Source organism: Hydra viridissima, unplaced genomic scaffold (genome assembly GCF_058129835.1).
Source record: "Hydra viridissima isolate aposymbiotic clone 2 unplaced genomic scaffold, HvirCarnegie_v1 scaffold_11, whole genome shotgun sequence".
Lineage (NCBI taxonomy): Eukaryota > Metazoa > Cnidaria > Hydrozoa > Anthoathecata > Hydridae > Hydra > Hydra viridissima.
In genome coordinates this window covers 13,535,001-13,670,000 of record NW_028324310.1, presented here as the reverse complement: position 1 = coordinate 13,670,000, position 135,000 = coordinate 13,535,001, and the positions used below count along the sequence as shown (strand labels likewise).

Genomic DNA, 135,000 nt, shown 5'->3' with positions numbered 1-135,000 from the left:
AAAAGGTTCATAAATTATATAAACAAAAGCTAATTATTTAAAATTTAAGATTTCTGCACAAGCAATCAATAAATTAGTATGTTGGCAGCTGCTAACAGTTGCAAATTGGTTAGCAATTATTGATGTTAGACCTAATAACTATGTTTCTCTAGTCTATAATAACAATTGCTAACCAACTTGACTGTTGTTAAGTTGTTTAGCAATTGTCAACCTATACAAATATTTTTTCTTCATTACTAAAACTAAATTTAAACAAACTAAATTTAAAGAAACTAAAATTAAAATTTATACTTAGTTTTACTGAGATTTTGTATTTTTTTTTTTTTTTTTATTATATTAATTCTAAAAAACGAAAAACAGAAAAGTTAATATACAACATGTTATTGTAAGAATGTCTTTCGTCAAACAGAAAAATATATTTACGTTTGAAATTTATGTAAATATGGTATGTTCCATTATTTTTAAGAAAAAATTTTTATGTAAAACAAAAAAATGCAATTTCATTTGAAACTAATATATTTATCAATATTTAAATTTGAGATAAAAAAACTTCATAATCAGTTTCTTAATTTTCATATAACCGTTCGTTAATTCCGCTGCCATCTTGAGAGGCCAAAACTGGCTTCAAAAAATTTGCCGTATACGCTATCCTGTTATACTTTGAGATCAGTGGTACTATGAGAACTACAACGCATTTCAAAAGATTTTAACGACTCTGGTAGAGACCTGAGCCTGCCCAAAAAAAACAGACATTCTAGCTTTCCGGTTAAAACAGTGGAAATTTGCATAATTTGCAATGAGTTTCAAGGAAAAGATTCTATAGCAGTGTGATAGAACTTCTTTAAGATTTATATAGAGTTCGTAAGGCTGTTGTTATATGCAACCGTTCGATTAGACGCAACGTTTTTGCCGCGCGAAACTTATTTATTTTTTTTAGTTTTTCAGAAGATAAAAAATGATTTTTTTTTAACTATGATCGATTAGAATCTTTTTTTTCAATGAAATAATTTTAGTTCATAACTTTTATTCCTTTCGTGAGCAATATTTTTTTTTAACTATAATTAATTAGAATCTTTTTTTCAATGAATTAATTTTAGTTCATAACTTTTCAAGAGTAAAATAAATTAGTTTCTCACTACAAAAAATTTGCGTGACACAACGTATTTAAATAGGATTTACAGCTCATAATTTTTACAATATTCTGTTGAGTATGCTTCCCCTTCCTGGATCAATCCGCTGAATTCAAAGAACGTTTTTCCTTAGTTATCTGAAACCAAAGTGTACATGTTAAAATGTTCATTGCACCCGGACCAATGGGAACCATTTTTTTTCATAAAGTTTTTTGTCTTTTATCAGGGGAAATTCAGTGAGAGAATGATGGGAGACTATTTTTGTAAATAAAATTTATTAAAATTCATAGCAAAAATTTATATTACGTACAAATTGTTACATACAATAAAGGTATAAATAAAAAAGGGAAAAAACTTTTATGCAAAACATTTTTTAAAAAAGTTGTTAGTAAGGAAGAACAAACAGATATATTTATATGATCTTCAAATTACGTACTATTTCAACATTGTGTTCAACATGTAAGCGAGTGGTGGAAATTTTGAAGCTCTTTTGTTTATTATCTTCTAAAAATGGAATTCTTTTCTTTTTAAACCAAAAACACACGACGCATTAACAATTTTTATAATTGATAAACTAAACGATTATTAATATGTATTTGTAAATTATACGCACTTGTTGACTATATATTTATAACTACAAATATTAATATAAATAAATTACATTTATAATTATATATCACAAATAATGTAATTTTATAGCAGCTTTTAACATGAATTTCAAAGATTAAATGCATCTCAAGCTGAAAGTCGATTACACTCTACTTCTATATTTTTGGTTATAATTGTTTTAAGCGTCATCTATTTTCAAATTTTACCCATCATCCAATCGACGCAGTTTAATGTTAACATCTTCTTTTAAATATACAACAACAATTGGAAATCTTCGGATGGCTTACCAACATACGAGATAAAACTGCAGGATATAAAATGGAATGTAACAAGTTACAAAAAAAACTAAAAAACTATCAACGAAGCTCAATAAGACACTCTACAATACAATCATTTTTTTTTTATCCTCTTTGCTTTTGCGTGTTTTTTGACCTGATTCTTGCGTTATTTATAACTTCCGATTCTTTATTATAACGAAGCGTATCAATTTGTTATTAAATATTTTAAAGCGTAACACGGAACCAAGAACACCTGGGGGGTCTATAAAAACCATTTGTGAACTGCTAGTTTAGACGAAGCCGCTATCCGATGTTTTTTGTATTAAACTAAGAGACTAATTTAAACTCAAAAAAGATGTGTTTTATTTCTCCATGTTAAATAAAATAGTATATTATCACCAATAAAAAGTTAATGTCAAAAAAAAAAAAAAAAAAGTGAGATATTAATATCAAAGCAATATTTTGTCAGATTTTATATATGTGTACCCGTTAGGTTAAATATTAATTCTAAGTTAATGAGACTAAATCGTTATATTAGGCAGATCAGATGCAGGCTCCAAAGGTCCATGCGGGGGCATCAGAAAAAATTCTTTTCTTAACTGTGTCACTATAGAAGATATTTGTCTTTTGTTGTCAGTAGCTCGAGCATTTGTTTTTGATTTACGTTGTGAGATGACTGTGTTTACCCGAGTAAGCATACGAAGAACGTCCATTTTATGAGCATACTTACGAAACACAGCACACAAAGACTCCATAAACCACGAACCATTTGTGGAATTGCGCCATGAATAATACCCAGGCACTGTTGAATAAGCATATATAAAATCAGATTCCGACGGAAGAGTCAAAGCCATTTCTTTTTCTTCAACGGCTTTTGATCCAGGTCCATCAACTGCATCAATAGGGTCCATATACTCTGAACCTTGACATGCTTGGAATAGGAAAAATTTCGGTTTATTAGCTAAACTTTTAGTACGAAATAACTTTGTAATATCTCTAATTCTGACAAAGTCATCGGTACCGTAAAGAATACCCTCCTCACCATGAGTTAAAACGGCACAGGCACAACAGCCCATTTGCGAGTAGTCTTCGCTCGAAGCAGCTTTTAGTATACTTAAAATATCTTTCCGAGTTGGATTATCATACCTGTCGACGATAAAACCTAAGTCTACGAACAGTTGACACAAATTGTCGGCATCACGATCAGTTCCATGACGTGGATATTCAGCCATACCTGAAGCTTTTTGGAAAAGTTTTACATTTATTATAGTCATTCTTCCACGGGGAAATGTAGTCATATCATAATAAAGGTCTGAATCGAAGTTAATTTTAAAACTCTGTTCTTTTTTTAAAGGCTTCGGTTGAAAAGAAGTGTGTTTGAAGACTATTCCTTCACCATCTTTTCGCTCCTCTTCTATTTTCATTTGCGTTAAAGAAAACGATGATGTGATGCTCAACTTTGTGAAAAGACCATCAATAACATGCTCGTCGTGTAAAGGTCCGTCGACGTTTTCAGAATCTGAGTCCATATTAAACGTGCGTCGACTTTCATGTTCCACGTTTAAGGAATATGAATTCTTTTCAGAAGAAACAAACTCCGTTAAATTTTCAATAGTAATTGATTTATTTTTAAACATGCTGACAGAAACTTCTGCCGACGGACCGTCACGTTTGATCAAAGATCTTACATCAGGAGGTGGAGTATCGATGATATCAAAATCATGATTAGACTCGGCCATTTCTATAAGTAAAGGAAGTTTAGGAAAAAAAAAAAAAAAAAACAGCGAAGAATTTTAAATAATTTTAAAATTACCGAAAATATTTCTGGTAAGAAGCGATAATAGTAATGAAGAATACGCCGTCGCCATCTTGCTGCAACATTTATAGTTACATAGGAAAGTTAAAATTGAAGAATGTTCACTGAAAACCTTGGTCTTAATAGGTTTATACCGGTATCAAATGGGTAAAAAATTAGAAAATATTTAGCATAATAATTGAATATTATGTTATAATTATGCTAAATACTCTATAATTTTTTGCATCGTTGGTAGAGTTTTTATAGAATTATTACAGCATAATATGCAACTTAATTTTTTTAAAAAAAACAAATTTAAGTTGACGTTTCTTTTTTTACTTTACAGATAGAAAAAAAATCTTGAAAGCAATTGATATAAATATTCTGTTTGAGGGATGAAATTTTTAAAAAACTAAATCAAATTAATCTCCCGTAAATTTGAAAATGGCGTTACGAAAAAATTCATAACTTACATATTAACCCTTGTGTATATGAACCTACATATTAACACTGTCTGCATACATTCAACATATTGAAACAAAAATAATACGACCTTTCACTGGCTCGCTTGAAAATAAGAAATTAAAGTCGCTCGCTTGAAGCTGTAAGCACATAAAAAAATTAAAATTGTATATTAACAAACAAACTTACTAAATAAAAGATTTCTTCAGAGTGGCAAAAGTTTTAAAAGATTTGAATCAAATTATTAGATACGGATATAGGTTTTTTCAATAAGAGCAAGCTGTAATCTCATTAGCAACGCTTTGTTAATGCAACTCCTTCGCAGTTGCCTTCAGTCGAGTCGGAAGATGCCTGTTTGTTAGTATGTTAATCTAAATAGTTGTTAGATATTAGTAAAATTTGAAGGAAATAATAAATATATTTATACATGCAATTTTTGATATATAATATATTGTAAAACAATATACAAACTTTATATATGCATTATATATCACTTTTAAATTATATTTATGTAATCAGGTTTTTGGTTAACAAAAATATATTTTAACGCGACGCGATAGCAAATGATTCTCCTGCATCAATCATCGATACCATAGAAATATTGTTGTATTCGCAGAACTGAACATAAAGGAACTAAATGCGATAAGTAGGACGATCAAATGATCTTCATACCTCAAAAGTGTTCAGTGTTTTAAACGACACGCTTTTTTAGAAACTCTATCTGATGCGATTTGCTTTAATTTCAAACAATAACCAAGAAAATTAAAAAAAAAAATAGTTGTGAAAAACAGACAGAGAAACTTCAAAATAAAGTTAGAAATTGAATGAATCAATTCCAATTACATTTTGTGGTTACGACGTCTAGTAGAAAATCAGGAGGCGAATATCATAGAATGCTAAGAATATAACAAACACAAGTGAACTTTAATGAAATTTAGCCTAAACAAAATCATTAGAATAGACCCCCTTACCGTTCGCAAATTGATAAGAAACAAATTAGAATAAATTATTTAATTCCAGACTTTATACACATGAATAGAAAATAAACATTAAAAATATATTCTGTCGTTAGGATGCATCGCTAGGACGCTTCACTATTATTGTTCTCGTCGTTTTCGACAACAACTGATGCTTCATTATATATAACTCTGTGTGCGGCTAAAAGACCTCTTCGCTGCTTGTTTTTAACTATGAAAAAAAAAGAAGTCATTTAAAGTCGAGTGAAAACTCACAAGGTTCTGAAAATCACATTTGTTTAACAAGCGAGTGAATATTAAACTCACTATTTTCTCGCATGTGAATTCTTTCAACCTCAGGAAGCAAAAATGATGTCACTAATTCAGCTACTATTTCTTCGCTCTGCAGTTGTGTACGTCTGTAATCCAAAGTTTTTTGTTTGTTTTTTTTTTTAAAAAAAAGAGGTTTTTCACTGCTTTACAAAACCGTTACAAAAAGATATTCAATAATCAGAATTAACTAAAAATAGATACAAATCTTAAAATTAATAAATTATATATAGAAGCACTAGAATAATAACTAACGAGGTTTCTATTTCGTAAGCTACTTGATTAATCTTGGCAGCCATAATCTCCACTTCCTGTTTTGCTTGTTCCTCTGCAGTAGCAACAATAGCACCAGTAATAATGTTAGATAAATAGCTATCAACTGTCTCTTGATGTACTCCTATAATCTAAGAAAACAAAATGTTATAATATCAAAGAAAAATAAATTTTTGCTTAAGGGAAACACTATGTTGAACATTTTTCATTTGTGCGAAGAAAAAACATTCATGTGCATTAGAAACTTTCAACAATCAAATAAAATGTAATAAATAATGTAATAAATAAATAATTATAAACTACAATTATGTAGTTAAGTATTTGTTAAGCAAGATTTTGACAAAAATAAAAAAATTAAAAAGCGAACTGGTATTAACAAATATTCGATAAATAATTTATTAATACCTGTCTGAAAATTTCGTCTTCCTCTCTTCTTCTTCTTTCTTCCACTTGTCTTCTACCACTCTCTTCTGCTTCTCTTAATCGTCTTTGGCGCTCTGCTACCATAGCAAACGCATGTATACGACGTTCTTCCTGTAAAAAAAATAAATTTGTAAAACAACATTAGTTTCTCTTCCTTAGTGATCATCTAAAGGAAAATGCGCTTTTCAACCTTTAAAATCCTTCATCTAGTTTGCATCTGTATTTAACATATTTGCATCTGTATTTTACATATTTGCATCTAATTTTCCTAATTTCTAATTACATTTATTTCAGAAATCAATCTTTTTTTTTCTCAAGTTAGTTCTAACATTACTGGTGTCAAGGGAAGATAAACAGTTTCTGCATCAAATGAATTTTCATTTTTCAGAAAACTTAAAACGAATTAACGAGTTCTTGTAAATTCTACAACAGGTTTAACGTAATAAAATAGTTTTTGTAATAGTTATATAGATTGCAAAACTACCTGAAACCTAATGAGCTCTTTGCTTAAGAAATCAAGCAATTCTCCGAGACAACTGCCTTCAATTTGATCAAGTTGCTCGTTCACTAACAGCATCTATTACAAAAAAGAAAACCTAAAAATAAGCACTAAATAACAGATAGAACACCAAGTTATTTATCTTTTGCATAACAACAATTTAATTCAATTTGCTACCTCCTCTTCGTTCAATCTTTCTTGATGCTGCATGTTTAACATCACATTCTTTTCTTGTATCTTAACTTTTATTTGCTCTTTTTGTAATGCATGGGTACTACGAAGCTCATTTATTAACTCTCGCCTTTGCTCTTTTTCAGCAAACATCTACACTCGAAAAAAGTAGACTAATTTATACAATTTATTTTTTTGATGCACATCATAATTACACTGCAATTATATTACTTATTGATATTTAGTATCGTGATAGTCTACAAATATAATACAAATTGATGCACTTTTCTAATATCTAGGAATGTCAGAGTATAAAAAAGACAGGAATGATACACTTTCAAAGATTCCTGCAGAAAAAATAATACAGCAACTAGACATTGCTAAATAATTTTAAAATGTTGAGAGCAATCACCTGAAAAAGTGACAATCAGTTAAAAAAATTTGTCTAGCTAATGTCTCTGACAGTAAAAAAGCTGGACTTAAAAATTGAAATCAGATGCTGGAGAATATTTCCAACTCAAACATATATTTTCAATTTTAAAGCAAGATGGAAAATTATACAATTAAAATTTCACTTAGAGAAACTCCAAGGATTATTTAGTACTTGTTTAGAAAAACGTTACCAAATTTTGTATGATAAAATGATAAACAAGCTATTGAACATATCGAAGATAAAACTAACCCAATTTTGAATAGCTCTTCCCCGAATGATTTTTTGTATGAAAATGCAGGCCAACTCTTTCTCTTCTTCTTCCTATTAAAGAATCAAAGATTAAATATAAAAAATAAAACTTAGACCTAATTATACTAATTAATGCAGCATTAAAAGCAAAGTTGATGAGGATCATTGATATTTTATTCAACTGCTCTTGCTGAGTCAGTGTTTGTTTGACTAAATACCCTTACCAGGTTTGGTACAGGGATTGTTGGCGTAGGAGGTCTAGGTATGGGCTTTTCAATTTTTACTAAATAACGCAGAGATTTTGGTTCTTTCTCATCCTTTGAGGCTTCCATTTCTTTTGCAATCATATTGAGTTCAATTTGTCTTCTATGGTTCTTTTTCATAGAACTACCTATATAAGCAATATTTATAATATTTCCATTTTAAAGATTGCAATCTTATTTTGCAAAATACTTTAGATAAAAAGGAATCTTAAATACAAGAAAGACCTCTAGCACTACTTGGCTTAGGAGCTTCAATCTTAGGATTCATTAAACATTCTGGCAATGATTCTTCTAACTCTAATAACCCTTGGTAGGTTGACAAATAAGGAGTCTTCACTTTAAAATACTCTGAACCTTTGTCTAAAAACACACCATGGCGTGATAATGGTGCATAAACTTCTGAGGCTGGGTCTGCATAGTCTTTCAAAATATCTCTCCGTTCTAAATTTCTTTCTACATTTAGTTGCTTGTGAGTCAATTTCCGCAACACTAAAAAAAAAGTTTAACAATACTATTATAAAAAAATGTTTATATGTAAAAATGTATACAAATATAGAAATTTTTTAGGGTGCAATAGGGTGCATCCAAGGCCTTTATTTAATGTATACAAAAAATTTTTATATGTAAAAATGTATACAAACTATTATGTTTGTATACATTTTTACATATAAACATATAACACCACAAATATGGGTGCATCCAAGGCTTTATTTAATGTATACAAAAAATCAAGACATTTCAACTCAAAACACTTTTTTTAATAAAAGTAATTTAAGACTTTAAGACGAAAGGAGTTTAAGTGATAAACCTATGCTTTAGAATCAAACTAAAATCAAATGCATTTGACATTTTATGTGTAAAGACCAACTTTAAAGTTCTCTTTACATTAAATAATGCATCAAAAAAACTCCCTCCTTAACTTTCAAACTATTTTTTTTTATCCATTTTAAACACAGAAAACAGAAATGCAACCAAGTCCAATAATAACCATAAACATTTATGTTTTTCAATATTTGGTAAATAAATTTTAGAACTAATCATTTTACACTAACCTTACTTTAACCCAAAGCTAATATCACAACAAAAAAACTAAATATAGCTAAAATAAATATGGTGAAACTAGCAGAAAAATTTTACTAGCTTACTTTTAATATGCTCAGATCTGATGCTTTTAATTTTTGCTTCTTTTTCTTGCTGTTTTTTGGTCCATAGCCTATCAAGCTGTTTGCTTTTTAACTCATTATTGTTCTTTTCCTTTTCTCTCTGTAAACGTTGTAAGACTCTTAACTTAGCTTGTTGCAATCTGAAATTATGTAAGAATGACACAAATAGTAACAACAACAACAACAACAACAACAACAACAACAACAACAACAACAACAACAACAACAACAACATTACTATTATTATTATTATTTTTGAAAATATATAAAAGAAATTAAAGATTACTTTTCCAAAAGGACTACTAATATGCTATAATCTGCTGAAAATCTACTTATTGCACAAACATTTTTGTTTTCATCAAATCACTTTTTTCTATTTCATTGGTCAAAACTTTTCAAAAGGGGATCTGAAGTCTGAAGTTTTGACAAAAATTTTAAATAGCATTTTATTCATAAACTTTACACACAACAAGCACCCTCTTTTTTTCCAAAATTTAGGATACTTTAGATATTTAAACATATATTTTCAGGACTTCAACAAATAGTATTTTTAGGATTTAGGTATATGGTAGTACAGATAAACTAAACCAAAATGATTTCATTCCAAACTTCAAATTACTTAATACAATGTACAATTAAAGGAGTGGAAAAATATAAGTTTATGCAATACTTAGTAATGGTTAATGAATTTCTTATTTAGAAGAAAGTTAATTTATTTTAAATAATTTTACATTCATAATAGACATTCTTTTGTTTTACTCAATAAACTTTCATTCGGCAACTGTGTGTATTTTGTTATAGCCAAGTGTATTAGAAAGTTCTTTGAAATTTTCATTTTAGTCCACTATATTTTAATGCATAAAAATGAAAAATTGGGATCTTTGAGGGCAGTTAGTTGAAGTATATTATCAGAAAAAAAACTGGTAAGTTTTGAGAAAAAAAACTTTTTAATGTCCATTTTTAAGACATCATCAAACAAAATTATTGAATGTGAAATACTTTTCAATCTGACTTTCACGATATGCCCACTCTTTTCTCTCTTGCTCATTGATCATTTTTCTTCTTTCTTCAAGCATCTCTGTATTTGAGAGCGGGGGTAAAGTAGCCTCCCTATAATAACATCCAAATATCTATCATTTTCAAATAATGGCTAACGGAAATTGTAAAAATCATTCCATTACTAAAGTTAAAAATACCATGGCAAAAACATATAAATATATTCTCACAAAAATAACTCATGATCTTATCACATAAATCTGTAAAGGCTGGATCAGCAAAACTTAGAATACCTTGAACAATTTTTTAAAATTATAGTTTTCTAAATATTGAAAGATCATAAAGAATCCATGAGAAAGTTATCCTGGGACATGAACATTTACCCATGGACCATAAGAACGGCTAGTCATACTGATTTACAGCTAAGGTCATATTCAAAACACCTTGTGACCAAAAAATTGATATCCAAAAAACATGAAAGAGCCAAAAAAAGTATTTTGTTACCTGAACCTGTATGGACCAACCATAAAAATTTTTTCTGATGAAAAAATATTTGCTATTGATGTGGTTTTAAACCATCACAATGATTGGTATATTGCACCTTTTAATATGAAAGTGGTCTTTTGAACCAAGCACCCAGCTCAAGTCATGGTTCTGTGAATTGTGGCATCTGACGGAAAAAAAAAAGATGCCTCTCCATTTATTTAAACCTGTTGAAAACATGAGATCCTAACTTTATTATAAGGTCCTATTGTACAAACTTTTGCCATAACTAAAAGTGAACAACCTGAATTATGTGTGGAACAAGATGGTGCTCTGCTTCATACTGTAAAAAAAGTGCAGAAATTCTGTAAAGAGAATTTTTACCCAGCTACCTTCTGGGCTTCATCCAGCCCTTACTTGAACCCCCTGGGCTGTGTAATTTGGGGCAAATTGGGGAACCCAACCAACAGAGCATCTCATCCTAGTGTCGGTAATCTTAAGCAAATATTGAAATTAGAATGGGACAAAATATCTAGAGACTTCATTTTGAACAGTTGCAACACCTTTAGACACTGTGTGCAGGCTGTAATAAACAGCAAAGGCACCCATATTAAATAAAATGTTTCTTAATGGCACTAAAAACATTTGTTAAAGTTATATTGATGTCAGTTGGTTGGTTATTGAAAAATAAATTACTATGTATACTGTTTTTGATTTTCTATGTTTTGCTACCCTGCCTTGTACTTTTTTGTCTGAATAATTGTTAAAATGATTAAACTCGTTGATAAAGAAAAAAAAATCTCCTAAACTACTTCCAATTATTTTTTATTAACTTATTTGAGGTTTCAGTAAATAACAAAATTTGTAAAAGTTAAGTAACTAACTTAACCTTAAAATCATAATGAAGATCTCGTAAAATACTTTAAATTATTTGGAAAAAAACTACCATGCCCGCTTTGCTCTTGCTCTTTCTATCATTTCAATCTCTGCAAGTCCAGCAGGTAAGCCATGTTCTGAAAAATTAGACAACAAAATTTAACAAACTATATAATTTACATAAAAACATCACAAACACATGCACACACATTAATGCATTCATAACACTGTATTTTATCTATGTTGTTATTAAACAGAAGTAGTCATTGAAAATTGACTTCCAGAAATCAAACAGATTTACATGAACAGGTGAACTATGCCTTCTAATTTACATATTATTTAGATAAAATGTCACTAAAAAAACTTTTTAGATTTTCTAAATCATTTTTTCATGATCATTCAAATAAAAAAATAATTAGACAGGGATTGGTTTTTTAATTGGCAGAAGTCTATTGGATTTTTAAACATTTTTTTTTGTCAATACATCTGCATATTTTTTCTGCATGATGCTACACTAATAAGTTTTAAAGTAAAACTTATATAACAATATAAGCTTTACATTAAAATAATGATAATAATAATAACAGATAATGAAAAAATGATTTTATAAAGTAACAGATATTGAAAAAACAATTTCATTTGACTCTAAAAAACAACACAAAACTAACAATCTAAAAAAAATTTTAATTAGTCACATTCAACTTTTAAATTAAGTAAAATAACTTTACAATTAAAACTTGAAAAAGCAGATTTTTGATAAATAAAGTATTCATTAATATTTTTGTAACCTTTTGTGTAGGAGAACAGACTTAAATTGTTAGGACACATCAATTTGACTCACAAAAGACTTGATAATATAACACACCATGTCTTTCTCTTCACTGAAAAACTGTAACAGCATACTCTAGTTACAACAAAATAAATTCTTCAAGAAAGCCATCAAGTTAGAAGTTTTGACAATCTTCAACTTAAATCATGAACCAAATAATTTAGTTTATTCCTTGAGATTTTCTGTGGAATCAGTTCTTCTGTATGATTTTTTTTTCCTGATGTTCATCATCTAGTCCTCCATCAAATGAATCATGAACACACTCGTTATTGTTGTAAAATAGATATAGGTTTCATCACAGTAACTGTTCTAATAACTGGTGGCAATATTTGTTACAAAACTTTTCAACTTAAATTTTGGATTGAATTCTTAAGTGTTAACTAAGCAGAAATAGTAATGTGACATGATTTTTAGATTCTCCCCAATTTATTCCCTTTCCCTCTTTTATTTGCTTATTCTCTCATGCTTGTTTTTTGTGTTAAAATTTGAATTATTAACAAAAAAAAAAAAAAAAAAAAAAAGAAGAAGAATCATAAATAAAAAAAAAATGACTTGATCATTCAATTGTCTAAAATTTTTTTTCTAATTGATATTACTATTTATCTAAAATTACAAATATAGCTTATGTGAAAGACACTTTGAATGCTTATTGAAAAAGTGCAAATGAATATTTTATGAGTTTGCACAATTCCTTTTTAAGAACTCATTTAAAATAGTTTTTTACATATAACTAAATAACCAAAAGTAATTAGGAATGCAAAATAAAACTTAAAAACAAATAGTTTGGGATATAATTCAACAAAAACAATATGGTGAAAATTTGGAACTTCAAAATCAGCACTACCAAAAATGCATAGAAACAGCTATAAAGTTCATGTGGCAACTTTTTAACCAGTAGTTTTTAGTATTGGTATTTGCAAAATTTAATAATATGGTTAATTACATTTCTAACAGACCAATTAATCTTATGATTGGAATGGTTACAAATTACTCTTTTCATTGAAATGGATATAAAGTTACTCTTATCAATGGAATGGTCACAAAATTTTGCTTACCATAACTTAAAGCTGCAAGAGTTAAAAGTTCAGGACAAGATCCTGGTTTGATTACATATTCTGGAGAATAAGGATCAGTTTGAGTCTCACTTTCACGAAAATCTGTTTGAATTTGAACATTACAAGTTGATTGATTCAGAAAAGATTCTGTAACCATATTTGTTGCTTCACCAGTCACATCACTAAAAAAAACAAAAATAAATTGGAAATGTTAATTTGTCAAAAGCAATAACTATATCCTTGATTTCTTGAAGTAAGTGATTGATTAACAATTGCTTTTAAACCATTACAAGACTAACTATGGAAATGTGTGAAATTCATTATAATACAAACCAATTAAATGCCAAAAGATCTACAAGGCATTATTTAGAGACAAAAAAATATATAACTAAAAATGTTATGCTAAAATCTTATGTTAAAAGAAACTAAAAATACTGAATTAACTAGTACCTTTTACAATGCTTATAAACATCTGGGGGAACTTGATGTAAAAAAGGTAAAATTGGCCTAAAAACAACATTAAATAAACAAACAAATTCTGAGTCCTTACAAATTATTTAATTCATATTCCATTAAAAAGTCATTACCCAAACACTCAAACTAACATCCAAAAGTATTTAGTCAGCATTTTGAGGATGGATAAGAAAAAAACCAGTCTATGTCAGAGTTATCTTTAAAAAAAATTCAGTTTTCAATAGTCTGCATTTTTTTAAAGATAACTCAGACACAGCATAGAATATTTAAGGTCATTATCTTACTATACAATAAATCCACTGCCAATAAGCTGATTGCATGAAGGAACTACCTTATGCCTTGTGATCTATAGGATTACTTTTAATTAACAATGTATTTGATGCTGTTTAAAATATACTGGAAAAACAAAATTAATGAGATAAAATGACAAATGGTGAACATATGGTTGTTTATTTGCACTTGCTAATTAGTGATTATTTTTTTTCAACAAATTGATGCTCCAATAGAAGGAAATTTCAGCTTTGTACTCAAGCATAGAGCACATCTTAGCTTGATTGGTAGGGCAAACATTTCTTGATTATGCTCCATCTATTTCAAGGTTTATAAGCCAGAGGTTGAAAGAAATAACAGCTTTGTATAGTACTTTTAACTAGACAAAAATGGTTAAGGGATTAAAAATCCTGCAACTGAATATTAATTCAACTCCAAGATTTTTTATCTACCATACAGCTTTAACTAATTTTGACTAGTTCATGCTAGTTAATATTTATGCATAAACTAAGCAAGATTTTTAACGAAAATACATAGCTGTATACTAAGTTTAAAACCCATATGACACAACCACAAAATCATTGAAGAAGTTACAAGCAAGTTTCAAATTGCAAAAACCAGTCAATAAAAGAGAAACTCAAATTTCAAAAATATGCTAAATTTACCTTTTGAAATATTTATATCTATCTCGTCCAAGCACATCTGCTTTTGGAAAGTCTTTCATAGGAACCACAATACTTGGATCATAGTTAAACCTAGTTATTAGAATAAAATTTACATATATGTATACACATACATGAATTAATCTAACTTATAAATGCTCAAATAACATTTCAATTTTAACCTTATATCTAAAAGGTTGTCATCTAAAAATGATTTTCTACTTTATGTCTAGACTTCCTCTTTTTTAGATGCTGAAATGAACACTTTAAAATTAAGTTCTAGATTATTATTAGCTTAACCAAAATTTACCATAATTCCTTAAAATGCTCAGTTCCTGTTTTATCATTCTACAGAAAATCATTTTTTATGAATGGTGATTTTTAAGTTAAATAAATATGTGTTTATTTATTTAACTTGACAAACATAGGTAAAATAAAAATTACAAAAAAAACTTTTTATTTAATAAATAAAGAATACTTTTTGTGTCTGATAAGAGATTCATGTGCCTGGTCACTATAACCTCTCCATTGTCTTGGAATAAAGGTTGGAACAGGATCTGTTGCATCAATTTGTACTTGAAGATTAGGGTAGTGCTGAAGAGATGAAAACATTGCTTTAAACTGCGGAAGACGGCGCTAAAAAGTAAATCACAATATATAAACCTTAAAATGTTTAACTTACTTACTATAAACTGCAATATTTGGATATATAATATAAATTTATATAATATTTATGCAAATTATGAATTTAAAAAAAAGCAACTTGTATTCTTGAAAACTTTTATTAGTCAAATAAATGAAAAAGTACTTTTAGGATAGTAAGTAAAATTTGCTTAAAGGATTAAATAATAACAATTTTTAAGTAGTAATAAAAAAAATAAAAACTAACCATGCGACTAACATCAGTGTTTGCTTTGAAAGTAGCTCGTGCATGGTCACGCTCACTTGACAAAACAAATAGTGGGTCTAAAATTAATTTTGACAAAAAATATATATACATTGGAAATTTGAATGCTTGTATACAAAAATTATTCAAATAATAGAATACACTTGTTTATACTTTATAATAAAATTATTTGCAAAAAAACTTTAAGCACAACTTTTCTGTGTAAATTTTAAGTACAATGGGTTATTCAATTTTACAGGAGGATGGATGTGGAATTTTTATATCTAGTTTATTGAGAAAAAGATTTATCTATAATTACAATTATACTTTGAATCAGTTTCCCAATTTCAAAACAACCCAATTCAAAAAAATATAGTAATAAGAAGCAAAATAGAAGATTATTGTTATTATTGAATATGCAGAACAAGAATTTAACAGTAGTTTTAAAAATATTCAATCAGCTTAATGATAAGATTTTAGTTACTACTTCATTACATGGACAGAATATTTTTACTTTATAGATGAAATAATTCTCATTCAAATAAGTGAGTGATTTCTTTCTTTTCTCCTTAACATCATCCTATAGTTATGTAAACATAACTGAAGGTAAAAAGCAGAGAACTAATGGATTATTAGATATAGGAGGTGAACTATCACTAATTTAGGAATGTATACTGATTTTGAGTAGTTTACATATAACATTAAATTAGAATGTACTCTGAATTAGTTTTAATGAATGTTATAATATTTTGCTAATTTTTTGACTTCAAATATTAATAAGGAGAGATCACTTTACAAACCGTATAAATAATCATGAGTTCTTGACGGTTGAATATCAGATTTTCGAAGCATCCTAGTTTCAGACATGTTGAATTATAAGATTTAAGAATGAGTTACTTTTGGTATTGTTATTAGTACAAAAAGTCGGGATAGGGGTAGCTCCGTTGTCATGGTAAAGTAGAAAAGAGAAAGGTTAAACTCTGTTAGTATTGAGCCTTCAGAAGGTATTGGAGAAGAAAAAAAAAAAGAAATCAAACAACTCTAACAGTTTGATAATTTCTTAAATTTTCATATGCTCAACAATTTAGCACCCATTTCCCTATTTTTTGTGCATATTTGGATAATTTTGCATAGGGCCAATTTTAGGTTAAAAAGAACACAAATATGGCTTTCAACTTTTTTTTTTATTTATTTATTCACCACTCTTTCTTTTAACTTCGTTTATTTTTATCTTTTTTATTTTTTTAACTTTTGGAATTTTTTTCGCTTTTTCGAATTTCTTTTTCCTTTAACTTTTTAAGAAGCTTGGTATGGGGAACAATTTTATCATCACATTAATTATTTTGCGGTTTTCAGCTAGTAACAAGACAATTCATTTATTTTATTCAGAAAAAAAAGTTTAGCATTCAACGCAATAATGATTATCAAAAGGTTGAAATAGAGAAATATTAATTGCATTGTGTTGTCAAGTAAATATTTTCTTTTTATTTTGCTATAATAACTTTGATTTTTTATTTAGTTTTTACAAGTTTAATCTATCCAAACTGAAAAATTTATATTATGCCTACTTTTTGTCGAAATGTTATAATGAAAAGTTCTGCAAGTGATTAAAAAAATTGAATTAAATTACTATTTTACTATTTTTAAACTTGCCACTTGAATGGGAAAAAACAGAATGTATATTCAATATCAATTATTAAAAAAACTTGGTCTATTGATTTCATTACATTTAAAGTACTGTTTCGCATCACTGAAAATGCAATGTTTAAAGAAAGAAGAATTTTGTTGTTTGCCATTTTACCGTCACAATGACCATATAGTCCAATACCCAATTACGTTTGATGTCTCAAAAAATTGTAACGCAAAAAATATCTAACACCATATTTTTATCAGAAACCAGATAGGAATGCCAAATAGAGACTGTAAAAGCGATTTGATTTCAGTTAAATAATATTGTCCTAGTACAGTTCGGTAAAATAGATCTGAAAAATGAATTCAGTTTTCATTTTATTTTTGAAGTATTTATCTTTGTTTTAGATCTGTTTAAGTTTAATCTATGTGTTTAATGAGATTTTACAATCCACAAAAATAATTTTGTATATTGCCAACGCTCCATCAAATACTGCCATTCAACAACAACAAAGTCTTCTGAAAGAATTTTTACTTCATCGGCTGAGCTTATTCGGATGCATCGGCTGAACGATCTTTTTTGAAGTTAAAACTAATAACAAATTATTTAATATAAAAAATAATTGAAGAAAAATTTTTGGCATTGTCTATATTATCAATTGAAAATAAAATTGCTAAACTATTTACTGTACTCTTGTTTAAGTCGAGAATTCTTAGACAAATTATTAACTTTGCACCAGGTCCCGCATAACTGCAGGTCCGCCCTTACAAAGTTAAACTTAAGGAGCTCATTAACTTGGAGACAAATTAAGTTTTTCAAGTAAATAAGTTCCTTCAAATAACATATATCGTCACAAACCAATGTGTAGTAACTACAGTAATTTTCAGATGGTCAACCTCTCTGAAATAGTATAACATATTCTCGTCTCAACATATTCTCGTAACAAACTTTTGCTTTCATTCCAGGTGCAACAGTTAACTTTATAACCTTACCATAAACTACATTCATTTCTTCAGTCTTGAAGAAATGAAGCGTCTATGTTATGATAACGAAGTATATTCCACAAATATTTCAGCCGGGTATAAGAAGGGAAAGGAAATTGTTTGCTTACGAAGGAGTTGTTCAGAGTAAATTAATATTTTGCAATAATCAACACAGAAAAGTTCTGTTAAAAAAAAGATCTAATAACTTGAATGACTAATCCTATTGGTTGGTTTTCTGACAATTATAAGCATCCTAATTATGAAAACTTTCAAAGAAGTCCATTGGAAATAGAATCAGGAGTAGCTAATTCAACATAGGGTCAAAACTTTTTCCAAAATTTAGCTCGATTTATTTTCGGTGATTTACAATCTAATGATGTAAAGACAGCATTTTTTTTTTTAAATTAATTTATTCGATTTTTTAAATTAATTTATTTCTATAAACCTTTCCTTTTTTTTCTATAACCTATTTTTTTATAGGATTTTTTTTCTAGAACTATTAAACTTTTCTAAAATCTTGATTCGTCTATCACTTTAGACTTATACTCGGAAACAACCTTTCAATCTAAATCTACATTATAAAAAGAAACAGCGACACTAAAATCAAAACAAAGGATTCCTTAGCACAAGCTTAAGCATTTTAAAATTAACAACACTTTCAAGTTGTTTTTTTCCTTTTTCCTTTTCTTCTCCACTTTTCATTCCTTTAAATTACCAATAATAACAAAGTTGACTGTTTTTACGGATTACATTTAAAAAATACCACAAAAATACAAATATACAAACAATGCTAAAGCATTATAAAAGCGAAAACTTGTTTTATACGAAATTTCCATGGCTTTCACAAATGACAACTAATTGAAATCCAAAATAGCCAACAGGCAAACGATATAAAACAAAGGATTAGCAAAAAACTTCAACGGGTAGAATGTGAGGCTATTTTCGTATAAGTTCTTAATTAAAGAGAAACGTGCACGAATGAGAAATACGCGAGTAACAACTCCATTAAAAAACATTTTTAAAGAATAGTGCTATTGCAGTATACATGCTTCATGCTCAGAAATAATCATAGAATCGGCGAAGTAAATGGTATGCTGAAGCTATTACGCTAATTGACAAATATGAGTTGTTATTGCTTCTTATATTTAGTTTCTCGGTTAGTCCTCATTGTTAGTAGAGTTAGCTGTTTACACTGCAATAAATCAAAAACACTTCTCCAAAAAATATAAATAGTTTAAGCAATAATAGCTAAATTTGATCAAGAAAAAAAAGTCGAGAATTAAAAAATATAAATAAGAAAAAACTATATGCATAAAGATAAATTTTCCTACGTTTTGCTGAATTTAAAATAGAATGTTCAATTTAAAACTAGATAATTATTTGCATTAAGCAATCGTTTAAATACCAGTTTTTCAAAAAGTTTATAAAATGTAAATTTTCTGTTGGTCATTTAAAAAAATGCGATCTTATCACCTTTTCACAATATCAGTTACTTCACCTATGAAGGCATCACATATACCAGGTGATTGCTGCTCAGTGGTTTTAATTATGTTTTCTAGTTCTTCAATTGTGGATATTCGATTTGAATGCTTCACTTTTAGCTTGGAAAGATAAATAAAAAGCGAAGAATATATTGCTTTCCATAAAAAACAAACGAAAATATTTTTCCCACTTATACATTAGGCAGCACTACTATTTCAAATATTGGACAATACTGAAGAAAAAAAAAAAGAAGTAAAGGACTAGCAAAAATGAAATTGCATTAGCTACAGTGATCTACTTAATGACTCAGACTAGATTTTAATAGATAACAAAGGGACACCCAATACCTGTGCTAAAATAGGTAATAATATTCTTGATAGCGATTTGGACTGTGGCAGCTCAACCGGTGTACTAAAGGAGTGTGGTTTACCAGTTACGGTAGAAGATAGAGGGTCAGCAGCTGGTGATAGATTTGGAAGTGCAGACTTAATTGTAAAAATCCAATTATCTTGAGCACGTTCTTCTTTCATTGAGTCCCTAGAAAAATAATGATATTGATTTTTTTCTAAAATATAGTGGTATTTTAAAGCATGCTAATATGATTTCTGAAAAATCAATATTTTGAAGTAAATTATTCAGATACTTAACATTCTAATATTGTAAAACTTTGCATAAAACATAGACCCAAACAAAGCAAAGATAACTTTTGATATTATTTTTAATAAGTAAAAACTATTTATTACAACTATTCAGTAAAAACTCACATTCTACTATCGTCATCAGAATCAATCCCATCATCACCACCGTTCATACGCCATTTTCTATACTTATCAATAAGCTCAACTAATGTACCTGTACGCCTTGCTGCTTTGATAAATCTATGCTTGAGCAACTCTTTTGCAGACTGACGCTGAAAATAAGAACAATTGATAACAGCAAATAAGCATTGATTTGCTCAAATTTTTTGTTAATCCAACACTTTTGCAACTTTTTATTTTTTTAATATGAATATTTGCTGTTTAACCTTTTAAATAAATAAAACTACAATCATTTTATCATAGTGTAAATTTTATAAATCAACTACATAAATTAATTGGTTTCAGAATTTCTAACTCAGAAATTGACATTTTTAAAATAAAGAGCTTACCTCTTGAGGATTTTTATTTAAACAGCAAGAAACAAAATCTTTAAACGGTTTAGTAAAATTTCCTGTTAATTCAGGAGGATTGTTTTTAGGAATAAGAAACAGCACTCTCATTGGATGCAACTCAGCGTGTGGTGGTTCACCTTTAGCCAGCTCTATTGCTGTAATACCCAGTGACCACATATCAGCCTGCAAAAATAAATTTGTATTTTCTATAGCCAAAAATCTCAAAATTTTTTTTTAAGAATTTGAACCAAAGTAAAAATATGGAGAAGGAGAAGATACGCTACAGCAGTTCATTCTTAGTAATACTTGAAAATTTTAGTGCTAAAAACATGTAGATGAAAAAACTTCTGTATTTTACTAAGAGAAATGTCAGTTTGAAGTTAACTTTAAAGTGCATAAGAGTCAACAATTTGTTGTTAAAAAAAAAGTAGTAATCAAAAACAGTTAGGCATTTTTTATTTGTTTATGTGTATTCAGTGCATGAGAAAAGGTGGATAAATGTAAGGCACTGTTAAATTTCATTTGACAAAATGACAAAACAATGACTGAAGTAAATTGTAATTATTTAAAGGCATCAATTGAAATGAACTAATAAAAATTGTGTTTATTATATAATTCTTACCAAGTAGTTCTAGGAAAATGTAAAATCAGTAATAAATAAAAACAATAAAAATCTGAAAATCAAATAGAAATTATGGATAAAAACAAGAATGCTTTTGTTCCACTGGTAAAAAAATTGACACCTTTGAATCATACTCTGATTGCTTAATCACTTCAGGTGCCATCCAAAAAGGAGTTCCAACAAAGGTATTTCTTTTATTCATTGTATTAGTTAGTTGACCAGCAACACCAAAATCAGCAAGTTTTACATTTCCTTGTTCTGATAAAAGCACATTGGCAGCTAAAAAAAAAAAAAAAAAAAAATTTATCTTTCGCACTTTTTGCATCAAACATTTTTGTCGAATTCTTGAAGCAATTTGTGTTACAAAAAAGATACTATGAAACTTAAACAATTAAGTAGAATTTCTATTAAATTTATTATTTTACAAATCTAAAACAGAGAATTTCAAACATATAACAACAGTCATTGCTATTTTATAACTCCATAACTATACCAAAACTATAGTAATTTATACAATTTTTATTTTACTATACTTATTTTAGCAAAAAGAAAAAATTTTTTCCAGTAAAAAGAAAAATTTTTTTCCAGCAAAAACAAAAGTTAAAGTTCAGGATTACTATTAATTTTAGCCTTTAAAAGTTTTTTACATTTATTTTTTAGATAACTTTTTTTTAAAGACAAACCTTTAATATCACGGTGCAACTTCTTTTCAGAGTGTAAATACTCTAATCCTTTTAGTACCTCTCGAAGCACAATTGGTATATATATTTCATCAAATGGTCCAGCTTTCATCTATTATATAAGAATCACATTTATAACTTTAAAACTTGAAATAACTATACAATTTAAGAAGATTTTTTAAATCAAAATATTTTAATATTTAACAATTTACCTGATGATTGAAATGGATTTTCAAGTATTTAGATTTTTTACCAAAATACTATTTGTTAACTTTCTTAAAAATCTAGAATAATTCATTTTTTAATGAGCACTAAACTTTCAAAATTTCTTTACATTTGTTGATTTTCCATTCCTAACTTTTTTTAATTGTCATTTTATTGGGAAAAAAAATGTAAGCTGGATTTGCAAGTAAATTCATGTTAATCAAACTCAATTACTTTTAGTCATGTAAAATAGCTATTAGTCATGTAAAAATAGCTATTAGTTATGTAAAATAGCTATTAGTTATGTAAAATACCAATTAGTCATGTAAAAATAGCTATTAGTTATGTAAAATAGCTATTAGTCATGTAAAAATAGCTATTAGTTACTAATTAAGTGATACTTTTAGTCATGAAAAATAGCTATTAGTTACTAATTAAGTGATACTTTTAGTCATGAAAAATAGCTATTAGTTACTAATTAAGTGATACTTTTAGTCATGTAAAATAGCTATTAGTTACTAATTAAGTGATTTTAGCTTAATGAGATAGTTTAATGATAAAAACAACACTAAGTAGTCTCACCAAATCTAAAGCTGAGCCACCACCTAAATATTCCATTATTATCCATAGTTTTGTACCCTGAAAAATACAGTAATGACTTTAACAAAAGAATAAAATGATTCTTCTATTAATATTCAAAATATCAAGTTTATTGGTTCTTGTTACCTTGTAAGATAGATAAAGATTATACTAATCAAGTTTCAATTAGAAGATGAAAAAAAAGTAACATAGCAAAATTCAATATATTTAATACAATAACTTTCTATTAAAGCATCAGAAAATGTTGTTGTTTATTGCACTTTTAATTTCTTTTCATAGGAGTAACAATAGTGCAGCCCATAAAAATTTTATTTTAAATATTCCCTTTGATTACTTAGGCCTTTTCAGTTAACAAAGATTTAACAGCAAAACTGCAATTTATCTGCATAGCTAATATAACAATTTAACACCAGAAATCAAAAACTGAAAAGGTTACTTTTTTTTTGTTTTAGTTGCAAAAAGTTTTAACTTTCAAACAATTTTCAAACAAATTTCGAAATTCAAACAAATTTTGTAATCAGAACATTTTGTAAATTAAAATATTTTTTTGTTAAAATAAATCTCTTCTCAATGTTTTAAATAAAACTATTGTAAAAAAATTAACATAAGAGGTAATTCCATGTAAAAGTGGGACAAAAAATTAAAATTTTACACCCAACCTCTCAGACTCCCATTAAATTTTAACCAGTGATTTAACCTATCAATGAAACATGAAAAAATGCAAGGTTTGAGCTCCCAACTCTAAATAGTTCAAAAACTATGATGTTTTGAAATTTAGCCTAAAATGCAATATTTTTTGTTCATGTCCACCATGATGGATTTTATAGCATCACCTTTTTTTTGAATAACTCAAATTCTAGTGGAAGAAAACAGCTGAAAATCAGTATCTAAACATTTTTTATCATTATTTTTTATTTTCAAAATGGTCAATACAAGTTTCTAATTCTTTTTTAAGTTTACATTTTGAAAATTAAAATTTCCTTTTTAAAGTTTACATTTGGAAATTTATATTTCAGGAAAAATGGGGATGCATGAGCTTTACCATGAAATCATTATTCTCTTCATCAATTTTGGAAACCATACCAAACCATTAAAATTCATCTTATTTGCACAATAAGGATTGTGATATTGTAATATTATCAATCTGAACTTTATAACTTTTTTTTTTTTAATTGAGAAAATCAAATGTTAGAGCAAAATCATCATCCTCATATTAACCATTTCACCTTTATAATTGAAGTAGATGAAGGTGTTTATTGATGGAAACTTCTTGTCCCAGTAATAGTGGCTGCTATATAAGTCTATGAACAAGTTTCTTTTATGTTAACTTCATTTCTTCAGAAAGAACATATACAAACTTGATCCCACTGATTGGTTTTTGACAGTATTCAAACATTGTTTTAGCAGACAGTATTTGGCTTGTGCTTGGACTCTGCAAACTAGCAGTGTAATAGATGACAAATGGGTGAAGAGAACATTGTTTCTTGCTCCAATGGTAACTCTGTATCTCGTCTTGTACTACAAAAGTATAATTCTCTGCAAAACCTCTCAGAACGATTGCCTCATCAGGACTAATTGTCTCTCTAAGATGCTTTATATAGCTTGATTGTGACTTTTCAATAAATGAATGAGAAATAACATTATCAAGCTTTTAACACAGAAGCTCTATGAATTCACTTAATGGAAGCTTCATTTATAATAGGTCAGTTCTATCTATTGTTATCCATTGTTTTAAATCTACTGTTGACTGTTTATTTTCATCACTTTTACCACTTTTATATTGCTCTTCTGGATCATCATCTTATGTCAGATACTATTGTAAGAAAAGTTGGGCAGCTTGTATGCCAGAGCAACTGTTGCATTGGTGAATCATGGAAACTTTCAATTCTCTGCTACAGATATTTTAATGATTTCATGGTAGGACCTTTTAAGGCCTACAGCAATTAACATCAGGGTATGCTATGATGCCTTTTTGCTCATGTAATAACTTTGCCTTCTGGATTTCACTTTTGGAAACTGAAAACTCTTTTGCTGTTTTTCTAACAGACCAAGATTTTTGAGTTAATTTCAAAATTTGAAGTTGCTGCCATCTGTCAGAAATTTTAAGTTTTTCTTTCATGTAGTCAAAAGGTTATCTAGATCTTCAGTTTTGGTTTGAATCTCCTTTGGAATTTCAATCTTATCTGGTGCAGCAAGATCAGATTCAGTGACATTCAGAACATTTGCATTTGTCCTAGTAACTGCTTCTTCAATTGCAATTATCTTGCTGACTCTTGTATAATTTCTTTCTCTATATAATCTTCAATCTTCATCTCGCTTTCTTCTGATTCTTCACCTGATGCTAACTTATATCTGAATTGTGGACAAAGCTTTTCACCTAGTACTATGAATTTGCCTCCAAGTTGATTTCACAAAGACTAGCTTAAAATAAAATGAACTTAGGTCTATAAAAAAATTAAAAAAAAAAAAAAAACCTAAAGGTAAGAGATTTTTTGATGCTTAATTGTTAAACTTTAAAAGGTTAGCTAAAATAAGCTGAATATGCAAATTTGAGAAAAAAAAAAGAACTGTTATAAATACCTTTCCTAGCTTTTTTTATGAACATTAAAAGGATTGCAGCATTGTGTTACTTTAGTTGCATAGTGCTTCAAATGAATATGTTTATGATGGAGACAAGATGTTGATTTGACATTGATTATTGATAGCTCAGTCCTCCACATTAACAGTTCTCTATCATCATCAGGAAGGTCTCAAAGTATTCAATTCCAGGCAATGGTGTGTATGTTGTCAGATGCAAATTCACTTCCTAGTTGAATTCCAATCAAGCACTATTGATTGTTTGCCATGATTAAGAAAATGAACTTAAAAAAGACTTAGTAATTATTTAATCTAAAACTGTAGTTTTCTCGCAACACATTGATGAGATGACAAAATTCTCTTCAAACAAAAACCTATTTTTAGAAATTTTCTCCTTCTTTTATACCAGAAAATATCCCTCAAAAAAGTCATAAAAACCAACACATATTTACAATTAACACATATTGACAATTTTTTTTGTAACAACTATCAAAATTAATAATTCCATTACATTCTTGCAATTTTCGCAACAGAAGTACCAAAAATAAAATAATTTTTAGGCTTAATATATCACAGCTGATTTCACATAAGTATATTTAGACAACTAAATATCTTGATAAAAACAAGTCTATTTTTAAACTAGTAACATTCTGCAACTTTGAATTTTATTTTTATCTTTAGATTCACTACCCTTAAAAAATTAAAAAAATTGGTTAAATACCAGTTTTCAGTCAATATCTTTCGCTATAAATAAAATAATTCAGGAAAAGGTACCATTAAAATATCCATAATGGAGAATACAGGCCCGAAAAATGGCATTCTCAGTCTAAAGTTCAAAATAGTGTATCTTTTATTGATTCAAAATACCAAGACCATATTTTATATTAAGATGGTTTAACATCTCTTCTTTTATCTGAAAAAAATTCAGACCCATGAGAGTTAGATAACTCCAGGAATTTGTGAAAGTGTAACCCATAGTAAAAAAACAGAAAATTCACCAAAATTCATCAATTTCTCTACATATTTGGATTCAGCACCCTCAAAAATGATTAAGTACTGATTTTCAGGTGTTTTATTCCAGTAGAATTTGAGTTATTCAAAAAAAGGTGATGCTATAAAATCCATCATGGTGGACATGAACAAAAAATATTGCATTTTAGGCTAAATTTCAAAACATCATAACTTTTGAACCATGTTTCATTGATAGGTACCACTAGTTAAAATTTAATGGGAATTTTAGGGGGTGGATAGAATGACTGCCCTACTTTTACAAGGAACTACCCAAAGATGAAATTTCATATTTTCATATAATTTTATATCAAACATAAATTCCCTTTAAACAAAAAAATCTTGATAAAACTTTGTTTTAGTCTCACAAATTATATTTTGATCTTTAACATTTTAACTGTAAAATGTATAGAGTTCTTAAATAGATACTTTATATGAGGGGAGCATCAAAAAATAGAAGTATTTATGTAATGAAAATTAACCTTATAACCTATGTAAAATAATTTCTACCTTTAAATATGAGCCAAAATATTTTGTAACAAATTCACTATCACATTGGGATAAAACAGTTATTTCTTGCTGAATATCTTCAATTTCATCCTCTGCTTCTTCCAGATCAATGATCTTAGCAGCTACAATATTACTTGTGTTTAAATCAATACTAAAAAAAAACATAATCCTTTAAACTTTATAGAATTACTTATTAAAATGATTTAATGTTAGCTAAAACTAAATTTGAATTAGAAATATATAAAAATATATTCTTACATAGCTGAGTAATGTATTAATATAGTACTTCAACAAAATTTATTTAAATTTAGTTAAACATAAAAGTAAATGAGCCAAAAGATTTTTTCAGTAAGAATCGTAATAGCTATCTCACTTTTTATCGTTGTTATCATTATTTCAAAACAAAAAGTATTTTATATAATAAAGCAACTTAATTTAACAAGTAATTTTAAAGAACTTTTAACCAAACCAGCTATAAATATCTTTCCTTACAAACTATTACATGCTGAAACTATTTGTAATTCTCAAAACATAAACATAAATTTTTTTTTGGTAAACAGTTAATGATTTTTATATAAGAATTAAAGATTGAATATTTTTATGTTTTAGAGAACTGACATAAAAACTCACGCCTTGAAAACTTCTCCAAAGGATCCTTTTCCAATTTTTTCCTGTAAAGTATATCGATTTTCCGGATCTAGCCCGTCTCTCAAGCCCTAAATTTACAAAGCAGTCATTAAAAAAATTTTAAAATGTCAATAAACATGCTAAAAATCTATCCTAAATTTGAAATAAATGTTAATCTAACTATAGTAATGAGCTAATATGCATATTAGAAGAACAATTTACTAGAACAACTCTCCCCTCCCAATAGCTATTTACCATTTCTATTCGTACTCTTAATACTTCATTTGACTATATACATAATATTTTCATTTTAAAAATACGATAAAATGTATAAAAATTGATCACTAACCGACGCTCTATTATGAGCCATCAGATTCTATTAAGATTTTTAACGTGTACATTGATATTATAATTTTTTAAATTTCAGAACGATATAACCAAGCAAGGTTTCTTTTTAACTTTTGATTGTACAATGAACTAACTTTTTAATCTAAAATAATCAGCATATTAGAACATCTTCTGAAATTTACAGCTAAATTTCAATAAAACAACAACATTTTAAAAGATGATATTTTTATCAAAATAAGTGGCGAGAGCTTCCTCAATAGGAATACGCCATATTGATTCGAACATTGTTGACAAACGACTACTACGTTCAATAAAAACACAGCCGTTCCGTTTTTACATTTTGTTTAACTTTTGTCTTCAATTGCCGTAATGCTGTCGAGTGCCACCCCCTTTCATCCAAAAATCAGCAGTGAAACAAAAAAAACACTTTAACAACAAAAAAAAAAAATCCAAATAGCTCCCTAAATATAGAATTTACATGATGTACACAAACAAATGTTTGGTAAAGCCTGATTGGTCTGATTTAGTTTCGTTTTTCTTAATTAAATAGTCAGTTTCGCTTTTCATTAAAACGTTTCTTTATCAAGTAACTCTGACTAACATAACAGTGTTCTCAATTGTTATTTCAAAAAATCTCAATATTTTAGGTCTTAATATTGCAGTTCAGAATCTTGGAATATCGATGTTTAAATGGAGGATTTCCTCACTAATTGCTCTTCTTCTGATAATAATTGTTTCACATCAAGCATTTTTAATGCGGCCAGTCAGATATATATATATATATATATATATATATATATATATATATATATATATATATATATATATATATATATATATATATATATATATATATAACATGCTTATGACAAGACGCCAAAAATATTATTGACAATCTAATAGGTAGAAAATTTAACCTACGTTTGTTTGGAAACGAGATTGGTTTCGTTGACAAAGTTAATTACAATAATTACAATAATTACGATTTCTGAGCGCTGAAAGGTTTTCGGCTCTCCGCCTTTCGAATATACAAATCTACAAATAGTAGACACGATTTTATTGTTTTATTAAATTTTTATTGATTTTTGTAGATATATGCGTTATTTTAATTTATTTTGTGTGTGTTTTTGTCAAGAATGCAACTGAATGTTATGAACCAACAAATGCTGCAATTTTGATTTTTAAAAATCTGAGAATGTACTGCATGAATTGCAACGACAAAAAAATTATTTACTGTTAAAAGATTTAAATATTCTACTTATGTAATGGTAAGCATTTGATGCTTAAGTATTAAATACATCAAAGAATTTTTAGTATCATGGGTTTTTTTCATTAGCTTTAAAATCTTTATATATTAACAAAAGTTTTTACATTCAATCCTATTCATTTTTAAAGGCAGGAATTTATGCTTAAAAATAATATTTTTTAAAAAAGAATAAAGGCATACGACGTTTTATAAAACAACAAGAGAAGCTTCAATTTAAATTTAAATGCTCCATTAAGAAAGGACCAAAAGTTTATACTTCGGGCGAGATCCAATTATAGTTACTGACTGACATCCATATTTTAGAATATGTTCTAACTTTTTATGAGAATGGATTTTTAAGTTCAGCTTATTTTATAGGTTTAATTTAATGCTTAGATGCGCATTACGTACAAAGCTTTTTCTCCTATATACGAAATCCAAATGTTACCTTTTTTTATTTTTGATATTCCGTGTTCATTTACATGAACGAGTTGAGTAATTATTGCAGTGTTTTTTTACCAGATCTCCTATTTTGCTTTGATAATGTTTCGGTTAATGATTGAGAATGGGTGTAGTGAAAATTTGTATGCAACTTTATCATATTTTACTTGGTATTGTCGACCTAATTTAAATAATTTAAGCTTTTTTCTCCGTCTGTTTTATTGTGAGGTCAGCAATTTGATTAGTTTATGTTGTAACAACATCAAGCTTGTATTTGTTTGGTATAGCAGAGTGATGCTATTGCTCAAAAATGTAGAATTGAGGTACTTTAAAAAGCATTGCTCATTATGAAATTAAATATGTGAATTAATTTGGATAATGATTGAAACAAAATTATGATAGAGTTTGAAGTTTAAAGTCTTATCATGTCTTTTTATCATTTTTTCTGTTTATTTTAATTTTTTTATAAGTCTTATAGAATTAAGACTTATTTGTTGTTTATTGTTAGTTTCACGCTCTTCTTCTTTTACTTAATAAAAATTAAAGAAGCATTCCTTTAATTGTTTTGAAATTATAAACTTAAACTATGTTGATATTTTTAAATCTCTAAGTTAAAGATCTTAGTGGCTTTGTTTCATGATTCAATTTCTATGCAGTATTTTTACAAGGAAAAACTGACACTTTCATAACATAATTAGATCTGGTTTTTCATTATTTGATGATAAATTGTTAAAGTTAGTTAATTGATATTTTTTTTTTTATTGCAAAATGGAGATTATGATAAAATATCAACCTTAGAGTTGTAAAATTAGTTTTTGTGATTATCTGATATTAATATTGATAAATTTTATAATAATATTGATAAAAAGTATTAGCTTCAATGAATTATTTGTAGCTTTGATTTATAAATGTCTGATATATATATATATATATATATAGGATCTAAATTGCCAATAACTAAATATGCAATATGAACACTGCTAATGTCATAATACTTTGCTGTCATTATAATGAATATGTAATTTGAAATCTAACTGCAAGTTTGATGATTAGTTCAATGACACTAACTAAATTGTTTATATTATAATACTTTTTAAATCTTTTAACAAACAAAAATAGTTATGTTTTAATTGTTAAAAGATGATTTTTGTTATTTTTTATTTATAGGCATATCAATTAAATAAAAAGTATGTTAAAAGTTAAATGACTCTGAAGTATTATACAATTTAAATGAAAGAATATAAAGTAGTTGTTTTGGGCTCAGGGGGTGTTGGAAAGAGTGCTTTGACTGTCCAGTTTGTGTCAAATCAGTTTTTAGAAAGATATGATCCCACTATTGAAGACTTTTACCGAAAAGAAATTGAAGTTGATAGCTCACCCTCTATATTAGAAATTCTTGATACTGCTGGAACAGAACAATTTGCCTCAATGAGAGATTTGTATATAAAGAATGGGCAGGGATTTCTTTTAGTATATTCAATAACAAATCGGCAAACACTTCAAGATGTGCAACCTATGCGAGATCAGATTGTCCGTTTAAAAGGACAATCTAATGTGCCTTTAATACTAGTAGGTAATAAACGAGACATATTTGATGAGCGAGAAGTGACTCAAGAAGAAGGGGAAGCAGTTGCAGAAAGATGGCATGCCCCATTTTTTGAAACTTCTGCAAAAACAAGATTCAATGTTAATGAAGTATTTGCTGAGATAGTACGGCGAATTAATTTTTTAAATCATAAACAAAATCGAAAAACGTGTTGCAATATCATATAACGTGATGGTGGAGCTTTTTTTCCAGTTTGTTATGTACAAGGATTCAGAATTAATTCAAAATGAATTTACATTGTAATAGAATGCTAATAAACACTAAGCAAGATTTTTTCTCTTATGTTGAAAAGTTTTTTTATCATTTCTGTTTTAAATGTCCAAATATGCAATAATATTTTATGTATCTAATAGTTAATGTATGTGTGTTATTTTGTATGTTTTTGTTACTATTTTTTTTTAATTGTGGTTGCTGTGAGCAATTAATTTAATACACATTTCAGTTGCAAAAAAAAAAGGGATATATATATATATATAAAAATTGATTTTTGTTTTTAATGTATTTACTAAAGTGTATGTGCACCAACATAAACTTTAAATCGTGTACCCTTCATTGAATTCTGATCAGTTTTTCAAAAAAAAAGTTTTTTCACAAGATCTACACCTATTACATAAACCTATATTATAATGCCGTTATTATAATGCTGACATCACACAGATTAAAATTACACTTAAAGTTAACAAAAAAGAGTTAAATCAATCAACTGATTTCATCTAGTGAGGCATTGTGACTTCATTTAAAGGCGTAAAAATAAAACTATAAAACATGTTAAGTCTATGCGTAAGCAAAATAAATTTTATGTTGGCAATTCATTTGTAAGCGCAATTTAAATGCAGTTTGATCTGAGATCAATTATTCATCACGAATCTAAACGAGCTAAGCAGAGCGTCATCTCAATTGGCGAGCAGTGCTCGCAATATGGCTTGCAAATTTTGTTTGTCACCTTTAATTGCTCAGGCTCAGTGAAACTCTTGTCTCTTGTTTTGATGAGAAACTATTTAAATGAGGTTTTCGCTAGCAAACGTATCAATTTTAATTGAATGTAATGGATGCCATTTCATAAATTCTATAAATATTTTGTTAGCCATACTGTGTATATCATTAACTTTTAGGTCGGAATGTTATGTGTATGTTAGTTTTGAGAAATAATTATCGTTTTATAGAAGGAAATGTAAGAGGGTAAATCTTTTTGGGATACTCAGCTTTCTTCTCTATTATATGGAGTACGAATGTGCGTATTCCTCAAGATTCATAAATTTGCAAAATCGAAATTTAATTAAACATGACGCTCTCTTAACAAAATACAAAATTTTTCCTTCTGAATTTTTTTGAATTTGAGATTTTCTTTTTTTTTTTTCCAGATAAAAGAAAACCCTGAATTTGAATCTACTTTTAAATTTGTTGTTGATACTAATTCCCGTTGCACTTTTCATCATTCCATTTAGTACCTCCAAACAAGGCAAAACCTGTTGCAAGAAATTGTCATAATTTTACCAACATAACTCACATAACCCAAAATACAAAAAATAACGATGAAGCACACTGAAGAAAACGAAATATTATTACAGCTTAAATTTCTTAGATATAACATAATATATAGGTGGGTGGTGTAAAGCCTTCTCAGTGTGCTTAGTATTTATTCATTTATCGCTCGCCAGTGTAATTTGAGACCACCATTGGCTGAATTATTTCCAATTTAATTTCAATATTTGGAAATAATCAACAATTAGATGGTCCTGCCACGCTATATTGCTTGTACCCATTATAAAATGACATGAGTAACAAACAATCAATCGAAATTTCTTCTGAGATAAAAAAAAAAAAAAAAAAAAAAAGCTGACTGTGATTAAGAGTAAAATAAATTACTAGTACCCAGTCTCTCGCTAAGTTTTGAAAGAAATACATTTTGCTGGAATGCTTTGTGCATATCTTAGGCTAAAAGATACACTTAACAAAAAAGACCAATATGTTGCTTTTAAATATTTTTGATATGTAAAAAAAGTATACCACCATCTGTGAGAAAAAAAATTCCAATAAGAAATATTTTTAATAAATAAAATATGGTTATTCAACATACATTTTAGATAATCTATAACACTCATCAACAAAAGAAAAAAAATTGTTTCCTGTGATCTCAATTTGACAAGAATTTTTTGAATATGGCAAAATTTTTTCTCTGACAGCTTTTGTTTTTGAGTTATAGCTAACTACCTACAATTTCTATTTTTACTTAGATTTTCTTTTTTTGTAGGATAATAAAATATATTTTCTTATTTTTTATTATGTAGCTTCGTTAAGAAGATATTGTGTGCTCAATCCAGATTGTTTTTGCTATATTTGTGGCGAATATATATTTGAAAAATATCGAAAACCAATATCGGACTTTGTAAAAACAGCATATCATCAGTATTTTAAAATAAGTTGTGTAACCAGAAATGTGTTTTTTGTCTACGGTTATGGTTCACTAGAAAAAGGGCTGCAATAAAGTTTGAAACATTCATGATTTGGCGAGAACCTCGTTGTGAAAATAAACGGAATTAAACTTGGAAACGAAAGTAAGTTGTCATATACCCAAACTTATCTTTTTCTCAACAACTTCAATTTAAAACAAGAGAGGTACAACCCAGCACATCGAACTCCTTTGATAATCCAAGTCTCTGTGAACCTGAACAAAATAGGTCAAGTGAAGTGCTAAGGTGCAACATGAGCATAAAAATCAACTTCCTGCATTCGTATTTAGACCGAATTTCACAAAATTTGGGCAATGTGAAAGGTTTCATTAGGATATTCGGACAATTGAAGAGCGTTATCAGAAAAGGTGGGACTCACTTATGATGAGAGACTTTGCATTAACCTAAAGTCGTTCTTCAAGGAAATCTTATAAAAGATTATTTGATTGTATTTAATAGAAATTTTGTTAACATATATAATAATTTTTCTGCAGTATTTAGCTAAAGTAGTAAAACTTTCAAAAAGTAAGGTTGTTTGCAATCTCCCAGCATTTTCACAGTCAAGACCGTAGAAACACCCAATAATTGTAAAAAAAACTAAGGAAACAAGAGTTATGATGACTAGTATTTTTGCGCCATTAAACGCACTTTTTCTGTTCATTTTCAACTTTGACATCAAATACATTCAATACAATCATTCTAAGATTGTCAACAACAATTTTTCAAACCTCACAAATTTAGTTACAATATATATATTTTTATATATATATATATGTAAAACTTATCTATACTAGCTGGAATATCCGGTGCAATGCGCTAGATTTTCCAGCTATTAAATATAACGTTTTTCTGTGTTAATCAAAAATGTAGTTGTAGCTGTGAAGAGATGTTTTTTGGAAACTAAACCACAGTAGTAATGTAGTTTTTTTCGTAACAAACACATCGTTAAATTACCGTAATCTTCTCTTCAAACAAAAAACTGTCTTTACAGAATTTTTTTTTCCAAAAATATCCTTTAAAAAATCGTCATAAAAAATCGCTAACACATGTTTACAATTTTTTGGTTTTCACTGGTAAAAACTATTAAAATTATAAGCTCCGTAATCACCTCCTCGCCGGGGCAAGAATTGGTCGGAGGGGGTGGACCCAAGTCCCATAAGCACCCTGAACATGAAGTCTGGGATGGTCCAAACCTGGCCTAAAACCTTCCCTGGGAAAAATTAGACTTGTTTGCAAAATTTGATGAGGATCGGATCAAAACTGTGGATTTGACACACATTCAAACTTTGGACTTTATATATTTTATATATGAATATATATATATATATATATATATATATATATATATATATATATATATATATATATATATATATATATATATATATATATATATATATATATATATATATATATATATATATATATATATATAGAGAGAGAGAGAGAGAGAGAGAGAGAGAGAGAGAGAGAGAGAGAGAGAGAGAGAAATGAGCATCTAGATCTCGCGAGGTTAGAATTATTTTGTTCTATCTCCCATTTTAAAAGTTGGGAGAAAATGAGTTGTTAATTTTAGTTAGTGATAATAACTTATAAAATACGCATTATTTTATAAATTTTTTTCTAAATAATTTGCTTAAACATAAATTATTTAAAGCATAAGTTATTATTTTTTAAAAAACTTTAGTTAAAGTTTTAAACAGTTTTTACTTTTAGAAAAAATCAAAAACTTTCTCCCAACGTTTAAACTTGGAGATAGAACAAAATAATTCTAACCTCGCGAGATCTGCTACATGACAAAAAATAAAATCAAAACCAAAAAGATTTTAATTCAATCAGAAAAGTAGTTGCGCTGGTGATTGATCTACCTAAGTCTGAATTCTGATTGGTTCTGGATTAACAAATAATGACAATACTCTCAAACACTTTTCTAGAAATTCAGACCAAACAGCAGCAATTATTGATGTTGATGTGTGTTTGATTTAAAAAATGCATTTTCTACTATGTATATTTTCATCTGGTTTCATGGTTGGTGCTGAGAAATATAAAGACTATTGCCTAGCAACAGCACAGCTTATTATAAAACTTTATCCCTGGTACAAATTGGTATAGAATGTACTCAGAATCTTGATACACGGGTGGCATGGTTGTTGATGATGGTGCAGCAAATGAGATGATGAGAGAAGTGACTCAAGGAGCACGCAATAAAGAATTTAAAATATTTTGCGAGTTTTATTCACCTTTTATAACGCTTTTTATGCTTATCAGATCCTGTGATCAGTGCTTTATAATCACTTAAGCACCCAAAAAAAAGAAAACTTACCGGATGGTGTTGTGCGATTCTTAAAGGAAAACTATGCTCTCATTTAGTATATATCTTAATGAACTCTGCATAACTATAAGCATTGTGGTTTGATAAACTATGGTTCATTTAATTGTTGTAGTTCTTAAATGGTTCATGTAATTTTTGTTAAAAAATTATATTGTAAACTAAGTTTTATGTAAATATGTAGACCTACCACTTACTATACTTAGTTTGTATCATTTTTAGAATACATTCTTAAAGCCATTTTAGCATAACCGCTAATTTGTTTTATTGAAAAGGAAAGTTTCAATAAAATCTGCTAATTCTCTGTATTAAAGAATGTTATTTATTTAAGCTAGAATATGATTTGGAAGTAGTATGAAATACAAGTTTATCAAGCAATATCACTTGTAATAACGCTAATCAATCACATTAAAGCCTATATAGGCAAATAAATGTATAGAAATAGCTTTGTCCAGTTATTCTCAATTTTCGCTCAATTTAACATGTATCAAACGTATTTTTATTACTAGCATGATATGAAGTTCGTTTCTCATTTCTATTATCTATTTGCATCACTTGTGCAGCTCCAAGACACTTTTTGCATCACTTGTGGAGCTCCCTAGAGACTTTTTACATCACTTTTGCAGCTCCCAAGAGACTTTCTGAGAATCCTACCTTCCAACAAATTTTCAGAGTTTTTTTGTTGCTCAGTTAATTTCTTAAGTCTTCAAGCTTGAATTTTTAATTCCTTTCTCTCAAGTTTAAAAGCATAGCAAAATACACGAAGGTTGTTAAAGAAATAGTTTGATGATTTAAAAGAAAATTGGCTCGGAATATAATCCCGAGATTTTTATATAATTCTTTATAAATTAAATCTTTCACTTTCTATTTTTGGTTTAAAAAGCATTTTTTGCCACGTTTGAAACGTAAGATAATTTGATAAAAATCAAGTTGAGGGACCAATAACAACGAGTACTTTCAGTTTTAGTTGATTTTACTAGTTTGTTAATGAAATCAAACCTAAAAATCAAATTTTTGTAACTCTTTCCCAAAAATGTGTACTTATGTCGGGACCATTCTCTCAACATAAAATCTCTCATCAGTATTTTAAGTCCAACGTAAACTTTTCTCTTTATATACTTCGCATTAAGTTCGCATCCAAAATATGATTCTTAAAATTCTCTGAACACTCCTTTTTCTGTGTCCAATTTTTGCAATCTTCTTTTTTTGACTTATTTTGATCTTGAATCAGGGGCACGGTTCTCTGAAAAGATTGTCAGATATCTTTACTCGTTGGTTAAAATCATAAAATGGCTACGATATTTTCGAGATGCTCATAACTGAACACTTAATTTTGTTGATATAAACAGTTGCATCTTTAGTTGTTATTGCGAAACCAAAGTTAAACTTATATTGTATGACTGCTTTCTCTTTCTTACGGTTGTACCGAGGGCCCACCTTGTGTTTCGATAGGAAATGTGTTTAAATCGAGTTAAAATCGTTAATTTATGTTTATAATTTCTTTCGTGTCCTTTCCTCACAAAAACAAAAAAAGCATGATAAATTTTTTTAAGCAAAACCAAAGAATTCAACTGTTTGAAAACAGTTTGTCGTATACAGACACATATATCATTGATTTCAGTTGGTAGATTTTAAATTTAAAATATCTGTTTAAGATTTATAAATCTTAAGTAGATGTACAAAATAACTAGGTGATTTCTCAGGGAAATTTTGACATACAAATGCTCATCACAATCCTTGTCATCATGTGGCAAGTGTGGATGGGATGTGTTATCATAGAAACAAACACAAAATTTTAAATGATATTGAAATGTATTTTTAAAACTGCACATTTTAGAATATACCATCAGTGATGCATTAATACTTTGTTGTATTTTTCATGCACCTCTTCACACAAAACCAAAATGGCAGAGCTAATGCAAATATATACATACGTAATAGTAAAATTCAACGTATAAATAATATAAATTTTATGTTTACACTATATTTTTTCATGATTTTATCTAAAATTAATTTTTTTCCTACCTCTTACCATACATATAAAATAATTAAGCATTTTGAAATAAACGCTTTTGAAGAATAAGAGGAAGAAGAAGGAAAAAAAAAACAAACAAACAAAAAAAAAAAAACAGCTTGTTAAAACTTTAAGAGAAAAGGACTGATAATTTTTTTTTAATATCAAAAAATCTTCTAAAAATTTTGCTGCCACTTTTTTTTTTTACTTTTTTTTTTAAAACTCATAATGATTATTGAGATCAACTGTATTTTCTGATGTTAAGTCATTTTTATCAAATTCATCAAAATCATTTTTTTGCTCATCATCAACACTTCTAAAGTCATTTAAAGTTTTTGGTGCATTTCTTTCTGTAGGATTTTCAACTTTGATTGAAGCAGTTTTATCTTTTTCAGAATAACTCCTAACATTTACACTACCTTCCATTTTAATTCTAATCTTCTCCAATAGTTCATCAACTTTTGGCAACTTTTGTGTCTTTAACTTAGACCATATTAGCACATCTAAAATTTATGACAAAAACTATGTTTAATACAAAATCTGAGAATTCCATATAAGTTTGTATGAAAAACTTCAATATCTTTTACATCCTAAAAAGTGTACAACAATGCACCTCAATATACTTTTTAACTTACCATTAAAGTAGATTTCAAATGCTCCAGTTTGCAGTAATCCATTTTCAATCGTGTTGCCAATAAAAAAAACAGCAACACATGACATTATCTATAGAATATATCAATTTTTAAATTTTTTTCATAAACTGCTTTCAAAGTTGACTAATTCTCATCAGTTGAAAACAGTTTATTATGAAAAAAGCAAGTCAACTAAATTGAGTTTTTGATACAAATTGCAATATTAAGAAGCTAAAACCACAGGTCAATTTTTTATAAGTATTATTTTTCTCACTAGAAAGCTACAAAAATATGAATATTATACCTTGTGGTTTTGAGACCATTGATAAATTTCTGGTGGATTCTGTATGTTAAGATTACGCCAAAAACTAACTCTTTCTCCTAATGTTATGACAGCAAGAGCACCCCACTTTAGAATATTAGTGGCACTTGCTATATAGTTATGAACTTTTGGAGCTGGATAATTACTTCCTGAAATGGATAAATGAGGATATCGCTGTTGAATAATCTGAGCGTATTCCTCAAATACCCGTCTGTATCCTCATCCAATGCTGAAATAAAAGCAAGTAACATAAAACAAGGTATAAAAAATTTAGAATTTATATAGTAATAAACTAAACAAACTATACTTTATAGTCTGAAACCAACTGTATTTTATTTGTTTGTTCATTTCATTTTTTTTAAAATGTTATGGCATGATTTTAAAAAAATATTTAGATGTTCAAGACATTATAATGGCCAAATGCCTTTGAACATCAAACAAGACATAGCCATCAAAGATCAAACAAACCATTATTATAAATATCCCTTAACTGTAAGCAAGAAATACAGCTAAGATGTTAAAAATTGAATAGGACTAAAGAAATCCTTTAAAAAACCAGAATCTTCCATAAAAAAAAAAACTGTTCTGAAGACAGGACTGTTTATTTATCATAAAAAAATTGTGTAAATAACTTTTAACATAAACACCAAAATTATCTAGTTGCAAAAAATAACTAGTAAATACTGACTTAGGCACTAAAAGAATATGTGCTTAGGAATACTTTCTGATAACATTAACTCTCAGATAAAATCCCCCTGAAATTTAAAAGCAATCCTTTTTTGTTTGGGAACATTTTCAATCAATCATCATTTCATAATGGAATCTTTCTTCAACCAAAAATAGTTTTAAAGATTTCGGTTATTATTTAATATTACAATATTAAAAAGATGCAAAAACTAGCACTGTTTAAAATACTTATAATATAAAGAGTATATGGCAAAAAGAATTAAAATTACAACCAAAAATAAAACACTTCCAAAATTGTTAATAATAAAGTTTTAAAGTAATTCTAAAACAGTAGTTTAAACAGTTTAGTAAATTTTAATTAGTTTAATTTAATTCAGAAATCATGTGTTAAGAAACTTTATACATAGAGTTATATCTATACTTATTTACGTACCAAACTAAAAAGGATAACTTCGGTCCAACAGGTAAAGTATTTTTCTCTTCTGTAGTTGAAGGATGTGATGATTCTCGGTGAAAAGCCATATCCTTCATAGTTAATCCAAATGCAATGACTAACGCAGCACCCCATATAAACAGCTGGTTCGCCATTGCTGCTCACCACTATGCCAAACTTAGGGTTGTGAATAGTTTTTCAACATTAAAACATCTCTCCCACCCTTCTTCGGAGGGTTTGAACGGTGGAATATAAAACAACTCATATCGAAACTACAAAAAAATTGCAGTAACAATTTAAAAGATATATCTTGTAAGTACTTTATTTTTGACATTATACTTTATACAGTCTCAAAATCTTAAAAATCATTTTTTTGTTACAAAATAGCAGTTATCTCAATTATTTTAAGATGTATCGGTGCTTTTTTTTCTCGAGAAAGAAAAGCACCAATTCATCTTTATGTAATTGTAATATAAAGATGTATCGGTGCATCTTTATATAACTATAATGTAAAGATGTATCCGTAGGTATTTCAAAAATAGCTGCGGATACATTGAAAAACAATAAATACAACTTTTTAAGATTTTCATTTTCGCTCAACGTCTTTGAAGGAAACAAAATTGGAGGAAAACTTTCTTTGAGGGTTTGAAAGAGAAATGTTTTATTGGCATCTACACATTTTGTTTGCAACACAGTTAGGAAGGACTTGTTCAACTACAACCTTTTTGAGAAGATAGAAATTAAGAGTCCATAAATAAAAAAACTTTTTAGAAAGGTTTTGGTAGAAAGTTTGTCTCGTTTACTTTTGTAAATACCAATCGTCATAAAATTAAAGTACGATAATGTAAATAGTGTAAAATTTCAATGCAGCCATAAAATTATAGAAATTAAAAATTTAGATAAAATTATATAATTTTAGAGCACGAATCAACGGTATTAAGTTAAAGAAAATTTAAAGAATAGGTTCAAATCAAATGTTTTTCATGCCTTAAGGACTTCCAGCTTCCAGGATTTTTAGTTGAGAACTATCAAAGACATTTATGTTTTAGTTTGGGACAAACTCTGTCTGTTTCATTTGCTCTTTTTAATTATGTTAGCATTCAAAATAAATTTGTTTTGTCAGTCTAATTTTGTTGCAAAAATTATCTGCCAATTTTGAGAAGTAAAAAAAGCGTGTGAACGAAATTAACGCTCCGCAAAAATCTATATTAACGGGTGTTCAGTAAATCGGCACGAAATAAAAAACTGATAATTGATCTTATAGCATAAGATTTACCCTAAGCCACTTCAAAGCAGAATATAGTTCGATAATCAAGTGTGCTGAAAATGATTCTAGCCATAAATGAGTGATGGGAGTTGATCGCGTAGCCAAAAAAAAAAAAAGAGTAAAAAAGAACGTTAAGCTCCTAAAAACCATGTTTGTCTATAGTGACAGAGTTTCACAAGAGTAAGCTGCTTTGATTTTGATTAAAATACCCGCTTTGATTTTGTAGTGACATAGTGACAGAGTTTCACAAGAGTAAGCTCCTTAAAAAGGCTGCCTAGAGTTAATTACACGTTGAAAGCAAAGATAGATTAAAAAACAGCGACACCAATGTGAACAGAAAACCAGTGAAACCAAAGTTGTAACTGCTGTGATCGCATAATCAGAATCTTTAAAGAAAACAGTCTATCTTCAATGACGAGTCTTACTTCACTTTTATGCACATCACAATCAACAGAAATGATAATCTACTCGAGCGACGTTGCACAAACTCCTTTGACCTTAAAATATCAAAGGAGCATGATGTTTTATAGACGTCTGTAGATGTATGTAATAGACTTATAGAAGACTATAAGTAAATACTTTAACATATAAAGTACATTACGCTCGATTTACACTTGATACTTTTGCTTAATTTGTTGCTTTAAAACTAAGGAAGAAATAACTCTTTTAATTTTTCACCGATTTATATTTCACGCCTTTTAAACCGGTGAAGCCCATAACAAAAATGTGCACAATGGTAATAAATTGCTGTCATTATTATTGAGCCAATTTTTCCTAAAAAATCTTCAAAATCTTCTTATGTTTTTTTTTTTGTTTACTTCAGACTCAGTATCTCAGGCTGATAAATCTGAGGGCAGCCCCCACATGGTGATAACCAAATTAAATTGACGAATGATTAATTGCCAAATGGTGGAGTGACAATATTGATTTCGCACAAGCAAAAAAATGTTACAATACTTTTTCGGATTTTAAACTCATTTTGTGTAGATTCAGATATTTCAAAAGTCAAGTGATTAAGTACTTCTAACGTTCGCTTATTAATCTTGTTACTTCTAACGTTCGCTTATTAATCTTGTTATCAAATTTTTGAAAAACACCAAAACACAATATGAACACAAATATTCAACTGATACAAAACTAAAATAGCCAATAATGTATATACCGTTCCCGTCTATTTATTTGGAATTGGATTAGATGAATTAATTGGAATAGGAATTTAATTGAATTTAATAGCATTCTACATGAAACCAGAGTGGTAAGAAGTAAGAATATATCCCTTCGTGTGTTAAAATGCTTTCAGTATTTTACAACCCAGCCAGCCAAACAAGTCGGGACCCGCACGGGTCCCACGTTAGTTAAAGTATGGGTCCCGCACGGGAATCCCAGTCGGGACCCACAAGGTTTTGTCCAGGGGGCCCGCACGGGAACCGCAAGGCATTATTTTTGGAAGGGGGCCGCATGGGAACTGCTTGGGATGTGACCCACAGAGACCGTTTGTTAAGCTTAACTTGTGCATCTTGGGACCAATCTACGACCTGTATGACCACACGCATGAGTATCACCGCATGGCAATCCTCAAATGTATTTGAAACTTAGTAAACCTCGCATACTTTATACTTTAATTAATAGTCGAATATATATATTGAATTCTAACTATATTTCTGATAATAAAGAATCTGAAGATGTTACAGATACATTTTTTTTTTCGGCTGTCTTCGCCCCGGTCTCGGGCGTTTGCGAACCACCTGCGCAATTCGCCTTCGATCTCCTTTTGGGTTGCATTAGTCGTTAATGCATTTCTTTTAACTGCACCTAAACGCACAAAAGAAGAATTACATATATATATATATATATATATATATATATATATATATATATATATATATATATATATATATATATATATATATATATATATATATATACACACACACACACACACACACACACACGCACACACACGTTTTGGTTTGACCGTTTAGATTAAGTGCTGAAAATTTCCATACCGCAGTTGCTGGTATGAAATTTTTTTAATAAAGTTTGTGTATTAATACACAAACTTTATTAAAAAAATTTCACAAGACAAAAAAAACAGAAAAAACATTTTTTAAATTACACGTCTCAAGATTATTATATGAATAGAATAACATACCACAGACAACTTCAAATATTTCCAGTTTGGAAAAACAAACTTTTCCAGATTGCCCAGAAAGATTACACAGTCTTCCAAGGTTATTAGAGAGAATGAATTTCATCATTCTTTTAATGGCATCATTTAGTGAGCTTCCACCAATATTGGATACAATACAAGTCTGAAAAAAGTATCAAGTTGAATTAAATTAGTAAATGATTGAATTATGTATGTACTCTTTTACAGCCAATTACATTTGCTAATGTAACATTTTTCGAAGACTTTGAGGTAACACATATGATTAGGCTTTTAAGTATAGATGAAGTAGTGGTAGAGCATCCACCTTGTAAATACAAGGTTTGTGGTTCAATCCCACCACTCTCCACCTCAGGAAGAACCACACTCATTTTGTTTCTCCATGCAGCAATTTTGTGACAAGGCTTGTGTGTCAAAATTAAGAGTTGAGAGACTGTTAATAAAAAATGAGTGGCCCCCATAACTACAGTGGCCCTTCAGTCTAGATTTACAAACTCCTCATTAAAATTGGGGGTTTAACCTCAAAGCTTTCCATCTCCTAGGAGATTGAAAACTTTGATACCTTACCACAGCTAAATTAACTAAGTACCTTACCACAGCTAAAGAACCTCACCTGGGCCAATATAGGATCAGTTTAACACCATGCCCAGGCCATGGGTTAGGTTGTAATTATAAAACATTTAGTTTACACATCACTTATTTATTTCATAAAACATAAAATAAACCATGAAGTTATGAAAAATAATATTGTTAGACATGGAAAATAAAATACTCACCAGTGTTCTCTTTATTGATTGATCTTTTAGATGCTCCTCCAAATCATTAATATCTTTGATATTAGAAAGGGGAAAGTGAATGTCATTTGGCAACTCATTATCATTTTCCAACTGAGGTGTATTTAATTTTCGCATAATAGATTGTAACATTACAGAATGAGTCTTTTGAGTTTCTTTTATTTCTTCAAGAGTTGTTAATAACTTCTGCATAAGAACAGCTAAATCATATTTAAAAATTTGGTTTTATACTCTACAATTTGCTATACAATACAGTCAAAAACTCAATTTCAAAATCTAAGTTATAATCTCACTATTTCAATAATTTGAATTACTTCAATTTTTTTTTTTTAAACTAATAATCATGGAACTCAGCAACTTTCAAAAACAAGCTTACTTGAGTTTATTGAATTAAACACCTGAGCTGATGTTTCCATTATATTTTTTGAATGACTGGGTAACATATCAGGTTGTATTACATTAGGCTGGTGATCAGAGGTACTGGATTGTGGTAGGTGTTTTAATACAGGCACATTTTGAGACAAAGATGAGTGTGAGCTTGATTGTATTGCCCTTAAGTGTTGAGGTGGTGTTGGTTTTGTAACCATAGAGATGCTTGTATTTCTGAAATAACAAGATAACAAAATAGGTATAAATGTACTAGATTTACCAACTATATTCACATTTAAAACTATTACTACGGCAATCCATCTATTAAAGAACCAAGAACCACACCTGCCATCTATTAAAAAACCTTCATATCTGAAAATTTGAAGTGATAAAAATAACAAAAACCATTCTATTAATACTATTTTATTTATTTATAATTTTTTGGTGTCTCATGATCTTAGATAAACAATTTAGAACTTTATAGATTTAATTTTTTTACGTAATCAATCTGTTTTCTTGATAAGAGTCTTCAATTTCATCATCAGCAACATCATTTTCATAGTCAAAAGAATGTTTTCTTTTTTTAAACAAAAGTGACAATTATTATTTTTAAATATTATAAATTAAACTAAAAAATTTTATTAATTGATTTTATTATTGAAACAATAGACAGCAAGCTAAAAATAATTTGAATGAAAAATTCTAAAATGATCTGTAAATCAGAAAACAATTTTTCTACAGTTAAAATTAAATTAAAAAAATTAATATATATTTACATTTATTTTAATTCTGAACATGAGTGAAACAAATTATACTGGAATTCTCTAACCTAATTTTTTGTGTTTCCAAATTTCTACAGTTATTATAATCATCTGTGTCATAGTCAACATTAGATGTGTCTTCAGCCTGTTTTGTTTTTTCATTTGCGCTTTTAAGAGTGTCTAGAACAAATTATATTTTGTGTACATTTCATTGATTACATGCAATGTCCGTGAAAAATTTTACACATCAATAGCTAAGTAGTATGCTCTAAACAATTATTTTTTCTTTGCAAACATGAGTGCTCTAAATGTTTTAGAAATGGGAGAAAAGAGTGCTCTCCTTTCTACCATTGCAAAACCATTTTATTAATGACTAAATCAGAGTCCCTTAAGGAGCTCTAAAAATCTTATTAAGAGAGAAAGCCAGATCCTTCATAGAAGGATCTCTAAAAACAACAATAGTACTAACTTGCAGTTCCAAGAATTCGCACTTTGTATAAAAGCCAGTGTTCTTCTGGGTTACTGCATATTTTTTTGGCATTTGACACTTTACTTGCTGCTTTTACTGGTGGATAGTAAAAATTTAATGCAGTTTTATCTTTAATTAAACTTTTAACATTCTGTTTATTTCCATCAACCATCCACTTCATTGGCAAAAAATCAATCTCTTTAGTCTCAACATATTCAACAATTGCATACATTTTAGTATAGTAAAATCAAAACTGCATCAGCTGAAATTTAGTAATCAATATTAATAGTCATGTGTCATAATACTCACCATTCTTTAAATATTTTCAATCAAATAAAAATATTACAAATTAATATTGCAACTAAACTTATCAAAGTAAAATTTTTTTAATATTTATTTATCTATGGAGTAACAACTTGTACATTCACAAATTCTAAACAAAAAAAATCACTCAAAGCATTACCAAAAGAAAGTGTAATATTAAAGTTGTATAAGTAATAAATTATTTTCTTTTTTAAACTATAGAAATTTTAAATTGACTTGAAAAAAATATTTTAAAAGTTAAGATAAATGCAACTATGGTAAAGCCACAAATCCTTGTTTAAATGGAAGTAGAAGATACTTTGTCAGCAAACTAGCAACAGGAAAAGTTTGTCTAATTCCAGCTTGGTCACAAAATATATTGAAAGTGAAATTGAACTGGATCTGAAAAAAATAGTTCAGCATCTTCAAATTCTTCAAACACAACTAAAGCATTATTGGGTTCAGCAAAGGTAGAATTGTGCAAAATATTCTTTACAATTCCTAACTTACTTTCAATCTGAAAGCAATTGTCTCCAATGGATGTGGAGATAAAATACCTAGGTCCATGGTATTGTTTGAACTGAAAATAAGAACGATAATCAACAGGTATAGGACCATCTAAATGAATTCTCTTCAACATTGGCTCTTTCTTATTGGAAGTGTTGTCATTGATGTTGCAGTGCCCTTCAATAATTCGGCGTACTATTTGACCAATTGGATTTTGAGGCTTATGAACTAATTTTTTTAATCTCCCAAGGTAACTTTCATATTGAAACGCAGATACATTATCAAGAACACCATAATGTTTAGCATCACTGGGCAAATGTATTAAAGAGTGAATATTATACACAAGTTGATTTTCACCATACAACTTAGAAAATGAAAACACAAAGTATTTTAAGAGTTGTTCAGCATAGGCAATATTTTTTGACAATAAATTTGGGCTCAGCAATATCCGTATGGCAACAGACAAATCAAGGAAGTTTGAATATATTGTGTCTTTTAAAATAGTTTTTAAGACAACAGGCCCAGTGTACAATAAAAATTGTCTTAATTCAGTAGCTTTCCATTTTTTATATTCTAAAAGAGATCGTGGTTTTCTTGAAAACTCTCTGGGGATGTGTTTACGTATAATTGCTAAGTTGTTAGATATCATAGATAATTGTAACTGAGATAGCTTACAATCCCCACGTGGTCCATGAATCCATTGAAATAAAAGCCTGCGCATCACACCTAAACACACAAGATGCATATATTCCAAAGGAAATTCTGTAACCATACCACAACCTAACTGCTCCAATGGTGAAGAACCTACATGATGGTCAGAATAATGACGCTCAGTAAAGGTTAGGTCTGTAATTGGTGGTGCTTCTAAATTGGGCAGTGTTACTTTGTTACACCATTTGCCACGCTGCATGCATCTCTCACATGAGTTATAAGCAGAGTGAGGCCTAATACATTTAATAAAAGCCCTTGCTGGTGCATCACATATTACAGCATCAATCTTCACTATGTAAGTTTTACCATTAAATAGAAAACCATGTTGCTTTAAACTCTTCATTTCTGAAACAAAATCATTCAGATATTCATCAAGAGGTGTAGGTTTTTTCGTACTACTGTAAATTGCAATGGGAAAAGGTCCACTTAATGGACACTCTTTCAGTGAACCAAGAATTGGCCAAAGTGAAACTGAATTGCTATTAAACAGTGGTATACCATCAATATTAATATGAATATGCAAAAGGTCAACTATAGAATCAGGCTGATTTAATTTTAAAATATTAAGCAACCAATACTGCACCCCAAAGTAATAATATTCTCCACCAGCAATATACTTAATATCTACAGTTCGCTGAGTGCTTAAAAGAGTTCTTGAGTCATTAGAAAGATTGGAGTGTAATGGACTCAATATGTGCAATAAACTTTTTAAAGCTGAGTGTGATACACTGTAAGTTATTGCCCAATCTCGCAACTTATTTTTTAGTGTACAGTCATTGCAGTTATAATTATCGTTGACATCATCACTTTTTTTATTTTCATCAATTTCATCAGTTTTCGAATCATCCCTACTATAATCAAAATCAACATCAGATTTATTATCAATACTATCAGAAAACTTTTCTGAAAACTCGCTTTGAGAATTTAACCTATCAAAAATAGTTATAGATTCATTTTGCTTTTCATGAACATTTGCATTCTGATCAAATTTTTTTCTTGATTTACTAAAACTTATATCATTCACAGTTCTATCTAACATGGAAATACTAGCACAATTCTCATTTTTCATACATAGCTCTGTAAGTATTATTGAAACCTTTGAATTAATTCTACTTCGTTTTGTTCTATCTGAACACAACTTGAAATCATCATTAGATGTTGCCATTATAAAGTTTAACTTAACTTAATATTTTCTGATTAGAACTGCTGTTTAAAAAAATATAGCATAAATAAAAAACAAAAGAACACCCCACAATTCTTTTAAAAACAAAAGTATTTAAAACACACTATGCTATCAAAATACATACAGGAATTGAAAGATTAAGAAATTAATGATTTTATATTGAACTGGTCTATTCTTAAAACAGCACCTGCATATAATGATATTTCCAAAAGATGTATACTATGCCTGAAAGAAAATATTGACACAATCAAATCCAAGAATGTTTATTAAATAAAAAATTGGAATTAATATCTAATTATAGACAAAAAAATTAAGTTTTTTTTGAAAAACAATAAAAACAAAAAAACCTATAAAATAATAACAGTCCCATTAAAAATATAAAAATACAGAAACTAACACTTCTAAAGAATTTATTATGTAATGGCTTACAATAGTGTCAACATATTCCAAATGTTTGACAAATTACAGTAATTGAGACATTAATGACATGTCTTAACTACTATTTATATATATAAATATATATATATATATATATGTATATATATATATATATACATATATATATATATATATATATATATATATATATATATATATATATATACATACATACATATATATATATATATATATATATATATATATATATATATATATATATATATATATATATATATATATATATATATATATATATATATATATATAGAGAGAGAGAGAGAGAGAGAGAGAGAGAAATGATATATACATTTCTGTTTCATACCTGAATTTATTAAACATTCATTTGTGTTGCATCAGATAATCTGTTGCATGTTTCATTAGATGATTATGGTTATCTGATGACACATACAACAGATTATAATCAGATATATTTGGTGAAACACGAATGTTCGATTACAAATTGTAAACATCTTTTATCAGATTATCTGACAGATTCTAAAAAGAATTTAATTCGTATACAATGATTATTATAGTGAGTACATAATTTATACAAAAATAGTAAGTATTATAAAAAATTTCCTATATAAATAAATCTATATATGAGTACACAAACTAAATTCACAACATTTAAAATTGCTTTCAGTCGCTAATAATTGTTTAAGAAAAATGAAATGAAGTTGTTTATTTGCGTCATAATGCATTATCGTTTGGGATATCAACACGGGACCCGCATTGAAACCCACATAAAAACCTCACTGAACCCAGGCTGGGCAACCCACACCAGCCCAGACGAATACGGCGCGGGACCCGAGTGTCGTGGTTTGCTGGGAAGTAGATTGATGAATATTGACTATCGTATTTTTAAAGCGTGGTAAATCTAAAACGAATTGACGAGCACTAAGAGCTCAGGGTTAAATAAATGCATTTTCTGGGCCAAAGATAGGAAATGCATTTGCCGAAATTTTTTTTCGGCATGCAAAAAATTGTCTCATTAACGTTAATTAAATCTTTTTCAGTTGTACTTCATGCTTTCACGACTCCATACAGCGCACTTTATTGTGACTCCAAACGCGTCTAATAAGTCCTAACCATGAAGTCATACAAAAATTTCCCACTCATCAGAGACAACATAGTTCTTATGTATAAAACTAAAGTTCATGAGTGTAAATCTATTTTTGAACTGCGCAGTCTTCATTGAAAACTTTGATATTTGTTATTGATGGATTTGCGATTAGGTGGCTAACGATGAGTTGTAACAAAACCCATACTGCAATCTTAACTAATTGAGATCAATTGACACAATTATGAAAGGCCTAAATTTATCTTGCATCAAACCAGCAGTTGTGAAGACAGTAATCCATGACTACAATGAATACTATGGACTTTGTCGCAGTTCGTGTAGCTTGAGCACGTAAAATTTCTCTCTTACAATCCTTAAAGCCATACATTTGCTTAGCTTTTGTTAAAAAGTGATATTTGTAATTAGAGATTATTATTAATATTTAGATATCAAATCTGTTGACAAAAACACATCAGTTTAATTGTTAAATTGTGCTGCACTCTACTCAAGGGAGCATTTTCTTAAAAATTAATATTATTTTTTACGATATCTGAAAACGAATTCAACACACCTTTATTTTTTCTGAAATCCATTTCGGTAGAGAATGCTCCAAGAACTAATGTAATATGTGAAAAAAAAAAAGGATTTAACAACATGATCAGGAGATTAGGAAAAAATTGTTTCAATTATTTTCGTCTCTAATAAATTTAATTTAAATAAGTTAAATTTGTGTATTTTCCTGACATTTTGTTGTTCAGTATTTTTCCCGTTTATTAGGTAATTTAAAACCTGTTGAACTCGTTTAAAACCTGTTGAACTAGTTTAAAACCTATTGAACTTGTTTAAGGGAACAAAATTTACGATTTTCCGTTCTTACTTGTTGTTGCACTCTACTTTTCATATTTTGTTAATCTTTTAATAATTTTGTTTTTAAACAAAATCTTACACTGGGTTTTTTAAGAACGCATGGCAACGCATGAAAATCAAAACATCCTATACTTGATTTTTTTAAAAAAAATGATATTTTTGAATGAATGATATTTTTGAATGAATATTTGAGAATGATATTTTTGTTGGTATAAGTAAAGTGTAATTACTTTGTTTACTTTTCGTACCAAAATGCATTTATAAGAAAGATAAGCTTAAGTATTGAGTTGGGTAATAATCTTCAAGTTGTTATGGGGTTTCCACTAAACTTTGTATATTTTTTTTATGAACATTGTGCGTTTCTATTATGAAGATTAGAAATCTTTCTACCAAACAGAGCTTTTCACGTTTAAAAAAAGGAAAAGTTTTACAGAATTAGTTTCACTGCATTTAAAGAGAAAGATGTGTTAAATAGGCTGTGTCTCTTCAACTGGAAGAAAATGAATTTTGCTCACTTTTCTTCGACATACTTCCAAGTATTAAAATTAATAATAATCTTGATGATTATTTATGTCTTGTAAACTTGTAAATATAAGTGTTACTTCGAAAATACCCTGAATGTTAAAGTTTTGTGACATTAACATATAACCTAACTTCTCAAAAAGAATTTTGTCATTTGTTTGGTCATTTGGTTGTTGTAATTGGTTTGAGTCGTCAAAAAAAAAACAAACATCTCTGAAACTTTTAAAGGAAGATTTATCTCAAGGACAAAGCATCTTTAAGCTAATCTGCGTGCAGTTATTGCATTTTGAGAAATAGAAAAAGGTTAAACAAAATCTTTTAAGCTTAAATTTTCACAACTTGTTCCCTATGGCTTGAAGGTTCAGTTATGCCAAAGATATATTACAAGGATGATGATAAGATATATTACAAGGATGATGATAAGATATATCACAAGGATGATGATAAGAGATAATTTTATGTAATGTAAGTTACAATAGCTTTGATTCTAAAGCGTAACCTTTGAAAAAAAAAAAAAGTATACTATTTGGAAACATATACTTTTAAAAGCATGGCACAAATGAAAGATTTGGTAGTATAGTGCCAATGTGCAGCTTTTGTTAGCAAATAATGTGGACATTTTTTTAGCAATCATGTCACAAATCTTTCATTTTTTACCCAAAATTACAAAAATATAAATGAATAATCAAAGAAAATTTTTTTAAACTTTTATGATTTATTTTTATAAGGTTCATTTTATTATTTAAAGGTGTATATAATGTAATTAAAGTTTTTCAATTTAATTATTGGTGAACCACTTTTAGTTTTATAACGTTAAGATCTTTTAACACATCCTGAACATTTTTCATATTTAAAAGTAGTTACATCGTAAAACTGTTCATCTTCAAAATAATCAATGTAATCAATGTTCAATAAAATCAATAAATCAATACAAATGTTGTACTACAAAAGCACAAAAAGTGCTTATTTTACGAATGCGAAAAAAGAAACTGAATGACATGACTCAAAACACGTCGAGTTTTGAAAAGTTCAAAGAATAATAGTGCAAAGTAGTTACACAAATAAATTTGAAACGTTGTTTTGAAATAAAGTTTACATTACAATAACATTTTCATCTAAAAGATCAACAATGGTTCAATTTTAAATTTGCAATAAAATTCTAATTACGTCAATATTAATGGAGACAAGAGACAAACAACCTTTACACGCATTACAATAAAACTAGAAATTTAATTTTTCTATAATCTATAAGAACCACTAATACTGAAATGAATAGTAATGAATTTGAAAATAAGAGAGATAAAGAAAGGTGATGTTGAGTGACTTCCAACTTAAAATGATATTTTGAGCGATGCAAATCAAATCTATACATAGGAAGTGCTTTAAGTGATATAACTACACTCGTTCTGATTGGATTCCAGAAATAAAATGACTTCCATTGAATTCAATAAACAAAAAGAATTAAAACGATATCCTCAAACTTAACAAAACACTCAGTGACGTAGCATCTCCCAACTAACCTCAAACCAAAGAAATCAGTTTTTTTTAAATTTGAAATTAGAGTCTAATGGTATATCAAGTGATAATAAACTTAAAGTTTAAACTTGAAATAATTCAGCACTCGCAGTGTAAAACAATAATCTATAGGCCATTTTAGGAATGTATTTTTTTGTATTCTTGTTGTCAAAAACTTCACTTTACAAAGCTTCATTGGAATTTGATGGCGAAAAAGTAAATGGAAATGTCTTCACATGCGATAAAGTAACAGTTAGATATGTAAATATAACCTGTATACGTGCTCGCGCGCGCGTGTAAAATTTAAAATGAATATACAAAATTAAAAATATGAAAAGTCAAAAAGAAAAAATTGTAGGTTGGGGTTAGATATTCACGGATCACCTAATCAAAAAAAGGAGCAAACAATTTTCGATAATAAAAACGATTGCCAACTCCATAATTGGTTGTGAGCTAAAAGAATAATCTGATCAGCATCTGTACTAATGGTTATGGTACGTACTTATGGAAAATTTACGTTATATGCCCGTGTACAAGTGCGCAGCTATACCCTAAAATTATTGCTCCTTCAAGCAGATACGTTGCTTAGCAGTAGGATCCCTGGCCTCCGGAGCTTTCATACAAAACAAATAGAAATCTAAAAGTTATTCGAAAGCTTAGTAAATAAATTAAAGATTGATAATATATTTTGAATCAAAAAATTTCCAAGAATCTAAAGCATAGTCTAATGAATTAAAGTCTTAATAAATTAGATTATGCTTTCGATTATGGCAGTGAATTTTGCAATCGACGATGATAAAAGCATGCTGGAACCGAAAATCTCTGACAGAATTAAACTTTAATTAAAACGTTCTTCTTTGTTAAAAAAACTACTCGATGATATCAGTCGATAATAGCAACTTGTGTGAATTAAAAACATTAATTTTTTCTGCTTTAAGTTGATAACAAAAGACTTTTTAGAATGAGAAAAAAACAAACTTAATGGCTACCGCTCGGCAAATCGGGTTTATATTTTCTCTAGAGTTTGCTTAATCACACCTGCACAATGTTGGCAAATGCCAGCATAAGAGCATGGAAATTGGTCACTTGCGGCTGGTAGTCTAAGCAATTGTCTCATTCTGCTCATTCTTCAAATAAAAAGAAAAAAAAAAGAAAGAAAATTGTTGACACATAAAATCAGTTGTTGATAAATTAAGTAAATCCAGTTAGTTAATGTATCTTCCTACTTTTTTTTTTTTCTAAATTTTATAGAATTTCGTTTTTTTTTTTTTTTGTATCTTAGTTTATGAAAAATTCTTTTCTTTTTAAATTCTATTCGATTCCATCATCAATGGATAGTTTCCTGAGCTAAGTTAAATTAGAAACTTTTAGTTTCTGGCTAAAAATGAAAACATTTTTCATTCTAGGCAGCTTCTAAAATAAACTTGAAAACGAGAAAATAAGTTTCCAGCACTGGACGCCAGAAAAACATTTTAACTTCGACACAAATGTGACATGGAACGACATATTTTAAAGATTAAATTGAAATAGATTGTTGTATTAGGAGTTAAATCTGACTAACTAAAAATCATAAATTAGACATATAATGGATCATCTATATTCTTAAATCAATCATATTAATTGTTCTTTTATATCTAAGTAAAAAACATAACACATAGTTCTTACATTTTTCCGACCAATAGCAGACGTTAAATTAACTTCAGAGAATTTTTTTACTCTAACTTGTCATTCCTTTATTTTGTGACTTTTTGCCTTCATAAATGAAAACAAAAAGATACAAAATAAAGGAATATGAAGGCAAAAAGACAGAAAACAAAGAAATGGCATCATTGTTAACTCCAGAATGATGATAATATTATTATTATTAAACGATTTATAACCTTTAGTAGTAATTAAACAAAATAGTTTGATAAAAAAAACTTTTATATGACTTATGCCACAATTATTTAAGGTGCCACAGTCGTTTAAGGTTAACCAGCATGTGGAAAAGTAAACGCAGGATCATACCATACCAACATTACGCCTGTAATCATGCGCTTAGCGCCGGACAATTTGTCAGTGAGTACCTCCATTAAAATTATTTCAACTTTCTTCTTTTAACATAAGCTCATCAAAACAAATTACCAACACCAAGTGATATGACGTCATATTCAACTGAATTAATTGTTAATCGCAATTCTAAGTCACTTTTTGACACTTATTTATTCAGCATGTGCTTTCAATTTTAATATTTAAGTCTTGTTAATAACATCTAACATCTTTGATGTTAGCAGTGACTTTTGAAAAACTATGTTTTAAAAGATTTTTATGACTTGTTTTCATTTTTTTGCTCTGATTTCTTTTTTAACTGAATAAATGTAAAAGTTATGCATAAATGTAAATTTTTACATTTTGTCCTATGTCCGTAAGAGAAACAACTACAGTAAGTAGTTGATATAGCAACGTGCTATATCTGGAGTCCAATTTTTGTAGTATAATCATTTTTAAGTTTAAACGAAACTCGTGTTGTTGCAAATGTATAAGTATTACAAAACTAAGCCCATGCTCTCTCTGATGTACCTTTTTTTGAATCGCTAAATCAGTCGGGGACGACCAAGCCGTTTAAGTTTAAATTATAAAAATAAAACAAATATCATTACGTATCTCTGTTAAGATTATTTACACCATCTTTATTTCGGTTTTGTTTAGTTCTTTATCGGCACCTTTTTAAGTGCTGAATTTTATTTTTTATTTGCCACGTTTGGCTTACTCTTTATATAACAACAGTCAATATCTCAAAATTGAAAGGCGTTTTTCTTATATCATAACTCTTTCTGAACTGAATCTAATCTATTATCAAGTCAAAGAGACATACTAATAAATTAGTTTTTTAAATTTGCTTTCTACGTGTTTTATTCCATGGCAAACAATACCAATTAATTGTTACTTATAAATTTGATATTAAGCCATCCTAATATTGCGCTCGGTATCAGGTCTCCGTATAAGAACACTGAGTAAACGTTCGAGCATAATGAAATTTCCCAAAATTAAATCGTAATAGCTTTTAATGGTTGAATTCCAATTACTAACACCTATAAATTTTCCTTGTTTTATTTTTAAAGGAACCTCTCTAAAAAGCGACTCAGAAAGAGTTTTCAATATTTGAAGCTTGTAACACAGTAAGCTGTGAGGATGAATTATATTAATTTTCAAGTTTACTTATTAGAAAACGAAAGGGTCAGAAAACAACGCTGACAAAAGATTATTGACAAAAGCGTCTACTTTACTTAGATGCCAATCTTCTTAAACTCGCTACAAGTGGAAAGTCGGTTTAAAAATTCCACAAATATTACATCATTTTACCTATAGAATTAATACCGTTTATTTTCCAGTTAAATAACAAGGACTCAACACTGTGCTGACATTGTACAACTTGTACATTAGCCTAGTGGCATTGCGTAAGGACAAAAAAAAATGTGTTTCTCGGACAACAAACACGATGTCGAAAAGTTCTTACTTGTAACAATTTATTAAAAACTATCTACACACGTTGCATGACTTGCAACTCGTGTTAATTTAGCCACTAACTTGTTCCCCTTAAACAAAGATGCAACGTGTTCCAAATCCGATTGCTAATCACTAAATGCTCATATTTTTATGACAGATATTTCCTCAATATAATTAAGGAAGTTTCGAAAATGGATGATGTCCTTAGATGGACAAAGATTAACCAGAAGCATTAAAAGTTAACAAGGAATGCATTAAAACCCTTCTTTACATGTTATTTTTTTTGCACCTCGAACAGATAAAAACCAATCTTTTAACACGTGGTTATCAAGTTTTTTAAATGATTTTCGATTCGTTCAAAAAAGAGAAGTAATTACGCTCATAAAATGATCATTATCAACTCGATGTTTTTTCTAAATGTTTTTCTTTCCGCATTTAGAACAAAGATTCAAAACAAAATATTCACCACTTTTTAAATTTGCGCAATATTATTTTGGTAATGAGGTCATTCAACGGATGGACATTGGCTATTTAAAGGGGTTTCTTATTGTCTGAAGTAAACGTCTATCGAAAGAAAAATAACAGTGAGTATCATGTTGGTGTTTTTGTAAATTTTGAATTTTTATCTTCTACTTTTAGCGATTGCGCAAATGCTTTAGCACATTGATGCAACTATTTACGCAGTTGTTTATTGAGATTTCTAACTTGTATGGTTTGTTATTAATTGATTTCGTTGAAGCTATATAAAAGTGCTGTATATAATTTTATGATAAAATATTAAAACGATTCTTGATCTAATAAAGACAAAACGATATCCGAATCGAAATTTCTGATTGATTTGTTCTTTTAATGCTTGTTTTTTAATTCATTCTAAACTTGTATTTACATGCAATACATTATTTTACTTACTAGAAGTGTATCAAATTAAATTTTTTTTTTTTTAAACTTTTTTTGGTAAACAGTTTAGCATTTCATTTAGCGGTAGTTATCTGAAATATTTTGACGACAAGAAACATTTTTCTAGTAAATTTTCGCTATGACAATTAGGAGAAATATATTATTATGCATGTTCCAGTTTTTAAAGTTTTATAACACTGTTTCACCCCAGTTTTACATTATTATTTACTTATAGGGTATCCAAAACACACCCATAATATAAATCATGTTAAATTACATCACACCCACATTTCACTTGTCTTTATCTTTTGTAAATTAAAATCAGTACATAGAAACTATTACGTAATAGCCCAATATTTAAGTTCAGCTATAAGTAAGAAACAATTATTAGTCTAACTCGCTATATGTTAGCTATATCTTTTTTTTTTTATTTATTTATATATTGTATATATTATAAAGTATATAAACAACAATGTTAATGAGTGAATTATTTCTTAAAGGTACAGGGACTTACCTAGATAATCAGCAAGATGGAAAATTACAAAGGCCTAAACCAAAGCATATTGAACAAGTACATGGAACTTGATACAAAAGGAAAAATTCAAGCAAATTACATTTGGATTGACGGTTCTGGTAAAACTTTACGATCAAAAACAAAAACTCTTGATTACGAACCTCAAACGCCTGACCAGCTACCAATCTGGAACTTTGATGGTTCGTCGACTGGCCAAGCAACTGGTCAAAATAGTGACGTATATTTGCACCCAGTGGCTTTATTCGCTGACCCTTTTAGAGAAGGTAAGCACAAACTTGTACTTTGCGAAACTTACACATACGATCACAAGCCGACGGAGTCAAACAAGAGGAAATCCTGCAAAGCTGTCATGGAAACTGTGAAAGTAGGATAAATGTTTTGATTTTTACTATTTTCTTACTTTTGATTTCTTACAATTATTTTATAAGTATTCAAATAAACAGAATGTGTACTGATGTGAAACGAATAACATTAAATTATTTTAAAAAAAGACGCATATTGGGTTATATTTCAAAATATGCTTTTCAACCGTCTATAAAACTTTTAGGTTGTTTAACTTTTTGGTTAAATCCTTTTAAGAACCCCCTCCTCCTTTCTCAATTTTTTTTTAAAAACCGATATTTGCGTAGAGTATATTTATGTAAAGTTTGTTTATTGTGAAGTGTTTACCCCTAGGATTCTCATCCTTGGTTTGGTCTTGAGCAAGAGTATTCTTTACTCGATCGTGATGGACATCCTCTTGGTTGGCCGAAAGGTGGTTATCCGGCTCCTCAGGGACCTTATTACTGCGCTGTTGGAACTGGCAGAGTGTTTGGTAGAGAAGTAATGGAAGCTCACTACAGAGCCTGTCTTTATGCAGGGTTGAAAATCGCTGGCGAAAATGCTGAAGTCATGGCATCGCAGGTTACAAGATTATCATATTTCTTTATTCATGATCAAAAACTAACTAATAATCATTTCTAGTATTTATTACCATAATATGATACTATTTTTTAAGTGGGAGTTTCAAATTGGACCTTGTGAGGGAATCGAAATGGGAGATCAATTATGGATTGCTCGATATTTACTTGAACGAGTGGCGGAAGATTTCGGTATTATCGTGACGCTAGATCCAAAGCCCGTTCCAGGTAACTGGAATGGAGCTGGTTGTCATTCGAATTTCAGGTTTGTTGAGTTTTTTTTATTTTGGATTGTTTGAATTCTAAGTTATATATATATATACTTTTACAGTAAAAAAGATTAATCTTATTGCAAAATATTTGTCTATTTATTTAGCACGGATGAGATGCGTAAAGAAGGAGGAATCAAGAAGATATATGAAGCTATTGAGTGGCTATCAAAGAATCATAAACATCACATTCGCTGCTATGATCCAGCAGGAGGTAAAGATAACGAAAGACGTCTCACTGGTCATCATGAAACCTCCACGATACACCAATTTTCTCATGGTGTTGCTCACCGAGGTTGCAGTATTCGTGTGCCACGCCAATGTGCTGAAGATGGATACGGTTATCTAGAGGACCGACGGCCTGCATCGAATTGCGATCCTTATGTTGTTACAGAAGCACTTGTGAGAACAGTTATCTTGAACGAAATAGTGAGCGAGTGAAAGCCTTGTTAAAAGTTTTGTTGACAGAAGTAGTTTTAATTGCTTCAGGTTAAAATGATTCAATCAGGTGTTGGATAAAATTATTTTGCTACAATACAAAAATAACTATTTGCACAACATAAACAATAAGTATTAGTTCAGAATTACCGGTTGACGAACTAGCAAATCAAAGGTTTTCACTTTTCAACAAAGTGAGATAATTGTTTAATATTTTATTTTATGGTTTCAAAACAAATGAAAAAACATTTTAAAAATTTTAATTAACTTTAATCGTTTTGTTTTATGTAAACAACGAAAAGAACTTTCCTTTGGATTTTTAATCTTTATTTTTACGGTCTTCGATATTCTTAACTCATGCTTTTCATTTACGGATATATTTATGAAAAATATTTCTTTTTCGGTCAAACAGTAAAAGCATTTTTAAGTGCAAATTTGAAAATAAGTTTTAGACGGTAACTTCTCAAACTTGTTTTTTTAGAAACTCTCTTCATAATCAATAAATAATATTTAAATAGCTAAGCAAATCACCGTAATTAATTATTTATCCCTTATTATTATCAAACTGTTGAACCATATATTTTTGTGTATTTACTAATTCCATCCGAAATCATAAGCATATGGCTTTCATAACAAGAACCCATTTTTCCCGTTCTCCTATGGACCCTGATACTAAATATTATTGTTGTTTCGAAATTGAAACTAAGGTTTTTTTTACTTTTTCCAGGTATTGACCACTATCAATCTTTAAAATTTAAAAATTTATGCTGGATAATATAATACTATGCTGCAAAATGGTTTTTTAAAAGATCTTTTTTATAAATACATTTTTGAATTAATTTTATAAAAATTTGCCATTACTAACTTGCGCACTTTTAAAGAAAATCGATTTAAATATACTGATTACAAATTTAGTGTGAAATTCGATAACGGACGTTCAATTTGTTCTTCTTACTTTTTTTTTTTAAAGATTAAGTTAAAACTTTGAGAAGTTACAATGGTTTTTTAAAATAAAAAAAAAATCAATATTCTGAACAGTCAGATAACCTAACAACATATTTGGGTAATTGTTCATGTGCAAAAAAAACGAAAGCATTTTGGAGCCTTGTAAATTTACATAGTAAATTAATTTTCTTTCTTACTGAGGGGGTGCTGCTGCGATAAAAATCAAACAACTAAACACGCCGGCCATTAACCAACATCGAATTTCTACTGATTGGTATAACGAGGCAGGACTGGAGAAAGAAAACAACAAGTTGATTACGAGGACGATTCAGTGGAAGGATTAATAAGAGGTAATAGTAAATTTTCTTTCATCAGTTAACCAGATTTGACAAGATATTTTGAATAGGAAAAGAATTCTTTTTTAAAGCTAAACTTTGTTTCCAAATATTAAGCTATCGGAGTTGGTAGTGAGAGAAAACAGACGAAGTAAATGTTCAATATTCTTTTAAATGTTACTGCTGGAGCTGAGTGAAAATATCATCAGCTATTTATTTTTAACCTAAGTCGGAAGTACTCCGATTGATTTTAAGAATAGATAAGTGACATATTTTCAAACTATTAAATCCGATAAATTCAAATTCTAAGAAAAATTTAATTTTGATTTCTTATAAAGTAAGTTACATCAACCTAATTTAAATCATGATAGGATACTTATTAAATACATATTCCTATCCTTTCTAATATAGCAAGAAAAGTGCAAGACTCATAGGTGAATAGCTACGTTGTAGCAAATGTATAGAAAAACAAAAGACACGGAAAGAAAAGGAGAAACAAGTAAGAGAAAAATTCTACTGTAATCGAAAAAGAAAAGAAAAACAACACTTCCGATTCAGAAAAACGAACTAGACAAAAACAAGAAAGATTTAACAAAAATCGCACAACCGATGTTTGTGTTATTCTCCGGGATGAATTTTAACTTTTACCATTAATTTTAATCTTGTTTATTAGAATCGCTGATACTTGAAATATAACATGCTTTAAAACGTTCAAAACCTAATTATGGGCTCCTACTACATCAAGGATATCCTAAATTAGTAAAAAAGGAACCAATTTAATGTTAAAAACAAGCGTGGCATGTATAACCCCAAACCCTAACTTTTTCTTTTTCGGATCATTACTTTGAAATTAATCACTCTTAAATTTTTACGTATTTACATCACCAAGAAAATTTATTTTCGCTATTGAACTCCGAAAATTTTTCTTGTATGGTTTGTAGATAACGAGTGTGGCATAAGTAAGATAATAGAAAATACATATGAAATCGTAAGAGGAGATACTAAACCGATTTTTGCAAAAAGAAAAAATTGTTAAAACAAAGAGGAAATGTGCCAATCTTAAATATGAGTTATCATTTATCAAGCAATTTCTAACACATAAATCACATTTATTTATCACAATATAATTTCTTGTGGCAACTTAATGGACACAAAATATACATATAAAATATTATTAATAATACCGATTGGATAAAAATACTTAATATCTTGTAGACGTTTAAGAATAGAATCTCTTAAAGCAGGTAATACAAAACTTTATAATGCTAAGAATTAAGAATAAAAAGAACATTCAAAAAGTTAAAAATTAAAATGAAAATAAATAGTCAAAATATCGTTGAAGCTTCATATTTACAAATATACAAACCATCATTAGCGCATCTTCCACCAGAATTTAACCCAAAATTGAAGCTATAGAAACAATGGATCAACTGCCGGTGTTTTTGCGACTTCATAGAAATCAGGATGAAGATATTTTTTCCTTATGGTCTGCAACTTACTTTTAGGCGCGTTACTAACCATCGTATTTAAATTGGCAACTAAAGAAGACAGTTCATTTTCTTGGTATCCAGTATGATAAGATAGATTAGCCTCCCATTCTCCATCATCCTTCATTTTTAAAGCTAAGCATAAACATGCCGCAGAAATTTTTGATGATCTAACATCAATAAATTGAGCTTCCTGAAGTGATAATTCTAATATATAACGAGCCAATGTTAAAAGCTGCATACTCTTAGAAGTTACCTAAATAGAATTAAACTTAAATTAGGAAAAAGTCAGTTAAGTTACCTTTGCAGTTTGTATGGTACACACATTTGTGAAGTGTACACTGCATTAAATTGTATAAAAAAGTGGAGGGTGATGAGAACGAAGACACCACATGGCGATGCATGGATGTCCTAGTTCTCTCTGCCCTCTGCTACAGTTATTCCCAAAAAAAAAAAAAAGAATAGCCTAATTACAAGTAGCATTTCGTACATCCGTCGTTTAAGTGAGAAATTCAGCAAAATATTTTTTTTTTCTTATTAACTTACTCTTGCATATCTTCTTAAAAATGAGTATGATATTGGGATGTTTATATCAAAGTCTAATGCTTTAAACATCTTCAGCTCCATATTCAAAAACATTTTATGTGTATAAGCATCATCACAAATATACTGGAAATCGTCAAGCGGAGGAGGGTGATGTTCCTTAAAAAGAGAAAAATAAGGCAATCAGAATTATTTAAACTTTAAATGTAACAAGAAAAAAAAAACTTTATAGAATGGTTTTACAATTTGTAAAACACTTTCTAAACACACATCTGAAAATAGATAGAACTATTGTCCATTAAGAGCAAATTACAGAGGAAACTATTAAGGTCACAAAAATTGAGAATGCAAGAAAGTCTTTTCTAGTTAATCTAAATGAATTTCTGTCACAGCAAAACCTGTTATTGAGATGCTCTTTACTCTGGATTTTTACTTTTACCGCCTTTCATGAGAACATACTGTTTATAATAAATGAAATTTTACTTAACCATACATAGGTAATTATTGTACAAACTTATATTAAAAAAGCAAGGATTATAAAAGAGTGTATATGGCAATTACATCACCATTATTTATGGGCACACAAGTTTTAATAACCTTTGTTAGTTAAAAAAAAATAATTGTTGATTGTGTTTGAATAATTGAACCTGGAAATTTCACTATTAATGTAGCACACTGTACAGTTGTATAAAAATATATATTTGTTTTATGACATTTTGTATATATAATCACATTAAACCAATAAATGAATTTAATATTTAAATCACTTAAACTATTTATATATATATATATATATATATATATATATATATATATATATATATATATATATATATATATATATATGATTGTAATTAAATAACTTACAATCATATATTCAATTGCAGTTTAATTACAAAACTTTTCAAAGCTAATCCTTAATTGAAGTTTAAAGCAACATATCCAAAAAAATTAACACAATCAAATAGCATGTCATTTGCAACATAATAGAAGGCATAAAAAGTGTGTATTTAGAAATTATTTATACCTCAGGTTAGTTTAGTTTTTTAAAAAAGTAATTTTAAAAGAAAATGTTAAATTACTTCAATCTTGCATGCGATGAGCAAAGCAGTAGCACCCACAAGCTGCAACTGTTCTTTTGGAGTCGGGTTATTTTGTAAAAAGCTATCAACTAATTTAACAGCAAGGTATAAAGTCTCATGGTAGAGTACAAAATTCTCTTGGACTTCAACCAGCCAGTCCACTAATATAGCTCGCATAGGACCAGTTGTTTCACAATTTTCTTTCAAAAGGTAGTTTGTAACAGGATACTTCTCCTAAATTAAAATTACTTAAATTCATAAAGCAGAAAATCTAATCCCTATTTTTTTTTAGACGCTATTATTAGAGAAAAATCGTAGATTATAAATCTTAAATCATGATCCTGCATCTTTTACATACAATATATCATTAGATAAAATCTAAATTGTTTTGAGGAACTATGAAAGCAAATATTGTTTGTCAGTTTTTTTAGAAACTTGAATTTTGTTTGGATGAATATATAAAAATTTATAACAGCCAAAACAACCCATCTAAAACCAAATCTAAGGAGAAAGCAAGATAAAAAGGAACCACAAATCCAAATGAATTGTAATAGGCTTGAAGAACTCTTTCACATATACCAGAATATTTCTTGCATATATGTGGTAATGAAACTGATTTAATTTGTACATATTTATATAGTTACTTGTTAATATTTTAAATGAAAATCCTTTCTCAACTTGCTGCCTTTTCTAAGTGAATAAAGAGAAACTATCAAACATTTTTCTAAAATAAAATTTTAAGATTATCTTCAAAACAGAACTTTGTAATAAGACAGGTGATACATTATTGTAACTCATAAAGTTCAGTTTTAGGTGATAAAATCAAAACAGTAATTGCATAGCATAACTTAGTACATAAGTACATTTTATAACCAATCTTTTATTATTCAAAAAAATGATTTCTGCCCATCTTTGAGTTTTTCTTAAAAATATATTACCTGATTCTAAATTTAATCTACATCAATGCCCTTGTATAATTATTAACTCTAAGATCTAAAGGTTTAAACAGATTGAAGGAGACACAAATCCACAAAAGATTCTGATTTCTAGTTATCCTTAATAAAAAGGTCAATTAAGTCTGCTAATAATAAACCCAAGTTATCACATACAGCTCATGACTTATGCAACCTATAGTTTGCTTATGATAACATCACCTAGAAGTTTTATACACTAACATACTTAGGATTTGCAATATAAGAAAACATCTGTGAAAACTTAAACAGTAGAAACTTTTTTCTGTTTTACCACACTACATTAGTTACATATCATATTGTAATATTATTATTTCAAAATTAATTTATTACATTAGCACCACTAAGAACACAATCCCTGGAAAATGATTAGATAATAGCAATAACCAACAAGTAGTAGCAAAAAAAAAAAAAAAAAAAAGAATGTTATAACAATCAACTAATATTGGGAACTAATATTGGGAACTGAAATAAGTTTTGACTGTTTTCTTATCAATTTTTTAATTAATATGTCAACTAAATTGGTACTGCTTTAACTAAGGGCCTGTTTATATGGAAAGTGGGCTGGCTTGTTTGCCAAGCCAGCCCGTTTGCCAAGATATTGATGTCATCAATATTTTAACTTTATTTTATTTTCCATCTACATGAATAAACGAGCTAGCCCGGATAGCAAGATCTCACTGTTTTTTGCCGAGATCTCGGCAAATGGGCTGGTTAATTTCTTGTATAAATTTGTACGCATGCGTACAAATTCTTACACTTTTTAAATTTGAAAGCTTCTGTGTAAAATAATAAATTTAATAATAAAACTGGCAACTTCCGTGTAGTTAAAACTTTAGTTGTTTTGCTTTTATAATTTACCAAAGATCCAGTATATTTTAAGTAATATAAAGTAATAGCTACTTTTTTATCTGCTGATAGAGCTATTGAGTTAGGCGAAAAAGGGTTAGGAGATAAATAAGGGCTTAACTCTGAAATGAAATTCATGAAAAGAAACTGTGAAAGCCTAAAATTTGTTTTCTGTACATCAATGGGAGCTACACCAGTTATTATATTATGCCACCATAAGTCAGTTCTGCCAGTTTTAAACCAGCAATTAGGATTCTTTCTTTTAAGGCGCCTCTCTCTGCTTGTTTCATCTTTTGAAGTGATTGTGATTGTTTTTGTAAAAGAATAATGTTTGAAAAAGTATCAAATATAAATTTGTGAAGCTTATATAATACAATTAAGCATTTAAGAAGCATTATTTGTGCTATAATACCAGTTAAACATATTGCTAAAATGCAATGTTTTTTTGTCGCTAGCCGCCATCTTTAAAGTTATTATAATACCGATAAAGAGGCCAGCCCTGCTAGAAAAAGCCAGGCTGACCTTGATATCATTATTTATTTTTTTGGCAAAAAAAATAAATAAAATTTTAAAACTGGCTTGCTTTCAGGGCTAGCTCGGCAAACAGGCTAGCCCTTGTCCATATAAACAGGCCCTAATAGTACTATAAACAACCTTTAGTAATTAGTAAATGAATTTTTGATAATCAAAAGACATGTAAAAACAAATAAATTGTTTATGACATTTTAAAAAATTATAAATTAGTTTTCTATTTTAAATTACTTGAAGCAGTATTGACAAAACACAACTTCTTGCTTTTTTTTAAGCATTTAGATATGACTTAGTACCAGTTCTTTTTTAAAAATATTTCTTTATTTTTAATACTTGTTATAACATTTTATTTCAAACTAAATTATTACATGAACTCTTATTTATAACACTGTAAAAAAGAACTATTTTTCTAAAACTTTAAAAAGTTTTCATTCTTAAACTAATAAGATGAATAATGCATCCATGAAGGCATATTTAATTGCAGGTAATTTAATAGAAGATAGTTATCCTTTTTATGATTTTCATAAAACTTGGATGTAACATGTTGAATACTTTTGCACTTTACAATTATGTAATTGAAAGGTATTTAAAAAGCAGTCAAGAAACTGGTAATAACAATACTAAACCCATCTTAAAACTAAGCTAAAGCCAGTTTCCTGTGATGCACAGATTTGTAAAAAAAAAGGTAAAAAACACATTAACATTCTTTAACAATACCTTTTTTTTTACAACCATTTCAATCCTAATGCTACTCAAGCATTTTTTGGTCAGGAGAGAAAACATGTTGCAAAGTAGTCTGCGTAAATTCATTAAAGTAAATTTCAATGAGTATCTTACTATTGAAGAATACCAAACAGCCTAAGGTGAACTATTTAAATTCACAATTCAGTAATATCCTTGAAGTTCAATATACAAAAGCACTTTGTTACAAAATACAGCAAAGTAACAAACAAACTGTATGATAGATTTAAATGTTACAGATGCTTAACTGTTACACATTTTAAATGCTTTAAGTTTAAACCACAAATCAAATTGATTTTCATTTGATGCTTGTCTATTAAGGTGTTATGTTAATTTTAGGATCAACTAATTTAAATACAGGAATAGATTCTCAAGATTCTGCCAAGTCAACAATTTTATGCAACTATGGGGTCAATTGGTATGCAAGTTTCAACTTAACTACAGACCAAAATTTATTTAATGCAAAACATCAAAGAAGACTAATCTCTTTTTTGATGTTTTTAATTAAATAAATTTAACAAACTTTGATTTAAACAAAAAAATTTACCAAATTTTGATTTTAACTTGAAAAATGAATACCAATGCTAGACAGAAAACCAAAAGAAACTTATACTTCACCTTATAATTCAGTAGCACTCAAGTCATCACAAGATTGTTCCTTTTTAGAGGTTTTTAGTTACAATAATTTTTACTTCAAATTTTTTTAAAACCACTCTTTCCAGTAGGTTAACATAAGATAGAAACCATCAAAGACATTAAAACCAGATCTTTTTTTTAAACTATGAAAGGTTAGTAAAATTTTTGAGGGTACTCCTGTGCTCCTATGACTGTGAGTTTTGAAAAATATAATTTTGCATCAATATTAACAAAAACTTGAATTTTCCACATAGTTGATTGATACATATTTGGAATGCAAAACAGGCATAAATTTCAAAAAAAAAAAAGTGTAACAACACAACAAGTATTTTAAATATCAATATGCTACAAGCAAAGATAATGCAATGTAAATATATCCATGAAAATCTCAAGTCTCCTTACAACCTCATTGAACTGTATCCAACACCTGTAGCTCTTAATTTCTCACCATAATGATATTTTTTTTCAAAAACAACAAACCTTTTCAGTGTCTAGTTTAGGTTTTTGTGCACAGCTTCAAATGTTTGTTCCAATGTAACACCTTGTGCAACATTCTGCTTGTCTTTTTTGATGGATTTGAGATAGAATCTTATTATGTGAAATTTCCATCCAAGAAAATCTTCTTAGCAAATACAACATTGACATGATTTCAAGTGAAGCATAAACTCCACAAATCTATTTTCTTGTTATAGCATATATCAAATTTTATCCCAAAATAGCATTCAGCAACTAAATCAAACAAAGGGTAACCAAATAATAACTTAATGAAAATAAAAGTATTAACATATTTGTATTTCTTGACATTATCTAGACTGGGGGTCATGTAAATTTGCCACCTACTTGAACAGATTAAATCAAATAAATCTGTTCTGAAAAGTGTTTGGAACAATATTAATAAAAAAAACTCCCTTCTTTAAATCTCTGCAGGGTTTCATCGCATTCTAGATATTCAATTAGAGAATGAAGTGTCTTTTCATCAAAAGACTAAACATATGAGCCTCTGAAGTCTTGAATGTGTAATACTACGAATGATACTTCAAAGTTGGTATTGGAAAAATCCTTCTGAGACTGACACCAACTTAGTATCATAGGATGGGTATCATAAACAATGAAAGTTCCAGTGACTACACAATACTTTCTGTACCAAGACTCTGATGCTTAAAAAAAAAGCACCATTATAGCCATGTCTAACAAAAGGTGTTGGAAAAGTGGGTTCAGATTGAGATGGTCCTCCTCTACATTTCAAACTATGCCTAGTATGAGCACTTGACCTCATAATACTTCTGGTTCCTTGGTTGAAAATCTAATGCTGTAGGGCCAAACACATTCTTTAGAAATTCCTACCCTCCATCAATACTGACATGTACAACAGAATTAAAGAGATCCATTTTCCTAAAAGGAGCACACTATGTTTACTAGCATAGATATGCCAGTACAATAAACAATATCTTTTTCGAAAAAGCTTTTACCACTCTTGAGTGAACACTTTCTAACATATATGCTATCCAAGTAATAAGACCTGTTTATAACATCTGCATAGTTGTTAGAAACAGGTTTTCCCTGTTCTACCAAAATCCTTGTTTATCTCTTTCATTACTCCTTACACCACACAACCTGGAAGATTCTGGTTGATCTCTATGGTCAAGATAGCTCCAGTTTTTATCTGCATTTAAAGTGATTTAGCTCTGGACACTTTGACAGGAAGAGCCTTTCCTCCTGTTGCAAGTTTTATGTAGATGTTACAACCACCAACAGATATTTCTTTTAACATATGAAAAACAATTTTGTTAGCAACCTTGGGATCTTCAGAAATAGTTAAAGCACAGAAGTTTTTGAATTGCTTTCTTTTTGCAAGGATGACAAACACCAAAATCAACTTCTTGACACCATTCTGAGTAAAATGAATTCCTTTTTTCTAACAGAATCTTCTTTACAGGTGAATTCAGAAAGATTCAGTTTATAGCTACTTCTAGTGTCCTGCCCTAGGCAACTAACAGTACAGAAGTAGCTGACATTTTCTTGGCTCATTCTTCACCTTAATTTGAGGCACATGGTAGGTGATTTGAGAACTAGAACAAAAGTACCCTTTAAAAATGCCCCAATAACCTAATAGTTTGGGGAAATTTTTTTTTTTTTAAAAAAAAATTGTGTATCTTATATTTGGATCAAGAATCATAAATAGATTCCAAATTTCATCTAAATCTTTTTTGGAGCTCAAACGATATAACCATTTAAAATTTAGAGCCCTCTCATTTTTTAAACCTTTCACAGCATCAAAAAAAATCATAATTTCCATAAATAAAGTAAAAATCTCAATATCAGCCTTTTAAAACAAACTTAGTATTTGGAAGTTTATTAAAATATAACTCTTAATGCATTCGAATCAGAAAAGATTTTTTAAATTTTAAAATAGAATTTTATAATTTTTATATATCTAAATACAAAAAAAAAAAAAAAAAAAAGTTTAAACTTGATTTATTTCCAATGTCTGATATGAACTTTGAACTTAATTCATCATCATTCATTGTTAATAGAAAGATAAAATCCTGATGCTTAATTAAAACTGTGAAATAAAAGTTTTGAACTATATTTTTTTTACATTATGAACTGGGTTTATTAAAACTGTTTTAATTAGAAAATCTTCTCTGATTTGTTTTAAATGTAGTAATGTCTTTATATTCTGACTTGTTCCTGTTCTTACTTCATTCCATTCTAACTTCATACTACACTAAGAACATTTGTTTCTTGTTCTGACTTATTTCCATTCTGAAAATAATTCAGAAAAGCAGTGTCTTGGAACATTGGTGTCTTATTGAAATGCTTTGGTATAAGGAAAAATATTAATCAATGCAGAATGTCAATAAAGTAAATTCTTTAAGTACTTGGCAAGTATTTAAAACATGGGTGTCAATGCCAAGGTGTAAACTTCCTTTAAGAAGAAAAGAAATTTAGATTTCTTGTTGTTTAGTTTGTTAAGTACCTTTTACATGAAAAAGTAATTCACATTAGCTTCACAATCATAGATGTGAACTTAATTTCTTTTTAAACTACCTTAGCTGGTGATTTATTTTTTTCTTACATGAGTACATGCTAAAAGTTTATTCATGCAAGTATATACTTTACAAAATTGAAGTGTGAAGATAATAATAAACAAAAACATCAAACAAAACTTTTCAAATAATTCTTATCATAATTACTAAAAGTATATTTTTCAAAAATCAATTTTTGAAAATATACTTTTAAAATAAAATATACTGTATATACTAATATATACCGTAGCCATATTAGCATTTGGCTACAGTAAAAAACAATCATAAATACCTCACGTTTTTTCATGTTTCTAAAAATACTTTCAGCATATTCTGCTACTAAAAAAGGATCACGAAGTTCTGTATCATATGGGCGAAGTCCATCAGGATATTTGTTTATCTAAAGAAATATTAAAATATTTATTCATGCTTAACTAAAAAAAAAAGTCAAATGGAGCAGAGATAGAGGAACAATTTTTATTGTAACTAAATGCTAGAATAAACAAACTGAATCATTATCATGTCAAAAGCTTTTAAGTAAAGTTCATGAAAACATGAATTGATAAAAAAAGATTTATACCAGTAATAAATAATAAAAAAAAAAAAAAAAAAAAAAAAAGAAAACTTTTTTACTTTAAACAATTATATCAATTGTTTATACAGCATTTAACCTACAGGGGAACGAAGATCTTCTTCTACTTTTTGTAAAATAGCAGCAGGAATTATTGGAACAGGTCTAACTTTCCCTGAGGAACTACTTGTACTACTAACACTAGAAACATTCATTTGTTCAACTGATTCTACATTTTGTCCTAGGTATTCAAATTGAATTAACTTATCATTTGAAAATGACTGATCCATTTTTATAGAACTATTTTCATTGGTAGAAGAGAAATGTTCAGATAAAAGGAATGGTAATGAAATTTCAGATTCATTCTTTTCTACTAATTGTGGTTTTGTGACTGTATTTTTGGAACGATTTCTTGTGGTTATTGATGACAGTCTGACTTTCCCCTTTTGAGGTGGTTTAGAAGTATCCATGCTTTTATTCCTCTTTCTTGCTAAACTCAATCTCTGAGTGTGCGCTTGTATAGCCTAAAAAAAAGCATTCAAAAGAGTTTAAAAAATAAATTGCATAATATATAATGTAATCATAAAAAAAAGGGACTAAACTAAGCTAATATTTTTTGAACAGCAAATTAACAACAGCACTAATAAATGTCATAAAAGGACTAAGATATAGAGAGCTACATTAACTTTGATATTGCAACTTATATAAAATATGCATTTTTTAAATTAAAAAATTAGGAAAAATCAACTCCTAAACTTAAAATATTAACATAACACAAAGTAATATTGGAAAACTAACTCTACATTAAACAGGGTTTCAATCAGAGATTCACAATCCCTAAGCTTCAGTTTTGATTATGAATATTTATTACTATTGTTTAAAATTTTAGGGGCTGTATTTATTCAAACAACTCAACCAACTGTGTATTCATAGCGACAGCAACAAAATCAACTCATTAAAAGCTGCATATAGAAAAACATTAAACCACTAATGTAAAACTACTTTTTGCTCACATTTTTTGTTTAATAGTAAATTTTAAACTTATATTGCTACATATAACTACTAAACCTAGATTATGAGAAACCAATACCAACAGCTTAAGTAATACTTGTCAACAATTTTATAGAAAATTTACTTAAAATAAGAGGAAAGAGGATAACGCTGGAGTGGAACTAAATTTACAGGAAACTGATATTCTGTCAATTTAGTGAGAAATAATTATCTCTAAATTATACCAGTGGTATCATATTACAAACAGAGTACATTAAATTTTTTTACATTTGTTATGTCACCAAATGCTGTTCTTTTTCGAGTTTCATGGACTTTGTTTGGAGAAATATCTGAGACACTCCTTTTAGCAGGTTGTTGCTTTGAGATAGTGCGCTGTTGATTTTTGCTTCTGGTGAACATTGTTGATTCCTAAAACCACCATAAGTAAAAAACAATAGAAAGAGATTACAGTTAACATTAATGATAAAAAGTCAGTTGTAAATATCTATTCATTTTACCAACCCAGACTACTAATTAGAAAAAGATATTCTTAGATTAAAGTTATTTTGGAGATTTCTTTTTTTAACAAATATGATCAAATTTCAGCTAAGATATTTCATTTCAAAGCCATAGTTACTGCCACTATTTTGCTTCATAGCAATATTTTTTTTTTGAATTACCTTGATATCTGAATATTGCTAGCTGTTATATAGATAGTATACTTTAAGTTATAGGTAATTCAAGTAAGTTTTTAAATTTTTACGAGTACTAACCTTCTGGTTTGCTTGAAGTTTACTATTTTGATTTATAGTTGATTTCATAATTCAGAAGATGAACATACCATCTATTAGTAGCGGTTAAGTTTCGCTGTTATCTCTTTAACATTACTGTTACTTCGCGGTAGCTGTATTCTTGCATTTCATTGATTGGTCAATTCGATTTATCCAATACAATTTGAAAATTATTTGTATTTTACAGAATGAAAGTTGTAATAAACTTTGGGTATTGTAGTGTTTTAAGTCTTCTAAGAATTACCTTGCAGACTGCCCACTCCTCTCCAGGGAAGACACAGTAGCACGTCGACCCAGAGCTTGCCTCCCCTTTGAAGAGCGGGCGAGAAAAAAAAAAGTAAAAATATTCAAGAAATATCAAATATAAATTTTGCAGCATTTATTAACTACTATTTAAAAGCTAAAAAGGAAAATGGAAAATTTTTAAATGCATGACCTAAGGAATTCACCTATAAAAAGTTAAATTTCAAACATTTCAGTTTTTAAAAAATTAAAAAATTTAAATCTAACTAAAACAATAGAGAAAAAAAACTGACTTTTTGTTTTTTTTCCTTATTGTACTTAACACAGCATTTGAAATTCACAATAATTCTCCTGTTAAAAAGGCTAAGATATCTTTTCAAAGCAAAGATTATATTATTATAATTTTTTTCCTTCAACTTTATGAAAATTACTAATTGTTATTTTTATACTTAAAAAAAAAAAGAATTATAACTTTATGAAGTTTTTTTTGAATAAATTCATATAGGAGGTTGGAGCTTGTTGGCTAAAAGAAAAAAACATGCGCCAACTTACCCCGGCCCGGGGTAAGTAGCTTATACTCTCAGAGTAAGTTGGTACACCATATGAAAAGGGACCAGATCAGCAACATAAAACGTGTATTTCAATCAGATCGTTTCATGAAAGCTCTTGATGATTTCTTACAATATTTTTTAACTTTAACTTTTATTGCCCTTAAGTCGATAGAATAGACTTTCCTTCCATAAAAATAGCATCACAACATTTTTTGTGACATTTTGAGAACTTTCAAGTCTGTAAATCTGTAGTGTTACATAATTTGAGTGAATTTACGGCTAATGAGAAAAGTGGCACGTGTTGCCAACTAGCCCTCCTCCCCTCCCCCCCCCCCCCACGATCATTGTGCCAACTAACCCAAAATCTTTTTGCTCGCAAAATGGCTTATAAATCCCCAAAACGCTAAATATTGAGAAACACAAAACGTGACTGGTTAGAGTGAACCATACAGTATTTGACTGGTTAGAGTGAACCTACATCTATTTGAGTTTACTTCTAGCTAATGCTAATTGAAAAAGTAATATAGTTACAAAAGTTATAAAATAAGTTAAAAGACACAAAAATCGCTATAACTTCTATGCGCGTGCGCTTATATCCCTGATACTACATTGAAAGATGAGTTAGTTAAGTAGGAAGGTTCCATATAAATTTTGAAAATTTCTGGTCGAAAATTTTAAAGTTAAACGCAGTGTGTCAACTTAACCCTGTAGCCAACTAGCCCTGGTCTTCCCTACTTCATAAAAGTACTTATTTAAACATTTTTTAATTAGTTTTCCAAAATATTGATAAAAAAAGTTTCAAAATGTGTAAATGGTAACTTCGTGTCATAATCATATTCAAATACTACAAAAAGTTTTGTTAACATTGGAGGTCAAAACTTTCTGAACATCGGGAAGTGGTAAAGGATTTCAAAATATCAAACCAAGGTTGGTCTTATGATGATTAAAGCAATATTGTCTGCATTTTGTGCATGAAAAAATGCAGAAGGCATTTTACAGAAACTTAACGAGAAAAAATCCTCCAAATATATCATATGATCATCTGTGATTGCGATGCTAGATTTCCAAATATATCATATGAGCATTAGTGTTTACGATGCTAGAAATCTTGATAATTCCTCCCTGGAATTGGAGGAACTATCAAGATTTTACAAAGAAAGGCTCGACGACCCCTAATAATAATGCTATGTATGTATTTTGTTTTATTTATTCTTTTTATATTTAGTTGTAGAAATTTCGAGAGCTCGAAAAACTTCTCTGAGAACCAAGAATTTCTGCTGGTGACTTAAAGTTCAGCTCAACACAGGTTTATCCAATTCTGGCATCATTAAGTAGGCCTTATTGGGAAAATTTTTTTACACCAAACTCAAAAGTCTGGTGCATAAAGAAAACATTTAAATACATCGCCAAGCTTTAGCCTTTGTTTTTTTCACTTTGGCAACAGCGTCTCTTTATAAAACGTGAAGCATTTTTACAAAGATTGTGAAACATTCCTATGTTTTCTAGAATAGAACAAGTTTTTTTTCACAATTGGTTTTCTACACTCTATTAACTTTACTTTATGACAGATGCAAAAGATGGTACACAGTTAAACGCAACTTAAGCGCGTAAAAAATGAAAAAATTCTGAATACACATTTAACTTTAAAAAATTATAAAGTTCATTTTGTTGGCTTTTGATCAAAAGTCGCATAAATGTTTTAAACTAAAACTTCATATTTAAAAAATAAAAGAAAGCGAAACTTGTTTTTTGAACACATCGAACCTCATAACTTTTTTACATTTTGGTATAGAATCAGTACTAATAGTTTTTTTTAGTACATTTGGCACCTAGTTATTCAAAATACTGGAACTGCATTCATTTATTCTGAGTCAGTGCTTACATATAAAATACTTAACCGTTTTTCTAAACGGATACATTGCGGGAGAATCTTAACAAAGCAAAGGGAAACATTTGAACACAAAAAGAAACGCATTTATTTCTTGAATTAACTTTAGTCATTTTTTTAAGTAAATGGCAATATGGTGGCTTCCGCGGCAAGTTTAAAAAAATATAATTTTTCAAATAATTTTCTAATAGTTTTTGGCTGTGGATTTACAAACTAACCGAGAAGTCCTAAAATTGGTCTTAACTGTAATTTAAACTTGTACAATTTACCATTATCACAGCGCTAAAGTTAGGCAAATTTCTTATTTTTAAAATTGAATAAAATACATTTTTTGATAATGACGAATCAAATATATTTCGTCGCGATTTAACTAAAACATTTCTTTGTTAAAGTGAGCTGCAAAATGTACTCTTTACATCATCAAAGTATATGCATACAAATTTCATATACATTATTAAATGGATTTTTCAGCAAAAATGCATAATAGAAATTTTCTTTTTAAAATTCAAAAATTCCAGTTACGTTAGTAACGAAATATAAATAAGAAATCAATAATTACATTTACAAAAGTTACATTTTTTCCAAATTTTAAATAAAGTATTTACTTAGACTATTAAAACTTCATTATTACTTTTTTTTTTTAAAAAAAAAAAAAAAAAAAATGAAACTCATACAAAACTTGATACTAAAAGTTGTGCTACGTCAGTAACTATCATTTTCAAACGTGAAGATCTTATTAAAATTTTTGAATAACAAGTAGGACATTTTAATATTCAATAAAATCATGAAAGAAAAAATTAAAGCGTAAACAATACCAGCCAATTTTCCTTTAAATCAGTTTTTTTTTGTAGATGTTAGTCGAGATTTCATCGTGAGCTCTTAAGATTATTGATTTAACATTAAAAGGGCCATGCAGAAAGTATTACTTTAAATTTTTGATGAACTAATAAATCAGATCGTTGAAGGAAGATATACATAAAGTTTTCTCTAAATTGTATTTATATACTAAAAAAAAAAAAATACCGCAAAATGAAGAAAATTCAGTTTTTTCAGTGCCAATATTAGACTTTAGTATTTTATTTAACTTTGTGTACTACCAAAAAATTTAACTTTAAAAATTTAAAGAATTTAATTTTCAGTTGTAATTAAGACTTCAGACAATATACCAAAGTACAAAAAAAAGAGCATATTTTCCAGCCTGAAGGAGTTTTAAAAAAAATTTCAAAAGGTTTACTCTTATTGACTCCGATTTTGTGTTAACAACTGGAATTTTTAAAAAAACTGAATTTTTCAGAAAAGTCAAAAGAAAACTTGTTATGTTCCTTATCCAAAGTTTTTTCACAAAATGTCGAATTAAGGACAGCATCATAATAAGTAAATGCCGCAGAAAATATGGATGTCGCCGAAATTAAGAAACGCAATCAACCCTTTTGGATTGTCAATTATGATTTTTTTTAAAGAAAGCGGGAATAAAACAGAATCGTTTTTTCGAGATTCAAAATATTACAAATAACAAAAAAAAAAAAAATAAAATAAAATAAAATGATTAGAAAACTGTTGGTGAAAAAATTTCAACCTAAATGGAATTGAAAGTTCTCTATACATTACAACTAATTAATGTTCTATTATTTTGCTAATAACTTTCGAAAACAGAAACTTGAATAAAAAAATTCTGACGATAATGACTTGTATAGTACTTTACTATATTTAAGGGCGAAGAACCCAAATATGTTCAGAAAACAACACAAATATAATTTTTTGACTGTCATTTTAATTTTAAAATGATAGAGACAAATTTTCTGTTTTTTTTTTTTCTCCTTTGGTTACACTTTCACTAATTCATGGAGTTGCCAAAATATCATGGACTTGAATTTTTTTTAAAATGAAAGAAGAGAAGCTAAACCATCTTCATATAAATGACTGGTATTTTGAAACATTATAAAGATAACCTATTTTTAACTTTAGACTTAAAATGCCATTTTTTTGGCCCTTTTTCTCAATTATGAATATTTTATTGGTAACTTTTCCTGAACAATTACAGTTAAAGTGGAATAAATTCTTATCATTTTTGAGCCTAGTGAATCTAAAGAAAGAGAGAAAGTAAACTCAAAATTTTGATCGTCGTTTTTTAATTTTAAAATAGTCAAACAAATCTCTACGGTTTTTTAAAGTTTACGTTTTGAAAATATAGTTTATATATCTGGAAAAATCGGAAAGCATAAACTTTATGATGAAATCACTATTTTCTTTTTCATTTTCGGAAACCATTACGAAGACATTAAAGTTCATCATATTTGCACAATCGATATTGTGAAATTTTATGTTTGTCAATCTGAACGATATATATATATATTTTTTGTTATTAAGAAAATCAAATGTTAGAGTAAAGTTATCATCCTCAGATGAACCTTTCATCTTTATGTTTGAAGTAGATGAAGGTGTTTATTTATGGAAACTTCTTGTCCCAGTAATAATGGCTGCTATTAAAAGTCTATGAGCAAGTCTCTTTTATGTTAGCTTCATTTCTTCAGTAGTGACAAATACTGATTAGCTTTTGACAGTATTGAAAGAAAAACACAATAAAAAATTTTTTTAAAAAAGACATCTAACTTACAAAAAAACTTTAAGTTTTGTAAATGTAATAATTGATGTCTTATTTTTTTTCGTTACTGACGTAACTGGAATTATTGACATTTTAAAAACGAAAATTTCTATTATTTGTGAATTTAACAATGTATATGAAATTTGTATAAATTTACTTTGATGATGTAAAAAGTACATTTTGCAGCTCACTTTAACATAGAAATATTTTAGTTAAATCGCGACGAAATACATTTGATTCGTTATTATCAAAAAATGTATTTTATTCAATTTTAAAAATAAGAAATTTGCTTCACTATTTCGCTGTGAAATTGGTACATTTTACAAGCTTGAATTTCATATTTTTTTCAGAAAAATTTTAGCATAGCAAAAAATCTCAGTTTAAAAGACTTTTGTTCATAGGTGAGTCACTCTGCCGTACTCATTTGAAAATCATTCATATTGAAAAAAGAAAACATGCTTCTTACAATTTTTACTCTCTTAGTAAAAAGAGCTTTATTATTGCTTACTGACATTTCTTGTGATTTTTCACAATATATTTCTTGTGACTTTTCACAATATTTATTACTGCTTACTGAAATTTCTTGTGATTTTTCACAATATAATTCTTTCGTGCAGTTTTGTTGTGTAAAGAGTTATTTTTAAAAGTTTTTTTTTTACTTAAAATATCTTTCCAATTGAAAAATTTGAAACAAATTAAGAATAAAGAAAGTAAGTTCTTTTCTCTTTGTTTCTAGAGCACAACATAGTCTTATCACAAAAATAAATAGTTGAAACATAATTTGATAAATATAATATACGTTAACTCATATAAATCCATAACTTTTAAATTTTTTTCTTTTACCCTTAATTGATATGAATTAGGTCCAAATGAACAACATTCATCAACTGTTTCAAAATTTTTTTATATACTTACGTGAATAAAGAGTAAAATAGAGGTGCCAGTTTCAACTGACGCTAGCAGGAGTGTAAAGGTTATCTCAAGCGTTAATTTTGGCTCTGATATTAAGAAAAATCAAACTTTGAAACAAGGAACCAGATGGTAATGTTAACTGATATAAAACAACTCAATTATACCACATTAATGCTAAGTTACAAAGACAATAACTCATTGAAAAAACACGAATAAGTTATTTGCAGAGAAATGAAGCAACCATGTTACACCCCAATAATGCACTTCTTACAGTAGAATATTGATGTAGTGGAGAAGAGGGAGCATTGATTGGCTCAGCAGTATTGTCTAAAATGTGAAGAACCGGAAATAGATTAAAAATTACAGAATTACAGAACACAAATAGAACAGTATATTTTAAACTATAGCATTGAATTAAAAGAATGACCAAAAATTCGTAAGGATGATTTTTGTTAAGCATGAAATATTGAACTGTAAATTTTCTTTTATATTATCGTTATTTGTCAAAGTCAAGCTGTGAAGCAGCTCGTAGTTTACATTGTTTTTTATTCTAAGTCTTTAGTTTCCCTCTTTTTCTTTTCTTTTTGTGACGATTTTCTTTTGTTATTAAGTTTGCTTCAGAGTTTTCTTTTCTTTACACAAGCGAATTTCATTTCTGACTAAAATATCAGTTAAGATCAATTCTATCAGATGGCTAAAATTTATGGCTGCCCTTATTATTATAATCCGTGTTAAATTGCAAAATGTTTAATTTATCCTATAAAAATGTCTAAATTCATTCAACGAGAAGGATTCGTGAATACGACACATCCAGCAGTGATACTTTCATTAATGTGAAGTAAAATTAGAAGTAAGAATAATTGATCTTCCCAATGTGAATAAAAACTAAAATTAAGAATTATCTGAAAAGCGAAAACTGAAATAGAATTGAATATCAGCATCAAAAACGAAAATAGGAATAGAATTAGGAGTTATTACCGAACGAAAGTTGTTGAATATTAAAAAAAAAATTAATAAAATAATTTTTTTTTTTTTACAATTAATTTATAAATTTTACACACTTACTTTAATGTTGGCGCACATGTTTGACCACAACGACCCAACAAGCACACAACTTTGAAACAACGTTGAAATAACGTTGATCAACATCGATCAACGTTATTTCAACGTTGTGTGCTTGCTGGGGATGATGTTAGGAATAATCATAGAATGTGTCATTGGACCACAAAATTGGTCAGGTGATTGTCATTACGTTAGGTATAAATTCATCACGTTCAATCTTATGTTATAAATTGATTTAACTATCGAAAGATTCTTAAAAGTTGCAAATCAATCCCCAACAAAATAATGAATTAATCAAGGTTGTTGGCTGTAGGAAACGTGACAGTTCTGTATGAAAATTCTTCATTTAAGATGAAAAAACCGACAAATCCATATGTCTTGTACAGGACAAGAATAACTCTTACTGGAAAAAATTCCAGTAACTTGGTAACGCATATTATGAGAATATATTAAGACACACACAAATGTTACACGGATGAAAAGAAAAAAAGAAAATGCAGAAAAAATATTTTTGAAACGTAAAGTTGATGAAATTAATTCTATATCTTCCCGAAATAGTGGAAAGACAAAGACCTAGACAATAAAAAAGTGCTTTGAACACCGAATCACCGCCTGGCCAATTGAATCAAGTGAATACCAAGTGCATCAGGATTGCGTTATTGAAGTAATTGTCAATACCAGCTACCCAATGGCATTGCTAGATGCCATCGGGTAGCTGGTATCTAGATCAGTCGTTGTTTCTAAAAATGATAAAAACATTTGACCTAAAATTTAAATTGCCAGGTAATAGTCAACACAAATAAATTTTTAAATTATTGTTTTAAATTTATTCCAAGCTAAACAATTTTTAAATGTTTATCTGTGATTATAGTATCATTAATGTAATACTATAGTAACTAACAACACAAACTGATATGCATTAAATTCTAACTGATTTAAATCTTTTATTGCGGGGTCTGCAACACTGAACAAGCGGATAAACGAACGTTTTCTTCTACAATCTGCCAAACTGAAAGACTTGAATCGTACACGCAAAGTAGCAATTTCTCTTTGTGGTTGGACAAAGAAGGGTCTCATAACATCGTTCCTTGGAATATCTGCTTGTTTTTATGACACTAACATTGATAAAACATGAAATGCTTTTCTAAATTTGATATAACTCCAATATCCCCACACGGGTGAGATGCTTGCCGAATGTTTAAAGAAATGTCTTGACCAGGGAGTATTAAAGAAAATCAAGTTATGTTGATTGTTTCAGAAAATGGGACTAATATGGTTAAAGCAAACAGGCTTTTTACAAGAAGTGCATGCAGCCAAGAAATCTGAGTCTTACAGGTTTGAATCGGACGAGTCTGAACATGAAACTGATGAGGAAGGATTCAGTCTCAGTCATAACAAACTGATATACTCTGCCAGATCATATTTCATATTGTCGAACGCCCTGTATAGCTCACACACTTCAGCTTCTCATAAAACCAGTTTATGAACATTGTAGTGCAACCATGTTAGAAACGAGACGAGCTGTATCAAGAATTGGGAAATCAAGTGTAACAATTGAGAAACTTATTGAAAAGTGTGGGAAGTCTGTGATAACTGACTGCACTTCAAGATAGAACCACACATATCAGATGATTGACCGACTGTTAAAAATAATGAAACCGGTGAATGAAGATCTTACAGAAATCAGTACTTATAATAATTTAAGTTACTAGTGTATATAAATAATTTTCGGATATTTATTAAATTTAAAAAATTGCGTTTGGAACAAGGAAAGACTTTATCCTGTTTTTCATATCACATCATAGCGGCATGGAATAAAAAGACCTACCTCAATGACAATTATTTGTTGTAACAATTGTTATTAGTAAGTTTTCATTTCAGATGGTTTACTTTAATTTAGGATATGACGCATTCAAAGCAAGTAAATGGGTTCGTCTTCAAAACATTTCTTCAATTTTGGAACCCTTCACAGTACAAACAGATATACTTCAGACCGATGCCCAATCTCTTTCTACTATCTATACTCAACTTGGAATGCTATCTACAAGAATTTCCTACAAACAAGTCTTTGAAAGCGAATCTTCTAGGAGATCTACGTCAACGGTTTCAATCAACTCTGCAGTTGGACTCAGCTACGTTTAATCCTCTTCCGTCTGCTGCATGTTTGTTAGATCCAACTGTTGCTGTCTTCGGAAATAGGCACCTTGCTCCAAGGAGCAAAGATGTATATAACAAGTATTTGTGGAGTAGAGCCAGAATTACCAGCGCTGCCAAGTAACGGCTTGCTCTTTTGCAAACAAAACAAAAGCATGTATAACAAGATTACAATTATGGGTGAACATTTATTGTCCGCACCAGCATCACAGGCGTTTGTAGAAAAGATTTTTTTACTTTGTGAAATTTTAACTGTTGGTCGCCGCAATCGAATGAAAAAAATCATTAGAGATGAGAATTTTTATGAAACTGAACAAAAACTTGCGATTATAATTCAACCAGATATTTTCTTTCAATTTCAAAAAAAAAATCTTATTATAACTCAATTGAATCATTGAATGACGTATTTTATGACGTATTTCTATACATATTTAGATTGTTTAATGTTAAGTTAAGTAATTGTTTAAATTGTTATCTTGAAAAATGTGTATTACATCATTTCTTGAAATAATGATAGGGGAGATCGGGGCTAGTTGGCAGCAGGGTTAAGCTGACGAATTGCATTTCTCTGCAGTCTTTTATCAAAAAGTCTAAGAAATCTCAGGGAACCTTCCTAATTGACCATTTCATCTTTCACTGTAGTATTCCGGGATTTGCGCACATACATAAGAGATATTGTGATATATGTGTTTTTTGGGCAAAAAGGTAACTTTTAGAACATCGCTTTCTTCTTACTTTACGAAGAAAATAGTGGATCTTATGGAAAAGCTATCGTAAATAATGATTTACTATTATCATCAGGTTTTTTTTCAATAGTTGCCATTTTTTTGGATCTTTAGAGTTCGTTTTTGAAAAAAAGGCTTTTAGGGATAGTTGGCAAAATTTTCCCGGAGTCAATTGGAAAAAAAAAAAATTTTAAAAAAATCAATTTTTTTTTTATATTTATTTTTAACAATATTAAAAAAATAGATTTTTTACAAAAAAAATCTTTTTAAATTTATTTTCTACAAAAACAAACCTTTTTAATTTATCTTTTACAAAAAAAATTTTTTAGGAGATTTTGTTACCTGGAACAAAGGTGGGTTATTGTTTTGCTTCATATTCGAACTAATAATTTCTACCAGCTCATAGAAATATTAAGTAAATTTTATAAATATTTACTCACTAATACGTTAATAATCTTTTTTTATTGCTTTTTATAGTTTGTACCAACTTACGCAACCCTGGGGTAAGTTTGCAAACTTTTTTCTGAGGGCCCGCATGGGTCAAAAGATTTTTTTAAAAATGAATTCAGTTATTACAAGTTATCTAAACTCATACACTTCAAGAATACACTTGAATCTTTTCAAAAAAATATGCCATTAGGACAACTAATAGCTCTAAAATTTGATAGAGGTAAAAACTTAATTGAATTAGTAACTGAAATAAGAAGTAAAATTATCGAATTCATAAGAACTGAACTGAAACTAGTTTCATGAGAAGTTTAAAACTGAAATAGGAAGTCTTTTGTAAGTAAAACAAAAATAAGAAATTTCATCAATGCTAAAAGAACTGAATAAAAAGGGAAAAAGAAATTATATTTAGAACTAACATATCACTGACATCCAGGAGGACCTTCTTTTATCATCAAATCATGAAATGTTACCCTAGAAAAAATAAATAGTGGAGGAATAGAGTTTCCAATTACATGAGAAGTACAACATGCAGTCACATTTGATTCTTCCAACTCGTTTACAAATTCTACCTGCTAAAACTTTTACTGGCTTTTGTACGGCTGTTAAACTAGTTTCGTCAAAATTTTATATACAGTTAGGCTTTCGTTTATATCAATTTCTTACTGTTTAAGGATTTTGAAAAAACTCACCTATAATTTGTTAACAGCAGTTGATCGAGCAAAGTTAGTTGCGTCAGATGTTTGTTGAGATAACTCTGCCTGTCTTTTCATGAAACTTCTCAACCAGTCAATGCCTACAATTTTATTTTTGATCCAAGATGATGGGGATATCTTTTTCTTTAAGCTTTGCGACACCGGCGTAAGTTGATGCTACTGTCACAATCTTCCTGCCGTGCAATCGTACCTTACATACTTTAGTCTATTAATCCAAGGTGACGTCATGAGAGCCGCGAGGTAGCTTGTTGATTGCTTTGATGCTTTTTATTATTACACTTTCACTTTGGTTGCAACGATGAGTGTCAGTGGTGGCAATACCTCTGTCCACTAATAAGCGCAACGGGCGTGGTTTGGTGTTACGTATCCCAAACAAGTTACTGTCACCCACTTCGTTACCAACCCGAACGTTATATGTTTATTATGGCTGTTTTGCTTTGCACAGTGATTTCCGTATTACGGGACCATGCTTGCATTTATTCTGATAATCTTCTCGGGGTCAAAATCAAACATAAATTTTTTGCAAAATACATATTAGGGGAAAGGTGCCTATGATGGCATACTTAACTTTACCGTTTTTCTGAGTCATTACCTGAAAACTTAAAAAATAAATTTTGACATGGGTGTATTCCCTTTAGCATGCAAAATAATAATGAACCTCAGAATTTTTACTATTTTGCTTTTTTATAAGTTTATACCATTAAAAAAAAATACAAGTATGCCATCATAGGCAACTAACTGCTCCTATGATGGCACACTTTAAATAAAATAGACAAAGAAGAACTTTTTTTGTTTTTTATTAATTGAAACACAACTTATCAAAAAAACAAAGTTGATATTAAATATTTGGTCTATAAGCATAGTTCACATATAAATTTTTTTCTACTTCTATTAATGCCTGCACATAAAAAATGACACCAAGATCTGCGTTTATGACAACAAATCCATGGTTCTTTAGAGCAAGACAGCGTATAAAGTTCATAACAATACAAAAATGCTGTATCAGATTCGAAATTCATTTTATTATTTCTTCCTTTAATCTCCTCACTGCACAGTGGGCCAGTAGGTGGACAAAATGGGAAAAATTTTAGTTATCTAATCTTGAAAACTTATTAAGTTTTAGTATCTATATATATTAGGAGAAATTTATTGATAACTTATTTATATTAAATCCCTTAGTTACCAGGACTTTAAGCATTTGAATATTGAAATTAAAAAAAAAAAAAAAAAAAATTTTAAATAAGTAATTAACGGTGATATCAACGTTGTGTTATATTTCAATTACATCTACGTTTTTGAAAAAAAAAATTAGTACATGTTATTCTAGAGTATTTAGAGATAAGAAAAAACCAATGTGTGAAATAAATTTGTCAAAGCATGTTATCTCAGTTATACTTTGAAAATCACAGATTAAAAAAAAAAAATTCCTTAAGAAATTTTTTTTTTGCCGCACTATAACTAATAATTACCACAATTTGCCATGTGCTGTCTTATATTTATTTGATCTATATAATGCTTCAATCGAGTTTTAATTGATTGCTCGTCCCCTTAAATCCCCGTTCAGATTTTATATACGTTTTAACTTAGATGCTATGGTACTAAATTTTGCATAGCAACAACTCATTTTTACATTAACGTTGTTTTAAAAGTATTTTACTTCCGCTAAGTACACAATATTGGGGGTATGTATTAAAATGAGATTCACAATTCTTATGAGATTATTTTTTTTTGGTTAGTATGGATACCTTACTTTGCATAGCATAGCAGCAACATATTTTTGGAAGTTGTTAGTAATTTAATTACTAACACTAACAGTAATTTAATTACTTTTAATTTTAATTACTAACACTTGTAGTAACTTAATTAATAACAAGTATTAGTAGTCCGGGCGGCATATATATTATAACATTAAACTTTTAAATACAAAATACTTGTTACAATAATTATTTAGATATGGTTTTATTAAACTTAGACATTCATAATTTTCTCCAAAAAAACAATCTTAGTATTTCAAAACAAAATATTAATGAAGATATATCAAAATTTGTTCAGCCAAAATTTGCTGATTTTAAAGAAGTTGATTTTAGACATGCTGTTCAACGATTTGTTTACTTGTATAAAAAAAAAGTGGAAATCTGCAAACTATACTGTCAAAAATTTTGAAAAGAAGTTTGTGAACTGGCTTAATGAATATTTAATTGTCAGAAAAAAAGACAATGAACCAACTGCAAGTAGTCGTGGTCGAAAACCAGTTGCATTTGATAATAGTTCTAATAAAACTAAAAAACGGCGTGTATCTTGTTTAATTGAATCTCATTCATCCAATGAATTATTTTTTGCTGCTAATAGAAAATTTAGAGATGAATCTATTGTTATTGCTGCCAAGAACATTTTAAGTATTTCAAATACAGATAAAGCAACTAAATATTCAGCAGACGAAGCACTGGCTTTAATATATGATGCAAGTCTGACAAAAGCTTCCTATCAATTGATTAGAAGTGGAGCCTTGGAGAAAGAATATAACATCTACCCTGCTTACAATGATGTCAGAGATGCAAAATTGAAATGTTATCCTGCAAAAATAACAGTGGAGGACTATTCAGCTTTAGTTCCTTTAAAAGATTTAATAATTCATACTTTGATAAGAATCTGTGCAGTTCGGGAACCTGTGCTAAGGCACTTGATATTGAACGACAAAGCAACAAAAACAATGACACTAACGTGTAAGGCTAGTTTTGATGGTGCTACTGGCTAAAGCATTTATAAATAAGTTTTATCATAACCCGACATTAACAGAGATTTAAAGCGTGAAGAATCATTATTTATTACTTGTCTAGTACCATTGGATTTGACTGGATTTAACAACATCAACGAATAGGCCTATTTGGAGAAATCAAAAGTCGTCCTCCACAGCCTATTGTAGAACCATAAGATTTGCTTACAAAATGGAATCCAAGGATTCTGTGATTGAAGAAGATCAGTACATTAAAAGTGAGATAGAAAGTTTAAGTATGATTTTATTAGAGGTTTGCAAATCTTCTATTGAAGTGAATTGTATTATTGAAGTTACAATGATTGATAGGAAGGTTCAAACGATATTAATGTTTTATAAATTTTGATGCAATTTAAAATTTACAATGTTTTCTTGCACTATTTTTTGCTTTTATTATTCGTAAAACATTATTTACCTAAATACTCAATTGTTTTTCAATATAGGTGAGTCAAAAATCCGATAAAATATTCAAATATCAATTTACCACTTTGTAACTAAGGAGAGTATCCAGTAACTAAGCAATATAAGTATCCATAGCAACTAAATTTAAAAAATTATCACTTTTGTAAGAAGTGTGATCTCATATTGGTACTCATGCCAAAATTTAGTGAATATAGCACTTATAAAATATCTGCAGATAACAAATAGGTTGTTGCAAAATAAAGGTATCCATAGCAACGAAATAAAAAAATATTACCTTCATAAAAAGCACAGACATCATATTAGTACTCATACTAATTTTAGTGAATATAGCTCTAATATTAAATTAGTTACGAATTTTGTCCAGTAAAAGTGAATTCTGGCCCACTGTGCACTGTAGCATTTTTCTTCAACAGCCGTCTTTCTTTTTGTTTTTCTAACAAATTTTTCCTTTTCTTTGTTATCTTTTTCTTTTGCCTTATCTTTTAATTCTTGGATATCCGGTGTGGTATTCAGAGGTCCAGTTTTTCCACGTTTTTGTGCCCTTTTCAATTCAATTTTAGGGGTTGCTAAAGGCACCGGACACAACTTTTGTATAACAGATCTTATCCTTTCGTTGAAACAGAAGATCCAATGCATATGGAAGCTTCTGATGGGGGAGATTTTATTTCCAAATGTGTTGGTTTCTGAAACTCTTGTATTTCATCTTTGTTCTTAGCCTGATCACCTTTTTATTAGCATTAAAATTTATTTCAGGCATTTTTTTCAATTTATTTTGCAGACTTTCCTATGATGGCAACTCCTCGGTATGCCATCATAGGAAAGAGTCACCATATTTATTAAAACAAACTGTATCTACCTTATTCTACACAAAGCATTAAAATAAGTATTCTAATAAATGTACAAAGCTTTCAGATGAAATGAATGAAAATTTCACTTCTGTATGATCTATAGTAAAATTGTAATCCTAAATATATGAGGGCATTAAATCTACAACACCACATGCGAAAATTTATGTCTGTTGATTACAAAAGCATTATTTATGACGGAGGGGTGAATTTTTACCAGAAGTAATGAATTACTAATATACACATGTTGGTCTAATCACTTATGCACCAAAACTAATATTTTTAAAAATATGACCAGTATGCCATCATAGGCGCTATGCCATCATAGGCACCTTTCCCCTACTCTCTATGGAACTGAATTTATTGTAAAACATAGCAGTCATCACCATAGAACTGTGCACATCGTTCATAGTTTTTCAATTCATATTACCAGATCAAAATTGCCATGGCTTTTTTGAGCAGCCTGTTCTTTACTTTCATCGCATATTTTCTGCATTAAAACTGGAGTCATGAACAACTCAATTTATGACCGATAGTTTTCACTGTAGGTTTGGATATGGAAACTTTGGAAAGCTCTTCCTCTCTGACGGCCTCCTTTAAGTTGCATTTTATTCAAGACGGCTTTTAAGAATATTGTTTTTTAGTTCTATTGGGCTGCGGACCATGTTCCTCTTTGTCTTCTACAGTGTCTTTTGAATTATCTTCTCCATCCCCTTCCTCTGCAGTAGATTCTACACCTTCTGGCTTCCATTCCACTAAGACGAGTTCCATCGGGTCTTCTTAGATTTTGTTAACAAATGAGACTGTTTGGATCTCTACACGCCTCACACTCATCATCAGATCTTCGTGTCTGTGCAGAGTTTCATGGAGGGTACAATTGATATTTCAGCGCTCAAAAGCATTCATAACATGTGTCTTATAGCGATTGTGGCTCATTATATGCAGATATGCTTAAAAAATCACCTGCAAAAATTTTGCATCACCTGCAAAATAAAATAATCAAAAATTATTTATTAGCTCTGGTGTGGAAACCGTAACTTAACTAAATACCAGGCTGCTTTAATTTAGTAATAGGTTCGACTCAACAACCACAAACAGATGAAAATGCATTTTGTTCTGATGTGAATAAACCGTCTGAAAGTCTGTAGCCACCTGCGGCTAGTGTCAGTTTAAATTGACACAGAAGTCGCATTAAAATTTAAGTGGATTGGTTTTGTTAACAACATCGAATATTCAAATATTAAAAACGGTATTTAACCTTATATTAAATCTATATTTCAACTAAAAGAAAAGCTCAATATATACCTTTTTCTGAATGAAATACTCATGTTCATAAAATAGCAATTAGCGCTTGTAAAGTGTCATCTGAACATAAATTATTATGAGAGTACGTAATCAATATGAAATATGCAAAGAATGTCATTTTTTGCAAAACAAATCGTTAAACGGATTTAATCAAATAATAATTCTGCGCTTCGTCTTGAAAGGTTAAAACAAAATAACAAAATGTTTATGAGGTATTGCAATTTCTTTCTTAAATCTTATAACTTTGTTGATGTCATTATAAAAATTATTTGAAATTTGTTTTTAATGAATAATATAAACGTTTACTTTTTATTTTTTCATATTCCTTTTTAAGGGAAAATTAAAAAGCTGAATGAGCCATAAGCAAGGTTTGATTTTAACTAAATCAGTTTTTTGGTCACATCTATATATATACAATTTTTTGGTCACATATCTATCTATCTATCTATCTATCTATCTATCTATCTATCTATCTATCTATCTATCTATCTATCTATATATCTATATATATAGATAGATAGATAGATAGATAGATAGATATTTTTTGGTTTGTTTTATTTTCTTTAGTCTGGTCCGTTTTCAACGTCACGGAAGTTTTTTAATAATTAAAGAAAGTATCCAGAAGTTTCCAGAAGTTTCCAGAAGCATGCAGAAGCTTCCAGAAAGTTCCAGAAGAAGCATCTGGAAGCATCCAGTAGCATCCAGAAATATCCAGAAACATTTAGAAGCATCCAGACGCATCCAGAAGCTTCAAGAAGCATCGAAAAGAAGCATCTAGAATCTTCCAGAACAGGTTCACACAGGTTCATTTTACTATGTAAGAGACATGTAAATTGACATGTAATTCAGTTAGTATATGGAAGTCAATCAGTCAGTATTATCAAGACAGTTTATCGAAGTGAGTTTTATCAAAGTGTTTTATCGAAGAACATCAATACAAGAAGTGAAAAACAACAAGTGTTTCATTACATCAATACAGTCCACATCCAACCAAGACGTTGTGTTCCACAGACCATGATTGTATCATCACAAGGTAAATGTAACACGGTAAGCTTGAGAAGCGTGATTATTTATTTTTATTATTTTTATGACTTCAAGTGCAAAAATGGCTCCCGACAGTCTTGGATTGGAGCTAAGAAAGAAAATTATTGGCGATTACGTGGAATGTCACAAAAAAAGTATTTGTGATAAATATCGCATATAAAAAAGAAATGGATGAAAAAATGGATCGTATCAAGACTATGTTCCAAATATCGTTCTACGGGGAAGTTGGCAGCAGATAACAAAGGTGGAAGACCGCGTTCCACCACTTCTAGAGAGGATTCTATGATCGTCAGATTCGTCTGAAGGATCCCTGGATATCATCAGTCGAGATAAGCAATTAGAGCTGCCTGTATCGGACCGAACAATTAGACGACGTGGTGTTGAAGCCGGATTGTTTTCTCGACGCCCTGCAAAGAAACCGCTAATTTCACTAAAAAACCAGAAGAAAAGACTCCTGTTTGCTACATCTCAAATTGACTGGAATGTGCAGAAATGGCGAACTGTCCTGTTCAGTGATGAATCGAAGTTCAACATCATTGGGAGCGATGGCATTTGCCGTATGCGTCGACCAGCCGGAAAACGCCTCGATTTACGTTACTGTCATAAGACCGTGAAGCATGGTGGAGGCGATGTCTGGGGGTGTTTTTCTGCTAACAGTCTATGTCCAATACATCGAAACGATGGAATAATGGACCGTTTCATGTATAAAAATATCCTGAAATATGTTATGTTACCTCATGGTGAATGGAATATGCCAATAAATTGGATTTTTCAGCAAGACAACGATCCGAAACACACTACAAAAGTAGTCAAGCAGTGGTTTCAAGACAACCACCTATATGTGATGGATTGGCCGTCAATCTCCGGATCTCAACCCTATCGAGAACCTGTGGGAGATCGTCAACCGCAGAATTAATCGTGAAGGTGTTCGTAATAAGGATCAGCTGTTTGAGCAAATCCAAAAGGCCTGGGCAGCGATTCCACAAAGTTTCATTGATCACCTGATCGAATCTATGCCTCGAAGATCCAAGGCTGTGATTGACAACAAAGGATTCGCCACGAAATATTGATAGCGAAATACAGCTTGGTCAACATTTTGTCGAGTTGCACTTGTTTTGTCCAGAAGGAAATCAGCTATTTTTAATACTTTTGATTAATTTATTAATTTTCGTGTACAAATAATGAACTTTGTGATGAATAAAACTTGAAGAACTTTGTCTCTAAACAGTTACATAGTTATTTCTCTAAATTAAAAAAATGCAGCACTTTTATATAAAGAAACTAAATTAGCATTATTTGGTTGCAAATGTTTTGTCCAATACTGTATATATATACATATATATTTAGAAATGTGACTATATATAAATCTATCTATCTATCTATCTATCTATCTATCTATCTATCTATCTATCTATCTATCTATCTATCTATCTATCTATCTATCTATCTATATATATATATATATATATATATATATATATATATATATATATATATATATATATATATATATATATATATATATATATCTATAGATCTATCTATATATAGATCTATCTATCTATCTATAACATTTTGTTATAAATATTCTAAGTGAAAAAATTTTGTTAAATTTATTTAATAACATCTTTTTCGTGATAAACTTTTTTTTTAGGTTCAAAGAAAAATGTCAATTACTTGTGTAACAATAATCCTTGCTCTTCTCTCTTTTGGTAAGTTTTAATCGACTACATGATTTTTTGAAAACTTCTAATTTTTTAAAATCTTTTTTTTATCTTATCTATATTACATATTCTTATAAAAAAAAATTTTAAGAAAGCTATAGAAATTTTAGAAAACATGCAAATGTAAACTTTGTTCCGATTTCAGTCGATATGGGTTTATTTTTTTCAAACCATTTGAACGCACAGCTAGTATATTAACGCCGTTTAAATACTTTAAAACTATGATTATTTGAGAAAGTTTTCCTTCTCAGATGCAGATATATTTATCGGACTATTAAGTCGCATATCCTGAAAAAGAAAGTCAGAACATTAAACATTAATGTGTAATCTTTTATTTGAAAAACTTTAACGTTAAAGAGTAATATTTTATTTAAAAAAATAAGCGCCTGTAGGAATGACTGTACATTTGAAAATGTTATGAAAGAGTTTGGGGTCGTGTTTAGCTTTATGCTAAGATTTTTTTTTCGGCTCGATATACAGTAAACTGGCTGCGATATTGCATTTGTTGATATTGCGATATTGTATTTGTAGATATTGCGACCCGGTGGTCTTTATATCTAGATTTGGTAGAACTCGTAGAGGTGCTTTCTGTTATGGTAAATAGCCTTTAAACCTAACCGGAAGCCAAAGTCAAACGGTGTGAACGAGACTGATTTAATTATTTCTAGTCAATGTCTTATATTGAATCGAACATTTTATTTTTCTCATGTAAATTAACTACAAGCTATTTTTAGCTGTTAGAAGCTGATATGTACTTCTTCATATAAATGGTACCAATTCATAAAACTGCTTCCATGGATTTTCAAAAGGATTTCAGTAGGAAGATTGAGCAGGCAAATGTAATACAATCATTTAAAAATTGATAAATCCATTTCAAAAAACATATTTTGCAATAAGGAGAAACTGATCATCCGTAAGTTCCTTGCAGACTTGTTGATACACTATGGCTGCAATAAAATTAAGATAATATGAAGTCCATCAGACCAAAATAAGCATCGCCACTGATCACTGATTATCCAGTTTTTGCAATTTTACACAAGTTCTAAACAGGCTTTTCTATTTTTTTCAAAGATTGATCTAATAAAACAAAACATAAAACACTTCAAGAAGTCTTGACAGAGGGAGCAAGGATTTTTCATATAAACAAAAGCTGTATTTTCTCCTTTTGCTACTAGAAATATTTCCAAACTCCTCCAAAAATATGAAAAACTTTTTTTTTTTTTTGTTTTAAATATCAGTTAAACATAAAAGTATATGTTATTTTAAAATAACCTGCAAATTATTCATTTTGTATTGGGTTGTCCGATAAGTTCTTGCCGTTTTTCTAAATTTGATGTAACTTTATTTTTTAACATAAAATAACAACAATTTAATCAGTAATGTATTCTCCGTTGTTTGTTACGACTTGCTCCCAACGTTCAACGAGTTTTTCGATTCCTCTTCGGTAGAAATCGCCCGGCCTCGATTCGAAAAATTCTTCTAACCACGCCCGTAATTCGACGTCATTATTGAACGAAACGCCTTACAAAGCGCTTGAAAGAGATCGGAAGAGGTGGAAATCCGATGGCGCTAAGTCTGGAGAGTATGGAGGATTTGGCAGCACTTCCCAACCAAGCGTTTGAATCGCCTTCTTGGTCATAATGGCAATGTGGGGACGGGCATTGTCGTGTTGCAGAAGAACGCCATATTGCCTATCAGGTCGTTTTTGCTGGACGGTGTTGTTTAATCGTTGCATCTGTAGAACATAATGTTCCGCATTGACTGTTTGGTTGCGATCAAGCAATTCCCAGTAGATAATGCCTTCCCAGTCCCACCATACACACAACATTGTCTTCCGTGGATGAAGAGCTTGCTTCGCTCGCGGGGTCGCTTGTTGTTTCGGGCTTAACCATTCTTTGCGCTGCTTCATGTTGATGTAGAGACACCATTTTTCGTCACCAGTGACAATGCGATAAAGAAATCTTTGCTTATGTCCATGAGTTGAGAGATGACGAGCAAGCAAACTGGCAGCAATGGTGGATCGTTGATTTTTATTGTTTTCGCTCAATACGTGCGGCACCTAAGCTCCGAGTTTTTGAATCTTTCCCATTGAGTGGAGACGTTCTGCTACTGTTGATTTATTGGATCCTGTACGCTCTGCCAATTCTCTGGTTGTTTGACGCGCGTCTTCATGCAGAAGTTGATTCAAACGCTCTTCATCAAACTCTCTTGGTCGCCCGGAACGAGATGCATCCTTGAGTTCGAAATTGTCACTTTTGAACTTTGCAAACCAATATCGAGCAGTTCTTTCAGCTATGGCACCCTTTCCGTATATAGCACAAATCTCTCTAGCAGCTTCCGTGGCTTTGGCACCTCGGTTAAACGCAAAAAGAAGGTGGTGTCGAAAATGCTCGTTTTTGTCGACTTGACACTCCATTTAAATGCTCTGAAAATTAACAAAAACGAAAAATTCTCTTTTGAATAAAACAAAACAATATAATAAAAAATTTCATTTCGATCGCAAATTTTTTAATTTAAAAAAACGGCAAGAACTTATCGGACAACCCAATACAACGGCAAGAACTTATCGGACAACCCAATATATAGTGGGGAAGACTGGGACAGGGGTGGTGAGAATTGCGATAGTCAAGGGAGGAATAAAGTAATCATAGAAACAAAAACACAGTGGAAGAGACTAAAATTTTACATTGAATAAAACTAAACATTTACATAGAAACGAAGATGGAAGAGTAACGATGCCCTAAATCATCCTATTCTCAAGGCTACTGATTTCATATGTTAATATTTTTTATGAAGACTTTAATCGAATTATTTGCTTTAAGATGAAAAATTTACGTTGTCAATTAAGTGTAGTTAATAGTTGTATTTTGTGTTAATTAACATTTTTAAAGAGGGTTTTCCTTTTCTTTAGCCACAACTGCATCAATTAACAACTCAGTTAGCAAAGTAGATTTAAAAGAAGGAGATAATGTCGATATCACAACTGCTATCTCATATGAAGAAGGAGAAAATTTAGTTTACTTAAAACTTTTATTTAATGATATGATAATTGCACAGGATACTGGCAATAGTTTCAGCCTTACAGTATATGCTATAAGAGTGTTTGGAAATAGAGTCTCTTGCAGTGTATCTGGTTTTAAGTATAAGTTATCCATTGCTAGTTTGTATATCAATGATTCTGTGATTTTAAGAGTACAGTTCCTTTATTTAAAGCCTAACAACGCTTATGGGCGCAATGACTCTGAAGTATCAATTAATGTTAACGGTTTGATGTTTTACAAATACATATTTTTTGCATTTGATATTAAAAATAACATTCTTTTAAACGAAGTGCTCGTGCCTCATATATTGATTTAAAGTGCTTCCTTGTATGTAAAGTGTTTTTTTATTTTAGCTGACCCGACGATCTTGAGTTTCCCTGAGTTGCTTTACGTTAAGGAAGGTGAGACACTGGCTTTTGAAACAACAATATATGGGAAGCCGAAGCCTGTTAGTATTATAAAACTTCCAGAACGAACATACGAGGCTAAAAGTTCAACCGAAACACAAAACAATACATACAAGTTTGTTTATGACTTGGGTAAAATAACAGCAAATGACTGTGGTATGGTTTTGCAACTAAATGTTTCTGGAAATGGAAAAGTTATTTATCGAAGTTCTACTGTGAGAGTTCAATGTACGTGATTATAAAATAGGACTAGGAAGTATTTTAAAGATATTTCGTAGGTTTTAATTCTTTCGATATATTACATAGATTTTTAAAATAATGCTGGTCATTAATGATTTTGAAAAATGTTTTATCTCTTGAATATAACCTCTTTGAAAAATAAAATATCCTTATCCTTTAATAGTTCGTGCTTTAAAATCTTACTGACATAAAGGGAGTGCTAACTCACGCAAGCGGCTTAATGATCACATTTGTGTATGAAAATCATAAAACCTTTTTTGGAAAACCTTTTTTGTATTAGGGATAATCTGAACTGCTGTTTTTGTTAAAGTCTACTTTAACAATTTTTGTACAGTTACGCCACCAATGTTAACAGAAGTATCAGTGGTGCAATTAATGGATTTCTCGGTGAAAGTGAAATGGAAACCTATTATTTCTGGTAAATGTTATGTGTTGTACAATGTCGAGTTTTTAAATAGCACTAATCAGGTTGTCTATCGATACGTTCTAAATAATCCAACAGAAGTTTCAACAACAAACTTTGCTAATGCTACAAGCGTAAAATTATATGCAGTTGTTAATGGTTCGATTGGGGAATATTTTATTCAGGGAATACCACCTCCACAAATCGCAGTAACAAAAGGTACTATCATAAGTTCTTTTTTTAAATTGCTTTTCTGCTACAATTACTCTATTATTTTCTTCGCTAAAGACTAAGGAAGCTTATGGCAAATATCGTTTTTATAAAATTAAACTTAGTGTATTTGTAAGCTTATATTGAAAATTGAAATAGATATTTAAAATCAAATTTATGGATTGAAAATCAATCAAATGATAATTAATTATACTATGCAGATTTAGTTCAATGTAATTTGCTTTAACAAATTTCTGCTTAATAAGTGAAAATATGCTAGAATGTATACACAGTGATATAACTAGAATTATTTACAAGTATACCACTTTTTCTAATTTTAGTTAACAAACTAATCATTTACAGTCACTCTTGCTAACTCAAGAGTTTTTTTCTCAAGAGTTTTCGAGTTTTCTCAAAAATAGGAAATTTTTTTCTCCTTCAACCTTCTTACTTCTCAGAGTGGGGTTGTTGAGCATAGTTAGAAATAGTATTTTTAGTTTTCTAAAACCATGCAAGAGATAAAATTTAGGAGCTTTAGGCTAATCATATGAATTTATCTTGTAAATGTCACTTTCTGCAACTAGCCAGGCGCCAGTTTTCAAAATTCTAGAGATCTGAAATACAACCAAAGTGTATAAGTTTATTTTTGTATTCAATTTTTGAAGTAACTTTGAGAGTATTAGATAACTCTAGGATGCACCACTGTCAGGAAGTAAGTTGGTTCATCACTACAATATTTATAGCACAATAATTTGAATATCCCCCAATGTGCCAAATGATATACCCAAACTCTGTTTTGTGCAGTATCTGAGTATCCAAACTGTAAAAAAGTATCCAAACACTCACTTTGAGTTTAATAATTTGATTATTAAATTTATAGTGAATGTAAACAAGATTCAATTATTATTGAACATGGAGTACAATTATGTTAGTCATAAATTGGCAATTTTAAAAGCACTTCCGGGTGACTTCTGTCAGAGCTAGAAACTCACTTTGACAGTTTCCAGCAAGCACACAACGTTGAAACAACGTTGAAATAACGTTGATCGACGTTGATCAACGTTATTTCAACGTTGTTTCAACGTTGTTTCAACGTTGTGTGCTTGCTGGGTTTTTCTACCATTGCAGATGGTTCTTCTTAACATCGATTGAGCTTTCCAATCTGTTATTGTAATATAATGTTTGTAAAAGCACTTTAAATAAATATGTAGCAACTGTTTTGAGAAAAAATGAATTGCTTTTGACTGAAAGCTATCATTTTTCCAGAAAGTTACCGTGTTTACAAAAGTTTGCCATTTTAAGCTAAATTTATGAATTGCTTTTAGCTGACCATTCCACGTGTAACAAATACATTCCACGTGTAACAAATACGATCTCTTTGTACCTGTCCACCTCAATTTTCCATAGATTTTTTCCTCGGTGAACAGGATTAATCGTGAACAGGATTCTTTGCATCTGAATTTTGATGCAAATAGTACTTTATCTCCCACAAACACTGTCGCACGGGATTCTTCACTCTTTGAAGGTTGATGACTGCAACAAGAAACGCCTTAAACAGGCAAGGTGAACAGTCAAAAAAAACAGTCAGAAAACGTTCAGCCTTAAACAGGCAAGGTGAACAGTCGGAGTAAGGTCATCGTTCTGAATTTGCAGAGCTGTTCAAATTCTTGCAAGTATTTGAACAGCTCTGCAAATTCAAAACGATGTTAAACGTTGAGATAGCAGATGAGCTGAGAAGTGGACGGTCGATTGCAGCGAAGCCCTCTATCAAGCTTTTCAATTTCGTTCCACTTTACAATAGCTCAAAACCTGTTGTTGCACAATGGATTGCTTCTTATTATCAAGTTTTCTTTTTCCATCGACAATTTTTTTTTTTACTTCCTTTCTTTTACCACTCTGTCGAAACCTTAGACCAACGTCCAAGTGTCTTTATTTTAAATTTTTTTCTCCGAAAGATTAATTTTCTTTGATTAGTTTTACGGAGCAAAAGGCTTTTTTTTAAATCACGGTTTGCCATACTTTTGTAACAACTTCTTTTACTTTTTACCAGCGTGCATAGCTTTTCGCGCGCACCAGTTAAAATCTAATGTTCATTGCTTCTGTTTACCGAATTTCTCACATTATTGATAAAAATAGCCACTGCATTATCGGTGAAACTCGGTTCGGAAGTATTTTCTGTTACATTAACAGTTAATTGCATACGCGAGGTCGCACCCAAATAACCACATTCCTCATACCGAACTGTTACAGTGCGTCAACAATTACAACACAATATAAATTGCCCGTAAAACCTCTGGTGAAACGATTATTAAAGGGTATTACCGAGCGAATTGAAAGCTTAATTGATATCAAAAAGTGTGTTTTGGTCTACCCAAATGTTTATATTCATAGACAAAAACAAATTAAAAATTTCTTACAAGTTATATACACCAATTGATGAATAAATGAGTGCTTTTGAGGCAACAAACGTTCTTTTTAAAACGGTATGTGACTTATGGTCTATCAAAATAATTTTTGCTATAATTTTTTGGCCTTTTGGAGCAAGTCTTTCTACATCCTCAAATACGGAATTACTAAAAAACATAGTCTGAGTGAGCATACTATAGTTTGATTACCATGTATTTTTTCTTTTCATTTAGCACCTTACAGCAATTTGTTTGTTGTTGGTGCTGCTGTCGGAGCTGCTGCAATCTGTATTGGAATTATGTTTGTGGCTTTAGTTACTTATAGTTTTGCATTTCTTAGGTAAGATATGTACATTTTTACTTTATCTCTCAATAAAAAAAACTAAAGAGAAAAAAAACATGGAAAAATTATTTTTCAATTTATTTTTAGAAGAAGAAAAGCGACAAAAGAGGAAATCAAAGTAGATCAATATAATCAAAAAGATCGCAATTATCAAAATAAACATCCGGTATTAAATAAGAGTAACAAGAAGCTTGACACTGAGAACTATTACACTTCAACACCAAAACTAAAGGAGATTTTCAAAATATACCATTAAAAGCACAACAAATCAATACTTGATAGCAAATCTATTGTTTTTAATAGCCTTAGTACATTTATGATGGCATTCAGTGTACGCGTGTTTTAATCGTTTGCAAAATAATCTCCTAATATTCCTAACTGTCCAATATCTGTTAGCCTTGGCGAACTCCAAGCATGGTTTTTTGGCGCTACGAATGGTTTTTTTGCTCCACGATAACAATGCAACCCTGCTTCATCAGAACATAATTGTGGAGTGAATTTTTGAAGTATTGAGTTTCAATTTGCCAATTGAATCTCTAGCACTACCATATGCGTTCGTTTTTACATATCTAATAATGTTGCAATTGGTATCATGAGTACTTTTCTTCGGTAAACTCCCTAAATGTCTTTGGCTTTATATTTGTTAATGAATCATAGTATAACAGCATTTAATAGTTTATAATTTTTTAAAATTCACTTTGTACTGCTCTAGCATTGATTTTTTGTTTGAAACGATTTTATTTAAAAAACTTAAAACCCATATCTGAAGTGAACAGTTAAGGATTAAATCAATTGGCCATTGCTAGGTTTCCGCACAAGCTGTATGTGCTATGTAAATACAGAAGTTTAGTTATGTACCTAAGTCATAACAAGGCAAGCCAAAACATAGAAACACCAACTTTTGTAAACAAAAGGTGATGAAGTCCAGTATTTCGATACTAAATATATTCATTAAGCATTCCTCAATATATAGCTTAGATTTGATGGGTCATGAGATGATTTTAAGAATTAGTCGAGTCTGATAAAACCAGCAATTAAAATTGCTACTCTTACGAGAAATTTTGAAGGGAATTTTTCTTTTCCTGCATATGTGACGCTTTCTGGACACATATTGATGTTATCGGAGTAAAATCCTGCGTTTCCTGGCATTTCCATACCCTTAAGTAAGAAATATTTTTCGTCATCAATCACCATAACACTTCTTTTCTTCCGTAAAGATGGTTTATCAGCTTTTGACTCAATTTTTGGTTCTCAAAGCTTGATCATCACTATATGTTGGAGTTTTTTTCTCGTTTATGGTAAAAAATTTGCATTTTTGACAATTGGTAACAAACTATCTTGATGGCTTTTTCCAAACTTTTGGAACAATTTTTGTTGACTCACTCCATATCTATCGCTTAATCGCTTGAGTTGAGCACGCTTAGCCGGTATCCAAGAAGATGGTCGTCCAGCTTTTTTCTTGTTTTTAATTGGTCAATCAGTGTGCAACTTATCTAAGATCTTATATAAAGTAGAACGTACATTATCTTCCTTTAAAAAGTGATTGACAATTTCTGACTTTTTTATTTTGTATTTTTGACAATGAAACTTTTCTCAAAGATTTTCTCTCTTGGAAACGTTTAACCTCATTTTTTAAAAATACTTTTTTAGTTATATTTTAGACAGATGGTTGATTATAAACATAGAACCTGAGAGAAATTTCGGGTCCCGGGGAAGTTTTCTTAAGGGGCCCTCATTATGATCAATTACATACCCAGGACCAAAAGAAGGGTGCTCTGGTCATTGAAAATGAAAAATAAAAGTTAATTAAATCTTTTAAAAGTCAAAACTATTTAAATATTTTAAAAATTACTTTAAAAAATTGTTTGTACACACGCCGGGCCCCGGGAATCTTCCCCGTCCACCCCCCTTCCTCTCGGCGGTCATGATTATAAATATTATAAAAATAAACATCTTCATATTAAGTTATAAGATAAAATCAGTTAAACTTTTTGTCTCTTAACTTTTTTGCCGCACGATAAAACAAGAAGGAAATACATAGCTCTCTTGGATAGCAGTAACACTGAAGCTATTGTACTGCTGCTTTGTTTTATTTGTATTCAGAACTTTAATCAATGGATTTAAAAGTTCAATGTTTAATTATTTGTTTTTATGTATTTGTAACTTATGATGTAACATGCTAAAGAATGTATAACATGGTTTTAGGAACCTCGTACGTAAAATAAAACCCTACTAACTGCTACAAATGCACCAAAGAGTAAAAACTTCTAGCTAAAATGTGTTGAAATTAATACCTAAGTACTTTATGAGAAAAGTTTTGAAATATGTGCAAAAAGCACATAAGGTACTTAACTTGAACAAAAAGTTCTTAAGTAAAAAATATCTCAAGATAATTCATCGCTTTCTAACTAAAATATGGCTATGAACATTTATTAGAGCTTTGTATACAAAGCTAACGTACTAAAAATGGTTTCATCTTTATTGCCTGATTTCAAGGTCATTTTACTCATACAAATAGTAAAAAGAGAATCATACCAGTCATACAAATTCATACAAAAGTTAGTTAAAAGAGAGTCATGCAAGTGAGAACAAACCAAGAATTTATTTCTCATATATTAGCAAATGACATGCTTTTTAAAAGTATGCATATATAACATCTTATTGATACAGTTTTTGTGTAACTGTTAAATAAACTAGATCTTCATTCTTTAAAGAACTCTTTGAAAAGTGATGACATGAGTTTTTCATGAATTTTCGTTGTTGCATTTAATTAGAAATTTAATAACTTATTCTATAGCTAGCCTCGCATCAACCATTTAGCAGTTGCAATTTATTTCTCTAATGCTGTTCTTTAATCTTGTTGAAGCTCCATTTGCCTCTTCTCTAATCTTGAAATTGATTAGAGAGAAAAGCTAGATTATATTCAGTATCTTCGTTAAACATTTTCAACTCTTCCTTTCGTTTACTTTCGTTTGTTTTCGCATGAGTAGTCAATTTGAGTTTTAGCCTTTTATTCAAATGAACACTTCTTGGCGGAATACTTAATAAACTAGCAATTACAATTCTATATTTCAAAATCCTGTCAAGCCGTGCTAAAACTCTAAACTAATGACTATATTCCAAGCATCCCACCAATATTACAGTAATATATATTCCTTTTTTTGTGGTATGTAAACAACAAGTTGGCTACTATGACTGGAAGAAAGACAGGTGGTTATTAAACTCTTACTTCAAAAACATAAAGGGTGTTCATACTTGCACGGATTTGTAACCTGCAAAGAGAAGTGGATAAATTATGATAAACCAATGTTAAAGAGGACTATTCACAAGGGTAGAACTGTGTTTGAAGTTGGATAAAAAACGCGTGATATATGGTACTTAAACGTAATCGTTGCTGTTTACCAACCATAAAAGGAATAACACCCTGAATATTGCTAAACCCCAAAATGTTAAAGTAGTCAAAGCAGCACGACCATTTATTTGAGCACTTCAATTTTAATGAAAACAAAAAATATTGAGTGATGGATAGTTTCAAAAAAAATAAATTATAGCTAACAATCGAGAATACTTTGAACAAATATTAGCTGTCTTTGATTAAACAAGCGTTTTTAGTATAATGAGGAATAGACGAATCTTACTTATATTTTCAAATTAATCCAATTATAAAAGTTGGATAATGATTTTTTTTCAAGTTTTTATAGTTATATCATAGTTTTAATTTAAAACTTATTTCAAAATTTTCATCAACGTATCTATTAAGATTTGAGAGGTTACGATAAGAAAACTGCAACAGCAACTTCTACAATTTATAATAAATATTTGACACTAGGCATGCGCAATGGATGGGATTCCCTGAAATGCCGTTTTAAAACTTTTTACGCAAAGTAAAAACGTTGAAATTCGTGTTTTCTGAAAACGGCTTATAAATGGATCAAAGTGGTACTTGCTCCAAAAGTGTAACAAAGTAATTATTTAATTTCTGATACAAATTTAGGATATATACATAAGTATAATCGCACACACACACAGTGCTTCTACCGGAGTAACTTTTAACCCCTTATAACATCGAAACTCTCGAGGTAGTTGAAGTACATTAAGTAAGCGATATATATTACTAGGTAGAAATCTAAATTCACTTTTGTATTCATCATCAGACATGATTTCTAAACAAAATTGCTTATAACTCCGAAACGGTAAATCTGGATTCTTAGACAAATTTAATTTGAACAGTAGTAAAAACTCCTCATTGTCTATGATACTTGATTCTAATGCAAGTAATAAACTATTTCTAACATTTCTTAAAGGAGCCATTTTTAAATTTTTTTTGTTTATTTCAAGATGTTTTCTTTTTTTTGAAGCGGAAATTCGTAACTTATTTTATTGAAATACCGCAACTGCAAGTCGCAACCGCTCGATCCAGACCTTTGTCGTCTCAGTTGCCGTTGTAGCTTTCATATCGTAAGCTCTCTATTATTGAGTTCACACCGTCGATCATTTTGTATGCTTAAAATGATCGAGAGTGTGAATTCAATAATTTAAGGTATTGTAAACGGATAGGGACATCAAATAGTTTAACTAAGGAAATGCTTAATGAAATTACTAAATAAAAAGATGAGCAAGTTGATTTTATGACTTTGCAAGCAGACGCCATCATTTATTTCTTAATTAATGATTTAAAAAGGTTTTTCTGACTTATATCTAGACAAAAAAGTTACATGGAAAAAATGAAAACAGAGTTTTTATCTTAACAAAAAAAGTAAATTAAAATTCGTCTTTATGAAAAAAACTCCTTAATATACATGACAATAATTGTTTCTTACAATTGTACCTTCGCCATATCTTTTCCTGCTTTTAATAATGGAGTTAGGTAAAGTTTGGATGCAGTAAGGTATTGAATCCAAACAATAGCCTGATACACTTCTCAAAAATCTTTTGAGACCGTTAATTTAGTTTATAATTGAGATCTTCATATTGAAATACTAACAATTACTCTTAAGCAAACGGTTTTAAATTAATTCATGCGAGCAAACAAAATCAGAAACTAACAGTCAGTTATTCTAATGGAGGTTTAGTTTTAAAAGGGTTAGCGAATGAGTTAATTTTTATGTTTGAAAGAATATAGCATCGCATTAAATTTGTAATAGCGAAGTAGTTTTATTAAATTGTATGTAGCTGTAATTAGTTTATTTGTCACTTTTTCTAATTTTGAAACGAGAAAAATAAAATAGGAGGAAAACAATAAAATTATGAGAAACTTTAAGCCTTTAAAAGTTCTGTAAATTTTCAAACTTGTACTTTTATTTTGTTTCTTTATGTAGTTAATGGTTAAAGTAACAAAAGCTTCATGACATTTTAAAAATCATAAATTTTTGATTGATTTAAAATAATCATTGATTTTTAAATAATCAAAATCTAGTATTTTAAAGTAGTTTGAATTATAATGTAGTCATGAAATTGGCACCAGCAATACCGAACCCATCTTAGAGCTAGGCTAACTCCAGTTTCCTATGTTACACATATTTGTAGAAAAAAAAGTAAGAACATATTAGCTTACCTTTTTATACCTTTTTTACAACTGTTTCAACCCTAATGCTACTCAAGCATTTTTTGTCAAGAGAGAAAAAATGTTGCTATGTTTCTACTTAAAACCATGAAAGTAAGTTTTAAGTAGAAGATCTTCAAAGCATACTTGAAAAAATAAATTATCATCGGAGAATACCAAAAGAGCCAAACGTGAGCTTTTAAAATTAACAATTCAGTTGTAAACTTTATGACAAATATAAATGTTGAAACTATTGTACATTTTAAATGTTTTAAGTTCAAACCACAACAATTTATTGACGTTTAATGTTAATCTCAGTAATTCAAGTTAATCTTAGTGACTCAAGTGTCAGAAAAGGGAGCTCAAGCTACTGCTAAGTCAAAAATTTTGTGCAAGTATGGGTTCAGCAGGTAAGCAAGTTTTTGTGGTTTCAACCTAACTGTAGACCAAAATTTATTTAATGCAAAACACCAAAGAAGAGTCATCTCTTATTTGATGTTTTGAACTAAATAAATCTAATAAACTTTGTTATAAACAAGAAAGGAAAAAAATTTTGATCATCTCAAAGAAAGACACTCAAGTAGAAGACTTCTTTTAAAAACTAGCTTTTAAAAACGTTATATCTGAGTAATTGAATAAAAAGAGTAGAGAAAAAAGTAAAAGTAAATTTGCAGATTTATCACTGATTTTCAAACATTTCAGTAGTGCATGTTAAGTTCAATAGCTTAAACTAGACTTAAAAAAAAAATTAATCGAAATTAAGTTTAAAACTCTGTCAAATAAAAGTTTAGAATGTAATAATATATATATATATATATATATATATATATATATATATATCCAGTAACCAGTAACAGGACTTCTGGTGTTGGTAACATTCACACTAAGCTTCAAAGCCAAATGAATTTTTATACCTTAAATACATTAATATTTCTAAAATACCATTTTGAAAAACTCATATAAGATGGTATATTTGAAATTTAAAATACTTATCTTCATACTGCTAGAATTTTTATTCAAAAATGAATTATCTAATTTCTTGAATTTTATTTTTTTACAAAGGCCAAGTTTGTTTTTTAGAACTAAATTTTACAATAGAAAAAATTCACAAAAATTTTTCGACAAATTGTAATTTGGGAGACTTAAAAGTTAAGAGAGTTTAATCCTGTTAAAGTGATAATCTCTTGCAATAAAATTGTTATATAGATTTTGTTATACCTTAATTTACAGCATGAAACCGTAAAATCCACGCTGAAGTGATAAGAAATAAGATAATTCAAATTATTTGTTTATTTCTTTTTTTTTAGCATTATTCGATGCTAAAATGGTTTTTTTATCAGTGAATACCAAAGAATTGTAAGAATTAGATAATTTGATATTATTGAAGCGTATGATGGTACTTCGGATGCTGCTGTCTGGATTCAACAAACTAAAGTGGTTGCTGAAATTCAAGTTTTAAAGATTGAACAAATTTTTCCAATTCCTTTCAGAGAAAAGCTTATGCTGAACACAATGCTTTAACCGTGAAATATAAAAAAAGATCGTAGAAGTCGAGCGTGTGTCAATAGCAGCGTTTTCTGTAGATGCCTACACTGCATACGAACCGTTTACAAAACGAAAATTGTGTGACAGAGAAAAAGCTGACATGTTTTTTGGCTTATTTAAGACGATTAGCTTATCTTACTAAATTATCAGAAGAGTCTATTTCGTTTTGCATTTATCGTGAGTTTGCCAGAAGTCTTATCATCAAAGTTTCGAGCCGTAATGGACCCGGTTTATATAATGTTACCCAAGGTAAGAGGTGCTTTAAGCTGTGTAAATGTGATTGACAGTGATGCTGTTAGCGCTATATCTAGACGTCATTCTACAAAAAATGCTTTAGTGTGTTAGAAATGCAAAGGTTTCAACCACATTTCAAAGAACTGCTCGCTTGCAATGAACTTGTCCTCGAAGTTCTTTAGATGTTTTAAATGAGGAAAAACACATAGCATCAAAATGCTGTAAACTTCAGGGAAACGAGTACAGGAACGAGAAATCTGCGTTACCTTGCTCCTGAACAACGGTTGAATCAGAAAATTATCTGCCATTTGTTTAAAAGCTAACGGAATGGTATCGATAGATTTTGTTGACACGGGGTGTTCAAAGAAAATTTTGAATAAAAACTTCCCTCTCTAAAGTCAATGTAGATAGTCAAACTCTTTAAAGGTGGTAACAATTGAACGAAAGGTTCGTTAGTGCATTGGATTAGCAGTGACACTTGAGGTTGATCGCATTAAAGCACGTGATGAAATCATTTTAGTGGATTTCCAACAGTTTGGAGTTGATATGTTGCTCGGAATGAGTACCATTAAGTTACTAGAAGGAGTTTCCGTTTCTCGATTGGGAAAAGCGAAGTTTGAGTCGAGTTATTGTGGGACAGCGGTTTTGAACAAAGGCAAAGTTAACAAAATTAAAACTAAAAAGAAAGATCATGAAGCAGTTTTTAATCCAACGGCTGAACTCAAAAACTTCCTTGGATTGCCAAAACCAAAGAAGTCTATACTAAGGTGGAACATTGCGAGCCTGTTGTGGTGATTGGGCTGTGCGTGGTGATGAGGGAAAAGTGTGGGTTGATGCATGCTCTTTAGAAATTGGTGCCCTTATTCAAGTTGGGGAAACTACTGTGGAAGATGCAACATGGCTGCGAAAAGAAACGTCTGACGTTCATATAAACATGACGGAATTAGAAGCTGCGATACGAGGAATGAATAAGGCTCTGAGGTGGAAGCTAAAGAAAGTGACTAATTTTACCGATGACAGTATTTTACTGGGTTACTGACGCCCTTACAAGAAAAATGATGTTTAAGATCAAAAGCGACAGGTGAAATGCTAATTCGAAAAAAACTGAGCGTGCTGCAACAACTTATTGAAGAATACATTGTCAGCGTTGAGGTAAAACTCATTCCTTCTAAAGATAATTTGGCTGACGCATTAAAAGGAGTTTGCAGCAGATGACTCAACAAACTGACTTTGGCAAAGTGTTGGAGTAGTTGGATTGGAGTCGCAGTTGCGAAGGCTTTATTTTAGTTATTACGAATTAGATAAGACTCAATATTTACCTGAAGGTATGCAGTTTCTACAAACTAATGAAAATTCATCCTAACCTGATGAGAATAAACTCTCTAAAAGTCTGTGCACTCCTGCGGCTTGTGTATGTTTAAATTGACACACAGAAGTCGCATCAAACCTTAAGCAGATTAGTTTTGTTGACTACAACAAATATTCAAATGTTAAAAACGATATTTATCATTATATTAAATCCATATTTCAACTTAAAGGTATACATTGAGGTTTAATTTATACCTTTTTCTGAATGAAACGCTAAAACTCGAAAAATAAGATTCAGCGCTAATAAAGCGTGTCTTCTAACCAAAATAGTGATTAAAATGCATTATTACAATGAAATATGCTAAGAATGTTTTATTTTACTTTAGCAATCGTTGAACGGATTTAATCGAAAGTAATTCTGCGCTGCTTCTGCGCTGCTGAAGGGTTAAAAGAAAGTAATAAAATGCTTGTGAGGTATCACAATTTCTTTTTCGAATCTTATAACGTTATAGGTGTCGATATAAGAATTATTTTAAATTTGTTTCAAATAAATAATGTAAACGTTTGTAATTTATTTTTTAATATTCCTTATTAAGAGCAAGTTGAAAGCCGAAAAAACCATATTCAAGGGCTGGTTTTAACTAACTCAGTTACTTCTTATATATATATATATATATATATATATATATATATATATATATATATATATATATATATATATATATATATATATATATATATATATATATATATATATATATATATATATATATATATATATATATTTATATATGTAAAACTGTTAAACTGTTTATATTAGTTAAAAATGTTAGCAAAAGGTTTTTAAAAATATATTTTGTTGATATGACATATTTCTTTTTCAAGCATAAAGTGAGTAAAGCTTTTTTTTTAGTTTCAAACAAAAATGTCAGTTACCTGTGTAACAATAATCCTTGCTCTTATCTCTTTCGGTAAGTTCATTGTCTCGATGATTTTTTGTTGCCTCCTAATTCTTAAAATCTCTTTTTTATCTTATCTTTATGACATATTTATAAACAAAAAATTCGAGAATGTTGAATACATGTTCGGCATTATTTTTGCTAAAATATTTGACTGCACAGTTATTATATTAAAGGGTGTCACATACTTTACTGCTATATTTAATAGAGAAAGTTTACCTTTTCAGATACAGAAATATTTATCGGATTATTAAGTTAGAATATTTAAAAAGAAAGTCAGAATATTTAGCATAACAGAGTAATCTTTTGTTTGAAAAATTTGAAAATTAAAGAGTAATCTTTTATTTGAGGAATTAAGCGTCACTAGAAAAGGCTAGTAATTTAAAAAATTTATTACCGAGGTTTGCAATTTTTGAAAATTTTTTTTTCCAATATACAGTGTACTTGAAACAGGGAAGACCGGGGGTAGTTCGCTCCAGTGTTAGTTTTTTAGCTCTGTGCATTTCTGGGTGAACTTTTTTGAAATTATCATATAGCATTTCAAAAGAATATGAATTGGGAAAGCATGTTCAAGCGTCAAACATTATAAAAAAAACCAAATGGTGGCCCAAAAAGGAAAAAAGCATGTGCCAACTTACACCGGCCCGGGGTTAATTGCCTACACTCTCAGGGTAAGTTGGTTCACAATATAAAAAGAGATAAGTTTACAAACATTAAGCATCTATTTCAAGTGCATCTTTTTTATGAAAACTCTTGATAATTTTTATTAAACAAATTTTTTTTACCTTAATATTATTGCTCTTAAGTCGATCGAATAGACCCTAACATTAGCTAACCCGAGCAGGATTTTTTGTAACATTTTGAGAACTTTCAAGTCTGTCTACTTTTCTCTCATTACTTTGCATGTCTTCAGATCTGCAATACTGATTAACTTTAGTGAGTTCTTGTAAAAAAAAGTTTTAAGTTAAAACATGTTGCCAACTTGCCCAGCGATCATTGTGCCAACTAACCCGAAAAGTTTTTTGCTCACAAAATGATTTGTAAATTTCCAAAAATGCAATATATTGAGAAACACAAAAAATCTAACAAAAAATTTACTGACTGGTAAACACAAAAAGTGATAAGTGAACGATACAACATTTACATCTATTCGAGTTTAATTGTAGCTAATGCTATTACTTTTTAAAATTGAAAATGTAATATAGTTACAAAAGTAACAAAAGTAGTAAAAAAACAAAAAAGCCGCTTTAACTTCTATGCTTATACTCTGGTACTACACTGAATGATGAATTAGTTATGTCGGAAACTTCCATGTGAGTTTCGGAGATTACTGGTGGAAAATTCCTAAGTTTAACGCAAGGTGTCAACTACTAGACCCTGTCTCCCCTACAAATTTTCCTGGGTGGTTTGGTGAGAAGTGCGGAATTTGCATATCAGCAAAGTTTGCATTTCTTCCCTTTGTGTCTAGAAATAGATTTAAATAACTGAAACATACTGTTGTTTATAGATTTATACTTTAGTTAAACCTTGCGATATATTTCAATTTGATAACTTGAAAAGCAAACATTTAATTTTAGCAGTGAAAAAAACAGGGATAGTTTAAAGTGGAACAGTGAGGGGAGGAATGGAACCGTTATAGAATCAAAGACAGTTCAATGAGTGACTAATTGTTGATATAAAAAATAAGAACCGTCACAAATTTTTTTTTCTGAACTATATTACGCAAAAATCAACGAAGTTGTATGTTTCATAAACCAACACAATTAACAATATTTCCTTATGTTCTTTTAATTGCCCCTGAAATGCTTTATGGTGACTAATATGCACTTATTTACTTTTCAGTTACACTTTTTATATTCACTGTATGAGCTTTAACAAGTATTAAGCTTAAAGCAGAGTTTTTAGCATGCTTTTTCCTTAAATACTCTACCTCATTATTCCCATCTTTATCTTTCTCACTCAATGAGCATCGTACATAAATATTTTTTGTGCTATCCAAAAAAGGAGGCTTTTAACTTTCTATTTTTTAATATTTTGTTGTCCCAGTTATCTTTCCGCAATTTTACTTCTTGAAATGTTGATGACTTAAATTTCAAGTAAATAGGACCTACACCGAGTTTAGAACTCTTTCAAAATTAAACCAGCTCTTGAAATTACCATCAAATACGATATCAATGATTAAAAAGTAACATATCACCTTCAAGAAATTATAAGTCAAATCAAGGCTGAAGAATAAGTAATACTCAAAGCACACTTTCAACCCATATCACGTTTCGTTATGGTACACATAAGCTTTATCCAAAAATGGCTGAAAAAAGAGCTCTCCCACTTCTCCATTATCTCACTACTCACCAATATCCCATTTATAAAGGGAAACATTGTTTATAAGACTGACTATAAGAGAGGACCTTTTCAATTTGTCTCTTTAACTTCTTTTTCAAATATATTTTACGAATTCTGAATGAAATAGGTCAGTGAAAAATTATTTGCACTCTGAAAATATGTCCTATCTTTATACACAAACAAAAAGTTGTTAACTAATTTAATATAATTAAAAAGGATAGTCGTATGCTTTACCAGTTTTATTTACAGAAGTTCTATAAGGTTAAACCTTATTAATTGCTGTTGAAACGGAGTCTTTCTCTCTTGTCTGTATTTGCAGTGTAGGGTCATCGCTAAGGTTTTGTCTTAACTGATTATTTAGTGTGTTAAATACGCCTCCATAATAATTTAGATGAAGGAAGTAAATAAACTATTAAACAGGAATTTTTAATTCCAGTATTTGGTACTATTTGCAAAAGAATCTTCTTTAAAAAGCTGAAATGAATCATCCTAAACTAGATTTAGGAAAGCATTTCACTAAAAATTCAACAATTTTCAGCGCAGTTTAATTTAGTCTAATATTGGTTGTTTTCAAAAACGTTAAATGGATATTTAAATCATATAATAGTAATAGTAATTAAAAGCTATCAAACCGACAATTTCTTCACACAATCTTTTTTGAGTATGCTTGCAATGAAAGTGAGCTTTTCTGGCATAACATTCTCTGAAAAAATTCAGGCTCAATTCTGAAGTGACACGATCTTAATATATAACTTGAAATTCCCACTTTAAAGAAAAAAACCATTTAAAGAGAAACGAAGATAAAAGACGCCCTAAATCATCCTCTTCTCTAGGCTACTGATTTCATTCGTCAATATTTTTTTATGAAGACTTTAATCGAATTATTTGCTTTAAGATGAAAAATTTACGTTGTCAATTAAGTGTAGTTAATAGTTGTATTTTGTGTTAATTAACATTTTTAAAGAGGGTTTTCCTTTTCTTTAGCCACAACTGCATCAATTAACAACTCAGTTAGCAAAGTAGATTTAAAAGAAGGAGATAATGTCGATATCACAACTGCTATCTCATATGAAGAAGGAGAAAATTTAGTTTACTTAAAACTTTTATTTAATGATATGATAATTGCACAGGATACTGGCAATAGTTTCAGCCTTACAGTATATGCTATAAGAGTGTTTGGAAATAGAGTCTCTTGCAGTGTATCTGGTTTTAAGTATAAGTTATCCATTGCTAGTTTGTATATCAATGATTCTGTGATTTTAAGAGTACAGTTCCTTTATTTAAAGCCTAACAACGCTTATGGGCGCAATGACTCTGAAGTATCAATTAATGTTAACGGTTTGATGTTTTACAAATACATATTTTTTGCATTTGATATTAAAAATAACATTCTTTTAAACGAAGTGCTCGTGCCTCATATATTGATTTAAAGTGCTTCCTTGTATGTAAAGTGTTTTTTTATTTTAGCTGACCCGACGATCTTGAGTTTCCCTGAGTTGCTTTACGTTAAGGAAGGTGAGACACTGGCTTTTGAAACAACAATATATGGGAAGCCGAAGCCTGTTAGTATTATAAAACTTCCAGAACGAACATACGAGGCTAAAAGTTCAACCGAAACACAAAACAATACATACAAGTTTGTTTATGACTTGGGTAAAATAACAGCAAATGACTGTGGTATGGTTTTGCAACTAAATGTTTCTGGAAATGGAAAAGTTATTTATCGAAGTTCTACTGTGAGAGTTCAATGTACGTGATTATAAAATAGGACTAGGAAGTATTTTAAAGATATTTCGTAGGTTTTAATTCTTTCGATATATTACATAGATTTTTAAAATAATGCTGGTCATTAATGATTTTGAAAAATGTTTTATCTCTTGAATATAACCTCTTTGAAAAATAAAATATCCTTATCCTTTAATAGTTCGTGCTTTAAAATCTTACTGACATAAAGGGAGTGCTAACTCACGCAAGCGGCTTAATGATCACATTTGTGTATGAAAATCACAAAACCTTTTTTGGAAAACCTTTTTTGTATTAGGGATAATCTGAACTTCTGTTTTTGTTAAAGTCTACTTTAACAATTTTTGTACAGTTACGCCACCAATGTTAACAGAAGTATCAGTGGTGCAATTATGGGATTTCTCGGTTATAGTAAAATGGAAACCTATTTCTTCTGGTAATTGTTATGTGTTGTACAATGTCGAGTTTTTAAATAGCACTAATCAGGTTGTCTATCAACATGTTGTAAACAATCCAACAGAAGTTTCAATAACAAACACTGCTAATGCTACAAGTGTAAAACTATACGCTGTTGTTAATAGTACGATTGGGGTATATTTTATTCAGAAAATACCATCAAAAACTGAAGAAATAAAAGGTACAGTCAAAAGTTATTTTTCTATTTGCTCATCTGTTATATTTACTCTTAATTATATTGCTTACTAGAGGCTTTGGAAGTTTTTCCCAATAACTCTTTGCATTAAAATTGGGTGAATCTGACCAGGATTTTGGTTAAATTAAATATTTAGTTTAAATTAAAGTTTTGAATGAACTGAAAATTGAAATTTCATATCAAATTTAAAGATTAAAGTATTATCAGATTTTAGTTTAATTGTAGCAGATTTAGTTCAATATAGTTTGCTCAAACATCTTTCTGCTTATTAAGTGAGAATATGCTAAAGTAAAGCACACATTAGTTCTAATTATTTGTAAACTTTTTTTCTAAAATCTTTCAACTTAAAAAAGTTAATCCTTAAAAATCATTCTCATGGTGACTCCTTTAATTCACAAAAATTCCTAATTTCTTACAATTAGAGATGCTCCTGATTATTTGCTCCTTCAAACAATCTCTTAGAGGGGTATCTGAACATGACTAGAAATAATTTTTTAAATTTTTCAAAAGTATACTATGCAAGAAAATGAGGTTTGAGGCTTTAAGCATAATCTATAGATTTATTCTATAAAGATGTGATTTTCTAAGGCAAAACATGCCACTTAAACCAGGTGCCAGTTCTCAAAGTTCTAGGGGAATCTAATAGAATCAAAATAAATGAGATCACAGTCAGTAAGTAGGTTTGTCCAACACAAAAGTATATCTGACCCACTGAATTGAATGTCCATCACCAAGTCTCATTGTTTACCCTTACACGGCATTGTGCGTCATCTGAGTATCCAAAAGCTCAAATGGTTATGAACCTCAGTAACTTCTTTTTCCCCAACACAAATCTCTAAATGCTTATAAATATGATTTACTGCACCAACCATTAAACAATAACTCCAATACTAAAGAATCACAAGTTTTAAGAGCCTCTTCTTTCTATGGTTCTTTTCCCATTTCAAATATAGCAAGATTGGGAAGTAAACATAGCACTAGGACAGGGGTGGCGAACCTTTCTGAGCTTGGGGGACGAATGACCCTTAAAAAAATTGTTTTGGGGCCGCACTAATAAATATGCAAATTTGGCGTATTGTACTCGTACTAATGTTATATTTCTTAAAGCATCTTGTATCACAATATTTCTTAATGTATCATGTATCACAAAAGTTATCAATGACTTTTCTGATTCTGTTTCTTTTGAACCAGAACTTGAATATTTGGCTCTATCTTCGTAGTTTTAAGCTTCAGTTGGTCTTCCAGATGCTCATCGGTCAACTGTGACCTTAAACAAGACTTGATAAATGTCATGTGTGAATACGTAGATTTTCAGCAGTAGGTTGTACCTAAGCAGCTCAGAAGACGCCTGGCAATTTGACGGAGTTTTGGATACTCAACTTCAGTTTTTCAAATTTCCAATGGATCCTTCTTGTTGTCAAAGAGAAATTTAAGGATACTGTCCTCAGAAAGCTCAATCAATTCCATTTGTAAATATTCTGGAGCTGTTGAAATTTCAACGAGATGAGGCTGAAAAGCTAGTTTCAGTGTTTCATTATGTTCTTCAAAGTCTTTAAACCTGTCATTAAATTCTGCAATCAAAGAATCTAGGACTGTTTCATATCTTGATATACCATTATTTTCCAACCTTTTCTCATTTTTTTGTTCAAGAATAATTTTTGTGAGCTCTGGGAATTGATAAATTTGACTTAGAAATAATATCTTTGAGAAAAACAAGTTTTTTCTTGAATGCCTGAATCTGTTGCCACATTTCATAGATTGACTTTTTCCTTGCAATGAACTATTCAGCATGTTATGCTTTGCCATCAGATCGCAGAGGAAAGCAGCATCTCTACAAAATTCTGGATTAGAAAGCTCACAGATCTCCTTTTAACTTGTAAAAAACTCCTCAATTTGTTTTCGAAGCTCCAGCAATTTTTGCAGTGCTAACCCATGTGACAGCCAAGGAACTTTGGAATAGTAAGGAAGATCCACAGAATATGTTTCTTCAACAGATTTCAGAAGGTTTCGAAACTGTCGATGGTGTGAAGAATTTGCTCGTATATAATTTACAATCCCTATAGCTTTTTTAATGTGTCATCCAAAGTAGCAGCTTTTATACAAAGACTTTGCTGATGGAGAATACAATAAAATGTAATCAGACAATCTGGATCAGGCAATTCTTTTTTCAGGAAAGCAATTAACCCCTCATTTTTTCCACGCATAGAAGGAGCTCCATCAGAACAAATGCTGACTAGATTTTTCAACTGAAGTTGAGCCTGATAAAATTTTTTCTTTGAAAGCAGCAAATATATCACAGCCTCGTGTTTTTCCTTTCAGTGTTGCTAAAGCAAACAACTCTTTATAACATTTGAAGTCTGCAGTTATAACCCGAATAAATAACAGAAGTTGGGCAGAATCAGTCACATCAGTGGACTGATCTAAAGCAATTGAATAATTTGCGTCCTCCATTTGACATATTGAGATTAATTGCTCAGAACTATTTGTAGCAAGCTCATGTTGACGGTCCATAATTTTTCGCCGAGAAAGCGGAAGCTGCTTATACTTATCCACTTTATCTGGATCCATAAATGACACTGCTTCAATGAGGCAAGCCTTCAAGGTTTCAATATCACTATATGGTTTTCCTTCTTTGCCAAGAATGAGAGCAATTTTATATGTTGCTTCAGTTGCTCTATTTCCATGTTCTTGAACAATTGAAAATGTCTGCTATTGTTTACTCTTTTGAGACTTCAGTTTTGCTAATGCATTTTTTCGCGCTTCTCCCTCTAATTTTGCATACTTATGATTCTTATGAATGTTTTCATAATGTCTCTTTGCAGTAGCATTCTTCAAAGTAGTAATTGTGAGGTCACACAACAAGCAAAGCATTTTATCCTTGGTTGGAATCATCCTCCCATTTTTCATTAAAAGACTGATTTTCCTCTTGCACTGTTCTTGCTTTTTTAGGGAGAACTGACATTTTGATACTAGTTAAAAATTAGACATAAATAGAAAACCATGATATACATTATAATACAAAAACTTACAGTCAATTGATTTCTACTGTCACAAAAAAAAATCCGTACGGTGTTTTTATTTATTCATTTTGCTTTGTTTTGTTGTTATTTCTGTCAATCAATTACTACTGTACCAGCTTTGCATAGTTAAACAATTTTTTCCCTTAACTAACATTACCATTCATAGACTTTACTATAACTAAAATGTAAAAAGAAAATAATTTTTTAAATTTCATTATTTTCTCTAAAATATTTAAAAAAAAATTTAAGTTCTTAATTTTACATTTCGGGGCCGCACAAAGAGTGTCTGGGGGCCGCAGGTTCCCCACCCCTGCATTAAGAGATAATCCACAGATAGTTTGCCAAAGTTCACGGTAAGCAATATTGTCAATATTTATCTAATTGAAAAAGTTTTAAACTGAAAAGCAGATGACAGTAGATATCAACTTTAATAAGATAATGGACGTTTTTGCCAACAAAAAGGTAGAAAATTCAAACTGTCGTTTGAAATTATTAAACTTTTAATAGAAAACAAGTATAATTGCTCCTTACATATCTTTAAAGAACAAAAAGTTTAAGTGGTGATGGATCGACATAAACTCCACCACGCTCCTAGTTCAAAAAAACCCTTAAAAATTTTGTTTTAAATAAAAACTTCTATTAGTTTGAAGATTTTTTTGTTCATACTTTTAAAGGATTTTCCAAGCGAACTTTTGTAAAATTGCTCCAAGTTTGCTGCACAGATGTTTTGAGTTCTTATAACATCCATTCACAGTTTCATAACTATTTTTCTTCAAATTAAAATACATTTTGTGGAAACAAGCTGCGACACATACCAAAACTGTTCCGCTTTGTTATAACTTGTAGCAAAGATACGAAGGCTTTTAAACCATCAGACCCATCTAAGTTAAACTTTTTATGAGTGAAGAAATTAAATTCAGTATTTTTCTCTGCACTCCAGCTAACGCCAAGCACCATATCTAAGAATGTAGCAATCTGATTATTTTTCTATTTCTACATTTTGAGTGATCTTTGTTGTAGTTTTCACTTAAATTCAAAAAGTTATTCACCAAATGATAAAACCTTTTGGTTAATTTGAACTTTGTTGATTGGACAAACCTTCATCTTTGTAAACAACAATTTTGGCTTTAACTTCCATCTTTAAAACCTTTCCACATTTTAATTACTAAATAACAAATTTTGATTAATGATAAGACTTCCAGATAGGACAAAAAAGCAAGTTTCACTAAAAGTCCCATCAACTCCAATATATTCTAAATAATATATATATATATATATATATATATATATATATATATATATATATATATATATATATATATATATATATATATATATATATATATATATATATATATATATATATATATATATATATATTTAAATATGACTTGAATGTTAAGATCTTGTATAAGAGTGTATGTTATATTAATAAGAAAACATCAAATAATACTTATTCTCTATATACAAATATTGTAAAAACAAATCTAAATTACCACGCTATAGCCAACCTGGAACTTAGTTAATTGAATGCAACTGTTTAAAAAAATACGTTGGCGAAACGAACTTACATATTAGAACTCGAACCCAACAGCCTCAAAAAAGCTTAAACAAGGGCAAGCATCATCAGTTTGCAACACCCACATATAGTAAATCATGTTCAGAAGAAATTAACATGGAGAAAACTAAAACTCTCAAAGTAGAGATAAAAAAATTTGATCGATAGGTCCGTGAGGCTCTTAAGATCTTACAGAGGCATCAATGTTACTCTCTAAATGGCGTTATAAATCTGGATAATGAGCAATTAGTAAGTTTGTAAGGATAAAAAAGAAAGAAGCCATTCCACTGTTGACGTCAGTTAAGTTTAAACTCTTTTTTGTAACTTAAAGTAATTTTAAAAGTTGATGATGTTGGTAACCATAATCCAGCGAAAATTTCTTATAATAAATTAACATTTGTATTTAGATAATACGTGTTATTTGATGTTTTCTTATATATATATATATATATATATATATATATATATATATATATATATATATATATATATATATACATGGCCGCCGAGAGAAATTTCGGGCCCCGGGGAATTTTTCTTAAGGGGCCCACATTATGATCAATTACATACTCAGGACCAAAAGAAGCGTGCTCTGGTCATTGAAAATGAAAAATAAAAGTTAATTAAATCTTTTAAAAGTCAAAACTATTTAAATATTTTAAAAATTACTTTAAAAAATTGTTTGTACACACGCGGGGCCCCGGGAATCTTCCCCGTCCACCCCCCCCCCTCTCGGCGGCCATGTATATATATATATATATGTATATATGTTTAGAATGGTGATCATACAGATTACACACTCAATAACTCAATAATAATTTCTTTTAATTGCATTTTATAACTTACAAGTTGGAACTTGCACTTTTTTTTTGGAATTAAATACGACAATAGGGCAGTAAAAGCCTTTAATATCAAATTTTGTCATGAGGATTTGCTCAATGATACGGACATTGTTGATATTATTTGTAAAGTATATTTAACTGTCTAGTATCAACTGAACATGGGGCGAAACAAAAATTGTTCTGCATAAAAAAGAAAAATAATTTTCAAAATGTTATCGAATGGACTTTATATTTTTCATATTTCGCATCGATCAGAGTGTTCTAGAAAATTGGTTTAAAAGTATCGTAAACATATTGAAAAATACAATAATACTGATGATGAAATTCTAAAACCAACGCCAAGAAAAACTTCGACCAAAATGGATTGCCAAACTGTTTGAATCATATTGAATTTTCATAAAATAAAAATCAAAATTGAAGAACACTATCATGTAGTTGTGTCAGCCCCAACCAATTGTCGCCGTTTACTACAGGTCGGCTTTCGAGGCTATATAGCAAATAAGAAACCCCTTTGTTTCAAAACAAAATTGACTAAAGCGATTAAGGTTCGCAAAAATGTTCCTAAATAAAAATGTTTTTCTTTAGAAAATCTTTTTATGGACTTATGAATCCATGTTTAACCTATTTCAGTCTGAAGAGAAAGTATATATTGGGGGCCCATTGAAGTAAAAAAACAACCCGTTGTATTCTCCAAAGACAGTCAAGCAAAGTGGGGGGAATTTTAAGGTTTGGGAGGTTATGTCCTGGCATGTTATGGATCTCTGAACAAAATTGATGGTAAATTCACGAAAACACTTTTTCAAGCAGAGAGAGCAATTTTAGGCTTTTCAATTTTTCACTTTCTAGTGAAATTGTAATGTTTTTGAACCAATAATGGAACATGTTAATTCGTGAAATTGACACTGAAAGTTGAGATATAATTCAACCGTAACATATTGTTAAGACTTTTTAGTTTTATGACTTAATAAGTTGTGTTTAAAAAATTCAATTTTCTTTAACCACTTTTGATCAGTTTTATTTTCAAATTTGATGACGTGTTTCAAATTTGATGACGTGTTCAAAATAAAAAGTTTCTAATGAATCTTCAAATGTCATTTCTCCCTTAGCTACTTCAAAGACAATGGAAATTAAAACAATTTTTTTCTCAGACGAAATAATTAGATTTAATTTTTTTAACTTTTGTAACCAGGGATACATATATTCTCAATTCCACCAACTTACATTATTGGAAAGCTTTAGGTAGTTTTGACCATTTCTGATAAACTGTGAAATAAATTGAGACAAAATATTTTTTTTTTTCTGCAAAAACATAAAATCTGATGTAGCAATTAATAAATCAGTGATTACAGAACCGCATTATCGATGCAATGACGCTCAGTGCATACTTTTGTGGTGAACGTCGGTCAAGAAAATGGGGTGATAAATTTAAACTGTAATAAAAAATCTTACAGTATAAAATTTAATACTAAAATAAAATTTCTTAAAAAGAAACGTATTAAAATGATGTCATCAAAACAAATTAGTATTTCTATAATTTTAAACAAAATCTTTATATACAGCATCAGGCAATAGTCCGGACACTTCTCGGACTTCTTTGAATGTTAGTGGAACTGATTTTTTGTTCGGAGGTTTTTGTCTGTAAAGTGTTGGTTATGTCAAAACTCAAACTTTAAAGATGTTCGATGAGTTAAACCACTTTAAAATGCATTAATTCTATTAACTGTAAAAAATAGTTACCCGAAAATGTGGTGGCAGACTTGGCATTTAGTCAACGATAGATACTTGGCTCCATAAAACAGTGGTTTAGTAATGGACATTTATTATGCGCATGCGTTATATTTTGCTCAAATGTTGGTAAACAATAATTTTCGCAAGTAAACAGAGAACAACTAATAAAGTTGCCTAAACTTCAAATTAGATTTATTTGTAGATATTTCTAAATAGTCTATAAGAAATGATATCAAAACAATACTTTAGGTATGGTATGTGTCATCAAAGCTATCATTTAAATAATTTTAAAAGGAGAATAGAAGTTGGACTTATGTGAAACTTAGCTGTTTTTTAGGCGAAGTTTAACCTGTGCTTACATTATAGTCTATATTCAAAAGTTTTAAATTTTTTAGTGACTATCTTGATTTTTTTTTGAAAATATAAAAGTTTGTAAATCATCTAAAGCAAAAATCGAAAACCGGTTACTTTTTTGTGATAGTATAATGCTTTTAAAGATTGGTAAGTTTTCTTTTTACTTGAAAGGTTAAAAATACTGACAAAAATGCTATGTAGGCTTTAATACTGCGATTTGTTTTCTTTAAATCATTTTGCGGTATTTTATCGGATTATTTTTAGTACCTACAATTTTCCTTTTTCTTGGCTGAGCGTTTTTTTGGTATTTTTTTACAGTTGGGTTGTTTTTTACGAAATGCTCATTCATTATGGTTTTTAATCTACGTAGTCCTTTCATATGGCAGTAGGTACTCTTCATGCGGTTGATTTCAGCATGAATACTTTCTCCTCATTGCTCTCCATGAGTACCTAGTCCTACTCCCCATTTTCTAATGAAAGGTAGTGCATGGTACTCCAGCATATGAAGCTTGGGTGTGATTGAAGCGTTTGGCCAGTTTTCACGGAAGTACTTCATGAAATCTTTGATTCAATTTTCTGTAACCAATAATATGTATTAGCCTAATGCCAAAACTAATGCAACAATATGTTAAATATTGTTGTATTTACAGTATTGCATTTAATTTATTATAGTATTTTTAAGTAATTTAAATAATTGCAGTATGTTAAAGTATTTTTTAAAAAAGATTTGTTTGTACCTATCTGGTCTCTCTAGTACATTTGTTATATGTCCTTGTAGATTTTCGATATATGCACATGGCAATTCCTTAATTTCATTAGAACCTTTTTAATCTTTTTCTTCAACCATAAATGGAGCGTTTTTAACAATAAGATCATCACATGACCATTTCTTTGCCACATTTCTTTGTTTTGCATTAGAAGCACATATTACATTGTTGTTTTTCAACCACCTAAAATGATAATGTTTTTTTATTATCAATAACTATTAAAAGTATTGAATTTGTCTTTTCAAGATTTCTATATAACAATTGCAATCTTGTGTACCTAGATAACATTTTCATGTTGACATAAGTACTGCTCATGTTTGCTTTTAAACTGATCATTTCTTCAGCAGATATTCTGGCTTTTAAAATATTTGATTTGCTCAGAATATATTCTTTTTCATTTTCATTAAATGATTTCAAAAGAGTAGCAGTTTGCTTGATTGTAGAACTGATGATTTCTCCACATGTTTTGCTCATATAATATTTTAGCTGTAATTGTCGTCTGCGAATTGTGCGTAAACATACATCTGAACTTTCTTTGTAGGCTATTGGTGTTGATGTAAAGCATAAGGGCTAAAATATTGTGTAATTTATTTAAAATATTCAACAAATCATACTATAGTTTCCTATTATAAAATTAAAAGCATTTTTGTTTTCTTATAGTAATTTTACAGTCTCTGTTTTTGTAAAGATAGTCTTACCTTGGTCCATCTCTCGGAAATTCAATTACATTGGATATTGTTTGAGATATTTTTTGTTTTATTGTATGCAGAGCAGCATCTTCAATAATTCTTGGTATAACACTTGTTGAATCCAATGCAAATATATTTGAAAAGTTTATTTGTGAAGTTGATGACGATGATATTTATGTTGTTGAACTTGATATCGAAGTTGTCTGACAAGTTTTTTGATGTTTCTTTCGTTCTGACAGTTGTGTGACTTTAAACAATCTACCACAAACTTGCTTGCATACTTCTTGCAAATTTTCTATCATTTCAATTACATTGGTTGATGAAATTAACCCATCACTTGAAATTGAAAAGGAACATTTAGGGCATTTTATTTTTGATATTAGTTTGCTAATGATAAGTGGTAATAGATATGGTGCGCAGAATGAATGAAGATAGTTTTTTATAATAATTGGTTTGTGCATAATGTCGTTACAAATAGTACAAACACAAAGATGCACATGAGGGTTTAAAGTGCAGTTAACATCTTGCAGTTTAAGATTAAACTTTTGTTTGAGGTAAAAGTTTAGATTATATGTTATTTATTATGTCTAGTCCAAATATTTTCAGTATAACTAATGCTTAAAGGTCTCCCACTTATCTTTTTCTTTTTCTTTTCTTCCTTTATTGGCTTTAAAGCAAACACATTCAGTTAGATTGCAATTTTCAGTCCATGATCTTAATTTTAGTTCAGTGTTTGAACCATTTTCAATATTTCTTAATATTGAAAAGCATCTATGACAATATTCTTGAGGATGCATATTTGGGTGGTCCTTATCGATTCGGATAAATAAACAAAATTTTATTCTAACAATTTTTTGTTAAAAGAACACTATCATTATCTAGACTTTCTTCACATATTCTGCATAATGTTTTTAGTTTTGTTTCATGAGACTCAGTCATTTTTACGTGTTTTTTTATTGCTAAAAAATTTTTAAACTTAAAAAAGTAACCGGATTCTGATTTTTTTTTTTATTATAAAGATAAAACCATCTTTATTTTAAATATACATAGCTTTAAAGCATAAAAATTCTAATAAACGCTTAATTATTATGTTTTAGTAGTAAGGATGACCATAAAATAGTTTCCGACTTTCCTGCGTATTTTATCACATAAAAATTAATAAATTTAAGTATTTCAAATAAAATGTGTTTTCCTTGGTCACACATTTTATCAGTTTATAAATTTATATCTGGTATATACATCTTCAAAGCAATTATATGACCTTTTTTCTTAGGTTACGTTAAAAGACCATTACAAAAAAAAATCAAAATTACGATGTTGTTGTTTTTAAAGTAACGCATGCGCATAATAAATGTCCGCAAATGCTTAAAATTAAACCACCGTGATAAATATCTCGAAGACTATTTCTGGAAAAACAAAGGATAAAACTTTTCGCAACCATCAGAAATTTGAGATCCCTTTCAAACAAGTTGACTCGGATTTGATGGCTTATACTTCGAGTAATGTTATTTTGTGTACTGAAATGCGAGCTGGCTCATTTATCTTCGTTTTCTTAACTGGTCTGTTCAAGAAGGCAAACTCTTGGTCACAGAGACTTTTAAAGAATATTTCTTCTTACTTTTCATCATTGTCTGAAGAATCTTGGATTTTTGCATAAGCCTTGTGGTTTTCACTTTTTTCCTCTCTTGTTGGTCTTTAAACAACTCTGGACGATTGATTGCAGAGAAACCTTCCGTCATTCTTTTTCATGTCGTTCAACTTAAACGTATTCCTAGACCTTTTGTTTCGAAATGGACTGTTTCATGTCACTAATTTTTATTTTCCATTCATTGCATACAGTTAACTGCTTACATGGGGGCCGCACGGAACTAAACCCATTCACCGCTTCGTATTAATGCGGTGCGCCGACGTTGTAAAAGCTTAATATGGATCTTCTGATAAAACACTTAAAAAATGGCAATAGTGAGCAAATTATGAGCTAGACATACATTAAAAAGTATGTTTTGGTCTGCTTATATGTTCATATTGATGAACATAAATAAATTTAAAAGTTCCAGGAATATCAAATCGATGAATAAAAGAACGTTTTTGACGCAACAAATATTGTTTTTGGAACATTAGGTGAATAAGGATCGATAAAAAAATTTTGGATTTAGTTTCTTAGCATTTGGGTGCTGATCTTCTCTTCATCCTTAATTATGAAGTTCCTAGAATTATATGAGGACATATTAGCGTAACTGAATTCTGTGAATGATCTGCGTGTGAAGGATCAAATTTTTATCATATGTTTTTTTGAATTGATTTAGCACCAAAGAGTTATTCAATTGATGTTGGTGCTGCTGTCGGAGCTGCAGTCGGAGCTGCTGTAACCGTAATTGTAATAATGGTTGTGACTTTACTCATATATCGTAAAACGTAAGCAAATTTTAAACTTTGCAAGTTTTTATTTTAATCTTTAGATTACAAAAAAAAAAAAACAAAAACAACAACAACTACAAAAAAAAAACCAAATACGAAGAACAGATTTTTAAAACTTTTATTTTAAGAAACGAGGGAACAGGAACAAATGAGCAACCAGGAGTACAACATAATAACCAAAATCGCGAATATCAAGGCATGAATCCTGTCCCAGTTCAGTCTTACGCGATATTTTCGGATCAGGATCAAGTAGTATTAGAAGTAGAGCAAGATGAATCACTGGAAGCTGAGTCATGATTACAACCTACTCTTATCAGGAACAATCTATTTGATATGAAGATGTTTTACAGTCATCTTTGATAATTAATCATCTAAATTTCAAGTTGCAATTGGAGCAAAGATGCTTTAATGACGATAGATTCAGCTAGTCCTTTGAGAAAGGATTTTAGTGCCGTACCTACTATTTTGATTCAATGAAGCATAGCATTGATTTAGATATTAAATAATAGCATGAACATCTTAGGTATAAAATATATATATTGACAAAGTAATATAAGAAAATATATTTACAGAAAAAAAAAGTAGCAAAATTTTGAAAAATTACAACTAAAGGATCTTTTAAAAATATATCTTTAAAAGCACATCAAATTAGTACTTGATGGCATATCTATTGTTTTTAATAAGCTCAGAACATCGATAAGAGAATTCGATAGATTTGATAAGTTTGTCAATCTGAATTTGTTTAATTTGTGACCAGGCAGTTTGAAGTTCTGATTAAATTCTTCAGCGTTTCTGAACCTACCATGCAAACATGCTATTAGTTTCTAAGTTTAAGGCTATAAAAAAAAAAGATTTTCTGAAAAAAAACTTCTTCTTCTGACTTATTTCTAGACAAAAGCGTTACATAAAGTCATCATTATCTTCACATCCAACATTGAAGGGGAAGGAGTGCTTTGGCTAGCCAAAATTTCTTTTTTTGACAGTTATTCCATAGCTTTCTTTACAGCAGTTTTGACTACTTCAAATTTTTCCCCCTCATCCACAAAGCACATGCCGTTGCTGTTAGGATCTAAAAAATGAGCTATAGAGAATTCAAAGAAATCAAAAAATTCAAATCTGATGTTGTATAGGCAATTAACAACGGAACAGATGCTAAAAATCTGAGAAGCCTCTCAGAAGCCGGATGGCAGATTGAACAGATTCCATTTCATCATCTGTTGGTAAAAGATCTGTCAACTTACAACCTCCAGAAACAGTAGGATTCGGATTCTTTAAAGAATGCATCGCCGGAAGAAGATTCACCACAGACTCCATTTGATGGAGGTCAGAGTTCCATCTTGTGGGGCATCTCTGTACTAACTTCCTTCTGGAGTTATTTAAGGCTTTGGCAGCATTAACTAAAGTTATAGCTTTTTGAGAGGAATGGTTGAAGTGACCTACTTATTTTGTTATTTTGTGGTTGAGAATTGACCATTTTGGACATCTTTTATCATCGACAGCACCAATGACAACTAGATTTAGACGGTGGTCGACACAACAAATTGCACTTTGAACCCCAATTGATTTCCTAACACCTACTCCAAAATCAAGTTCAGATTTGTTGATAGATTCATTGAGCTTCTTGGCAATATTGTCGCCTGTATGTTGTTCGGGGAAGTAGGACAATTCCACCAAGAAGCGCTTTAATTGGAGCTTTGAATCTATATAGTGGAGTGTAAGGCTCATGAAAGACAAATTGGTGTGATCAGTAGTCCACACGTCGGATGTAAAGGCCACTCCATCAAGATTTGACTTGTTTGTATTGAAAATGTTTTTACTTGTTCCTTAATGAATTTAAAAAGGAGATGAGTGTATTTTGTAGATAAATTCTTTGCTTTAATGGCTCTGAATTGACCGTTGGTTGCAGTTTTCATCATCCGGGTGAATGCATCAGTTTCTACAATAGAAAATGGTTGAGTGTCCTCAATCACCCATTTAGTAATGTCAACAACAGTTCTTACTTTATTGATGTCAGTAACTTCCCATTCAGGTTTGGTAGCCTGTTTTCTACCTTACCGTGTCTGTGTGTTGGAAGTGCCACAAACTCCACTTGGTCCAAGCTGTGGCGATGCTAGTGTATCTTTTTGTGTCTGTGGACATCTCCTCTTTTTTCCTCTTTCTTGTGTTTGTTCAAAATCTGAGTCTTCAGTGGCAAGCTCATCAAAAGTGTCTGGTATTGTTGATTTTTGCTTATCTTTCCTTTCTAATTGTTTATATAAATTCAAGTGGACTCTTTTCAAATGGTTCCTTAAAGGACTTGTGGTGCTTTTGTTGATTAAGTATATTTTGCCACAGGCCTTGCATTTTGCCTTGTTTTCCTCCACACTGTTGAAGAATTCCCAAATATTAGATAGCTTAGGCGACTGAAAAGAAAAAAATAGTGAAATAAAAAAAAAATAAACGAGTCAGATTAAGTTTGCCATATCGGATCGGACGAATATTTCGGATTATTTTTTGAATTTAAAATCCACAAAAATGGATCAGATTATTAATAAGGATTACTTTTCGGATTAAAAATTCGAAAACACGGATCAAATCACATTTTCGGTTTACGGACTTTTTTATTGAAATATTTGCCTCAATATTTCCTTCATATTTGCTTTAAGGTGGTAGACTGCTAAAAAAAAAAATTTTAAATCTGACATTATTCCAATTGATTTTCTCATTTTAAACACGATAAATAGGATTAAAAAAAAAAAAAATTTTTTTTTTTTTCCTCTTTCTAATTTTTGGGCAAATTTAAGTGTTTTTAGGCCTAAAAAGTGCAAAGTTCTTGGAAAAGATATCTCAAAAAGTAAAATATATCAAGTCTCAAAATATTACAGTTGTGTACCTTTTAAGTAGATAAATGTCCTGAGATAAACAAAAAATTTGAATCTTTTTCAATTTCGATGCACCATAAGCTTTTTCTATGCGTCTAAATTTAGGCCAAATTCCTGACCCCAAAACAGCCCAAAAAATTTAATTTTAATTTTTATCCAAAATTTCTTTATCTCAGGACATAAAGCTCATAAAAATGAACATCTGTACAAAATTTCAAATCAATTGGACAAATACAGCTCCCGCAATCTTATCCAGAATATGAAAAACTTTACAACAGAGAAAAATGCAAATAAAACTTTATATTTTGAAAATACAAATATATTAACACTTGAAAACAGGTTAAAACCCCCCCTTTTCATATAATGTTCCTTCTTCATCATTGTGCTTATCATCAAACCCCTTCCTTGTTGCTCTAAGCTTTTTTCTTTGTTTTTTAAACTTTTCAGATGATTTTATGTCCATAAGCTTTTCACGTAGCACATCACTATTTTGAAAACCGTTTTTAGTAAAATGTCCTGGTAAAATTCCTAAACTGTGAAGAACATCTATCATACCAGTTTTACCATCATTAAACTGTATGACAGCAGATGCAACACTAATTTCAAGTGTTGACCTACCCACGTACACATTTTTTGGGCATTTTGTCCAAATTACATTATTGAGCGATTCATTTGCATTCTGTGTTTCTCCATCAAGACATCTTTTTAATAACTTGTTTGCACCAAGATCTTTGTGTGAAAAAATAGGTTTTATAATTTCACAAACAGCTTCTGGAATGTTTATACTGTTTTTATAAGTCAAAGTTTGATTAATCTTGTCCCTTTGATATTTACACCACGAATCGCTAGTACGAGGACAATACTTATGGCGTTCTTCATCGCTGCTGCTTTCAGAACAGTGATGAATTAGTCCTGCTATGGATTTTTTCATGCCATACAAATTCCCTTTGTTTTGTCGTATACTCATTCCATAATAGTTTTGCAATGTATTAATGACTTTATCTGTCATCCTTCCTTTTCCAGTAAGTCTTTTACCATCTTTTAAAACTTTTCCCTTGTACAATACTTTAAGAGAGCGTAAACGAGACCCAACTCTTTTTTGAACATGACTGACACATTCACTTTTTTCAATTTTATACCCTGGGTAAACATTATTACTTTCTATATTTTGGTAAGACTTACTGTCACCATCACCACAGTATTTTGTATAACGCAGTTTGTTAAAAACAGTTGATCGTTTAAATATTTGCAATGCCCCAATAGCTTCCATTGCACCTGCACTACCTTTGTGATTAATTGGGCAAATATGTGATTCTACCCAGTCATTGTATCCCGGTATATCTTTGTTTCTCTGCCAATATTGGCAACTTTTACAATCCTTTATGAGAGTTTGAGTGTCAACACACTTCCCATTACTAATAGCTGTAACAACACCGATCAGCGAGGAAAAACCGCGTCGCTGCCACGTTCCATCAACACTTACAGTAACATTTTTTATATCAGGGTCACCAATAGTAGACTCACTTGTACGTTGTGCTTGTGCAGCTGCTCGCTTCATTGAATCTTGGGCAACTTTGATATAAGACGAATGCAATTTATAGACAATGTTATTGTATGTTTTTTTTTGCATTGGTGGTGGACTGTTTATTATGTTACAAAAACTTTCCATTGCAGCATAACCTTTTCCAATTTCTCTGAAAGCTACACACATTCTGATATTAATGTCAAACGATTTCATGCTTTGTGTTTCATTATCACTGTTTTTTTCAATTTTTTTTGAGGTAAAAAACTCATTTTGCCATTGACATTTTTTTGCAGTGCAAGACAAAACAAGTTGATGTGAAAATCCTTTCTTTCTTGATAAATCATTATTCAATTTTATTAAAGATTGGCATTTTGGACAAGAACCAACAAGATTTAAAATTGAACTCAAGACATCAGAATTAAATATAATGTAACATTCAGGATTACTATCTTGACTAATACTTGGAGTATCAAAAGTAGGTAAATTTAACTTTTCAGCAGATGCTGATTTGCTTGAAGAAGTATTTGTTAGAGATGTATTATTTGATGTATTATTTGAACTTGAAGTAGTATATTCAGAAGTCAAGTGAATTTTATTCGCAAGTAATCTATAACATTTACGTTTTTTGCTTTTAGACTTATTTCTTCTTTCTGCAGAACCCATGTTGATAGTATGCACTTTTATCGAGTTAATATATAGTAATAAACCAATTCAACAACGTTGTTCTTTCACACCATGTCATTTAAACATAGAAAAACAAAAAACAAAGAAGTAGCTATTGGTTTGAGTGCTTAGATTTTGTAAAATTTAGTTAAAATTGCCTTATTTTGACGTTGCTATGAGCGTTGCTAGGGGAAGCAAAATCACCCTACTAAGTTTAAACTGTTTTTTTAGGCCTTTTTATGTTTTTTTGTAAAATAATATGTATGTTTTTAAAAACAGCAATAGTTAAAGTTTTTAACTAATCAACTTTTGAAAAACTACTTTTTTCAATGTTTTTTAGCAGTCTACCACCTTAATAAAACGCGATTGTTTTTGATGCATACAGTTTCCGAAAAAGAACTAATTATTTATTAGGTTATTTGAAAATTTTCCTTAATATTCCTCTTAACAATAAATGATATTTTAGAGGCATGCATAAAGTTTTCAATAAAAGAACTAATTATTGGCCTTAATTATTGAAATGAACGTAATAATTTTTCAAACTAGTTTTTATCTGTATTTCCACTTTTATTTCTGTTAATATTTAAGTAGAAGAAATATAACAATATAAATTTTATCGGACCAATCCACTAATTGAAGCAATCCGCAATGCGAAATAATTCGCAAAGGAATTCGATCCACAAAAAAAAAACAAAAAAAAACCATAAAATAAAAAAGAAATCCACTATTGCTATGACGCGCACATAATAAAAATGTATTTTTTTGGACCACACTAATCAATGGTGACGCGAACGGAACGCGATTCGTATAGTTCGCTAAGCAAATTAAAGTTAAATTGCTTTGTAAAAATTTTTTGGATTAATAATCGGAACAGCAAAGAGAATCCGCAAAAAAAAAAAAAATCCGCTAATGGTTCGTAAAAATATTTCGGATTAATAATCCAAACAGCGAAGTGAATCAGCAAAAAAAAATTCGCTAGTGATTCGTAAATTAGTTTTCAGATTATTAATCCGAAAAATTTTTACAAACAGACTGTTTTAATCCGCAAAATAAGTCGGATTGGCTTTTTGCGGATTTTACGAACCGAATCGGCGATGCCTACATATTGGACGATGTATTACTGGACCACCTTGGACTGCAAAAGTATTCGATTTTGTAAGTGAAATTTTAACTAAAAAAAAAAAAATCACTTTCATTGCGTCATCGTTTGAAATCAATTTTTTTTACGAAACTTACGTGCAAAATTGGGTTGCAACAGCTCATTTGAAAAATAACACTTAATTTTATTTAACAATAAAATAAAAAGAGAAGTTTTAAACTTATTAGTTTATGCTTTTATTAGTAACACAGAAAATATTATTAAACTTGAAAAAAATATTTTGAAATAAAAATTTGAAAAAAAAAGGTTTTTTATAAACAGCTTAAAATGCAAACGGCATCATAATTATACAAAAATATATACTTTTATTAAAGCTGGATGTTTAATCTGTAAAATGGTAAAATAATGTCATTTTGATGTTTTTCTTTTACTTTTGTCCGCCCACTGTACACTACCATAATGAAACGAAAATTTTATTAGTAGGTTTTTTTTCTTAATCTATATCTTTATATATGTATATATCTCTATCTATATATATATGTATATCTATATATCTCTATCGATATCTATATATCTTTATCTATATCTATATCTATTTATATATATATATATATATATGCATATATATATATATATATATATATATATATATATATATATATATATATATATATATATATATATATATATATATATATATATATATATATATATATATACATATATATATATATATATATATATATATATATATATATATATATATATATATATATATATATATATATATATGTATATATATATATATATACAGTTAGAGAAATAAGTATCCGAACAAAAGATTTTTTTATGGAAAATAAACTTTGTCAGGTTTTTTTCGAAAAAAAAAACTTTATAGAAATAAAAGAAATGATTATTCTGAAAGAAAATTTTATTACGAATTCAATATGCAAAAAAAAAAATATCAATAATAATATTTAATAGATAAAAAATTAAGATACATTTAAACTATGCAATTTTTTAGCATTAAATAAGTATCCGAACAAAATTTTAAAGATTAAGGCTTAAAGATTAACGTTTCTCCGAGTAATTATTTTTTTGACTTTTTAATATCGAGTTGGACCGCCTTTAGCTTTTATGACTTCTCCAAGTCGACATGGCATCGATTCAACTAATTTCTTTGTCGTATCTGAGTCGATATCAGCCGAAGCTTCTTGGAGCATGATTTTTAAATCTTCTTTTCTTTTTAGACATCGTGTGCCACATTTTTTATCCTGAATTGCCCAGAGATGTTCAATTGGATTGAGATCTGGACTTTGCGCAGGCCATTCAAGTAACTCAATTTGCTTTTGGATGAAAAACTCTTTTGCTTTCTTTGACGTATGTTTAGGGTCATTGTCTTGTTGGAAAATAAAATGCTTTCCTAATCGCAGTTTTTTAGTTGAAGCCAGAAGATTTTTATTGAGAATTTTAACATAAACCTCAGAGTCCATAATTCCATCAATAAACTCCAGTTTTCCTGTTCCGTTCCAAGCCATCGATCCCCATACCATAACATTGCCTCCACTAAATTTTACTGTGCCTCGAATACAACTGAGTGTGCATGCTTCCCCTTTTTTTCTCCAAACTTTTTGAGCTCCATCGGACTTCACAAGATTAAATTTTGACTCGTCCGTCCACAAAACTTTCCTCCAGAATGATACCGGCATATTTACATATTTTTTAGCAAATGCAAGTCTTCGTTTTCGATGGATTTTTGAAAGGGATGGTTTCTTGCGTGGAACTCTTGCTTTGAATCCACTTTCTTTCAATCGATTTCGAATAGTACATGAGCTCACTTTTAACCCAAAATCTTTCTCAAGGAGGCTTGACACTTTTGGTGCTGATAAAAAACGGTTTTTTTGCACCATCTTTACAATTTGTCGATCTATTCTTGATGTTGTTTTACGCTTTGCTCCGCATCTGGGCTGATTTTGCACATATCCAAACATATTATACTTTTTAACCAGATCGCTGATGGTTCCTAATGCCATTCCAGTCGCTTTATTTATCGACCTAAACGTTTTACCTTGCTTGAACAAGTCAATAACCAAATTGCGTTGAGCTTGGGACCATTCCTTGGTTTTAACTCCCATACTTGATGATATCAATGGTAAATCAAATGAATTTAAAAAAATATCAGTCAATTATTAAAAATTACTCGTTGTAAAACAACAATATTTCTAAAACCATTGGTTTAAAAACTTTTTTTAATAATCAATTTCAAAACTTCGTTTACAAAACAACATGTTCGGATAATTATTTTTCATTGAAGTTTTAACACTCCTTCGGGAATCGTTAAATTTTAGCAACGCAAGTTAATTACCTTTGATTAATTTTTTGCAACATAAAATCGTGATTAAATTTGCTTACAGAATTCTATTCAGAATTCTGAAAGAAAATTCTGAAAAAAAAAAATTCTATTCAGAATTCTATTCAGAATTATAAAAGTATTTATCAAAAACATATGTTTTTCGAAAAAAACCTGACAAAGTTTATTTTCCACAATAAAATCTTTTGTACTTATTTCTCTCACTGTATGTATATGTATATATATATATATATATATATATATATATATATATATATATATATATATATATATATATATATATATATATATATATATATTTATTTGTATAAAATGAATAAAAACACCTTTTTATGGAACTCTGAGTTTCATGCCTTACGGCAATCATCAGCCATAGTGTATATCGTTACTTAAAAGCCGTTTAAAAATTACAAATTAAAATCACGGTAGAACGAGTTCTGACGTTACTAAACCGAAACAAAACAAAAAGACGTCAAAGGTTTTAGTCCCTGGTGTCGAATAAGGATAGCAAAAATTTCTTTGCATGCCGGCACTTTGATACTATTTCATATCTTTTGTTAAGTAAGTTTTCTCCTTTGTATGATAATATATGAAATTTTTCGCGGAGACAAAGGTTACAAACTTTTGCTGCTTGATTGTAGGGTTTGCATTGTGCTACAATCTTCCATGTAATCACCGGTTTCAGATTTTTAGATTTTAGCATCCATATTTCTTTGGAAAGTTCGACTGTGAAAGTGGACTCGCTATTTTTGAAAACAAAAGCGGCCAACAAATGGAGAAAATTAAAAAGCATTTTACGCATATTTTTAAAGATAACAACCTAAATATCTCCATTCAATCGAACATTAAAATTGTCAATTATCTGGATGTAACATTGAACCTGATCGACAGTTCTTATCAACCATATTGTAAACCTAATAACCAACTTTCGTATGTTCATTCTGATTCAAACCATCCACCTAATATAATAAAAGAAATCCCTCGCACTATTGAGTCAAGATTATCAGCTATGGCAATAAATGAAACTGTGTTCAATAACTCTATTCTTCCTTATGAAGAGGCTTTACGGAAATCAGGTTACAATTCAAAACTCACCTACCAACCACAAATAGACAAGCATCAAAGTAAACATCGCAAACGTAAAATTATATGGTATAACCCCCCGTATAACAAAAATGTTGAAGCTAATATTGGAAAGCGCTTCTTAGC

At 29.5% G+C, this 135,000-nt stretch overlaps 12 protein-coding genes and 1 pseudogene across 21 annotated transcripts; 4 read left to right on the top strand and 9 right to left on the bottom strand.

Moving 5' to 3' along the window:
- Positions 1–2,356: 2,356 nt before the first annotated feature.
- On the bottom strand, positions 2,357–5,159 carry LOC145191015 (caspase-3-like). 4 transcript variants are annotated; one of them, XM_090066891.1, is made up of 3 exons: positions 5,118–5,159; positions 4,464–4,645; positions 2,357–3,758 (listed from the first exon to the last, which is right to left on the bottom strand). In XM_090066891.1, the coding sequence occupies exon 3, from the start codon at positions 3,754–3,756 to the stop codon at positions 2,539–2,541; it is 1,218 nt and encodes a 405-aa protein (XP_089923017.1). In that variant the 5' UTR covers positions 3,757–3,758; positions 4,464–4,645; positions 5,118–5,159; the 3' UTR covers positions 2,357–2,538. The 4 variants fall into 4 exon arrangements, with proteins under 4 accessions (XP_089923017.1, XP_089923016.1, XP_089923015.1 ...); XM_090066890.1 differs by lacking the exon at positions 5,118–5,159 and adding an exon at positions 4,947–5,056 and having other exon boundaries at positions 4,286–4,645; XM_090066889.1 differs by lacking the exon at positions 5,118–5,159 and having other exon boundaries at positions 4,464–4,652.
- Positions 5,160–5,273: 114 nt separating this feature from the next.
- On the bottom strand, positions 5,274–16,658 carry LOC145191012 (cilia- and flagella-associated protein 91-like). 3 transcript variants are annotated; one of them, XM_090066882.1, is made up of 18 exons: positions 16,366–16,658; positions 15,569–15,645; positions 15,158–15,315; positions 14,683–14,772; positions 13,724–13,780; positions 13,274–13,455; positions 11,460–11,526; positions 10,034–10,144; positions 9,017–9,174; positions 8,097–8,360; positions 7,833–7,999; positions 7,609–7,680; positions 6,933–7,079; positions 6,741–6,833; positions 6,239–6,367; positions 5,816–5,964; positions 5,558–5,649; positions 5,274–5,462 (listed from the first exon to the last, which is right to left on the bottom strand). In XM_090066882.1, exons 1-18 carry the CDS (start codon positions 16,430–16,432, stop codon positions 5,356–5,358), a joined length of 2,187 nt encoding a protein of 728 aa, XP_089923008.1. In that variant the 5' UTR covers positions 16,433–16,658; the 3' UTR covers positions 5,274–5,355. The 3 variants fall into 3 exon arrangements, with proteins under 3 accessions (XP_089923008.1, XP_089923009.1, XP_089923010.1); XM_090066883.1 differs by lacking the exons at positions 14,683–14,772; positions 15,158–15,315; positions 15,569–15,645; positions 16,366–16,658 and having other exon boundaries at positions 12,178–13,455; XM_090066884.1 differs by lacking the exons at positions 13,274–13,455; positions 13,724–13,780; positions 14,683–14,772; ... (1 more) ...; positions 15,569–15,645; positions 16,366–16,658 and adding an exon at positions 12,231–12,298.
- A 369-nt stretch (positions 16,659–17,027) lies between these two features.
- LOC145191014 (serine/threonine-protein kinase 24-like) lies at positions 17,028–28,281 on the bottom strand. Of its 2 annotated transcripts, none has more exons than XM_090066886.1 (11): positions 27,988–28,281; positions 27,642–27,727; positions 27,012–27,162; positions 22,899–22,955; positions 22,116–22,224; positions 21,554–21,711; positions 20,808–20,993; positions 20,425–20,570; positions 20,008–20,197; positions 19,652–19,779; positions 17,028–17,786 (listed from the first exon to the last, which is right to left on the bottom strand). In XM_090066886.1, the coding sequence occupies exons 1-11, from the start codon at positions 28,006–28,008 to the stop codon at positions 17,744–17,746; spliced, it is 1,275 nt and encodes a 424-aa protein (XP_089923012.1). In that variant the 5' UTR covers positions 28,009–28,281; the 3' UTR covers positions 17,028–17,743. The 2 variants fall into 2 exon arrangements, with proteins under 2 accessions (XP_089923012.1, XP_089923013.1); XM_090066887.1 differs by lacking the exon at positions 17,028–17,786 and adding an exon at positions 18,913–19,370.
- A 2,533-nt stretch (positions 28,282–30,814) lies between these two features.
- LOC149882305 (ras-related protein Rap-2b-like) lies at positions 30,815–31,751 on the top strand. Its single transcript, XM_090066896.1, has one exon. It carries the CDS (start codon positions 30,904–30,906, stop codon positions 31,444–31,446), a length of 543 nt encoding a protein of 180 aa, XP_089923022.1. The 5' UTR covers positions 30,815–30,903; the 3' UTR covers positions 31,447–31,751.
- Positions 31,752–37,851: 6,100 nt separating this feature from the next.
- Positions 37,852–40,370, bottom strand: LOC145191663 (thioredoxin reductase-like selenoprotein T1b). The gene is made up of 4 exons (XM_090066227.1): positions 40,147–40,370; positions 39,009–39,255; positions 38,708–38,795; positions 37,852–38,575 (listed from the first exon to the last, which is right to left on the bottom strand). The coding sequence occupies exons 3-4, from the start codon at positions 38,790–38,792 to the stop codon at positions 38,289–38,291; spliced, it is 372 nt and encodes a 123-aa protein (XP_089922353.1). The 5' UTR covers positions 38,793–38,795; positions 39,009–39,255; positions 40,147–40,370; the 3' UTR covers positions 37,852–38,288.
- A 2,646-nt stretch (positions 40,371–43,016) lies between these two features.
- On the bottom strand, positions 43,017–46,214 carry LOC149882304 (uncharacterized). Its single transcript, XM_090066228.1, has 7 exons — positions 45,974–46,214; positions 45,573–45,684; positions 45,243–45,326; positions 44,751–44,977; positions 44,357–44,574; positions 43,566–43,725; positions 43,017–43,225 (listed from the first exon to the last, which is right to left on the bottom strand). The coding sequence occupies exons 1-7, from the start codon at positions 46,203–46,205 to the stop codon at positions 43,032–43,034; spliced, it is 1,227 nt and encodes a 408-aa protein (XP_089922354.1). The 5' UTR covers positions 46,206–46,214; the 3' UTR covers positions 43,017–43,031.
- Positions 46,215–46,478: 264 nt separating this feature from the next.
- Positions 46,479–49,615, bottom strand: LOC149882303 (uncharacterized). Its single transcript, XM_090066222.1, has 2 exons — positions 49,441–49,615; positions 46,479–48,902 (listed from the first exon to the last, which is right to left on the bottom strand). Exon 2 carries the CDS (start codon positions 48,657–48,659, stop codon positions 46,644–46,646), a length of 2,016 nt encoding a protein of 671 aa, XP_089922348.1. The 5' UTR covers positions 48,660–48,902; positions 49,441–49,615; the 3' UTR covers positions 46,479–46,643.
- A 7,400-nt stretch (positions 49,616–57,015) lies between these two features.
- LOC145191223 (glutamine synthetase-like) lies at positions 57,016–60,184 on the top strand. 3 transcript variants are annotated; one of them, XM_090066224.1, is made up of 5 exons: positions 57,016–57,152; positions 57,966–58,364; positions 58,676–58,903; positions 58,998–59,164; positions 59,276–60,184. In XM_090066224.1, the coding sequence occupies exons 2-5, from the start codon at positions 57,996–57,998 to the stop codon at positions 59,607–59,609; spliced, it is 1,098 nt and encodes a 365-aa protein (XP_089922350.1). In that variant the 5' UTR covers positions 57,016–57,152; positions 57,966–57,995; the 3' UTR covers positions 59,610–60,184. The 3 variants fall into 3 exon arrangements, with proteins under 3 accessions (XP_089922350.1, XP_089922351.1, XP_089922352.1); XM_090066225.1 differs by lacking the exon at positions 57,016–57,152 and adding an exon at positions 57,155–57,275; XM_090066226.1 differs by lacking the exon at positions 57,016–57,152 and adding an exon at positions 57,815–57,838.
- Positions 60,185–61,974: 1,790 nt separating this feature from the next.
- LOC145191560 (G2/mitotic-specific cyclin-B3-like) lies at positions 61,975–73,237 on the bottom strand. Its single transcript, XM_090066223.1, has 7 exons — positions 73,090–73,237; positions 72,605–72,745; positions 71,431–71,850; positions 71,048–71,155; positions 63,999–64,232; positions 62,920–63,075; positions 61,975–62,629 (listed from the first exon to the last, which is right to left on the bottom strand). The coding sequence occupies exons 1-7, from the start codon at positions 73,135–73,137 to the stop codon at positions 62,297–62,299; spliced, it is 1,440 nt and encodes a 479-aa protein (XP_089922349.1). The 5' UTR covers positions 73,138–73,237; the 3' UTR covers positions 61,975–62,296.
- A 16,646-nt stretch (positions 73,238–89,883) lies between these two features.
- LOC149882302 (uncharacterized) lies at positions 89,884–100,281 on the top strand. The gene is made up of 8 exons (XM_090067602.1): positions 89,884–89,965; positions 90,088–90,121; positions 92,452–92,509; positions 95,433–95,786; positions 95,916–96,197; positions 96,544–96,831; positions 99,462–99,567; positions 99,658–100,281. Exons 3-8 carry the CDS (start codon positions 92,464–92,466, stop codon positions 99,824–99,826), a joined length of 1,245 nt encoding a protein of 414 aa, XP_089923728.1. The 5' UTR covers positions 89,884–89,965; positions 90,088–90,121; positions 92,452–92,463; the 3' UTR covers positions 99,827–100,281.
- Positions 100,282–106,340: 6,059 nt separating this feature from the next.
- LOC149882300 (uncharacterized) lies at positions 106,341–126,181 on the top strand. Of its 2 annotated transcripts, XM_090066894.1 has the most exons (8): positions 106,341–108,216; positions 108,586–108,673; positions 109,113–109,170; positions 112,486–112,839; positions 112,969–113,250; positions 113,597–113,881; positions 125,161–125,269; positions 125,401–126,181. In XM_090066894.1, exons 3-8 carry the CDS (start codon positions 109,125–109,127, stop codon positions 125,567–125,569), a joined length of 1,245 nt encoding a protein of 414 aa, XP_089923020.1. In that variant the 5' UTR covers positions 106,341–108,216; positions 108,586–108,673; positions 109,113–109,124; the 3' UTR covers positions 125,570–126,181. The 2 variants fall into 2 exon arrangements, with proteins under 2 accessions (XP_089923020.1, XP_089923019.1); XM_090066893.1 differs by lacking the exon at positions 106,341–108,216 and having other exon boundaries at positions 108,580–108,673.
- On the bottom strand, positions 122,225–123,793 carry LOC149882301 (uncharacterized; annotated as a pseudogene).
- A 2,095-nt stretch (positions 126,182–128,276) lies between the features above and the next one.
- LOC145187676 (uncharacterized) lies at positions 128,277–131,720 on the bottom strand. Its single transcript, XM_090066885.1, has one exon. It carries the CDS (start codon positions 130,319–130,321, stop codon positions 128,474–128,476), a length of 1,848 nt encoding a protein of 615 aa, XP_089923011.1. The 5' UTR covers positions 130,322–131,720; the 3' UTR covers positions 128,277–128,473.
- Between the last annotated feature and the right edge of the window lie 3,280 nt (positions 131,721–135,000).

Excerpts from the sequence above, each read along its gene's own strand:
- LOC145191012 (XM_090066882.1), bottom strand. The coding sequence starts at position 16,432 with ATGTCTGAAACTAGGATGCTTCGAAAATCTGATATTCAACCGTCAAGA. Across the intron at positions 15,646-16,365 it reads AACTCATGATTATTTATACG|ACCCACTATTTGTTTTGTCA; the intron begins GTTTGTAAAGTG and ends AATTAATTTTAG. Across the intron at positions 5,965-6,238 it reads AAGACGAAATTTTCAGACAG|ATTATAGGAGTACATCAAGA; the intron begins GTATTAATAAAT and ends TTGTTTTCTTAG.
- LOC145187676 (XM_090066885.1), bottom strand. The coding sequence starts at position 130,321 with ATGGGTTCTGCAGAAAGAAGAAATAAGTCTAAAAGCAAAAAACGTAAA.
- LOC149882302 (XM_090067602.1), top strand. The coding sequence starts at position 92,464 with ATGTCAATTACTTGTGTAACAATAATCCTTGCTCTTCTCTCTTTTG. Across the intron at positions 92,510-95,432 it reads CCTTGCTCTTCTCTCTTTTG|CCACAACTGCATCAATTAAC; the intron begins GTAAGTTTTAAT and ends CCTTTTCTTTAG. Across the intron at positions 95,787-95,915 it reads AGTATCAATTAATGTTAACG|CTGACCCGACGATCTTGAGT; the intron begins GTTTGATGTTTT and ends TTTTTATTTTAG.
- LOC145191560 (XM_090066223.1), bottom strand. The coding sequence starts at position 73,137 with ATGAAATCAACTATAAATCAAAATAGTAAACTTCAAGCAAACCAGAAG. Across the intron at positions 64,233-71,047 it reads GAAACATGAAAAAACGTGAG|GAGAAGTATCCTGTTACAAA; the intron begins GTATTTATGATT and ends ATTTTAATTTAG. Across the intron at positions 63,076-63,998 it reads TCATCGCATGCAAGATTGAA|GAACATCACCCTCCTCCGCT; the intron begins GTAATTTAACAT and ends TCTCTTTTTAAG.
- LOC149882303 (XM_090066222.1), bottom strand. The coding sequence starts at position 48,659 with ATGGCAACATCTAATGATGATTTCAAGTTGTGTTCAGATAGAACAAAA.
- LOC149882305 (XM_090066896.1), top strand. The coding sequence starts at position 30,904 with ATGAAAGAATATAAAGTAGTTGTTTTGGGCTCAGGGGGTGTTGGAAAG.
- LOC145191663 (XM_090066227.1), bottom strand. The coding sequence starts at position 38,792 with ATGTCATGTGTTGCTGTTTTTTTTATTGGCAACACGATTGAAAATGGA. Across the intron at positions 38,576-38,707 it reads ATTTGAAATCTACTTTAATG|ATGTGCTAATATGGTCTAAG; the intron begins GTAAGTTAAAAA and ends CATAAATTTTAG.
- LOC145191014 (XM_090066886.1), bottom strand. The coding sequence starts at position 28,008 with ATGGCTCATAATAGAGCGTCG. Across the intron at positions 27,163-27,641 it reads TTTGGAGAAGTTTTCAAGGC|TATTGATTTAAACACAAGTA; the intron begins GTGAGTTTTTAT and ends GTTTTTTTTTAG. Across the intron at positions 22,956-27,011 it reads ATTTTGGCTCATATTTAAAG|GGTACAAAACTATGGATAAT; the intron begins GTAGAAATTATT and ends TGTATTTTTCAG.
- LOC149882304 (XM_090066228.1), bottom strand. The coding sequence starts at position 46,205 with ATGTATGCAATTGTTGAATATGTTGAGACTAAAGAGATTGATTTTTTG. Across the intron at positions 45,327-45,572 it reads TTGGAAACACAAAAAATTAG|AAAAAGAAAACATTCTTTTG; the intron begins GTTAGAGAATTC and ends ACTTTTGTTTAA. Across the intron at positions 44,575-44,750 it reads GTTTAATTCAATAAACTCAA|CTGTTCTTATGCAGAAGTTA; the intron begins GTAAGCTTGTTT and ends AATATGATTTAG.
- LOC149882300 (XM_090066894.1), top strand. The coding sequence starts at position 109,125 with ATGTCAGTTACCTGTGTAACAATAATCCTTGCTCTTATCTCTTTCG. Across the intron at positions 113,251-113,596 it reads TTCTACTGTGAGAGTTCAAT|TTACGCCACCAATGTTAACA; the intron begins GTACGTGATTAT and ends ATTTTTGTACAG. Across the intron at positions 125,270-125,400 it reads TTACTCATATATCGTAAAAC|AAACGAGGGAACAGGAACAA; the intron begins GTAAGCAAATTT and ends TTTTATTTTAAG.
- LOC145191223 (XM_090066224.1), top strand. The coding sequence starts at position 57,996 with ATGGAAAATTACAAAGGCCTAAACCAAAGCATATTGAACAAGTACATG. Across the intron at positions 58,365-58,675 it reads CTGTCATGGAAACTGTGAAA|GATTCTCATCCTTGGTTTGG; the intron begins GTAGGATAAATG and ends GTTTACCCCTAG. Across the intron at positions 58,904-58,997 it reads CTGAAGTCATGGCATCGCAG|TGGGAGTTTCAAATTGGACC; the intron begins GTTACAAGATTA and ends CTATTTTTTAAG.
- LOC145191015 (XM_090066888.1), bottom strand. The coding sequence starts at position 3,885 with ATGGCGACGGCGTATTCTTCATTACTATTATCGCTTCTTACCAGAAAT. Across the intron at positions 3,759-3,830 it reads TCTTACCAGAAATATTTTCG|AAATGGCCGAGTCTAATCAT; the intron begins GTAATTTTAAAA and ends CTTTACTTATAG.